At 38.8% G+C, this 144,179-nt stretch overlaps 1 protein-coding gene and 3 long non-coding RNA genes across 5 annotated transcripts; all 4 read right to left on the bottom strand.

Moving 5' to 3' along the window:
- Nucleotides 1–5,407: 5,407 nt before the first annotated feature.
- LOC120443256 lies at nt 5,408–5,884 on the bottom strand. Its single transcript, XR_005615284.1, has 3 exons — nt 5,735–5,884; nt 5,529–5,608; nt 5,408–5,424 (listed from the first exon to the last, which is right to left on the bottom strand). It is a non-coding gene; the product is annotated as an uncharacterized LOC120443256 (long non-coding RNA).
- A 1,316-nt stretch (nt 5,885–7,200) lies between these two features.
- LOC120443257 lies at nt 7,201–7,776 on the bottom strand. Its single transcript, XR_005615285.1, has 3 exons — nt 7,763–7,776; nt 7,436–7,594; nt 7,201–7,277 (listed from the first exon to the last, which is right to left on the bottom strand). It is a non-coding gene; the product is annotated as an uncharacterized LOC120443257 (long non-coding RNA).
- A 108-nt stretch (nt 7,777–7,884) lies between these two features.
- On the bottom strand, nt 7,885–9,150 carry LOC120443258. Its single transcript, XR_005615286.1, has 2 exons — nt 8,894–9,150; nt 7,885–7,960 (listed from the first exon to the last, which is right to left on the bottom strand). It is a non-coding gene; the product is annotated as an uncharacterized LOC120443258 (long non-coding RNA).
- A 14,660-nt stretch (nt 9,151–23,810) lies between these two features.
- cdh11 (cadherin 11, type 2, OB-cadherin (osteoblast)) lies at nt 23,811–112,429 on the bottom strand. Of its 2 annotated transcripts, XM_039621854.1 has the most exons (16): nt 111,953–112,429; nt 74,662–74,719; nt 56,449–56,863; nt 54,329–54,468; nt 53,385–53,679; nt 49,597–49,716; nt 47,937–48,104; nt 42,179–42,366; nt 34,643–34,756; nt 34,383–34,522; nt 33,807–33,943; nt 31,845–31,966; nt 31,583–31,700; nt 28,342–28,593; nt 26,693–26,844; nt 23,811–26,392 (listed from the first exon to the last, which is right to left on the bottom strand). In XM_039621854.1, exons 3-16 carry the CDS (start codon nt 56,597–56,599, stop codon nt 26,027–26,029), a joined length of 2,463 nt encoding a protein of 820 aa, XP_039477788.1. In that variant the 5' UTR covers nt 56,600–56,863; nt 74,662–74,719; nt 111,953–112,429; the 3' UTR covers nt 23,811–26,026. The 2 variants fall into 2 exon arrangements, with proteins under 2 accessions (XP_039477788.1, XP_031599753.1); XM_031743893.2 differs by lacking the exons at nt 74,662–74,719; nt 111,953–112,429 and adding an exon at nt 59,399–59,416.
- Nucleotides 112,430–144,179: the final 31,750 nt, after the last annotated feature.

Raw genomic sequence — 144,179 nt, forward strand, 5'->3', positions numbered from 1 at the left:
GGAGGAGGAGAGGAAGAGGAGAGAATGAGAAGAGGAGAGGGGAAATGTTGAGGACAGACGATGAAGGAGAGGGAACAGGATGAGATAGAGAGGAGAGGAAAGGAGGGTGGATGGGCTAACAGTAGAGATGAAAAAGGAGAAAGTGAGAAGAGGAGAAATTAAAATGGAAAAAGGAAAATTAGAGAAATTACAGAAAAATAAAGTAACAGGGAAAAAAGGAATAAGGACTCAAAAAAAGAAAAGAAATTAGGTGAACTGATACCTTCTCCTTCCTCAGTTTCCTCATATTTTTAAATTATTAGTCTCTGTTGGGCTGCCTTAATTTTGCAAACTAACTGGAAAAATGTGTTTACCTGTTCACTTCTGTTTGAAGCGAGTGAGTAAAGATCAGTTTGTGGTTTTTGCATGTGTAGCGGATTTCAGCAGGCGTCCCCAATTCACAAGTGAGACTAACATGTACCACAGAGATTCCAAAGACTTTGTCATCATTTGTACTGTACTGTGCAAAAGTCTTGAGCTACTACCCATTTCTGATTATTTTTGGGGGAAAATGGGTGCCTCGATTCATTGAAGCATGTGCAAATATAACTTTTCTGCATTAATTATTCCATTAATTTTGGCGTGATAAGGTCGTGTGTCAGGTCTTTGCTGGATTCCCCCCCGGTTTCTTAAAGACGTGTTTTTCAGATACAGTGCCCCTTTTTTTGTCTTATAAGGACACACCAAACATCATATTGATATTTGCCAGGTTTTCAGCTAATAGCTCATTGGGGTCACTTTGTTGAATTACTCTGTTGAATTATTGAAAGAAAATGGAGCAAATGATGTGTTTTTATGACAGGCTTCTAGTAACAAAATGCTAATTTAAAATTGGTTCTTTGCTAAGTTGTCTGCTTTGCTCAGATACAAGACCTGAACGACAGGCAGAGTCTGAAAGACAGTTAGACATCCTGGAATTTTCTTTTGCTCAAGATATCATTAAACATTACAAGAAATTGTGGTTCCCAGGAAACAAAATTCAGGGAAATGAGGGTGGCTCAAGACGAACTGGAAAATACAGTTTTGCACAGTGCAATTTGACATTTATGCCAGATGTTACAGTGGAAATGAATCAGAGCTCTCAAAGGGCATTGGAAAATCTATTATCAAACAGCATAAGCTAAACAGTGCCTAATCATGTTCCCAGAGGCAGTGCTAAATAGTTTTTCTGTGTCTTAAGGTCCTTGACTGAAATGATAGATAACTGTTAAACAGCAGTAGGTAATTTCCATACATGTCCTGCTTTCAAAGTCACTGCGAAAGCTAAAAAAGCAAAGTCAGACAGTCGGTGCACTTGAAAATCTGAATGGTAGTCCTTGACCTTTATGTATATGTTTTGAAAATTTACTCACCCATTTGAAAAACCCAACTTCAATCATGTCTACAATACCAAAATAAATATCCTTAGTATTTAAAAGTATCTAACTTTGCTGTGCCTCTGTCTCTTTTCATTTTACCTGAAGGAAAAAGTGAATATCTGGGTTCTGACAGGGAATTTGGCTGAAGCTAGAGACTTGTGAAAAAGTGACTGTAAAAAAAATCCAAACTGACTTATTAATGCAGTGTCACACATAAAGCAGTCCTCTGTCATTTACCCCATTCTGACCAGTTTTTATTCATTCTGCAGTTTTTATGACAAATCAATTAGGAATGTCTTAACTGCAGGTACTCTGTGCCTGAAGGTTCAATTATGGATGTCAGTATAGCCTGTCACACCACAACCTCTAGAGACATTGTGTGTTCTCAATTAATCTCTCCGACTGAATGCATTTCCCTTACTTTTACTGGATATAATGTGCAGAACTAAGGTGATTTATAGGTTATGTTTTTGCGTGTTGTCGTCGTCTTCTTCAGCTGGTCCTTTTAGGGGTCGCCACATCCCCAACATTCTCCTCGGTCACATCAGCCCTCCGCATGTCCTCTTTTACTACAGCCATTAATCTTCACTTTGGTCTTGCTCTGCCTGGCAGCTCCACATTTATGTGTCAGTGTAAGAGATTAATAAAGAAGCTTTGCTAAATTCTCACAGAGCCATCAAAAATTAGTTAAAAGTGACTTGTCCAGAAATTAGCAAAGAGCCATGAGTGAAGAGTATGAACTCGAGTGATCATATTACATGTAAGTATAGTGTAAGGTAGCACAGCTGTTGTCATGAACTGTCTCTACTTTGGGGGCAATTTTTGTCTTACCAACTGGTGGTTATAAAATCTGGATTTTAGTACTGCAGAGCAGCACCTTTTTTATGTCTACAAAAATGTAAATAATAAATATTTATTAGTTAAAAAATTGAAAAATTTGACTTTTTAAAAATACTAATTATATATGAGTACAAACTTTATTAAAGAAACAAATATATGTAGAGAGTTGTCAAATGAAAAGGAAATGCAAGGGAGTGATGGAATAGGTATGCTGTTCTGGCATGACAGCTTATCCACTATTTGTATGCACTATAAATATACACCACATATAAATAGTATATAACACTTCAACCACTTCATAGATTGAAGCCTGAGCCTGTTAATGTTAGAGGTTGTTCTTTCCCTGTCGAGGACGAGTTGCGTAAAGTGAGGAATGAATAGGATAATGACTACATGACTCTACACGAAAGTTTATTTTGAAAGACCTCTACCTTTTTAAACATCCAGGAGTTTTAGGTTACCAGTAATTAGTCTGTACAACCCTGGCCAAAAGGGAGAAACCTCATGAATGAAGAAGCAAAACTGGACAATTCTTTCTTTGTGAGGTGAAAAAAGTGCACTGATAAGATTTTCACTGGCTGTTAATTGTGTGTTAATAACAAGAAACAAAAATTCCATATAAATATTGGGTGGAAACCCAAACCCAGAAAGGTTAATGGTAGCAATTGGAAACAAGGAAAAGAGAACAGGACAGATAGACATATAGGAAGAATGGCAACTCAAAATCTGAACAGGATAGCCTAAGACTTGAAGTTGAGTTCATAGGTGTATAAATCCTCCCTGGTGTTGTGTTTTACTCTTTTACTGCCTTCTTTGGCTCGCATAATACAAGTTACAACATGGTACAATAAAACTGGTGGCTGATTTGAGCAGCAACAGTCATTACAGTTTTGCTTTTTAGCTGTAGTGTTGGCATTGTGGTGTGCAGCGTCCCTGGTTATCAATAAACCTTCATTAAATTATTTTACCATCTGGATGACTGATTAAAATTACCGCTGTGCACAGGCAAAACTAAATTACTAGCCTCCCTTGATAATACTAATATTAAGAGAGAGTTTCAGTCTGCATTTATGTGTAACCATTAGAACTAAAATAACTCCAAGGTCTAGAGGTGAAGTCGATGTTATGAAGGCAGATACAGTGAATATGACTTAAAAGCATCATAATAAATAAGAACAAGGAAGCACTTCGTGGTTCTGGGATCAGATGGAAGGAGCGACACAAAAGACAAACTAAAACAGCGCCAATAATGATACAATTTCTTTCTTTCCATGTGACTGCCTGGCTCACTGGTTGTCACCCTATTCTTTAATCTATTTAGTATCTAATTGTGAGTAATGACGCTATTGGCTGATATGGCTTGTAGCTCAGCCAGACCCTCTGTGCCCAGTCTGCATATCCAAGCCATCTGTGAGCCACACGCAGACATAACCGAGGCCATATTAATACACACACCAATAACCACTGGCATATACACACATCAGCGAAACAATCTTGGTTTAACGTAGGCTCACGCACACATACCATAGAAACTGTCAGCTTTAGCACATTGGCTAACCAGCGGATTCATAACACACCGAATTAGCTTTAGATTTGCATTGAAAAATCAGTTCATTAAAAATGCATTAAATATTGTGTGTGTGTGTGTGTGTGCGTGTGTGTGTATGTGTGGTCATGATGACGGTGACGGGGGGTGTTAATCTAGCTTTTTTTCCTCTTCATTTACATTCCCTCCCCTTTGCTCCTGCCTTCTCGACATTTCTGGTTCCAGCATGATGACACGTCAAATGCACACTCAGAAATTAAAGTACAGAAATGTACCTATAGGGGTACAATGGCTTGTCACTGGGGTGGTACCCTCTAAGGTACCGTTCTGTACCCTAAACTGTGGGTACTGATTTGTACCCTTGTAATTTGTACCTTTTACACGTCAAACCTGTACTTTAAAGGACAAAGTTGTACCCTTAGTATAAAGTACAAAAAAGAACCCTTAAAAGGAGTACAAAATGTCTTTCTAAAGGTTCAATATCTACACACAGATTTCCTATATTTTTCCTCTCAAGATTTGAAAAATTGAAGATACAAAGTCAAAAATACTTGTCACATTTATTACCTTCTTAAATACAGACTGTTATCAACAGAGTATGTCATAAGCTGCAACATCAATTTCCTGTCCAGGTTTTAGCAACGTCCATTCACTATCAACTCTAACACTGTATGAATGAAAATGGTTGTCATATAACAGAGGAATGAGAATTTTTCCACAAAAGACCCACATTGTGTCAATATTAAATATGTACTTAATTTGCCAGAACAGAGGAATCTTCTCTGAATGCAGTACATCAATGACAAACACATCTCTTACACAGTATTTGACACTGTTCACAATTACTTCTGACACACGCTGGAAAGCTTTCTTAGGTCTTAGCACTATCAACTTCAGAAAAGCCACAATAGACTGTCAGTGCTTGTTGCAGTTCCAGTGGTAATGACAAAATGGTGTAGTCACACTTTTTCCAAAAACATTTTCAAATTCACCAAGTAAACTTTTGTTAGAAAACTCCCAGCACTGTCTGAACTGATGTCTGTTGCTCAAAGTTGTAGCAATGTTCATAAAATTTCTACAATTGCGGGACAACGTTTTGAAATACTGGTGCTTACTTTCAAATCTCATACACCATAACAAACGTGAGGGCCGAACATTTCAATCAGTCTTGCATAGTGGATTAAATAATGACACTTGTGTAACAGAAGAACAGCAGTCACTGAGTCCACAAGTTATGTCAAAATTGACATCATGGGAATGAATAAGTCCTATGTGCTGAATAAGCTTTATCAAACTAAAGGTTCTTCTGCCACATTTGGAGCACTGATATGGCTGAGGCATGGTGGTCAATACAGAAGGTTTATTTGTCTGGTGACTGTGATTGGCAGAGGCCGGTCCTCACCCTCATCTATTTTCACAATGTACTTTTGGAGAAAAATCAGGGTGTTCTTCAGATGTTTTGGGTAAGCAAGGTTGAAGACAAAATACAAGCAGAAAGAAGAGATGATTCCTTCAAAAATACACGAGGTTCTGCACACTTCACTGCCATCCAACTTCACAATGTTTGGGCGCTTCTGGAGAACACTGGTTTCCAGTCTTCATGAAGTAGCTGAACAGTTGGATAGGGGTTTTAGGATGAACCTTTGAAGTCAAAAGAGAAGGTAGAGGAAAGCAATATCTTAGTCTCTTAACAAAAGATACATTTGTTTTCCTTTTATATAGACTAAATATTTTAATACACACACCTCTCCAAGTATGACAAAGAGATCCAGTTTCTCCTTGAAGACGTATGGCAGGAATAAAAGTGCAGCCCTTGTGTCAAGATCTGCCAAAAAAAAACAAAACAAAAAAACCCCACAATATCACCCATGCATTTTATCTGGCATTTCCAGTTACCTATAAAAATTATATAAAATGGAAGCCTTGAAGTTAAAAAAAAAAAAGCAAATACCTGGTAGGTCATCAGTGAGAGCCTCCTCTCTTGCATCAAGGTAGAGCTGGTAGAGTGGGGTTTTCCCTCGTGTAAGGTCAATCACCTTTGCTGCAACACATGAGAGCCCTTCACGAAATCGCTGGCTTACATTACCCGTTGTTGGTTGGATCCACCGAGTTCGTTGCACAGCTACAAGTAAAAATTCATTTTCAGTACAAAATAACAGTGTATGAAAATGAAATAATCTAAAGTTGATATTAATTATGTATGGTGCTGCATAATTATTTTTTTATAGAATTTAACAACAATACTGTAAGAAGTTACATGAACATACTAAAAAAAAGGAAAGAGGGACAGATGAAGAAAGCAAGGTCAAGGGCAAATAAAATTTACTACTATAAACATGTTAAATGTGACAGCTATTTCAAAGTTCAATTCAGCTTTCTGACTTACACCAGTAGGCATCCCTAAGAAGGGGTACTTCTTCAACACATCCTCCACAGGCATACCATCTGCAATTTCTTTTTGCCACCAAGCAAACGTTTGCTGCATACGGTTATGAACCACCATGGTATCTGGTTGCATCTTCTGATATTGGCACTGTAAGACCTTTAAGTGGGCGTCTATGGATAATAAATCCTCTCCTTGGACGCATGGTCCCTTGAAAGAAAGCAAGAGTGAGAAGAGAAAGTCAAAACAGATTAGAAACCCAACATAAGACTAAATATACAATTAGAGCTGACACGATCTGTGCATCACAAAAGAACTTGTATCGGTTAAAGTTAACCGATACCATGAACCAATATTTAAAATATGGAAACTCTGAAATAATTTCACATAAAATCTTAATTGTTAACTTGAAATTTTAGTTTTGAGTCATATTTAAAAAAAATTTATTTTTTTTTTTTTTTTAATCTAGTTCACCCTCTTTTAGCGCCTTCCAATTAATAATTTTTGTGAGGTAGAAGTATTAGCACTGGTACTTTGTATTAGCAAGTGCTCTAATCCAAGTATTGGTATTGTTTCAGTTTGAAAAAAGGGGTACAGTTGCATCCCTAATCCTTAGTTTTAGATGTAATAACAGATGCAAGAACATTTTATAGCTCAAGATGTCCTCACACCAACCTGACAAACATTTCTCTGACTTGTTCGTTGACATTTATTAGGCTGCCCTCTCCTCGTAGAACCAAACTTCTCCTTACAACGCCTCACTGCCTCACTGTCGACTAGTGGTGCCCGCTCTGATTTGAATTTACGTCTCAAAGACATATGCCATGTGTGCTTGTTGAACAGAAACATAAGTTACTGTAAAACAATCTACACAAAATACACCCAACAAAGAATCAGTAAACATACTTCATACAAACCTACTGAGAGGCTACAGATTGTCTTACTAACAAAACAAGATCGAAAAAGCTTCACTTTTACTTTGTAATCTTGAAGGAACCTTGTGCAAATTTTAAATTTAACTTACATAACCATTTCCTCACGATCCTTGAGGAAAGGATACTTCATTACCAGCGTCTTCACAGCTTGCACATATTCAGAATTTGTGGGATACCTGTAATATCAGAAGAAACATAAGTGTTAGAGCAACTGCTGACAAACAAACTTTATCAAGTGTCAGTTATTGTTTCTTAGTAATGTAGCGTTTATTTTCAATATGACAGATTCAGCTTTTTCTAAAGCAACAAGCTAACATTACCCTGATTAACTTACATAGTATACTGTGCCACAGCTTCATATAGAACTCTGATTATTGTGTGTCTGTCCCTCGGATTTTTATGGCACGGTTCTTTGTTGTCCAGTTTTAGTTGCAGATTTTTGGGAAATCTTGGAATTTCAAAAGAGGCTGGCAGTCTCAAAGTATTTTCATTGCTGTGAAAACAGTTAAGTGTTTGATTTATTGCATGAATTGAAGTATAAAACACTACAGTAACAATACATATGGTAGAAACAATGATCATATTAACTAAATCCTAAAAGTGCATAACGGCCAACATGTATGCTTCAGACATACTAACTTCATTATAAATAAGAACATACCTTATTGAAGTTGATTTAAGTAGATGGTTGCCAGTCTTCTGGAGAGACAGTCTGTAGAGTCAGCGTCACTGAAGATTCCTTCATCCTTGACACAAATTGGTTGAATTTAACCTGCTTTTTGAAAGGATCCTTGGAAAAGGTATGCAACCATAGTCTCAGTAAGACCGCAGTCAACTGTGTCACCATCAACCTCATTGTCTGCAAGATAAATGGTAGTACAAACTCTAAATTCCATGTAAGGATATTTATCACCACATTTTTACATGGGTAAAACCATATATCACACACATTAAAACCTTTTGTACAACTTCTTTCAGTTCAAAGAAATATTCATTAAAAAATCAGTAAATTAAATAAAATAAACCAAATTTTTAGAGTGAATCCTCTCGATATACAAAGTTTTCATTTTAAATTTAGATGTTTGTTTGGGACTACTGGACACAGGAGAGCAGAGTCTGAGCATGCTTTTGTGCCCTTTCAAGTTTGGAAGAAAAAAAAGACTAGAATGCTGTAATTTGTTAATATTCACTACTAAGGTGACTCCTTTCTCCAGATTTCCGACAGTTTCTGCCGTCTGTTCTTTCAGACCGATTACTTATAGCGATAACACCCGCAGGACTGTATTACAAGCTCAGATTACATGCTGAAAAAGTTCCCACATTGCTTAAAACGCGACTATCAAACCCCAGCTGCGACACCCTTGTTATATTTTAAACAAGTGCGGCGTCAAGATATTTCCTTTAAACGTTATATTCAGCCGCCCATGTGTGTTGATGGCCTTGGAATGGATGTAAAACGTGATTTTATTAAACCATTAATACACTAACGGTAAACTGCATTCAGCTACCAGGGAATCAAATTTCGCGCCGCTTCCGCTGCGCGGGGTTACCGAACCCATAGACTGTGGCGAACCACATATATAAGTTCAGACTTATACAAATACTATGTGTACACATTTTCATTTTTCAGAACTGTGACCTCAACTTTACACATGAAACGTTTGTAAAACGTTTGTAAAAAGACATAATTTGAGCTAAGAAAGTGCGAAACTAGCTAAATTGCTAATATCGTTAAGCTAGGCTAAACCAATAATTAGTAATTACGCTACATTTTTCTTTAAATAAAACTTACCTCTGAAACGCTGAGCTTCAGCTTCGGTGACATCTAAGCCCCACTCTTGTATTTTTGTTAAGAGTTCCTCGGTTGAAAGTGAACAGAGCACACCAGGACTTGCAAGTTCGTAATCCATCTCCGTCCGTTGATAAAACAAAAATGGCACCTGCTGCATTTACAGAAAGTTCTAGAATCCACCAGCTATTCGTTGAGTTTCTTCTTCTACTTTTTGTTTGATGTTGTGAGGATGGGCTCAACTCGCACTCAGAGTTCAATAAGGGTGCTTTTTGCAATTCATCCAAATAGTTATACTTTAAAAAATCACTCTTAAAAAAAATGTTTAAATGCATTTTACTTTTTTTCTTTCAAATAAATTCATTGTTCTTAAAGCAGCTTAAAAATAAGGGGTTCAGGGAATACAAAAACAACAACAGCAATGAAAATAATAAAAATAAAATAAAAACACTAAAATATATGCTTAAATCAATACAGTTGCAAATAAATTACTGTCAAAAAGAATTTAAAAAAAACCAACCTCTAATCAAAAAGAGCTTAATCAACCTGTACTTTATCTTTTGAAAGAATGGGTACAAATAAGTACTTTTCACAATTAAGGAACATGTATGTACCTTTCAGACGCTAAAAAAGGTACAGATAGTTACCCCGAGGTCCAATATTTGTCCTTAGACTGTCTTAATGTCATTTTTGTACCTTGGGGCACAGTAATGTACCCCTTCCGTACCCCTATTTCTGACTGTGTGGCTGCGAGTCTTCATTTATATCCAAATTAGCGTCATATGTAGCCATAACTATGCAGAGGTATCCTTTGAGCCTGTTCACTCATTGAATACAATAATTTGTCCAGTTGTTGATCAGAAGGCTTTGGGTACAAACAGCTAGTCACCCACAAGAGTTGGTCCAATCAGGATGCTTTGAATTTGGTAAATTAAACAACAAAGGTCCAATTGTTCCAGTCAGATGAAGGAGACGTCTTGTTTGTTCATTCATATTACAGAGAGCTAAAAAACAAAATAAAATACCAGCTTTTTGCATTTTAAAGGTGTATCTGACTGCAGATACACTTTTGGTATGTTGGTCTAAAGTGCAGAAATCATTGGTGTATGCCCTCATTTTGCCAAAATGGTATTGGCAGTATGTCTTCAAGTCTGTGTCCGTGCTTTTTTAAATCATTTTGGCTTGCTTTCAGACAAACGTACCAAGACTTGCTTATCACAATGCTAACAGGGTTCTTGGATATATTGTTCTGGAAATCCAATAACAGTGTGAGGTGAAAGGGGGGGAAAAAAGAAAAAAAAAGATGACCTGTCACCTCATCCATGCCGGTGTGATGGGATGATCGTCAAAGTTAAAGGAAAAATGTAACTGCAGACTAGAAAACAGACAGCTGTTTCCTTAGGAGACAGGAAGGTAATTTGTGAGCTGAATTATGTGAGAAAAAGACAAGGAATGCAAGATCTGCAAGGTCTCTGCATAACTATTGTTATCTTTGTGTCGGTGACAGTGGGAGACAAGGGTAGAACATTGCATAGAGTTGCAAATAAACTGCTGCACACTGAGCTGTTACATTGTAAGAAAAACAAATCTTCATTTGAATGGTTCATGCAGGTCCAGTGGTTCACAAATCCAAAATATATTTTGGACATGCACTTGTAGGCAAGCACCATGTCAAGACATTTCATAAAAAATTACATATCTGTATATATACACAAATGTTGTCACTGTTGTGATTTTTAAAATTGAAACCACTGAAAGTTTTAATGTATCAGAAATTGTAAGAAGAGGTCCAGAGATGAGGAAAAGGTGGTCCCACTAGATTCCACATAGACTTGTTTCTCTGTCTTGGGCTGTTGGCTTTTCGGCAAAGAAGTGTGGGGGATCAGAGAAAGAGAGATGATGATTATGGAAATGAGCAAGCTCTCTTTCTGAAAGATTAAACAGGCCACTGATTGCTTTTACATAACCTTCATTCACAGACACACAGGCTTGCTCTGTCACTCTCCCTCTCTCACACACACACACACACACACACACACACACACACACACACACACACACACACACACACACACACACACACACATTTTCTGCCTTTCTCGGTGCATTGTGTGTCGTCTCTCCTGTGTAAAAGTGCCCTCTTTCCAACCTCTCCTTTGTTGTATCGAGCTTTAGACACACAACAAAACACTGCCATATACACACAGCACGGACAGCTGCAGATTGAGTCATCAGACCCCAGAGGTCAATACTGCTCCATAAGAGAGCCTGCTGTCAATTCTCTGTGTGCATAATTTTGCACGGGTGTAATGCTGTTGTTTCTATAGCATGCCCTAGAGAGGATGTGCGTTTTTGTAGGCCAGCTCAGAAGTTATCATCACCCTGGCGCCAGTCATTGGAACTTTTCCAGACTTTTGTTTTGTTGGAAAAAAAATAGTTCTATGAGAAATCAGTTGGTGATATTTACACAATTTGTTCAGCAAGCTCATTTTCATTTGGATACAATCTCTCCAGGTGAAATGATTACTTTAGGCTATAAACCAAGTATACTTAAATTATATGACTTCAGGATCACTTCAGCTAAACTGTTGTATTTGCCTTGATGAGGTTTAATATCCTCAACAGCCTCTTTAGTCTCATTTAGTCATTGTTAGCAAACAACTTCTCTGGGACACATAATAGCTTCAAAGTTCCCGAGATGGTATGTACTTACATTTCATGTTTAATGTAAAGTGAAATAGTGGCAGGGCTAGTTCATTAGTTTGTACAGCCCACCCTGCTTTTATGCAAACCTGACAATGTCAGGACCTGATTCTAATAAATTAATGGATGATGTCCTGCAGGATCTCCGCCCAGACCTGGACCAGGGCATCACTGAACTCCTGGACAGTCTGAGGTGCAACTTGGTAAAATAATGTCCCAGATCCGTGCTATTGGATTTAGGTCAGGTGGCCGTGGGGGTAGGGTAATGGTATCAATTCCTTCATGTTACAGGAACTGCCTGCATACTTCATCCCAATGCCTAATGGCAGTCAGCCTAGCCTGCACTGGGCTGTGCTCCCGTTCATGGATATACCTCACAAGACTATCACCGACCCACCACCAAACCCGTCATGCTGAATTATGTTACATGTAGCATAATGTTCTCCTGGGCTTGTCCAGACCCTTTTAAGTGTGTCACATGAGCTCTGGGTCAACTTGCTCTCATGTGTAAAAGCACAGGGTACCAGTGGTGGACCTGCCAATTCTGGTATTATATATATCACATATGACAATTCTGGTATTATATATATTATATATGGCAAATGCCACTTGGGCCCCACAGCGCCAGGCACTCAGCACAGGGCATGTGTGCCTGAAGGTTTATCTTGGTAAAAGTGCATTAGTGCAACAAAAAGGAAGAATGAGTTACAAACTACTTTAATTAAGAGACATGTCCCTTATAATGTTGCATGCATGTTTTGATGTTATGTACTTTATGGATAACATAAACAAATAGTCCCTCTTCTGTTCTGTCTATGGTATAGGTTTGAAACTGAATCCAAAAAACATGTGTTTAAATTTGTCATTTTGTAAAAATTTAAGGGGCAGCTGGGAATGACTCATCATTGCAAATAGACTTTCTTAATAGTTTGAATGTGTCTAGGGAAAATGTCTGTCAGGTTCCTTTCCCAGTAACTTTAGTAAGTACTTTCCTGATTATTTTATGTGCTCAATCACTAGTTTGAGGTGATATTGAATAGAACATTAAGGACATTCTGGCTATTCTTACTTAATGATGATTTGTTTGTTACAAGTCTTCAGCAAATTTTGCATTGATGCTTGTTTTCTCAGTCAGATCCATCCCTTGCTTGTCACATCCAGTTTCAAAACACCAAGAAGACAACAGAGAAAATGTTTGGGTGGAGGCTTCCCACTGTGACTTCACCCACCAATAAATGTGTCTCATTAAAGAGGACAGTACTGTAAATCCATAAATAAAAAGATTGATTGTACTTAATGTCATAAGTTCCTGATATAGACTTGATAACAGATGGTCATAGAAAAGCAAAGCCAATATAGAAATGCATTAAGCAGCATTGTTTCTAATGGCCAGTAAGGGGTGCAAAACGAAGGGTAGTTGTCTTTGGGGAAATGACTGACGGCATAAAAAAAACAATTTCCTGTTTACAGTTAATATTTTCAATTAATAGTTTTATGTGTTATTGAATACTTTGCTATGTTTATTTCCCAAAATATGGCCACCAGGATGATAAAGCAGGGGTACAGTCACAAGCACTTGAGAATGCAGTGTCCATCACTTTTTCAGTCAGATTCCAGCAAGCTTGACATTTCACATTGGGATTTTACTAACCCACGGTTAGTAAATGCTTGGCATCCCTCTTTTGTATAAAGTCTGTTGCTCTTGCCTATAGAATTTATAAAGACTGCACATGTTTAACTTATTTGACAAACAAATACTTTCCTGCATGCTGCATCGTTCAATGTTACATTTCTAAAATTTTTCTGCCAATAGGCTTTGAATTCTAGCTGGACCTCAAACTGGTTGGGGACCTCTATAAATCGTTCCCGTGATACGGCTTTGAGTACAAACCCCGATTCTGACACACAATAGTCCATCTGGTGGCTTCAAACAGTGATAAGCTTTTTGCTCAACTAATTGCCAACACAACCTTCAATTTTTCTATAATTGTATGAGATCCCCCTTTTTTTTTCCTCAGGACATGAAGCAGGTGCATCACACAGATGTTACAACCGGGGCAGAATTGGCTGCTGTGTTGATCCTTGCGAATAAAAAGTTTCCCACCTGAGGCTATGCCTGACAGTCAACATCATTATCAACAAAGAGTTTTCCCTTTCAGCATCAACAAATTTATAAAACAAACAGAAGTTCTTTTTCAAGGATGGGATGTGTTGCCTGGTGATATTTTTTTTGTCTCTGTTTATCTTTGAAGAAAGATGATTAGAATCTTCTGTCACTATAAGTACTATGCATGGACCTCATCTGGTAGAACTTTTACTGCATGGGGACATCATTGCAGTCAGTAATAAAAAGTTATGTTTTGCTCACTTTTATGTTCTGACAAAACTGAATAAGAGAGACACATACAGACTGACACACGCACACAGTAGTTGTTAATAACATCTAGTTATTTGAATAGAAAAACTGTAATTCTGATGTTCATGCTTACCTGCCACTGAAGAAGCTGAAATATTCAACTGCTAGACTCACATGTTAACCTGGATAGTTTTGTCATTGCTGTTTAGTTTGTTAATCTGGCAGTGAGTATGAAAACAAAGTGTAAAAATCATTTTAAATGACCAAAGATACTCCTTTACTATTAAGTCGATTTAACAAGCAATTTTTAAGTGCGTGTTGTCTGTTTTAATAAAATGTGACTAGACATTTTTCACAGAGAATATGTGATACTTTCATTTTCACTGCACAATGAGATTGCATATAAACCATTCAGTTAATTTTTTTTATCAGTCACAAACATTATTTAAATGTTGTTTCATCCTTAAAACAGTACTATAAGGGGTTAACATCAGCAGATTAATTAGACTTAATTCATTAACAAGCTGGAGAAGATGGTGGAAAATCAGATGGCTAAAGAGGCAGAAATTTTTCTTCATCCATGGGCTAACCCAATAGGATTTCATAAATATGTGTACATAATACCCAGAAATAAAACAAATATTGATCTGACACAGGCAAACAAACTAAAACAAAAGCATTTACGTTTTTTTTCTTAACAACATAATAACAGAAAATTGTTCTGCCTCCAGTTTTCCAAAACATTATTTATAGGTTTAACAGCCTTTCTCTTCAAACAAACCAACTGCAAACTCCGCAACATTCAGGAGAGAGACAGGTGCCACCTTTGAGATCTAAATGCCTAAAAGATAGAAAAATTGTAACCATGTATCCATGGCACCAACATGTTTTCATGTAATACGTGACTGCCAACAATACTGACTGTTGTCTCCACAACAAGAAGCGGTTGCCATCTTCATCAAATGTCTGAATGTGCTGATCCAAACTCATTAAATAGAAGGAACACTTTCAGAAAAAAGCAACATAATGAGAGTTTGCACATGTACTGGCACAAGCAGTTTACTGCATTTATTTTTATTCTAATAAAATATTTTTAATAGAAATTGTGATTGGCCATGCATGCAAAGTTTGAGACAGAAAATGACTGCCTCAGACTTTCATATACCCCACAAAGACATATTTTTGCTTATTGAATGATCAATTGAATTTGATTTTTTGTTATTATAGAAGAATTATCTGTATGTTGAATTGCAAACATATACTGAAAATGTTTGTTTGTGGTAACAAATTTGCGAGTTTATTGTTGACGTAGCCTACATAAGACTGTTAATTTCTATTGTTCATGCATAACCTTGGCTAGTGGAGAGAGGCATTGTAACAACTTGGTTTACTGGTGTTGGACGCTGATAAAATATAAATAATTAGCATAACTGATTGTTAATTTCATACTGACTGTAGGGAAGAAACATTTTAATAAAGGCAATAGGACCACATCATCTGCAAAAAGCTGACCGTTAGACCTGCTAATATGACACACCCCCACCCATTGGCTGTTCCCTGAAATTCAATACATAAAAATCATGAGCAGAATCTTTCATTCTGACTGGGTCCTACACCCAGAAATGAACCTAATGCTAACAATGCAACAGTCTTATTACGACTCCAAGGGACCAAATAGCTTAGAATCTGTGTAAGTGGGATTGAGGAGATTATGGGATTGTTATTGTAGAAGAACTGTCTGTGTGTGTGTGTGTGTGTGCGCGTGTGTTGTTCTCAATCTGAATATGTATTCAGATCTCTGTGTATTCTAATCCATGTGTGTACTGGGATCTGTGTGTGTGTAGTCAGATTTTAAATGTGTGAATAAATCTGTAAAGAGCTTTGTGAACGTGTACAGGAATCTGCAAATGTGTGTTTAGAATGTGTGTTTAATCAGATTTATAAATGTGTAAATAAATCTGTAAGCGTGTATAGGTAGTAATGGCTGAAAAGTCTTAACGTTTTGCTCAAAGTCAGTCATTAACTGGCTGTCTTTCTACACATAAGTTTGCTACACTACTGCTGTAGCGGACCCACAAATATGTGCAAAATGTGTGTGAGTTGTCTATAAATCAAGAGTTCATTAACCCTGAGCTCAGTCTCTAAGGCTTTCACTCACACTCAATATGTACAACCAGGTGGTGTGTTACTTAGTATTCAAGTATGATATTAGTTGGCTGATAGTGGTGATTGTGCCGATGCTAGGCAGGCTCAGATGGACAGACCACGGTTGATTTCTATATATTGGAGCTTAAGTATCTGAATTTCAGGAGCAGGACCACACCTCCAAACATGCCCCCTCCAGTTCGTATCTATATCTGATCCCCCAGTTCTACAAGCTGTTCGTTCTTGTTTTTGTGCCCCACCCTCAATCCCCATTTTCAGTTCTTTCACTTATTCACTTCTCATTAGTACATGGGGATCTGCTAGGCCCAGGAGCCGCCACCAGTCCCCTCTGAGGCCTTTCCCCGCTCAATTCGTGTTTAAGCCATTCACCTTTATCTAATAAAAACACTATAAAACGTAAAATGAGGGCGTGGGCTCAGCTAGTGAACTTGCTTTAAGGATGTTTATTTTGTTAGTAGCTGTCATAAATAGCTAACATTGGAGGTTTTTGAAAAAATAATATAACTGCTATATTACTGTTATAACTGGGAACAACTATAATGGTCAACTTATGGTTCGCTTATTGTAAACGCTCCTATTAACTGACAGAAATGAGCTAGCTAAAGCTCTGAGCTAAAAGGCTTAGTGTATAGGAGTCACTAGAAGGTTTAATATCTCACTAGAAGCCAGAGTGATGTGGCTGAAACTCACAACCATACAACTGAGGCTATTGAATATCAGTTGAATTAGCTTTGAGCCTGCACACCTCTGGTTAAATAGATTAAATAAGGAAACATGATCATCATCATTGTTGTTGTTGTTATTATTATTATTATTATTATTATTATTATTATTATTATTATTGTTATTATTATTATTATTATATGTGCTGCCTTCTTGGAGCAATAATAATAAATGAGATTATAATAATTCTCTCTAACTGCGTAGTTACCAGACTTTAATACATATGCTGATTTGATTTAGTTACACAACATTTTAGTTAGGTTAATTTAGCTGGTGTTGTTACTACCTGTAGCACAGGCTTGTATTTTGATCTTTTAAGATCAAGACTATGCTGAGAAATTGGGATCCCAGGGTTGTGGTTAGCAACACTGAATTGATTTTCTAATATGTGTAGTTCCTGTAGATATAAGTATAAATGTAACAAAAAGCAGCACAATGCTTTAAATGTACTCAGAAATGTGCTTTAATTCTTTATTTCTGTCTGAATTTATGTCATGATGTTACAACACTGCTTGTGTAGCTGCTGTTGATTATGGCAGTTAATGTGACAGTGGGCCCCTGGAAATAACGTTCGAATGATTATTTATTACCAATTCCTTTCAGGTTTGCATAAAATCACTTCGGTAGCTGGAGCACTAAAGGCCATTTTCACAGCATAAATTTCAGCTTGGCACAGTGGGATACTTGCAAAAGAAAACAAGATTGAGAGACACGTTCTTTTAAATCACTTAGTGGATCTTGCATATGGTCTGCTGTGTTTTACATGACTATAGTCTGTTATGCTGTGCAAAAGTGCATCAGGACTTTTTTTATGCACTGTTATTTTGTTGTGAAGCACTTTGTGATCCTCGTCTTGATACAACTCATCATTAGGAGTTGATCAGTAGACAGCGCAGCACCCGAGGGTCCTGTACTAGAGTGATAGTTCTATGGGCAACCAGCTGGTTGCCCATAGAAGCCAGGATAAATTTTAAAATCTTACTCCTTACATACAAGTGTATCCATAAATCTGCTCCTTCATATTTGTGTGACCTGCTCCATATCACCACTGTTTCCCGCCCTCTCAGATCATCATCTGCTATTCATCTTACTGTTCCGTCCTCACACCATTTTACTATGGGGAACAGAGCTTTCAGTCGCTCTGCTTCCCGGCTCTGGAACTCTCTTCCCCCTGCACTAAGAAATATTGACTCCCTCTCCGTATTTAAGACACAGCTCAAAACACATCTGTTTAAACTGGCTTATTCGCTTTAATGCTGATTTTATCTGTTGTCACGCTCTGTTTTGTAATTTTAACTTATTTTATGAATTTTATGACTACTGTTCCTTTTATTAATTGTGTTTTTTTTGTAAGGTGACCTTGGGTTTCTGAAAGGCGCCCTCAAATAAAATGTATTATTATTATTATTATTATTATTATTATAGGTCTAATGATGGAATTACAAAATCAACCTATGGTCTAGGGTGTCCTGGTACCAAATGCACAATTTTATGCTTGAAAATATTATCTTTTGTGGACAATCTGTGAATGGTGCAGTCCAACAATAGAACAACATGTGGGCAATGAAATTCCCAAATTAGGACAAAAAGGCTTGGAAGTGTGAGCTGTTGTTGGCCCATAAGCTGTCCTCACTCAGGACCAGTTGGGTGTAGGTAACCCTGCAGTACCAGAGGAAAATTGCCAACATAGTTCCTAGAAAATCCCATTCACCATGGTAAAGTTTTGTTGTTTATTTTAATGAGGGGGGTAAGGTTTGGTTGTTGGACCAGTTTTTCAGCATGAATGAAAGTTTATGCTGAACGACTATTCAAACAGTTTAACTGAATATGTAGAAGCTGTCTTAATTATCAGGGAACTGGTGGCCTACCTAAATAACTAACTAAATTAGAATTTCACTTATTACCTTACTGACTGGCTGATGGGTTCATTTTACATGTGAATGGTTCCTTACTGTGTGCTTGTTTTCAGTGCATTCAAGGACATCCAGCTGATAGAAAACACTCCCCATGCACCTAACCAACTTACAGACGCCCTGGCAAACTGAATGAATAACTACATTACTGACTGGCTGCGTGACTGGTTAATTAACTTACTGTCTGTCTGTTTGTAGTGTACCCAAGGACATCCATCCAGCTTGTACACAAACTATTTCACTCACAGACATCTCTCCTCTCTGGAGTGACGGGAAGAATATTTCCCTGTTTACTCAAGTGCCACTTCATGATTAAAAACTAATCAGGCTTCAGCCAGGCTGGGATCCCCCTACACACTGACAGAATGAACTGTAATTATCTTAACTGTGGAGTAAGAAGTGAGAGGCAGGGAGACATGGATAGAAAGAGAAGGGGGATGAAAGAGAATAAAGAAGAGGATAAAAACATAACTGTTGAGGAGAAGGTGAGTAGTCTGAGCCAAAATAATAAAGAAACTGAGATAAAGCAGGGGTTGTGTCAGATGCCAGAAGTTCATAAAAGCAAGATAAAGGGAGGTAAACAGAGTAAAAGTGTGCAACGCCTAAAATTAAAAGTTAATTATTGTGATAACGCATATCTTCTCACCTTAGCTCCAGCGTTTAGCCACACTGTGTTAAGCTTGTGCAAGATTGCAACTTTATGTTTGGTTAAGCTGCAGATTGAAACTCAGCTCAAACATGTTTCCATCAGATATTTTTAAAATTACACATGTAGGTCAAAAGCTCACCTAAGAAGTTTAATGGTAAATGGGATGAAAGGGAAAAGATTATTTGAAAGCCTGTGAACTAGGACTACCACATTCAGTGATTTGCAGTTATTTTTTCACTCTTCTGTCACTGAAGCTGCTGAATCATCCTTTTTGTTGTTTCTTCCCACAGTGTTCAAATGACCAGGGTATTACAGCACAAGGCCTGCTGTGTGGAGACACACTAAACAACAAGGATAACCACTTGAAATCAAAATTAGAAATATTTTTTACACAAGTTACTCATCCCTTTGTCACTTGTTTTTATTTCTAGGGGTGTCACAATAACTGTGTATTTACCATAACGCTAATGCTAGTATTTAAAAGCGAAACGTGTCAGTCGAGTCAATAATGCACACGGTCTGAAATTCTAAATAACTGTAATTTTTAGCTCATCCACGCATTGGACCAATGAGCTAATGCCACTGAGAGCCAGCTGATGTCTGTATGTTTGCAATATACAAGAATTGCGACTCCCACTATATTATTGATCAAAATGTAATTAAACTTACACACAATAATTACCTTCACTCAGACTGTGCTGAAGGTCACATTTGTATTTCTCACTGATTTTAGTGCTCATTTGTTTGTGTAATACAGCCAAGTCATGATAAGAAAACATTGATTTCTTTTGTATTTCATACATTATATTAACCTGTGAATTGTGATAGATTGTGAGTCAGATGATTTACCAAATCAATTATGTTCAGTTTTGTTTTTGTATACAGCACCATTTTGCATTTTATCCATATGTATTTTGAGTTTAATGAATTTGCCTATTTTATAGACATTATGACATCTTTAGAATGCATTTTTTCTGTGAGAAGTAACATAATGTACAAGTCTGATACATATCACATTTAGTCCTGTGCATGTAAAGAAGTTGGAGTAACAAAATGTGGTGATTTAAAACCATGAATAGTACTGAAGTACCAGCATTTCAGAATACGTTCTCCTTTCCTGTCTTTCATGTTTCATTTACAGCCTAACCAAGTTGCATAGATAATCGCCATTAAATAAATATTTAAAAGGCAAAAAAAAGGAAAAAACACTCTGCAAGAAATGAGCTAATTCTAGAATTATAAAATATGTTGAATGGATGCAACATTTTGTCACCTTGAGCAACACTATCTTGGATTCAGATCTCTGCTCTGCTTCCCACTGCTCCACTCTATGTGCACACTGAGCGGAGCAGTGGAACATGCACACAAAGACGGCGAAACTGAGACCAAAGCAGAACAACAATAGAGACTAAGCAGAATAAAAAAGATATATATATTTTTTTCAATTCTATCTTATAAAAGTGAGATTGGCCAACATTTTTACAGGAAGAGACTCATATTCAATAATGTACACAGGTGGCTGGACAGTCTACAAAAATGCAGAGCAGAGCCTTGGAGGATATTACCAATCTTTATATCATAAAAATAACGTATAACTCTGCTTTATCTCAATCAATCACTCTGTTTTGACTGCTGCTTCTGTCTTTTGCCCAAAGTGTGTGGCTGTGCAGTTCTGCTAGCAGAGCTTCAATGTACATTGACCATTCCTTAGTACATCAGCTTGGTGGAAACAAGGGGTACTGACTAATGCCAGCATGTTTAGTTTTCACAGTATAGGACTTCACAGATGAAGGCAAATGACTGCTCTACATCCAGGTGTGTCAAAGCAATAACTCAAGAATCAGGCGACGCAGGAATTTGAAATTCATTTTAAAATTTCATATTATTATTTGTACATCCACTAAAAATTTCAGATGAGTTTGAATCTTAGTAACCTCAACCTCAAAGTCAAGGTCAGTACTCTTAATCATCATCATACTGCACACATACTACTAAATTTATTTGTGTATGAAGCTACATAGGGCAATGATCTGCTGTTCTTCTTATGGTTGTTTAAACTTCTAACATATCTGAATACATGCGTGACAAAGGGCACATTTAGCTCGTTTGCTGTTCTTTCTTGCTTTAACCAGCCAAACTTGATAGTCCTTATATTTGAGTTTGTCTCTCTTCTGGAAAAAAAATTTAAGCAGTTGCCTTCATACATGGAGCTCCCTATGCGCCCTCAGCTCAGTATCCATCAGTTATAACGAATCAATATTTTTAGTATTTTTCTACAAAATATGAGAACATCTCTTATTGGTTTTCTAAATGTAAATGCTTTCTCTTCGTCTAGTCTAAACAGCTATCGATAACAAAACTGCATCTGCAACAACTAAGGTATAACATTTCTGCACCAGACCTTTCCGTTCCACCCCTCTCATTCCCTGATCCATTTCCTTGCTTTTAATTCTCATCTTCCTTTGTGTCATCCTTGTGCCTCTCCCTGTTTTCACAGTATGCCCTCTCCATTGTTGCTCATCCAAAGTGCTGCCTGACCTTTCCCAGTGGTGCTCCCTTTGGAGCTGGTGAATGAATTCTCTCTATGTTTGTCTGTATATTTTGAGTGTATGTGTTTGCATGTGTGCTTGCCATTTGTTTTTGATTGTGAATGAATACTGTACTGTCTTTCCAAAGGTTGTGTTTGATTTAAAATAAAGTTCATCTTGTAATTTATGTTTCCTATTAGAGTAAAAAAGGTAGATAAAACGAGTTGAGGGCAAGCATCTTTTAGGGCAAGCGACTATTCACTATTGTATGAACTCTGTTCCATGCTCCGATCTGTCCTGCACCTATCACATGTAGTTTTAAAAGATGAAGGGCCAGATTTGCTGTCTGTGTGCACACTAAACTTGAACTGAAAGGTTTGGTCACAGTTAACTTTGCTGAGAAGAATGCACATGTGTTTGTTAAGAAGGTGAGTTTTTAAATGAAACATACAAATGAGATTTTTTTTAAGGTTCGTGGTAACACTTTATTACACAGTGTGTGCTAAAGCATGTTATTTTGTGCCTGTTGTAACTGTGATAATTCCTGGAGCAAGAAGTTATCAGAATGAGCCCATAACTGCAGTGGGTGGATGGCTCAGAGCTCTTAGTGTGGTGCCATAATTTTGTCTTTGTCCTGTAGCTCTTTACTGAGTCCTAAGCCTAAATGATTAGAGTTGTGCCTTGCATATTTCTAGTCCTCAGTGTCATAAGAGAACAAAAGTTTATGTGGAGTGTTGCTGGGTGAGGGAGAATAGTTCCCCATTAAAATGGCTGTGATTCAAATTCTTCTTGTTGACATAAATGAGTATCTGTGCCCGTAAACTGCTGTAGGAGAAAAACAAAAATAAAAAAGAGAGAACAATGTGCACAGTGTGCATGTGGGATGGTAGCAGTAACTTCATTACATTGAACATTGGTCATGATAAGACCTTAAATGTTTACCTTTCTTTGGAAAAATACTGAGCTGTCAGAGTTATCCAGAGAACAGCACCCCATGGTCCAAGGCCCCAGACAGTATCCCTCATTGTCCAATTGAAGACATTGGCTTTTATCAAAACATATCAGTTCCCTTCAGTGGCGTCACATTGATCTGTATTGCCATGCATACAAAATCTATACTTGTACTATGTTGTTTTGATAAGCAGATTGCTCGTTCCTTGGTCAGGTCAGTTTTGACCCGCTAATCAGGGATGCTCTTGGTTGTCTGCACTGGTCGTTTTTGAAATGAGCTGGCCGTGTCTGGGTTTATAAATTAGTGCATTGTTAGTAGGTCCCACGGCAGGACTTTACACTCCCATTAGTGTGTTTGGGACTTCATGCTAATTTGCTATGTTTAGTAATTCTGCGACAGACTGGCGACCTGTCCAGGGTGTACCCCGCCTCTCGCCCTATGACAGCTGGGATAGGCTCCAGCGCCCCCCGCGACCCTGAAAAGGATAAGCGGAAGCGAATGGATGGATGGATGGATGGATAGTAATTCTGGCCTTAATCTGGCGAAGGCTAGAATGCACTGCTTGAAGTTAGGATGGGGTTCAGTAACCAATGGGTGATACTAATCAATTCCTGATAATAATGAATGAGGTCCAAGTGTTGGGCTCCAAGCACCATAGTGCTTAAATGCATTTTTTGATATGTTATGTTTAAAATATAGTGAGTAGCTGACAACTATGACTTGATTTTTTTTCTTTTAAGCATAAAAATAATGAGTTTTGTGCATTTGATGCAAACCGGGTCCACATATGAAATGTGATTTTGTTTTTATATATACATATTTAGAAGACTACCTTACTTCCACCCTAGATAATACATGTCCCTAATGTTAAAAAAGAAAGGACTGCAGTTTCCAAAGTGAACACAAAGTTGACTCCCGAACACAGTCTAGTATCATTTTATAAAAAGAGCATTTATTTCAAAGTTTTTTTTCTTTTTTTTTCGCTTCGGAGATTGAAGCACATAGTAAAGCAACAGTACAATGTTCAGAAAATATAAGTGTGATGCTGTAACATTTTTTTTTAATCTTTATCTTCTTAACACGTTTTTGTTGTAATACTGGAATATTCTGCATGTATACTAAAATAAGAACTTTTAAAATTGTACAAATTGGTACCATAAAACTTGACAGAGAATAAAAACGAGGCGTTCTCTCACTGCAACAAACACAGATTGCTAGTTGTCCTCTTGAACAGGGAGAAAGAACAAAGAAATGCCAAACAATGAAAAGAGAAACAAAAATGAAAGAAATGAGAGGTTGTATTGACACAGGCATAAACCAAGTCTGTTTAACTTTAAGCAGTGAATTTCTTACGGCGGCCTAAAAATGAAACTAGAATACTGCGTAGTCCCTCCACGTTTAGGCAACTGTACAGATATTAAATCTGAGCTGCAAAGAGTCAAACATGAATTTCTTCCCATGTAGCTGCAGCCAGTAAAAGAACAGTTATAATAATGATAACAATAATAATAGAAAACAACAATAATAATCATAATAATATAATAACATTAAAAAAAGAGATTGAACAAGAACCTACACATTTAAAAAGGATGTTCTGGTTTCAGCCTCAGAAAATGTGGTTCTAAAAACATACTTATGTTATTTTCCAGTGTTGTTATCTCTAAATAGCAACACATGTTGATACAACAGATGTTGCTGCCAACATGCCGTGCATGGTACTGGAAAAAGACACAATGCACATTTTACCAATCTACATTTACTGTGCTGGCAGACTCAGTACATCCCATCTAAAGACTGTGCGGGGCGCAGGTTGGATCCTCAAAGTGATATATCACGTCAGCACGTTGCTCTGTACACACCTAACATGGAGAATAGTTTGCTTTCTGAATATACGTCTCAAGTTACAAAAAGAAACAAAAGGAGAAAAAAAGAGAATGCACTGCGTTGCAAGAGTGTCTATTAAGTTTAAGGCGATTTTTAGAGCTCACAGGTTTGTACTCATTGTGACTGATCATCATCAGTGGACTCCAAATGAGGAAGTGATCATTCGTTGGTAGACTCAGTATGGGAAGTGATTGTTGTCGTGAGGAATAGGGACACAGGGCGAGGGCATGGAGAAGGGCAGCTTTTTCTTTTCAGGTCTTCTCTGCAGTGAAGAATGAAAACAAAGAATCGTCCACAGTTTGAAAATTGAATCCTTGTTGAGTCTGTCTCTTTTTGAGAGTAGAAAAATTGTATCTGTGTAGCATTTTCAGTCCTTGTGTGTTCCTTTGTCTTTGTATAGCTACTGAAGATAGCATTCTCTTACTCCTTACTCTTGTTGTGTTTTTACCCCTGGAGTTGTTGTTTATTTATTATAAGGCCACCATACTGTGAAGATGCTGCGAGCATCTTCACAGTATCAACAACCCAGAGTCGGTCATGCCATCAAAACGACAGTACCTGCTGAATTCGGCACACACACGACACGTCAGCAAAATCATTCCATTTGATTTTTGACCCTACTAACACATCTGTACATTTTATTTCTATTTAATAACATCAGGCAGTTGCTGGAATCCAAACAAGCTCTTTCTTTAATTAATTTATTTCTCTCCCTTCCTCTATGTCTTTGAGAGATCAACAAAGGGGATGTACTCCACGCAGAAACCTTTCAAGGGAATAAAATTTCCCTCAATAACCATAAAAGAAGAATGTGAATCCAGTCCACAAAAGTATATAGAACCTCTAATAAACTAAACATTTTGCTAAAAGCAAGTCATTTTGACCATACAGCAATGTTTTTTCCATCAAATTACTCCCAAACAGACAAATTGCTGACATAGCAAATCTCCCAGAACTGCAATGTTCAAGTCTGTAGAAATAGAAGGAGGGAAAGAGACACAGAAAGGACAAGGAAGATTTGGGAAAACCGGGAGTGTTTCATGTCCAGGTGTTCATAATGTGTCCATTAACAAATCATCTTGGAGGACTGGAGCGTTGCCATGGAAGGGGGAGCTGTTAATGTTTGTTGACTAATTGGCATGAACTGATCAGTTGGTAGTTGGTAACAGTTGGGAACTGGGGAGTGTTAACCCTCAGTTAACAAATCCTCATGGAATCAAGAAATCAGAAATCGGGGAGGCGTCCACTCAGTGAGACCACTGTTAAGAGTCTTCACCATCATCAGCATCATTAATGGAGCAGTCTTTGGTCCCATACAAATCTGCCAGCTTCTTAAACCTCGGCCCCCAACTCTGCAGATAGTCATAATCCAAGTCGGACTCTGTTGTGACAGACTCGAGGGAACTCAATGACCCGGCCAATGATCCTCTGCCTTCATAGCCGTAGATCTGAATGGAGTCGTAAGGAGGTGCAGTCGGGTCACTGTCAGCTTCTGCAATTCGAGTCTTGATGAAGTCATCCACATCAACGCTGTTGGCTGCGGGACGGCCAATGCCGGGCCTGATGGGATACTGAAGTTCTGGTTTGATGTCCTTTCTTGGCAGGAAACCGTTGGCACCATCTGGGTTCTGAAAAGTCGGAGAAAGAGAGAAAGTACACTACCGTCAATTATAAACTTAAAGATTGCAAAGAATGAACAAGCTTAAGAATTGTATTTATCTGCTGGCAGATAAGGTGGAATATTAACCAGATTTAAGTACTTGTAGGTTTTTGGTGTAATGTTTATAAGCATAAGCAGAAACTGACAGTTACAGATTGCTTTTGACCTGCCTGAGGCTGAAGCAGCAGACCCTCAATTTCCTCTCTTCCCCATAGACTTTTATCTTTAATACCAAGATGGTTATTGCCACTCGTCCTCTCACCCTTACCTGCAGTGTGGCAATGTCGAAAGCCTCTGTGTCCTCCTCACCGCCTCCCTCGTCGTCATAAGTGATAATATTCTCCCGGATGTCTTCCTCCTCGAAAACTATCAGTGGCTCTTTCTTCTGACGCCTCAGTGCAACAAACAACACTACTATTGCTGCCAAATAGAAAACAAAAATGCAAGTTTTTTTCCATTTAATAAACACATTATAAAAACCTTCATGATTACAGGTAGTAGACAAGTTAATCGTGGATAATTAGTGTGCACTGTGGGAGGTTACACCTTGGACATTTTAATTCATATCATTATTGTATTATGTTATACACGCACACCATTTTAATTTTAAAATGTCATCAACATGTCAATCTCGCCAAAGGTTTTCAAATGTGTTGTACTCTGTGTAAAATGCAGTGTAAATTAAGGTTGAAGAATCAGCTAATGGCTTGTGAAAGGTTTTCTGTTTTGAAAGCATATTTATGATGACATATAAGGCTAAAAATAGATGTTTCTGTGTGTGTGTACTCTAAAGAACTGTCTTGTGTGCATGTGTGTTGTAATAAAAAAAATTCAACCCAAGCAGACAGTGTGTGTATGTTATATATATATATATATATATATATATATATATATATATATATATATATATGTAGATATATTTTTTTTTTTTTTTTTTTTTCCTGCGCATAAAGGATAACAATACAACAGCGACTATCACTGCTCTCTTATGATTGAGCTGCAGCTTTTCTGTCTGACACACACAGTAGGCAGCAAAGAGGCGGCAATGGAGACCAATTGAAGTGAAAGATACTATGTTTTTTTTTAGTTGACAGCTAGGCTTGTTACTTGTAAGCACAATCAAAACCTTAGCGGCTAAAAAAGCCTTCACCAAACTACCTTTTCAGCAGGCTTAAACACTGACAAAAGTGGTACTTTCAAGGTCTTCCATCCAGTTAATAGGTACACCCCGACTATGAAAACCCCCCACAAACCCACCCCTGTGGCTTTGCCTCCTAAACTCTCCAGAAACCTCTGGAAAAGGCTAAAAAACATTAAAAGTCAAATATTGATATGTTTTTTGTACTGGTTTTTTAAAATAAATAATTGGATATTAAAAATGCAGTTTGAATACATTTTGAATAAATAGTTCAAATTAATGTAATAATTTGGCTGTAAATAATTGATCTTACTTTAATGGATACATTTTTATTTTTTACTTCACCACTGAACCACCTGTGGTCCTTGGACATGAAAGTAAATGTCAAGCCCTGCTACTGCAACATTTCCAAGTACAATGTGCGAACCCGCACTAAGTGATTATGCATGGATGGGGTATGAGAGTGATTCTGTAAGTGCTTATACATAAGTGATTCCTTGACCTCTACTCTTAAGAAGATCAAACGATGCAGCACAGTTCGAATGAGGAGTCAAAAATAGGAGGCAGCCTGAGTCAATTGCTGATGTTTCACCTCAGTGTAAAGTAAATGTCAACCTTTTTGATATTACTAGGAAAGTTTGCGGTTTAATGGCTGAGTCTATAAACATACCCTATGCAATTTTAGAGGGGCCTCCCTAAAGTTTGATCCAGGAATGAATAAATGTCATATATTTTAGTAATTTCTCCCCCATCAAACTAACAAGAGTTTTGTTCCTTACCAAGCAGAATGACAATACAAGCCAGGATAGCTATCAGGGCTCCAGTGCTAAGACCAGCAGGAAGGACGTAGGGCTCCACATTACAAGACAGAATTGTCTCTTTGCTGTCACAGGAGCAGACTCTGATGGTCAGGGTGTTGGTGCTGCTCATAGCGGGAATACCGTTGTCGTTTATCTCGATGGGAAGGTAGTAAACATCCTGGGTGAGACGACTGAATCCTTTACGGAGCACATAAATGCTGGCTGTTTTTGCTGTAGATGGAGAGAAAAATAAGATGGTGAATATGATGAAATGATGGAAGGTTGTTCAACTTCCAAAGGACTATAAAAAACACATGCTGCTGAATGTTTTGGCTTTTATGTGCAAAAACTCACACAATCCACCTTTGCACACATTTTTCTTCTTTAGCATTGTCCGCACACACAACCATTGCTGCCTGAACACAGCAGCCAATGAGGTGTGACTTTGATGACATTAGATTTATATTTAATAGTGGGTCCATTCATCAGTTCAAAAGTAATCAAAGACCAGTTATTGCTGTTACGACACCAACTTGCTGGCTCTGCCTTTGTAGTACCCTCTTTTTGTCTGCCTTTTTTCCATCCCTCCCATGCCATTCTTTCGCATGTATATTTTATTACCAACAGAGGATTACACTATATGAGGCATTTCAGAGGCTATATCGCAGGAAAAACAGTGTCTAACTTATACATTAAAATACATAACAAAGCCATACAGGTTAAGCATGTACAAACTACTGTTGCACAATAATAAGTGTATAATAAAAATGCTGACAGATCTCCTCCTGGAGGATAAATTTAGTATCAATTTAACCCAAAAACCTATAAGTTTTAGGACAGACAGCAATATTTTTTTCAAGCTCTGTTCTTTTTTTTTATTTTAATCACCTCATGTCATTTTTAATAATCCACCTTCATTTTTCCATCTTGCTTTGTTTCTCCTAAAAATCTTATACTGATTGTTCCTGAATTCATCATTCTTTTTTTTCTCTTTTCATATTCCTCAGTTGTTCTTTACATGTGATCAGGTGTGACAATAATCTAATAATTATACTTCCGCGAAATCTCTTAACATTTCCGGAGAGTTTACAGAGAAGTCTAATGGTAACTCACTGTAAGCTTTACTGTAGCATTTACAATACAAAAACTTTGAGTCATGCAAAAAAATGTTACATGTCACTTCCACAAGTACATTAAAGGATAAAGAAAAGGAAGATAAAAAAAAACTCAGAAGGGTTCATAACTTCTAGCCAAAAGCTATGAAAGTTACTCCAAACTCCACTCCCTGACGGAAACATCTTTCTGTTACTGATGCTACTGTCATTTGTCGCCTCCTGCCAACACAGCTACTGTCTGAAAGTTGTATGTGTGATGCAGTGTGTGCTTCTGAGTCCTCTGAGAGGCTCTGGACTCTTCTCTGTCTGTCTGCGTGTCTGTTACCTTGTGGTACTGAAAAGGTCACCCTTTTGCAGTGTTCTTCAATGATAGAAGTCGCACACATTTCAAGCTGCTCATTTTAAAAACACACCTAGACTTCTGATAATATAACGCTTAGTTCAACACATATCACATTTCCACTTGTTATTGCTTTGTACTTCAGTATTTCACAGCTTCTTCTATAAATAATAGGGCTGGTCAATATGTAATTTCAGCAGTGAAAAGGAAGGAAAACTAAAATGCATGCTATGACTTTTGCTTTCTTTGTGCAGCTGGCGAAATGAGTGAAGAACAGGAGAAAATCATAGAAAAGGAACATTTAGTTGAAAAGAAATGTTATGGGCCTGTGAGGTGAGTCTAGATTGGACTCGGGCTCAGTTCTTGCATTCTCACAATGCACGGGGTGCATTTCGCCTGTCCTCTCTCTTCTCCACTCTTTCTGCTTTCTCACAGCCATTCAGAGTGGGTCGGTTTCTGCATCCCACCCCTACTCTATTCAGTCAGGAGGCTGATTAAAGGCTACACATTACAGGTCTGCGGTGAGCCTCCACCTTACAGTGGAATTCTACGCACTGCTAAAGCTACATAGAGCAGTGCTGAAGGAAGAAACAGCCCCTTTCCTGAGGAAATGAGACTGATACCTCAAATGAAAAATAAACTGGTGGTTTACTAGTGGTTCCTGAGATATTTAAAAGTAGAATGGGAGGCAGAGCCTTCATCTTTCAGCCCCCGCTTCTTTGGAATCAGCTCGCAGTCTGGATTCGGAAGACTCTACATAGTTAAGGTTGGATCAGGTGACCCTGAATTCTCTCTTAGCTGCAATGTTTCTTGTCCACTCACCTTTTTCACTAATTGTGTGTTCATACACCACTCTGCATTAAATTATTAGTTATTATCAATCTCTTCCACAGTGTGTTTTTCTTTTTGTCCTGTCTTCTTTCCATGACCCCCAACAGGTCGCAGCAGATGGCCACCTCTTTCTGAGCCTGTGTTCCTTCCTGTTAAAAGGGACTTTTTCCTTCCCACTGTCGTCAAGTGCTTGCTTACAGGGGGCCATTTGATGGTTGGAGTTTTCTGTATTATTCTAGGGTCTCCTACCTTACCCTATAAAGCACCTTCTGGTGGCTGCTGTTGTGATTTGGTGCTTTATGAATTGAATTGAATTGAAGAAACACTGGAATTTCTCCAGTGTTTAATATAATAAAGGTTGTTATGGGATTGAATAAAGGTCTTTACATACATACTATATAGTCTCTCCAATTATTTTGGAGTGATTTATTCTTAAAATTTAATTTTACTCATCCACTTAAAATTCCTGTATTTTCCATCTTACAGTGTATTGAAACAATCTTTTTTTCCAGTATCATGCAGCTCAAATCTATAGTAGTGTTCTCCGGATTACCTCGTTCTCTTTTCCTTTTTTCCATCTTGCTCCCAGAACTAACAAAACTTAATTCAATCAGCTGGCCCCCGAAGATGTATGTACAGACGGACAGAGACCCCACTGCAATTAATACAGCCCGCAGGACATGTGTGCATTCATGTGCGTGTGAAATTCAGAGCACCTGCTGATTTCTACAAGGTACTGTAAGCCTCCATCTGGTTATGCTTTGATCTAATCTGAGTGAAAGGGGGAGAGAGAGAGAGAAGGAGACAGCAGATGAAGAAACGGTAAGGCTGGCTAAAGAAAAGGGTGGAAAGAGAAAGGGGAAAAAATCAAAAAGCAGGGGGGAAAAAGCGAAGACGTGGAAGGGATGGAGAAAATATTTTAAAGGTCATCTACCTCTGTTGTCTTTGAGGGAGAAGTTATGGTTATGAGCAACTTCTGGAGCAAGGTTGAATGTGAAGTGTTGTCTGTAAGCCATCTCATCCTTGTCCACTGCGGTCACTGTTTCGATAACCTAATACAAACAAATTGAAAGGCAATCGGAAGGGAACAAATGCTGTAAATACTGTTTCTGCATACATTTAGCTTCACCATCATCCCACTAAAGACATGAATTAAATTTTTTTTTTTTTTTATCGTCTCACACAGACAGCCTTACCTTCCCCGGTGCGACAGTTTCACACATGAGGACCTCATTGTTGGTCGCGAACTCTGGGGGGTTGTCATTAACATCTTTCACTTTGATGTTGACCCGCACTTTGGTGTCTTGGTGATGGCCCCCTGCATGTATAGTACACACAGTACAGTGCAAAATCATCAGTATTCTGCTCCATATAAAAATTCAAAGCAGTGTTAAAGTTATTAAAGCCAGAATGTCATTTTTATGTGAATTATTTGTGATTGCCCATGTGTCTGTATTGTAATCCACATTTGGCATCGAGTGAATGGAAAGACTGTGAATATTTTTCATCAAAATTGCCTGTCAATCAGTCAGCCACTCAGCCAGCTATTTATTATTTTGATTTGCAAAAATTATAGACAAGTTTCTGAGACATCAAGAAAAAAAATACAGTCAAACAGAATGCCACTCATTTAGTTGCAGCTCCCACAAATGTCAAGTTATGCCTGCTGAAGATTAAATGAAGAAAAAAAAAGTGATGCAGACAGAATGATGTCTAAACAGTCAAAATAGACACAAAAAATACGACATTCAAATTATTAACTCAGAAAGATGGAGTGCACTTTTCTTGCTTTTCATCTTTAAAAAAGAAAACCCATCCATTTCAGTGCTGTACTGCCTTGCATATTTGCAATTCTAGTCAGTGTGATTTTCCACTACCCTGTCATTACTAGGCATTTATTTAGCTTCCCAGGGTCTGTATGTGGTTAGCATAGCCTGCAATGGTCCTAGCATTGTGGGCGGCAAGTCCGTTTCCATCTGTCCGTCTGGCGTCTAGCACACCACAGGGAAACCACGCAGCACTCTGCTAGTTTGAGCCCCAACCACAGAATACCAGGGTGGGGCCTCTGTGGCTTGAGGGAGGGTTGTTGGGGCTAAAGCCAGGGAGGGAAAGCTCCGGAGGGCCTGTGGGTTGACTGGCATCTCCCCTGTTTCTTCCCCACGTATGCACTACAGTAGACTGTTGGGGTGGAGCTCATAATTAAAAGTTATAGTGGTGCTTTAACTGTATTTACTTCTCTTTTCATTGCTGTGGAGTTTTCACCAAAAATCTAACTTTCATATAAAGTCAACTAAAAAATAAGCTCATTTAAAAAAAACTATTAAAATTAAGGAAAACAGTTCAGGTATAATAATAGTTAAAGTCTTGTTGTTGCCTTTTTTCTCTACTTGTTCTTTGCCCCCTTATACAATTAACATTTATCAAAAGCCAGCTCAGTGCAGCACATCTTAGAGTATGCAACTAGCCAGAAATGAAAACTAAGATTAGACACCTTCCACTGAGTTACAGATGGGTACACTTATCAGAATGACACCACTAAGTCTCAGCTGTAAAGCATGAAGTCAGTTCACCCCCTCTGATTACAGACATGTAATTAGTTCATCAAGATTTAGGCTTTTTGCTGCTGACAAACATAGCAAAAGGGTTAACTTTAGTCCCACCAAGAGGAGAAAAAAATTACAGCCCGCAGCTTGAATCCACTTAAAGTCTGTACATAAGATGTCATGGAGTGTATCCAGCACCACAGGACGACAGCCCGGGCTTCGGATGCCAGCAAATGTACAGCCTGGTGGCTATCTGGGAAATTTCCATCTGTTTGTTCTTGTTTGACTTTTTCTTCTCATACTACATCAGCGTGTGTGGTTTCAGTAACAGAAATGACACAAAGGCTAAGATCAAACACAGGGAGAAGCTCATTAACTCCCAGACTGGCTGAAAATAAAATCAAATTTGCACTTAGATGTTGTTTCACTTCACATTTAAATGTATCATAAGAGTGTCTGAGTCCAAACTGTATATACATTAACTTTTGCTATGCATACAATGATAATTGTTGTATAAGTGTGTGTGTGTGTAGGCAATATTTAACAGATCTATAGGGACTCATTTACACATCAGAATCAGTCCCAGTTGTCTTGTATTTCAGAGTGCGTACATACCAATCTCTGTAGCTGACACAGATATATTATGCCAGGGCTGTGTTTCTCTGTCCAGTGGTTTGGTTGTGGTAATCATGCCATCTTCTGCATTTATACTGAAGAACTGCTCTACATCTGTATACCGAGGGATCATGTACCTACACAGAAAGTTAGCACTCGTGCGTTATTGGCATTACACATAAGAACTAATAGATTAAAAAAAAACAATACATATATACTACAATATGCAATACATATAGCATGCAGTGTTTTCATTTTGTACTATTTTGAGAGACCGCTTGTAAAAAAAATGGTAAAAGTTTAAGTCCATTTTTACAAAATGAGTCTTGTTATGCCTTTGTTACCTTATTTTGCATCCTTGCTCTGTTGAAAATGTCTTTAATACATAATATTGAATAAAATATTCTACAGCCTAACATCTCTGAGTCATATTGTTTGCTCAGTGTAGCTCAATGAAGGCTAAAAGTTTTTGTTTTTGTGATGTTCCACAGTATGAAAAGACAGTTTCTTTCACTGCTACAAGCCTGTCTTAATTAACGTATTTGTGTGAGTTTATAGCATGAACATCTCTGTTACCTGACAGGATTGTTGGCAACATCAGTGTCCTTAGCATGAACTCGCCCCACCTGAGTGCCTGGAGGGGCATTCTCCTCTACCTCAAAAGTGTAACTTGGAGCTATAAAGACAGGAGGCTCATCTGCATCCTCCACTGATATCTACGAGCATAAATACACAGAAGGAAAAAGCTATAAGGAAGTTTCTCTGGTATTTGTCTTATTTAAAAAAAAAAAAAAAGTCTCAAACTTGTGTCATATATTTGTTGTCTTTATCTGTACCTTTATTGTGGCTTCATCTTTGTAAGGGCCCCAGGCAAGGAACTGGGGATCAATGTGAGGGTTGGATCCTTCCACCTTCAGAGTGTATGACCTTTTCGTCTCAAAGTCCACCATCTGAGAAAAGGGAAAGAAATAGAAGCTGTTAAAACAGTCCCTTCCTGTTTTTAACTGTAAACACTTGAAACCTTCCTTTCTTTTTTTGTCTTTTAATTAGTTTTATCAGCAGGAAAACAAACATTACATCATTTGCTTTGTGAAGCGTATGCATGCCCAGTACTGTGCACTTATAAGGCCTTGTGATAGGGGGAGCTGTTGCTACACGAATAACAGCAGACACACTGTTAGTTCCAGTGCTACAACGATCACAGACCAACAAAAGTAAAAGTAATCCAAATACCAACTTTAATTTCCAGATGGTTTGTACTCCATGATATAGCATGATATGATATGATTATTTTGGGACCAGAATGAATCATTGGGTTGTTTCTTTTCTGGCTTTTTTTTTTTATCGCCAGATGAAAACATTACCTGTCTGCCTTTAATGAGCTGGGATTAGGTTTGGGAGTTTGGGACACCACATGATAAAAGGGAATGGAAAGCAGGAGATGAAGCTTCAATCTAAGACGAAAAGAACAGCAGGCTGGTGACAGTTAGATTATTTTATCTATAATAATATCATCTAAATATCTGTCCTTCAGATAGAGAGCGGTAAATTAAGCCTTACCTTACCATTTAAAGTCACTGTCATAGATTTACTATACCAGCGGCAAGTCGATGTAAAACCCTTAGATTTAATACGCTCTTACTGAACTCAGCTTCAGCTCACTTACTGAGTATTGGTAGAAAACCCACTCACTTTTAATAGCCTCAATTTTGAATTGATTTGAGTGTGTGCTTTGAGGTATTATGCTCAATGTCAAAAGCGTACATTTTCCTCTCATCACATTTCCATTCAGTCATTAAAAAATTAGCACATCAATTATAAAGCCATGACCCTCATCCAAACAGTCTGCCTCATGGTATGCATCTAATGAATTTTCGTCTCCATCCTACTGACTCCTTTTCTGATGTACAGGCTATATGCTACTGCAGGGGAAACTTTGGAGTCAACAAATGTGTTGGCAAGCACTGTATAAAAGCTGTAATACCCAAGAGGTTTTCGCTGCTATGATTACAAGGACTCGTGTGTTGCCAACAGCACTTGGCTGTGACTTCATCTGCAGCCCCGTCGTAGCCATAATCATAGTAGTAACACTCTTCTGGGTATCATTGCTGTATTATAAACCCAGATAATAACCACTTTCCCTCGCTACTATTTTTCCAGCTGGTATGGGGATGTTAAACTGGCAAAGTCCCAGGAGCAAGTTTGATCTTTTCATTTTCAGGCTACCAACACTTAATGAAATCCCAGTGGGAGAGAGGGCTCATAAGCACAGTGTGAACCGTTAAAAGCAGAGAGAAGCTACTAGAGATTTATGAGGTTGACAAACTGGATGCTAAACAAGTCTACCGAAAGTAAATATTACGGATTTAAGCTGCTGATCGAAATGATTATCCTTTGCCTGCCTTCAACACACAGCAGTCCAACTTATCACTGGTACATTGCCGAATCTAATATCGCACTGAAGGGATAAAATCCAAAGTGCGGTCTGTGATCCAACATGGAGGCAGGTAGATAATACCTTCTCTCAGTGGATTCTTCCACACTCATTCAGTTGCAGCACTATTCCACTGCTGTTGTCAGTGAAGGTGTTTAGTGTGATGATAGGTACAATAGTAGTAGAATAGATGTGACCCAGTTCTTTCATTTTCCCTTTTGCGTCACACTCTCTGTCTCATCTGTGCACTCTCTTTTTCCTATACCCCAGATCCAGCATTTTCATTCTCTTCCTACTTTTGTTATCAGTGTGAGATGATAATAAAAATAATTTTCACAATAATGTCCCCCCTTCCCATTGCCTTCTTGAAAACACAAGCAAACACACAGCTTCTTAATATTCTGTGGACTGGTTTCGTCAGGACACAGTTGAAAGAGAATAGCTGATTAAAGCTCATCCGTGTGTGTGTGTGTGTGTGTGTGTGTCTGTGAAGAAAGTGAGAGAATAGAGATTAGCGAAGGCTACTCTTGACATGTGAGTCTGCACGCGTGCTCTTGTGTGTGCAAATGAGTGCCTTTAATTTTGCGTGGCACTGCCTTTGGGGGGCAAAAGGCATTGATTTCCCCCGAGAGGCATCAAGACCCAATAATCTCAAACGTGCACGTGCACGTACACAAAATTACTACACAAACCCTGAGCTGAGATGCCATCATCAGATTGAGAGGAGTGTAAGTGAGGCTAGCAAGGTGAGAGCACCTCTCATTTGTCCTAATGCTCAGTTTAAATCACCATCAGGCTATTAAGCTGTTATTCCAAGAGACACAGGGATCTGTGACAAAGGATGCTCATGTCAGTCAGTGGCCTTGCACACAAACAGCATTTAAATGGGCATGGAACTGTGATCAGCTCAAGGCCATAAACTGCATATAAGAGATTGGCATAGCTACAGTGACTCCACATTTTGAAGTCTCAACATTAGCAGTCTGGCTGCCACTGCATTGGCTGTTGGAACCAGAAGTGACCAAATTTTGATCACAGGGTCGGGTGCTAAGTTAGCAGCTTGCTGCTCCATAAACTGTGTGGGTCGAACTCACAGACACATGCAACCACTAATTAGTGCTAAGTAACAAAATAAAGTACAAGAATTTCACTCACCAAAACATAAACATAAACTGGTTACATGGTCTGCACCATGTTATTTGTGGGATAATTCCACAAATTATACAAATACGGCAGTTACTGGCATTAGCATTGACAAGACCTTGACAGCCATCGATGATAGCTACCTATGTCTTCACACCTGTCAGTCAAAGTGGACACACTTCTAAGTTTCATAGTTAAAACAATATGTATGTGTGCAGTTGTTATAAAGGGGAAAAATATCCATGGAGGCCAAAAATCATTTTAGCAGCAGGCTTCGAAATATGCTTTTACTTTAGTTGGACATTTTAACCACAGACTGTAGATAAAAGACGGTCACCATGACATCACCCACTGGTTTGGGAAGTCCCATTGTGAACTCTCAAGCTGAGCATTTTTGTTGTTTGCTATCCTGGTGTTTCGACATGATGAGCAAAGGGAGGATCTGTCTGTCAAACTCAATGACAGAGCAGCTTGTGTATTTTTGGAGCCAGCTTCAAGCAGCCACTCTGCATCCAGGAACTGAAGTATTTGACACTTCTGTTTTGGTTTATAAAAAAATAAAGTAAAAGAATATCTGGTTTGGGAATCTTTTCAGGATTTTGGAAGTTCTATGGACGTGCCTAACTCGGATGGGACCGATGAACTCACTGTAGAGATTATATATCTTATCTCACTGGAGTAGCTGAAAAGTGTTGCTGAGTGGAAAGACATTGTAGGCCTATTTTGGATAAGTGATGGATGGAAATATGAGCAAACCCTTCAAATGTTTCAACTTATTTAAATTCAGTCATTGTTTAAACAAATTCATGTATTTAAATGATTCTAATTTTGTGTCACAAAGATTAAATTCTGAATGTCTGTGTCTTTTTCCGTTCTTGCACACATGCATGCACATGTGCATATGTGTCTAACACTGCTGTTACAATGAGGTCACTTGTCTGTACTTTCAGCTGTGTTGAGTAAGATGTTTACCATCGCTTTTAGCATTTCACAAGCAGAGAGGGCTTTTTTGCACTTGTTGTTGGATAAAGCCAAACATATGTGCACACAAAAGTGCACCCACACAAACATAGTGCACCACTTTAGTGTAATCATTTGATCTCATTTCTTTGATTGGAATCCCTTGCTTTTTTCCTAATCTGTCCACTCAGCCAGTGGTTTCTAACAACTTTTTCAGGGGAATCAAGGACAAAAGTGTCAGTATTTTGACTGTTCCAGTCTGTATTTCAGTTTCTCTTCAAATCTAATAATTCTCTCCTGAGAGCTTTCAGGCATAACCATACTTGTATACTATTAGGTTATGCCTAAATTGTGAGTTAACTGCCTTGCTTCAGGGAACGCAAATGGTAGCTATCAAGAGAGGAGAGCAGAATTATCACTCACTCATTTCTATGCTTAGTCTTAGTGACACCAGTGGGAAGAGTACTCCTAACCCTGGCAGTCTTAATGCCATCCTAGAGTTCTGACTTGGAAAGGATTCACTCATGCAGACGATTGTGAGGGAGGAAAAAAAAAACATGAAACTGACTTGTATCGATTTATTCACACAGAGATTTTCCCACAGCATCAGTAAAAGCGAACTGTGGGTTAAGGGTGGCTGTTCTTTTAAGTAACGTCATTGCTGTCTGGATAGGGAATGCAACTTACCACAAATGACATCGTAAATCATCCAAGCATATAATTACATATTTCAATATCAAGTCTTTTACTAAATTGGACTTGGTTTGGAATTTAGGAAGAAAAAAAGTCTTTCTGTCCCATTCTGAACAAAGAGAGATTTGAGTGTACATTTCATTCCTATTTTTCCTGACACATTAACAATATGACCATAAAGGCTTTTTTTTTAACTGAGAGATTTAGGGGTCGGATGTCCTGGGAGGGAGAAGCAGACTAGTGCAGCTCAGTGGAAGATTCAACTCATAATCCTGACCTGAAGCTACATATACAACAATGCTTCTGTGTGTGTGTATTTGTGTGTGTGTGTTTGTTCGTCAAAGAGAGAGAAAAAAAGAAGAAATGAGTGAAATTCTGCGTGTCTGACAGAGCATTGTATGCATTTCTGATGGCGGGATCGACGGGGTACAGTTGAGAGAATAAGGGACTGGTTGTGTGCAGGCATTAGAAAGACAGAGAGACTGAGAAAAAGTAATTGTGTGTGCTGAGCTGGATCACTGAAAGCCACAGTTGTACTGTGTGTATGTGCGTGCATGTGTGGGTTACAGTAACAGTGCAGAAGATGAGCTCTGTGGCCTAGGGAAGCATGAAAGTTAATGCACTCTCACTCTCACAGACACAACCATGGACTTTGGTGGTCATATCAAACAATATGAAACTGTGAAGGTTCAGGGAAGGGAATAGAACAACATTTTTGAGCTGCTTCAACCCTTGCTTGATATTTTTATTTCTTTTTTTCCCTTTATTTGGCTTCACTTATTTCCTAATGCAGTACTTCAACACACAAATATGGACAGTGGTTTAAGTCTGGCTTGGCTGAGGCTAACATTAAATTGCTTTTTCTATAGAAAAAGTGCTGCCTCAACTGCATTTCTCTGCTGGCAAATTGAAAAGTGTGCAATGACGCACGCATAGTTTCCATAAGAGCTAGCTGTTGAAACAGCCACTGTCAAATAACAGACCTTTGACAAAATGTTCATTACCAGAAAGTCATATAACTATAACCTGCAGTTTAAAATGCAAGCAAAACAGAATTAAATAACTTTGTAATCCTTTAGACATTTATATTTAATTGGAAATAGAACAAATAAAATGTTGAAAAGGAGAAATGGCATTCTCCTTTTCCAAAATGTTCATTGCTTAAAAATGCTTAAAATCTATGTAAAAGACTACATGGGTAAATAGTTCCAGATGAACATGTAATAATCTAACAATGGCAGTAAGTTTAGGGATTTCATCATCTAAACTATATAATTTGATTAAAGGATTCAAAGAATCAAGACAAATCTCTGTAGGGAAAGATAACGTCAAAAACCAATAATGAATGGCCATAATCTACAGGCCCTTGGGTGGCACTGCATTAAAAACAGGCACTGCTCAGTAATGGAAATCACTGCATGGGCTCAGGAACTCTTCAGAATCTCACTGTCAGCAAACAGTTTAATGTTACATCCACAAATGTAAGTTAAAACTCAACCATCCAAAGAAACCATTTATAAATAATGTCCAGAAAAGCTGCTCCTATATCTTGAAGCACATTGAAGATGAACTCGGGTGAAGTGAGAAACTATCCAACTGTAAAAATAAAAGCTGAAATTGTTTTTAGAGATCATGGAGGAGACTTACTCTGGACTACAGAGCAGAAGGACAGGGATATTTGGGCTTGTTATCCGCACCCATTTCTAAAGCCAGCACCGGTGATAGTTCTGGATTAGTGCATTAGTACACATGGTAACTCTGTATTGAATGAAGGACATACCAAAACCTAACCTACTACCAACTACCCAAACAGAAAGTGCTTAGCCTAACTTTCGCATGTACATTTACTTGTGTAAATTCTGCAGTAGTTTGCATAACATAGTTCAACAGCCGGTAAGATGGAAGTAAAAATGTCAAAACTATGCTGACTCCAGTTCTCCCACTCCTCCCCTAGAACAGCTGGTAGAATGTGAATGAGTTCAGTCAATTTATATTTTCTTTGGTTAACCACAGCCCTCCTGTGAAGGCACCATTATTACTGTCTAATTAAATCAGGCTTTAGAGAACCAAAAGATGATGTATTTCATAGGAAATTTCCTTTTTTTCAGCACGACAGTATCAAACTGATACTGATAAGATGCATTGCAATTCACTGCTTACATCAAATAAGCATTTATCAGCCATTTTTTATTTGGTATACCTTTTCAGCTGCGTGTAAAAGCAAACTGGCTAGTTACATGAGAGCAACTCTGTGCATTTGGGCACTACAGCATGTTGTCAAGACTACCAGCTAAAGTTCAAACTAAAATTCACAATAGAGGGAAGAAAGTTGATTTAAGTGACTTTGAATGTGGCATGGCTGATGGTGTCAGACAGGCTGGTCTGAGTACTTGAGAAACTGCTGATCTACTGGGATTTTCCCACACAACCATCTCTGGGGTTTATAGACAATAGTCGAAAAAGAAGAAAATATCCAGTGTGCGTCAGTTTCTGGGTTAAGATGCTTGTTGATGTCAGAAGTCACAGGCAAATGGCCAGACTGCCAGACTGGGTAAAGCAGTCCAAAAAAGATTTATCATTACCAAGGTAGTGGCAGAATTTGGCATAAGCAACATGAAAGCATCCAACCTTGTATCAACTGGCTCAGACTGGTGATGGTGATGTAAAACGGTGATGTGGAGGAATTATTTCCTCGCACATTTGCCTCTTAGTACCAACTGATTATAACTTGAATGACACACCCTACTCGAGAATTGTTGCCAATCATGTCTATTGCTTTGCCCCAACTTTGTGGTTTATCAAGTGATAAAATGAAACAATCTAATAAAGTAAAAGAGGTTTACTCATAAACCCATGTGAATCAATTAAGAACAAAGGGAGCTTCAAAATGAGTTTCACCCTATTGTTTGGTTGTCCAGACCAATGCGTTACTCCTTTGAAAAAGTACTAAAAACCCACTCTAAACTGTCATAATCAGCAAATACTGTTAGCATAGCTAAAGGGCTAAATATTTTAAGAATTAGTTGGGGTCCAAAGAGATGGCTACATAGTTAAGATAAGAGAGTGACTTCCATCTGGTGAACCAAACCCAAGGGAGGAGGTGCAGTTTTAACTTGCTAAGTTTTTTTCTTTCTTTTCTTACCTTCTTCAGTTTAATGACAGCTTCTCTGGTTTCGGAGTCAGTGGTCAGTTCAAACATGTTGATTCCGTCTCCATCTATTAAGCGGTAATTCACCAGTCCGTTGTCTCCAAGGTCGGGGTCTTTAGCTTTAAGACGGCCCACCTCCTCTCCTGCGACTTTATCCTCTGACACAGACATCGAGTACACACCTGGAATATAAAAATATGTGTGTCGGCTTCTTGGTGATGATAGTGATGACTTTTGGTCACAGCTTGCTTTTGTATTCAACACTGTTCAATCCTTGGCTGGTTGCCACTGTGTTTACTATCTGAGGCAGGGTCAGTTTTGGAGGGCAGTGAGGGATTAACATGAACTATACCATCTGTCTCATATGGCCCAAAGGATATTAATATCCCCTGTAGTGTCAGGTGTGTGTGTGTGTGTTTGTGTGTGTGGGTATGTGAAGAAGCAGACACCTGGTTTTCAGAATGAGAACAGTATGACCATATGTCTACTCGCTCCCCTGTTTTTTTTTCCTTTCCCTTTTTTGTGCTCTTATTATCTCTCCCCTCAGTTCTACCTGAACCACTCCTCCCCATTTCATCTAATTTTTCTCTGCTTATTTTTTCATAAAAAAACCCCCCGCTCTCCTCTCAGCGCTATCATTTTATTTATTTTCTTTTCCCAAGTCTTTCTTCCTCTATCTTTTCCACATTTTCCTATTCTTGTTTGTCTTTCCTCAATTCCTCCTCGCCTCTTCTTTGCCTCTTCCTACACCAAGATTTGGGCATGGAACACAAAGTAAACTCTACATTTATGGGCTGTACACCGTTAGCGTGTTTATCCTGCTTGTCCAGGTGTGGCAACCCTGTGAATCATGAAATTCAGTCTGTCATGTGGCTTCTGAGCGATTCACAGGACTTGATCCATTCAGCCTAAATCCCTCCTGCCACCCTCAGGCCTGTTACTTTTTCCTCACATCTCCATCGATCTTCACCAAATCCCTCTTCTCCATCTTTCGTCTTCATCTCTGTCCCTGCCTTTTAAACTCCTCTGTGCTGTTTGACTCTATTTGCTAAGATCTTTGCCCTCTTTATCTCTCCTGTGCTTCTCCCTTTTCCATCCTCCCAAATCTCGTCATTCATCCTCACCTCTCCTCCCTCATCGTTCTATTTCTTGCATCCCTGTCTCTCCTCTTCTCCTCCTCTTTTTATGTACCATTTTGGTTAAAAGCTCATTTCATCCCTATCCCCCCACTTTGCCCCTTTTCCTCTCTCTTCTCCTGTCATTCTATTCTTGCTTTTGCTAAGTAGCTTAACATCAATGGCTTCTGGCGGCTGAGTTAAACATTGTATGACAGAACACACAGGCAGCTTGGCATACCTGGCTGCAGGCTAAAATGAAGCGCGTCACATACAGGAAATGTACATTTACATTTAAAGATGACAGTGGAAGCAAATATGAATTCACTGAGTTCGTTACTGCAAAAAGTCAGGCACAGGTTAGTCTCCCATACCAGGGAGAGCGAGAGAGATTTCGGCTACTGTCATTACTCCCACAGACTATAAGCTCATAAATCGGCCATGTTCAGATATAAACACTAATGAAACGTCTAATAAGTGTAATTTGTGTAATGACCACAATCTCTTGGGTCGGGAGTTTTATCTGATGACTGACTTTAGAACAATGATGCCTTTTATTACTCAGTAATTTCCTAGTCAGACTTGTGATTTTGATGTGTTGTGATATATGGAATTTAAACTCAGAAGCGAAGTTTGATGTCTGAAGAACTAATATGCCTGTGGTGTGGTTAATTATATTGTGGTGGGCGTGGACTGAGTTTGCAATTAAATACTCTTTGCCTAAAGAGCACATAAAGCCTCGGTTTAAAGATTAACCAAATTGCATAACAGCATATTTGTTTAAACTATCAACAGTAATTCCACCTATGCACACGTTTGAAGAGATTTCTACTCAAAAATATTGTCACTCCTGATATTTTTATCAGTGTTTGGACCCTTTATTTCATTTAAACAACTTGCATTTGAAATTACTGATTTATTAGAGCAGCAGAATACAGTTGGCGTTTGGAATCTACATATAATTGGGGAATGGTAACACAATATTATCCCCTGGAGCCTACAGGTGGCTGCTGGGGCTGTGGAGGGGTTTAATAGTGGGCAGCAATGGTGCTGACATGGCAGAGGGAGAGAAGGGAAACTCTGCAGCTTAAACAGGCCACCACATTTGGATAGGACATGATGAGAGTGGGGAACATCACTATAGCTGTGTGATGCAATGCAGCTGTTTCCTGACTAAACTCGCTCAAAGTCTTCATAGCATTCGTGTTTAAAATGTTCTGCACACTTTGACTCGTCTTAGCTGACATAGGCTTCAGCCCCCTGCAACCCAACATTGGAAAAGCGGTTAAAAGAAGTTATGCATTCCATTCTACCTAAATCAGACAGAAGAGCTAAAACTAAAGTTCCAAGATGAGTTTAATTTTTCCAAGATTTATGAGAATAGACAGTTCTGTAATAGAAGTCACTGAAGGTAAATGATGTGCAAATAGATATCGCCCAAAAGATCTTTCACCACTTCAAACGCCTTTTTATTATCTGCTTTGTTCTCCATTGTTCCTGTTCAAACAAGAATGAGAGAGAAGCGCTGCGGCTGACATATATTAACAGTATTTAACAAAACCATCTCTGTCATGTCAGCCTAATAAAGACTGAAGTCAGAGAGAGTTAAAGAACAATCAATTGCTATTTGCCTTTGTTTTTCTGCTCCTACTCCTGTCTGTGCTGTGATGGATTTTTCGAGGCTGCAAACGAATGACGCTTGATAATGAGGTGAAAAGAGAGAGAATTGCAGGGACAGAAAGTCTCTGAGAGAAAGAGACATCAAGCCTTGGAGTGAAAGGAAAAAAATACAGCAGCTTGAATGGAAGCTGAAAAGCTGCTAGAACACAAGAGGGAGTCTAGCTGTGCCATATATATGCATTATTTTTCGGTGTGTTTTTATCTTTTTTATTTTTATTCCATCTTTGTATCTGTTTTATTTTTGCTGTCTCTCAGACTCCGTTTTTCTTTGGTGACTCTTATCTCATTTTCCAATTTTTTTTTCTTCCTCTCCTCTCTCTCACTCTGCCCAACTACTAAATAAGTAATCACTGTCCTCATTCACACCATCTGGGAGAATATTCTTGCAGGTGGTTGTCCTGCTTTTACTTTTTATTTATTTATTTTTTGACAAGGGTACCGAGTTCCACAACATATTGTTATTTGGTACGTTGTCTTACATTACAGATGTAAAACTGCCAGTGATGCAGTAAGTAATGTGGTTATTTAGACATAATGTGGCTATGTGTGTGACTTGATCCTGTCTCTTGAATATTTTTCACCTGGCTCATGAAGAAAAGTGGATTGCAAAGCGTTCCATGGTTGGTAAAGCACATATGCTGGCTTAAAGGAGATTATGAAGTGGGCTACTTTTTTTTTTTTAGGTCAGTTACTAGTCTTTTGTTTAAAGTTTTCCACAAAATTTGCGTTAGTAAATCAGCCACTTAAGGTTTTAGGCTCTCCCTTCCTTTTTTACACCATCTGTCACTGTGTAAGAACATGTGGCATTATTAAAGAAACATGCATATGCCAGTATGGAAACTTGTATATATGCTTCTCGTGCTCACTGAAGAAGACGTGCTGGAGAAGAAGTCTTGCCTTTTGAGGAGTTTTTCACTGCTCATAAAACTCTCCATCTAAACTCCCTCAAATGTCCTTTTGTTGTGGCCTACAGCATCACATTTCAGCTTTGCATTGCAACACAGCTGTCAGCTTGTTATAATATACAGGAACCGGAGTGGTGGTTTTGACTTTCTCTCTCCCTGTCTTTTACATTATCTCCCTCACTGCTTCTGCTCATGTCTCTCCCTTTTCTTGCCTATTCAGCTTCTCCACAGGCTAAATCCTGATCCCTCATCTCTTGTTTTCTCCCCATTTCTTCTCTCCATCCATTCCTGAAGCTATTCTGCAGAATCTCTGCCAGGAGCCCTTCTGCTCAGCGCTATAGGAGGGGAGGACAGAATGATGAAGGAAAAAAGAGCCATAACACAAAATGGCAAAGAAGTGGGGTATAAGATGAATGAAAGGTGGACATGAAGGTCCACTGGGAAGTGGTTGCAAAGAAAAAATGCATTGGTGTGAATCCTTGCTGAGGTTTAGGATGTTTCTCTTTGAGGAGAACCAGAGAGGTTAAATCGTTCTCTGAATATTTGCTATTTGGCCGTGCACGAGATGTGATCAGAAAGTTCAAAAACCTTACCTGGCATAAATTTGACCAATCTCTCTTTCAACAACTTCGCAGGCATCAAAGAAAACTTCCAGCATGGCTGCCATTTTTAAATATATATTGCACTCTCTAGGTCCCGTTTTGACAACTAGCACTGTGCACTCTGCTGTTGCACTGTGGACCCCAAACTTACACAGATAGCAAACATTATCTTTTGTTTCCAAACTGATCTGAATTTTTATGGAAGATCATTGCTGCTGATGAGAGCTGGGTCTCCAAAGGGTTTCAGTGAAAAAGTCTAGAGTTCCCAAGCCTGAAGGAAGCACGTTGGGTGTGGAACAAGACCCAGAGAATGCTTATCATTTTTTCAGCATTCACAGAGTTGTGCACCAATAATTGGTTCCTCGGGGTGAGACTGTCAACACAGAGTTTTACTGTATTGTCCTGAGGCATCTGGGGGAAACATTCAGAGGAAATGATCTGAACTGTCGTGCATGTCAGTGTGCCATTATGTGCCAGCACAGAGCACATTGAAAATGCAGGAGTTCTTTGGACTTACCACACAATATTTGCTCACCGCTTGCCCCTGCTCTCCATATTTACCTTGCCATGATTTCATCCACTTCTGGAGATTTAAATCACATTGGAGGATCCAGCAGGCCACTCAGAGGCACAAGCAAAAGGTAACCTGACAGGACATGGCAACCGTGCTGGAAATGGTACAGACTTTCGCAAAACTTGAATGGGAGATCATCATTATCCAAATGAGGTAAGGTTGCTGAGTTTTAGAAGCCCATTTCCAAAACTTCCAAATCATATAGAATGGATTTACAGCAGATGGGCATTTTTTGACTTTGTACAGTATTAAATGGAACTAGAGAAATCACTATCATTGTACTGGTTGTTTATTTTGTCACCGAGGAGCCAAAAAAGAAAAGAAAAGAAAAGAAAAGAATTTCTATTAATAGATTATTAATAGAATCATTGGCAGTTCTGTATCATCTGTCATACAGAGAAATAGATTTAGATAAAAATATAAACTTCTCATGAAAAATGTAAAAAAAGTAGAATTAAAAAATATTCAAATTTTGTGCCTCTGTCTCCTTCTACCGTTCTTCACAAATCCAGAGATCCGCTTTTTTCATTGTGCTGCTAATATGTAATTCAACCAGTGCCCTAGGGAATTTCTAGCTAGTATCCAAAGACAGTCATACATGCCGGGGGATACTCCAGGATATGACACTATGCACAACAACCAGTGTATTGAAAGCCCTTGCACTGACCTTTGGTGATTATTGCATGGTGCAGAAAAGGCTAGGAAGATCCAGACTGGAAGTTCAGATACAGTGTAATAGCTCTGGTGCCATTTGGTAAAAGGTCTGACACTTTCACACCTCTAATGGAAATGCCTAACCCGAGGAAAATGACGTACAGCTACACAATACAGTACATATTATAGATGGATAACTAGAAAACGTAGGCGTTTACTCACTCTGTGGAAATTTTGGAGGGTTGTCGTTGACATCTGTGAGGGTGATTTTAACTTCTGTGGTCCCTGACAGCCCTCCCATGTGACCACCCATGTCTTTGGCCTGGATGACGACATCGTACTCCTGGCGGGCCTCACGGTCCATGTTTGGCAAGGCAGTACGAATTATACCTGAGCAGACAGAGCGGTAACATGAAATTAATGCTAAAATAATGCCTTCTTTTAGCCTTTCTGGAAAACAAAACCACTGGAAGCTTGTGGGTGAGGTTTTATGGATTTTTGAATGATGAAAAAAACAGCAGATGTCTGCATATCTACTCTTGTGTTGTATATGCTACTGTACTCGTGTTTTGTCACACCATGTACATCATGTGCATTTTACATGATGTCATTACAAATTATTAAGAATTACAATAAGGAATTGTATACCCGTTGAAATTAATAAATGAAAATGTTAAACAAATCCCACTTTGAAAACACTATCGGTTGCTAAATAAAAACTACCAATTTACAATGCATTTATTTCAAGATACTTCATTTTGTAAGAGAACGCATCATCACTCATCATTTAAATAAATAAGAACTCTAGTAGAACATTTGTGAAGTCTTATTTTTATCTATTTCAAGCCCCAGTGATTTTTCTCTGTTTAATTCATCACCCACTACTCTCTTTCCATCTCTCTCTTTCTTTCTGCACATGTCTAGCTGCAGTGTCAGAGAGGCTTTCTGCTGTCATATTATGCCAAAAGTGTGTGCGTATGTCTGTGACAGCATGGAAAGCTGATAATCTCCAAACCAATTAGAAATGTGAGCTATGGATTTGAGCCAGTCAAATACCCAACACTGGTTTGATTAGCCAGATTTACTCTGCCCAAATCTCTCTGCCTCTCTGTGCCCTAACCACTCTCTTTCCATGAACTATCTCTCTGTAAACCAATTTCTCTCTCCTTCTCTACCCTAACCTCTCACTTTCAGTTCTTCTTCACTCTCTCTGACCTAGCACAGCTCAGTGTTTGCCCTAACCTCTTTCCTTACATCCAATTTCTTCTTTTAATGCAAACCCAAATATTAGGCCTCAGCTCTGCAGGGACCAAAGCTGAATGTCCGCTGGGGACCTCTTTCTACAGCTTGCCTTCTTTTCCTCACCAATTTCATTGGAAAGGATGTGTTGTTACACGATCCCTCTAGCACAGAGTTCTTGGCTTTTTTACATTAAGAGCAGTAGAAGATGGCAATGTGGAAGAATTAAAAAGAGGTTTTGAGTTTGCTCTTTGCAGCAACCAGTTTTTATGAGATGCCTGGCAGAAGGCACTACAATAGTAGAGTTTAAAGTCAATTGCATTGATTATTTTTCCTAATTAATTATATTCACTTTAAAATTTTGTGACGGTTAAAATTTGTTCACTGTTTGTAGCGGTCTTAATTCCTTTTGATTTGGCAGTTGTGCCTTCCCCACGTCCTAACTCCAGGTGATACAAAGACACCGTGCAGAGAAATAAACGGGAAACGCATTGTTGTATCGTTCATGACAAGCCTTTTTTGTAGTCGATCTTAGACCTGCATGTATACTACATCACTGTAACATCAAGGCCTTTGAGCCATTGTGTTTTGTTGTGTTGCAGACGATTATAAGCCTAGTTCAGGGTTTTGTTTGCAGCCTTACCTGTCTGAGGCTCCACAGAAAAATAGGGTTGTCCTTCCAGTATGCTGTACACCAGTCTGGCACTGTTGCCGTAGGTGGGGTCATCAGCATCTGTAGCTGTCACCTGCAACACTGACGTACCTACAGGACAGAAACACAGACATGACAAAAAAGTCAGGAAGAGATAGCTCTACCTTAGTGATTCGGTTCAGGAATGGTTTGACAAACAAGCTTGTCACAAAAATGTGCGCCGATTCACCTGCCTGCACCAGCCGGATGGGAAAGGGAATGAAAAACACTCTCCTGTCTCTCAGACACTGCGGCTGAACGGGCTCCTGTGGGGCTGGTCTCCACTATTATTTCTCTACATTTCATCATTGTCTGGTGGAAACATCCAGTCTCCAATTTTGGTGATTTTCATGTTTTAAATAAAACAGCATTTCCTCCGTGCTCTGACAGAGTTCAACAACCCCATGGATTTATGCAAACCTTTCAAAACTCTTTGGATAATCTGAAAAATTCATGGTTGTTGAGCCCGAAACATGACAGTTTATCTTAGTTCCCCCCCAAAAATGGACATTTCACAGATATGTTTTCACCCAAAGCATCTGCATCCAGTAAATCCCTGTTAACTCAGCAGACACAGTTATGCTGAGCAAATAGGCCAAGTAAATTAAATTTGCAGAAGTGTGAAATACATTCTATTAACTTTGCATTATTATTGAAGTTTTGCTTTTCCGATGTAACTCAGAAAGGTGTTTCTTTTCGCTAGACCTGTGCTGCTCGCTAAAGAAACATAGTATTAAAAGTGGTTTAGACGTGTATCATTACCGGCTCTGTTAATATAAATAAAAAAATAAATAAAATAAAAACAGGCAAATAAAGTGGGGTTTTTTTGTCACCACCCAAGTCAAAATTAGCTTAGCTTGTGACTATAAAGTTATAATATTTTTAACTTTTTTTACACTAATAAATCAGGAAAAGACTAACTTCTTACTTTTACTTTTGTAGGTTTTATCTTTATTTAATTTTTATATCTTTTTCTCTTTCTGTCCTTCTTCAATGGAGTGTAGCCTGTGAGATTAGTCAAGCAACTGGAGCTGTACTGCACGTACACCCAGATACACCACACTTGTCACAAACCAAGCACAACTTCCCAATTTGGTGCTGTATTCAAACTCCAATATGTTTCATCTTTCCCTCTGGCATTTCAGTGCCAATACTTCCCTTCATTACCCCCTGCTGTTTCAACCCCTCCACCACCCCAGCATCCACCTGTAGGCCCCGGGGGGGATGTTCAATCATCCCTCTCCAATTTCTATGTTCTATTTGTGGGTAGTGATAAACTCGGAGCCTAGGCATCAAACTCCAACCGTAATCTGCTCCTGTGATAAATCAGTAACTTCTTTCATGAGCTTCAATATCCATGATGAATCTGATTACAACCTCCTTTATTTTGCATGAAGTAACCATGAGGGCCCACACAAGGACTCAAATATGTTTAAGAGCTTTGTATTATTTCTAGTCTTCAAGGGGAAAAAAAACTCAAAACCAACTAAAGCTCAAACTCACACAGTTCATCTTGAGCCCGGAGGACAGAAGTAAAAGCTTTTGGTTAGCAAGATCAATCTAGAAAAAGTGAAAGTTGCAAACGGTTACATAGGTGAAATGGGTTTTTTTTCATTTGTTTTTCCCCATAACCAACCAACCCTAGTAAATGTAGAAACTGTTTCTTTCAGGGACTAAAAGCTCAACATGGCTGTTACTAAGTTCTTGCAACAGCATGAATTTGGCTGGGTTTTGAGTGCTTCACATCAATCATGTGTTATTGAATTGTTCATTTGGCTTCTTTACAGCCTTTTTTCCACTACATCTTCTATTTTAATATTTACCTTTCCAGCTGCAGCCATGTGAGCACCACAATCATGCTCCACGCAAAATTAACCAGGTTCTGCATAACAGAAACCTGCAAGGAAATTTTATTCAGCCTGGCTCTGAATGTGGTTATAAGTACACCGTGATAAATTACCAAGAATGATAATTTGAAAGAAATTGGCTTTTCTATCCATTCTAAGTCTGATATCCATCAGGCTACATAGACCTAATTAGTCAAATTACAGCTTTTATTTCTGTTCCACTTCTGTGGTTGTGGCTCATGGCAACTGGTGATCTCTGTTTGCCAGACTTCTGCATTCAGGTTTCAGATTATGTAGCGGATGGGTGAAAAATAGCCTAAACAGAACTCTTTCAGACTTCTTTCTTTGGAAGTCCAGTCCATTCAGGGAAGGGATTTCTTATGCTTCCACTGTTTCAGGCTTTACCGCTGCCAGTGTGGTTCATTTCAGGTCAGTATCTAGGGGCTGAACACTCCAATACCACATAATTTTTGGAAAGAAAATCTTCCAAGATCAGAAGCTCTAAATAGGGAGACTCTTAAGGGGGTGGTAGAAACTCTTGCCTGTGCCAATATGGTGCTAAATAATTCCACAATTCTGCTTGTGGTTTAGCCCTTCATATAAGAAAAAAAGAGGATTTCTCATGAGTTGAACTTTTCAGCTAACAGTGCTGTCTGATATGCACTTCTCTGTCACATTTCCTGCATTCGCATTCAGTGATTAATATGGCAATGGTGTTGTTTAGCAGAAAAATAATATGCAGACAAATTTTCAGTTCAACTACCAAAACTACTACTAAATTAAAACTAAACTTTTTAGTTAGTTTAGCAAAAGGATATCTGCATTTTCCAAGAAAATACCTGTTAAAAATGCAAGGTTGACATTTCTGATATATGATTTGAAACCATTGCTCTGGTAATCAATGTCAAAACCAGGATTAAAATTTTTAATATTTATGCATTAAGGTGGTTATTATTTAATTAATTAGCTATTCTCAGACAAGAACATATTTCTGTAGCCCAGTTCTCATTCAACATTAATAAATGAAAACAATGACAGTGAAATTCTATATTATATTTATTTATCACTTTGTATTTAATTTATGTCAAAATTCATTTGTGGTTGTTTTTGTGGGGTTTTTTATTGTGAAGACTATGATATGTTTGCCCCAACTGAACAGTAGTTTGGGTCATCTCTGGTTTTGTTTAAATGTGCTATATTAGCTATATTATAAGCTGTAAATTTCCAGATTGTTTTATTTTATTTTATTTCTATTTATATAATGTACATAACTCACCCACTTGCTGTACATAATGTCCTCTTTGTGTATACTCATTTGCTGTATATAAAGTTCTGTCTGTCTCTCTCTTCTTTTCTTTGCACAGTCGTGGAGCATATCAGGTCACATTTCACTGCGTGTTATACCTGTATAACCATGCACGTGACAAATAAAAAATCTTGAATCTTGAATCTTAACAAAAGTAAGAAGACGTGACTTGAAATAGGGACAATGCCATTTGATAGGCTTACAGATAAACCAACAAAATGTTGAAAAAGTCTTATTTTTAGAGAAAGTCTCCAGTCTGGGAAAACTTAAAATTGGGACTAATTGTGTTTCTTTATGTTTATCCATTATCTTTGTTTGTCACCATCCCTCACTCCTTGATGATACTACAAATATTTTCCCAATATTGCGTGAATACAATTTAAAGTCCCCCAAATTGTATGTTTGCCAGTCGTACCGAACTTTTCTGAAGCATTTCTGTGTCTAATATAACTTTCTTCTTACCAGCTGTAGATTTCTTAGACTTTTAAGCATTCTTTACTGTATCCCTTCCCTGTTTTCTTTGACTCTGTCTCAATACAAAATCTTGCTTTCCCCACATTTCTCTTAATGTTTCTTTTGCTACTTACCAACATTGGACATCTCAGGCACCCTGGCATAGTACGGCCCATGTGGAAACTCAGGAGGGTTATCGTTGATGTCCTGAACTTTCACTATGAACTCTGATGGAGGCTCCAGAGGCTTATTAGTGTCTCTCGCCACAGCCTGGGCTGTTAACGTGTATTGGGCCTGCTCCTCACGGTCCAGAGTTTTTGTAGCGTGGATGTTGCCTGTCTTGTCATCAATGACAAAGATTGTTCCTGCACCTTCACCGGACAGGATGTACTTGATATTTCCATCGCCTGAGTCTACATCTGAGTGGAGCTGATAAATTGGAGACAAAACTGAGTTTAGCTTGAATTACATGCACATATTTCAATATACGTGAAACTTAGACAGTTCCACATAAAGGCAGAAAGTCTGGTCAAAAGGCAAATTTGGAAGACACAGACTAGCTTGGCTGCCTGGCAGATGCCAGATGAGGTTGCAATTTCCCAAGTCTACAAACTAAAGGGAGCGGGTGACTGGGATAGACAGGCTAGAAATGTTCTATGTTAGATGGGCACACACTAATAAATTACTGACTTAAAATATTATTATAAAAATGAAGAATGTTCAACATTCAATTAAACTCTTGTTCTTCCTTTATAGCTCCTAGACTTTGAAATATGGGGCTCTGTAAACATCATTTGTTGTTTGTTATGAGAGCCGCTGCTCAGTTTGAGCGATGGTGTTGTTCTGGAGGAGTACCACCAATCATCTTCACCCTTGAGTGAGAACATGACCTCTTTCGTTTTTCTATCTTTCTCCCACTCTCTCTTTGATAAATGCTAAAACCACATTTAAATCCTGCTGTCAGCTTGCACACCGTGACTGCCACTGGAGGGCAATGTGGCTATTAATTAAACAGTTATTCAGAGGCTAATTTTGTTTGAAGAAGGATTCTCTTTTTAACTTGCACTGTTATACTCACCCTGCCCACCAGCACTGGGTCAGGTCCAGTGTACTCCTCGATGACAAAGAACTGATTCCAGACCCATCCTCGTTTGGACCTGTGAAGTACTTGGCCCTCCTTCCCAACCTTTTGTCTGTGTCTATGTAGCGACAAGTGACCTACAAATACAAAAACACCAGTGTATATATATATATATATATATATATATATATATATATATATATATATATATATATATATATATATATATATATATATATATATATATATATATATATATATATGAACCACATCTATATTTATCCAGTTATAACCAAAACCTTTTACTTAATTTAATTATAGTCCACAACATGTTTATTATGAACTGTCATTTCATGGTTAAACGTTAAATAGAAGGCCACATTCTGTATGTTATGTTGAATGAATTATCACCACAACAGCTGTTATGTTATATTTTGGATATTTTTGTTTGTTTGTTTTGTTTTTGTTGTTTTTCCAGTATTTTTTAGTAAGCTTAAAAATGTGTGAGAGGGAGTAAACAGAGTGGCCTGTTTTAGAAGTGTGGATCATTGGTTCAAATCCCAGCTGAAAAATGTGGGTGGATTGTATGAAGAACACACGCTTTAATGGGTCGATTTTTATGTGGAATCTTCGCAAGTCACTTAACCTCTTTTTGTTGTAGTGAAACTCCACAGTGGCTAGAAGGAGCAGTCTGTGGTTGCACTGAGCATTAGCAATGTTTGAACATGTGGAAGAATTACCATTAATATTTAAATCTTAAAGGGAAAATAATGAAAAAAAATGTGTTTTTGAACATAATTGCATGTTGGCAGTGTGTCTAGAGAGGGAAAAATAAAGAATGTGTCCAAAAGAACTTCATTTTTTCAGGCTCTTGTGAGTTTCCTTGCAGTCTTCATCTGTTGTCTGCAATGCTCAGCATATATCTGCACACACTTCCAGCACCTGAGATGGTGATATATAACCAAAACAATAGGATAATACGCTTAAGGATGTTTTGGTTAGTGTCGATAATCTGACCGTTAGGTTTATGTTTGCGCTCAAGGCCAGGGCCTTCTGATTATTGTAAAGTTGAGTCAGAATTGCAAGTTTTTAGATAATGAAACTCAGCTGACTTTATAGGCCTTACATTTTTATTCTCTTCTTACTTTCTCTGCTTACCTTTACTCATATTTAATACAGCTGAATTCAAATAAACCCGATCCTATTTGCATATTTTTCAGATTCTGTTGACAGATAACAGAGCAAGTATGAAATAGCGACTGAAATGCACCCCATTATAACTAAGCTATTTCCAAGCTGCTGTTCTGCACTGCTAGAATGCTGATTTTATAACAACCTTATCATTTGACAGATTCACCAGGCACATCAGTTTAAGACAATAACTACTGTGTGCTGTGATTTAGGAGGAACTTACATGTAACATAAGTTACTCAGATTGAATGTTAGAAGCATCAAAATGTCTTTCTTTTTTCTTTTTTTTCTCCTCCTCAGACACGCTTTCATGTCTACATCAGCTGCCATGTGGTCCTGCCTTGTTGTGGAAGGGACAGCAGTACTAAATTTGCATTTAAAGCTACAGACTCTGAAACTGTTAATTTGGAATAAGGCTGAAATCAGGTATGTACTCACTTGACAGAGTACCTAATTGGTTTATATTCTGAGCTGAAACACAAAATGTTTTGGGGGGTAATGTGTCATATATTAGGTTGATGAAATGGGTTTAATATGATATTTAATGATACATTAACAACAAGGCATAACTTGATAGATCACATATTTTGGGATGAATCTACTGAGGATCATCTCGCTGAATGACTTCGGAAGAAGCTCAGTGCAAACTTTAAATGTAGTGAGTTCTCAAATCCCTCATGTGATTTTAAGAGTTACATTTATAAAAAGGAATTATTTCTGTAACAATTGCTGTACCAAGACTGCCAAGACTTTGCAATGCCGCATGAAGAAATCCACAAAATGTAAAAATCTGACAGATCTAATTGATCATTTTAAAATATGAAACTAACACAACCTCTGAAAAGATAAGCAAAATGTTGTTTTTCGGATGTTCACAGTTATGAATTTATGCTGCAAGATTACTTTGAAGCATTGCTTTGTCATACCTGGATGTCTGTGTCTGTGTCCCCTTTGATCCAAGGAAGCATTTCCTTTCCGAGTTCCTAATGCAACGCTACAAAGTGCAGAAACTCCCAGCAACACCAGGAAGGCCCTCAGTAGCCCGAGGCCCTGCCGCTTCATCATCAGCATCGCCATCTTGCCGAACCTTTGAAACTATACACTTTGCTCCGCCCCCTACTTTCTGATTCCTCTCAGTGGAGCTGTGCTCCCACTGAGGTGGTATCTTGCTTTTTTTAACCAAAATGTTGTTGATGAGGTTCCTAGTTCATTAGCCGAAATGGGACCTGTTGTAGATACTCATCACCAGCTTGCCACCTCACTGCCTTTCTTCGTTTAGCTTTTCTGCCTTCTTTTTCTCCTTTCACAATTTGTGTTTTCTTATTCTTCTTGTCAAGCAGCCTGAAAGAGAGCGAATCAAAAAAAGCAGGTTTGGTCAGTGACACAAAAACAAAAAAACCAAACAAAAATATGTGCAGGCAAATATGGTTTGATGGTTTATTAAAAATCATGATTCCCAAACAGATACATTTACGGGGTGGCTGCAGCTCAGGTGGCAGAGCAGGTCAGCCACTAACCAGAAGGTCGGTGGTTCGATCCCAGGCTGCTCCAGTCTGCATGCCAAACATCCTTGGGCAAGATACTAACCCCATGTTGCTCTCCGATGCATCCATCGGAGTGTGAATGTGTAAGACAGAGCACTTAGAGCTTAGAAGAAGTGCTTGTGTGAATGGGTGTGATTGGGTGAATGAATTAGTTGTGTAAAGCGCTTTGAGTGCTCAGACAGAGTAGAAAAGCGCTATATAAGAACCAGTCCATTTACCATACATTTCAATCAGACTAAACGCTGAGGTAAAAACTGGTCACTATTTACAGCTCTTTTGGATACACTGAAAGTATCATGCCATTTAATAGATCAGATCTATTAAACAGCACAGAGGTGATGACTCAACTATGTCAGTAGGAGTGATACAGTTTTTCATTTGTCCATCTGTAGTGGTGAGCTGTGAAGCAAACTGCTTGGTCATTACAAGAAAAGGCTCGATGAATGTCAGTAGAAAGCACTGACTGTAGTTTTAAAAGAAATCTGTGGATATGAGCATGTTGCAAAGTAGATTTAATAAGAGCAATGAAAAAATGTATTTCAACTCCAATTCAACTCAATTCCATTCAATTTTATATAAATAGCCCTACAATAGATAGGTAGATTTTATCTGCAAAGATAAGTGAATGTGTTTGTTAAAAAAAGAAATGAACCACTCTACTTTTACTTGTGCTGCTATGCCATTACAAGAAAAGCTGGAGCCACTAGAATGCAAGAGGCAAATGTCATTTTAAGCAACCAATTAGAACAGATGATAAATACAGCAGCTTTTTATCTATTGTCTTCAGTTTGGTTTATGATGTTCTGTTCATGACAGAAGAGAGAAGGTAGTCTCTGAAGGTAAAACACTGAGGAAAAAAAAAGGTCAAACAAAAGAAAACAAAGTTTACCGCATTACTCAAGTGCAAATGTGCAAACAAGTGTGTCTAATTATTCTTCACTTAAGAAAATAATATCACTGAACTGAACCACAGTAACACTGCTATTTTCCCGGCCAGTGGTTATATATTGATGCGCCATTTGCACCAACATGAGTGAGCCACCTGGCACACTTGAGAGGTGATTTGTGATGCAATTGCACATCGTCCGTGCAGCGATGCACGTAGGCCTACTACTGCCTACTACTGTAACAGTGCAGTACCAGTACCAGTTTGACTCTAAAGTAACTGAACTAGAGGTGCTAGTAATCTTTTAATTCTAATTGTAAATTCCGTCCTGTGCTTCTTATTTTTCTTGGCATGGACCAATTGAGCAAAATTTGTATATGCATATGTGAATGTGTTTGTGTGTGGGTGTTTAATATTCAATAGATCAGTAGATGAGAAAATTCCCCCAGGGCTCATTGGCTCATGTTGATCACATGACCAGCCAACCAGGAAGTGTTGACAGTTAATCCCATACCGGCTCATCATCTGGCTAATTATCCTTGAGTCCTCTGATTGATGCACATATCTGTGTGTGGGTGTGTATGTATGTGTGTTTGTGCCTGTCTTTCATTTATTTGTAAAAGCCTCAGAGCTGTTTTTCTTTCACAGCTGCAAAAAATGGTGCCTTGATAAAAACATATCTGTGACTAAACCTGTGAAAATAAGGAATAATTTTTCGGAAAATTCTTTAAGCTTAAAGGTTGCCTGATAATTGCCTGAAAAAAATTCTTAATTGTACAGTTATAGTAATAAATAGCTGTAAAATCGAAATAAATAATGGTTGTTGACATCTTCTATTTAAAAGAGAATAAGTTAAAACTTTAAAGTGATTTTAAAAACAGCAAAACAACAACAACAACAACAAAACCCCCGTAAATTATGAACTCTCGTTTGCACTTGTTGTGCAACGAGCTGACACCTGCTATGCAGAATCTATTAACAGGACCTCAAACTGTCATTGATGTGTCAAATTAAGTGTCAGCTTTATTTAACAAGTAAAAATAAATCAAGTCCAAAATAAATTGCTTTCCCCAGTATCCCGGTTCCCTGCTACAAGTCCTCTGTTATTTTTCTGAATAACTGTCAGATGCGTGTCAGGTCAAACACAAGAAAAAAATAACAGACTAGATTGATAGCAGCAGACAGAGTGACAGCTCAGAAATGATCAGTGTGTATGCAAGCATGATATTGTGTGGTTTGCTTGGTGACAAATAAGTGACCCCACTGTCAAATTCAAACAAAGCACCTTTAAAAATACATATTTTTTTTGCAACTTTTCTCTCTGTTTATTTAGTTTTTATTTATATAGTGAATTCAGATGAGTTTGTTGGAGCACCCCTTCAAATTAAGTGAAAAATCATATTGATATCTTGCAAAGCTGTGGAGCTTCATAAAGTAGGTTCTTACCTTACTAAAACGTTCTCTCCATCTATTCAGATACGTTGAGATTGGATTGTTACTCTCCTTCTTAGCCATTAGCTAGTGGTAGAAAGAAACAATATCTTTGACAAATTTCAGTCTGCACTGAAACAGCATTATTAAATTATGAATGGCACTGGTCTCATATTGCTGTCATCATACTTATCTTACAGACACTTAGAAATTCATATAAACCCATGTATGTCCTCCTTTGCACCCCTTGCATGTGGAGTCCCCCAGGGATCTATCTTTGGACCAGTTCTGTTCTCACTATATACGTTATCCCTGAGCCACCTGCTTGATAGTTTCAAAGGCATACTATTGCTATGCTAATGATACATGGCTGTAATTTTCAGTTGAGCCTAATAACCTCAACAGCCTTCCCTACCTTAATGAATGTGCTTTCTGCCATTACTAACTGGACATCTTTAATTGCCCTTCATTGTAATTCTGTGAAAACTGAACCTCTTTCTTTGACCCAGACAGTTTCTAAGGAGGTCAGTCCTACTGTTACGTACTGTTACGCCCTCACGTCCATTGTCAAGTCATCAGCTAAGACTTTATGTTATTTTTGAGCAGTATTTGAAATTTGAACCTGAAATTTGAAAACTCATCAAGTATTGTTTCTTTCTTTTAAGAAACTTTGCAAAAATCAAACCTTTACTTTGATTCATTAGTATTCAATTAAGTATCTCTCCCGCTTGGTTATTTTAATGTATCTTTCAGTCATCCATTGACCATTTTCAGTTAGTCCAGAATGGACAGACTGCTAACAAAAATTAGCCAGTGTGCACATATTACACCTCTTCCTGGTGTGCTTTAATGGCTTTCTGTAAAATTCACAATCCTTTTTAAAATTGTATTAATAACATATAAAGCTCTATGTGGATGGGCCTGGGATACGAATACGGGCTACTGAACCCTTATAACAGCAGTTGGCCTCTCAGAAGAGCTCATCAAGGTCTCTTAATTGTTCCATGATCTTATTTTAAAACCAGAAGTTCTCCCGCTTTTGAGGTTGTAGAACCTAAACTTTGGAACAACCACTTAGACTAGTAGGTCGGCTAAATGAGTGGTTTACTTTAAATGACAGCTGAAAACGTTTTATTTTAAATGTGTGCTTTTGTTGAAATGTGAAGCACTTTGTTCTTGGAAAGAAGTGCTTTATAAATGAAGTTATAATTAGTAGTAGTTGTAGTGTTTAACCAATGAAGCCCAGCTACAGTATCAGGGACAGACAGCATAGGGAAAATCAGCTCAGTGTTAGAGAAACTGAAGCAGTTGGAAGGATGAGCTGGTACTGAAAATATGTTGCATGGTTATAAGGCCACACATTGGTAGAAACAGTACAAAACAGAAGAGAAATGCATGAGAAAAGAACACGCTCCTTGCTTACTTGTTCAGGATTTTAAATCCACATTGTTTGCAGGAAAGTCTGGACACAGAAATCCTCTGAACAGTGTTTACAAAAGCTGCTCCATATGCAAACCACCTTCATCAGGAAGTTAACAGATGTGAAACAATCCTGTAGAGGTGCACTCAAAAGTGTACCAAACTGTTACTCTCACTCATTTTCCTGAAAACAAAATTCTCTCACTATTGATTTTTAGTAATTTTTTATTGGGAATAATTTTTTTCTGTTTAAAATAATACTATTTCTTAAAATAAAACCCAAACCTTTATTTAAAAATTAGATCAACTTCACAATTTATTGGATTTATATAATACTGCATGGCTGTACCTTCTATGACTCATATTCTTTTGCTGTTTTCTTAAGTTTTCTGATATCTCAAATGGCTGATGGAGCGAGACACAGAGAGAAAGCGAGAGAAGCAGAAAACGCAGCGCTGAAACAGACAGTGATAATGACTCCCCAGGGCAAGCATGCCTTTTGGCCAGACCGTTTCCTATGTCTAGAATACATGACTCAAGAATCACATTAGAATAGTGAACAGCATACTTGAGTTTGTGTGTGTTTGTATATGTGTGTGTGTGAATGCATATGCGCCGTTCCCTCGGGGTTTGTAGAGATGCTGTTAATCCATGAGTCAAGTATTTGAGTAGGCTACTGTGATTCATTGGCTAACATGAGAGCGTAGCTCCACACACTGTGTGTGTATGTGTGTGTGTTTGTGTGAGTGTGTTGAATGTGTCACACAGAGGTCAGAGCATAGGGTTAAAATAAATCAATGTGACATGCCCCGGGTAGACATGTCCTCACTCAACAAGGAGGAAATTTTTTTTTTGCCTGTTTAACGGTCTGAATATGTCTTTAAGAATGTTTGTATTTATATCTAATGGTGTGCTGTGAATGTGCATCTGTGTATGTGACTATCTGTGATTATACAATCTTATTCATGTGGGCCGTTATGACTGAAAACCCCAAAGTGTGTTTACCATTTCTTTTCTTATAGTGACTAAAGTGAGCGCCGAGACAAACAGAATAAGTTCAGCAGTCTGCTTAGATTTTACTCTTCTGATATTGACTTTTTGAAATTTGACTTGGTTCATTAATATTTATATTTCTTTACTTTTAACCAGAATTCATTATAATATGGAGCACACTGTATGACGATTAGGAGTCAAATTCTTTAAGACTGAGAATTTGGGTCTTTTGTAGAAGTAGATGTTGAATAAAAAGTGTTTTTTCCCTCTCGCTCTCTATTGCCGTGCTCACTGGTTGTTTCTCATGCTGTGTCTCTTTAGTCAGAGTAGCTGTAATGGCTGCCCTACTGGAATCACAGCTAGTACCTCCAGAACTGAAGCGAGGCACAAAAGAGATTTCCACCAAGTAAACAGCTGAAGGGAGACAATTACTCCACAGTAATAAACGTAAAGCAGTACTTTAACATTCTGCAGTTAATGCTGAAATCTTTAGTAACTAAGTAAATAAATAAATGAAAGCTCATTACTTTATCGAGTCATTGGAAAGCTTTACTCCTCTGTTGGACATTGATAAGTAAAAATGGAAACATAAACCAGGACAAATACACATTTTCATTAAACATTTCCCCAAAACAAACCTTTCAGCCGCTGTAATTAATCATTGTATTGCTGTGTTAGACACCGGAGACTTGCCTTTGTAATGCCAGCATTAAATAAAAACAGAATATGCACCTCTCTTTCTCTCTGTCACTGCCTCTTCCTTTCTCCTCACACTCCCTGTGTCATTGTTTCTCTCCGTTGTGCTTCTAATGCTTTCTCTCTTTTGTAAGCCAAACCTCGACAGCAGCCATTAAAAGAACATTAGAAAAAGTCTGTGAAGTATAGTGAGGGGAAAAAAATAGTCTTGACCCCACTTTTTTTCTCCTCTGTCTTCTCAAACTTTTCCTCACTCCCTTTCTCTTTAAGGGTCAGTAATAATAAAGGTGATTCATTCGTGTATAAACGTGTATATACACCTCTCTCTAGCGTAGTGCATGGTTTGTGATTGTGCATGTAGCTGATAGTGTGGGTCTTTTCTCTCCACATATTGCCTGTGCTGGGAAGGTATAGGCAAACAATGGTCTCACTGTGCCTCGTGTGAAAAACGTGAACAAAAAGAGTAAGACATACATGAGGAATAAAGGAGAAGGAATGAGATAGGTTTATATGTGCTGTATTTTTTCCCCTTTGTGCCAGCTTCCCTTTTCACATTGGACGAAGTCTTTCAGCATGGTTTTGAAAATCAAAAGCCGTCTGAATCATCGAAGAAAGAAAAAAGAAAAGACGCACAGTCAGACATTTTTTAATTATTATCTTTGCATGTAAAGACAATGGATGTTGACTGTGACAAACTCTGTTGGCATGATGTTTAAAGTTTTAGCACATTTTAGCTGCAATGACTTGTGCAACTTCTATGTAATCCAGATGCAGACACGCATTCGTAAAGTTGTGGTTACTGTTTTGGACTGACCTCGGTCAACAGCGGCCATCCCCGAGCTATGACACTAAAGGATTATGTCTGAATTAGCTAAGTAGCCGGCATGAAACAGAAGTGGATGCAGAATGTGCTGCTTGCTCCCACATCACAGCCCGAAGGCGACATTTGTCCCTTTTGTGTTCTCACAGATACTGTGTCATTGTTAGTTCTTGCCTTGTTGGTGTCATTCGCCATGGTGTTTAGCCTCCTGACAGAAAACAAGGTGGCGTCACAGCAGAAAACTGTGTCACCTCATTGCTTTAAACTAGAATATTTTTTTATAATGTCAAACCGACGTGTCTGAATTGTTTTACATTTGAATCATTTTAGGTTCACACAGTTTTTGCCTCGTCTGATTGGATAGTTAACTGTGACATCTGTGCTATAGATATGACTAGCAATGCAACTTTACCCCGATGTGTCATCATTGCACCATGTATATTAACATTTAAGGTTTTGCCTGAGGAGGTCCACTCAAGGACACCACAAAAATACAACAGTTGACTGTTGCCAAAACCAAACTATAACCGCTGGACCCCTCTGTAACCCTGCAAGCTATTCGAACCAGATGTGATACATTTTTTTCCACATATATGCTGGGATGTGAAAGGGGGTCAAGGGAGGTTTAAAAAGAGATTTTCTCTTACTGTAAAAATCCACTCCTACTCTCCCATACAAATCAATCCCTTCACTGTGCTGTGGCAGACATAAAGCTTTGGACTGTTTTTTTTTTTCCTTTTTCTTTCTTTTTTTGTTGTAAACTCTGGCTCCTTGAAGTGACATATTCAACAAGGAAAGATTTGATAAGACGAGGTATAGATGAGATGAAACAGGACAGAGCAGGAGGGAGGAGGGAGACGGAGAGAGAAAAACAGCTAACAGAAATAAACAGGGTTTGTGTTTGGGTTTGAATTTTACACAAACTTTTGAGATGCTGCAAATATTTAACCCTGTTATTATTATTTTCCCTGAAAATGTGCAATACATTACTTAGACTACAAAGTGTGATTATATGGAAACTGCGGATTACTGAGTGAGAGCCAAAGAGGTGAGCGCACAGAAAGCTAAAAGGTACAAAGACAGAGAGTCAGTGTATTAAAGTTCACTTTGGGGATCTTATTTCGGTTACCGGGTCTTTGTGGTCTGTTAAAAGCTTAAAAACAGAGCGGTGCTGAAAACAGACACCCAGCGTTTAGCTCACACCACGAAACCTGAGGCTTAATTGCCTTTCAATTAGAGGAACTAATAGGTGTGCATGTGTGTGTATGTGTGTGGTGAGGCAATTACAAAGAAAGAGCTCCAAAGCTTTCTCAGCATTCACGAAAATAGGTATTAATGAGAGGCTAACAACTCTCTCTCTCACTTCGCTTTGAGTGTGTGTCTGCTTGTGCATGTGTATGTGTAGAAGCTGCTGATTTCTATTGAGCCATTAGTGAGATTCAAGTGCTAATTACCACTCACAAGAGCCCACGTTTGCCATTTTCACACGTGTGCACACGCACACACTTGCTTTATGTACAGATCTTTAAAATCTTTAATCAACCACATTTCAACATCATTAATATCAAATTACTTGGAAAAGAATGAAGTAATGACTGTCCCGGCCCTATTTAAGATCCACAACGTGGATTTCTAAATTATATGCATTAGCTAATTGAATCATTATGTAATGGTGTTATAGTGCCGTTTATGTGATGCTTTCTTAACGCTTCTGCTTCATGAGACATTTGGCTTTAACAGAAAAGACTGGGAAGAGAATGAAAGACATCAATCAAAGAGCGACAATTTGGATTTGATCTTGTGTGGCTTTTAACGAGCGAGCGGCACACAACACAAAGACAGAGCGTAAGACGCATGGAATGCTGCACAGACCACAATCCCTGACGCTGATAATTCCACAGTTAGAGGTGCGTGATACAGCGGAAAAACAAGCATCAATGCACCGCTAGTAGATTTGGTAAGGATAAACATTAGTCTCAACCAAATCCTGTCACCTGGTATCCATCTCTCTGAAGCTAATGTGCTTCATGTCATGGAGCTTTGATAGGTTTTTGATGGAGAGAACAGTCTGCAGAGGTTCAATTTCCACAGTGAAGCAGATCTGTTTCGTCTTGGAAGACAAAAACATCTTCCGCAAGGACACCGATGCCATCGTTGGGAAAGAGCTGAGTCACTGTGAATGAATATGGGCTCATTTTGCTTTGAAGGAATTAAACAGTGTGGCACTTAGGGAGCAGCTTGTAAGAAAAGGTCAATGATCTGAGGAAAAGATTAGTAATATGGGTTTTCCTTGTTCTTGTTTGCTCTGGTATTGGTCCAGGAAGCAAGAAGTTATAATATGCAATCACTTCTTTGTACCAGAGTGATTAAAAAGCCTTGTAAACTTTCCACTTCTGCCATTTCTTGTTCTTGTCAGCCGTGCTTTGGCTTCATCTTTATTTTTTGTGAACTCTTCCCACGATCCTTGTGTCTGCGTAGCCAGAAAGCCATGCAAACGACACCAGAGCAGGACCATAAATCCAACCACAGGCAGAGAGAAACCTGTTACCAATCTTCATCATCATTTGAAGATACAGCAGCCAAAGTGTCCCATCATTGCTTTATGGCTCCCAATAACACTTCTGCACCGGATGTCAGTAACAGGTTTATAGGGGTACAGCTGAGTCATATCTTAGTTTAGACCAATTATAGAGAAACATTTTCGATGTGCAGACTTCTGAACGGTAGGTTGTTGTTGTTTCATCTTGTCTGTGTCTGTTTAGCTTTGAAGCTGTAGAGAGCTCATAATATAGAAAGACATGGATCCACTTACTTTGTAGGCATACTCTGTGTTTTGACAGTTAGCAGTAGCACTGTTATGTTTATTTAATTAATACAATTAACTGAACTTAGAGGAATACTTTGGAAGCTATACAACTGGCACAACAGCTAAGTCATGGTGTTAATTTCAAGAATGAAATGAACAAAGCTGAAAATGAAGAAGAAAAACAATGTGCTGACAGCTCTGACATTTATAATTTTTTTAAAAATTTTGCATTCAGCTAGCTAGCATCTAATTAAGTCTGATTCACATCCACAGCTAATTTATTCGGTCAAAAGTATTTTATTTCATAAAGATAACACTCAGTTTACATGAAGACATTTTTGTTTTGATTAGCATCCTCGTTTACTCCTTATCATGTTGATTTGTGCTGAAAATGATTATAAATCATGTGCAATCACAACATGTTTTTTGTGATGAGCGAAAGGTTGCGTTTTACATCTTAGACGTCATGTTCTGTGCATTTAAACATACTCTGTTCTCTGCTGCTTTAAATCACTTAATTCATCCCTATCACCACAGCTGCCTTGTAATTTCATAACCTGTATTCATCAAGAGATAAACTGATTGCAACATAAAACCTGAATTTCTCTCCTAAAGAGCTGATTGTGATACCAATACAATTCTATTTTTTATTTAGTTAGAAACATTCTTGTACTTTAAATACTGAATTCATAGTTTTTGGGCACAGTGTAACAGCAGCTGCTGCTGCTGCTGCTGACATCTTGCTTTTATAAAACAAGACAACAAATTTATAGAAGAAGAAATCATAACGGCAACATAAACAAAGGCGATAATGGGGTGAATGTTTCAGCAGGGTGCGTCACTCTGTTGTTCCTGATTTGGCCTTTAATTTCATAAGGAAATCCTTCAGGGTGAAAAGAAGTTAATGACTCAACCAATCAACTCTCTCTGCTCTTCCAAATGAGCAACCAGAATAGACAGTAAAACAACGGGCGAGCTGATGAGATGCAGTTAAGCTCGAGGCAACACAATGCAGTTCCAATTAGCCTGCTGACCACTGTTTATTGGCTATTGGTTTGCATGGGAATGCCCTCTTCAGGCTTTAACTTTGTGTCCGCGTCCCTTTATTTCTGACAGTGGGACTGTCTGTAAATACCTTGCAGTGACAACTGTGTTCCAATTGTCTTGTTAATCACTTAAACATAAATCCTTATGAATGTGGTTGAGAAATTCATCTTTAATTAAACAACAATCAAATTCTTCCTCTCTATCTCGCCCTGTCCTTCTTTCGCTCTGCTATTGTTTCTTATTGTTTTTCTTTCTATATTCTCCTCTGCTTCGGCTCGCTACATCTGTCCCTTTTATTCCTTTCCCGTTTCAATTTTCTGTCACAGTCCAGTAGGATCCATTGTAGCAAAATATAGCTTTGCAATACAGCTCCAGAATGACACTGTAATTACTGCAGTAGACTTAAAAATGTACTCAACCACAAAACATGAGCAGAGCCTCACAGGTTTGCTTCATTTTCATTCTTGTTTATCCAGTTTTTTCTTTTATCTCTCGCTCGGGAAAATGGCTCCTCAGATGCAGCCAGATATTTCTCTCACACTGCTATCAAACAGCCCCATTATTGTTTGCTATGTACACGCTCACATATGGTTTAAAAGATTGAAGTACTTCAAAAACAAGTCATTGAGGACATCTGTAGAGGTTTAGAGTTCACAGTCAGACACAATCTACATCACAAGAGATTCATGACACTGTCACTGTATCCTTTAATCAGAGAGCTGGGCAAAGATAAGACAGATGAGTATAATGGCGGGGTGGGGGTGGGGTGGGGTCATGTCAAGACTAACACAGAAAGAAAAAGGGACTAGTCAAGAAAAGATTCTACTCATTGTCAGAATAGAAATACAGAATTACACAGCTGCTGGAATAGAAATGGAAAAGGGAGTAAACTTTGAGGAATGCGTAAAAAAAAAACAAGCAAAACTGAAACTTTGTGCCTCTCGCTCTATCTGACTCAGTTTCTTTGTGTGTGTGTGGTTTCTTTTCTCCCCCCCACTAAATGAGGAGGAGAAAGAGAGACAGGGCAGGAAACGGTGGCGTCTGGAATCGATTTGAGGCTAAAGGAAAAATAAAATACTTTGGATTCTTAAAGGCTTGAGGAGCAGGGACAGATGACCGCAAAGAAATGAAGAAAGGTAGGAGAGAGAGAAGAGGCCACATAACCACAAGTTTAAAAAAAAAACCCAACATAAAATAAGGGGATACAAAGCTAGCATAAAGGATCTAGACCACTGCACAAGATCTGTGAGCTCACCACCATGAGTATACTGGAGGAAAAACTTGTATTGTGTCTTTAAAGCACAACAACACAAAGAGTTATACAAGACATTTGGAGAACTGTGATTTACACTCATGCCTCCCAAAAAGTTGATTCTGTTCAGTGAAAGAACTCTTCCAAGTGACTTCTTCAACAAATCTCCAACTTTGACAAGTTGGTGGTAGTGATAGAGTGCGAGCGAGTCGAAAAGAATGGGTATGTCCTAGGGTCTGTCACAGACTCCCGCAGCTGAGAAAGAAATATTAAAGGGTAAAATTGCTTCCGATATTAAGGAAACAGAAGAGGAAATATTTTATATGCACACACATGTTTAGGACACGGTATACAACTTGTGTGAAGGGAGTGAGGGTGAAGGTTGAATGGGAGAGACTGCGAGTAACCTGAGACATTGCTGCAGTGCCATGAGATTCACTTTAAAACCCATTTCACACTACAGCTGTAAAACTGTTTATTTTCTATCCAATTTCAGCAGCAGTGTGTAAGCATCCAGCTCTTTACTGTGACAGCTTCTGTGATCCACACACATGCTGAGGTTTGTTTTGTGACAGGAGGATACAAACCGAGCTGAACAGGTGACAATGCAAAATGGAAAATAATAAACAATAATGATGAGATTTAAGGTAATCTTAAAGATAACATGTCTTTGCAATAACTACTCTGCAATATTACTTTGAGTAGCTATAATGCACAATTTCATAGTTTCTGGTCCTATATTTCTTTTGAATTTTTCAGTTAGTAATCGGCAGTAAAGCTTGATCAATTTATCATCTGAATTTAGCTATTTGGTGACCTCTTTACATTGGTATTTATAACGGGTAATAAATCAAATTAAAAAATAAATAAAGAGGAGACAAGAGAAACACCCTTCAATCATGCAGTGAGTTTATTTCATCCACTAGAGGGCACTCTGCCCTATTGATACATGTTTTGAATGACACAAACACAGCCATCAGCTGATCCGAGCAGAGCTGGCCAGATCATAACTGAGTAAATAAATTAATGCACATAATCATTTTAGGGAAATATGTTTATGTTTTGTATGTTGAAAGAAACAAATACCGGTATCTGGCTTAAAAATACCTTACTAGTAAGTAAGGACAATCTGCTTTTTAGTAGTTTGGATAATCATTAATCATGAATAACACAATCATTGAGTTCGACTGGTAAATCTTTATAATTTTTTGAATGTGTGTTTTTAGTGATACTGCATTATAAATCAACCTTAATTTTATATGTATACAGTTGAAGCTGTAAATCGGTACACTGCAGAGGACTACTGAAGCCGCCATTAACGGATCAGCAGGAAGCTAATTTATCTTATTAACAATGCTCGTTAAAGCGACCACAGCAATGAGTGCTGTTGTGTGTTATTGGCCCCGTGCAACAGTTACACAGCTGCCAAACAGTCGCAGATGGAGAACAAAGAGGCAGGTGAAAACAACTAATACCGGCTTCAAGTCCACAAGAATCAAGTAGCATTATGAGGAAACAAATAATGCATAATGGTAAGAGAGAGAAATGAAGAGATCAACGGAAATTGCCAAGCAGTAGGGAGGAAAAAAAAGAGGAAGAAAGAGAGCAACTGAGAGGGATTTGTGTCCAGCTAGGTTAGCCATGTGTGCTCGTGCTTTGGCAAGCTCAACGAGTGTTCCAGCATGATGAATAGAGACTAAAGATATTAGAATATGAGACAGAAAGAGAGAGATATCAAAGGGAGCCTGAGAGGATAGAAGGTGGAAATCCTCTTTTTTTCCATTCTTCCCCAAAGAGAAATGAGAGAGTTAATCCTCGGGGGCTTACATTTGTTTTTTTTTTCCTCTCTATCTCTCTGTATTTCTGTATCTCTGCCTCCTGACATTTTCTTTGCTCCCTCCTGATTTTCACTTTGCCTCAATCTCATTCTCTGCTTGTAGTTCTCAACTCTGTCTCTGTTAACAATCATCCATATTTGCATCTCTTCTTCCAATCTTCCATATTCTTCTGTTGTTGAATTCCCCATTTCCCTGGATCCCTGTCTTTTTCTCTCTCTCATCCTTCTCTCTTCCCTTCCATCTCTCTGATTCCGTGCGGGGTTTATGGGTTTATGATGCACGGTAATCTTACCGCAAACACATTTATCTGCTCATTCTTTCTGTTTCTTCTCACTCTTTTTTTCTTTCTTTTTGCTCAGTGGTGTTTTGAGATGTGTGATGATGCTTATAGGATATTTACATTCGATCTCTGCATGGTGTGCAGTGAAATGTAGTGACAGAACAAGAGAAAGAAACCGAGCAATGAAATGCAGAGCTGAACAGCTCAATGAAGAGCTGTGCAAGTTGAAACAGTTGAAACAGAGCAGTGAATACAAATTCAGGGCACAATAACACAGATAAATGCCAAAGTGGAGTAGAGCGGAATTAAAATGAAAAGCCATCTAAGGTCTGTATGTAAGGGATCGGGAAAAATCTATTTATCTGTCATTTAAAATCTAAATCATAAAACTATGCCTCTGTCCGTCTGCCCATCCCATTTGAGCCACACGTAATGGGCGATCTATGTTTTAAAAGCAATAAAAAAAAAAACCCAAAACACGACATTTGGGTCATAAGGTATTGTTTTTTTTTCTAGTTCTTGCGGAAATCCAGTGCAGGTGGCTTTGTGATGGAAGGCTTGGTTGATCAAGCCGAGCCTGTAATCTCATATTGAAGGATAACTCCATTTCTTGCATCCTTTGAGCACCTAAAAGCAATTTCCCTCTCTTCTGAAATGCCATTTTCTCCTGATATTAGATCCGTTAAGCTTCAAAATTAAACATTGTTACCTGATGCAGTGTTCCCAAAGCTTTGATGATTGCATCATCACCTGTGTCACTATTTTACAAGCAATCATCAGTTGTCTGATTTTTCTCACAAAATCACGCTGCAACAAAGAGGAACACCTCCCAGATCCTCAGTAGGAATTAGTAGGCACGCATTATTTGACCAACAAAACTCTTTCTGTCTTTGTGTCTCAGAAAGCTCTCACACAGCCATTATTATTTCACAAGATTATAGACAAGCAAGATTCATATTTTAAGGAACATTTAAGCTTATTTTTCTTTATCGCTGAAAATGCTTAGTGGCTGAAACTGCAGAAATCACATAACAAGTCAGCTGTGTCACTGGGAAAAAGTGTAAGTGGGCAGAAATTTCACAAAATGAAATGAGCAATTATGCCATTTGCTGAATAAATCAATTCACACACTCGTTTCATCATTTGTCACTTGTTGTGTCATCTGAAGGGGATAAAAAGCCCTCTCACTCTGTTCTAAAGCTGAGAAAGTCTGTCTCCAGGACTTCTGATACATCTTCATCAAGCTCGTTTTCAGCCATTAAGCTGATAGTGTTATTCAGAACACTCACCAACAGTTTCCACAGAACTCAAACCAAACAAATCCACTGCAGTACTGTGCAATATGGAGCAGCTCGGATATGGATATTTGATTTGTCTGCTTTTGAACTTTTAGTTCTTAGTACCAGTCAAAAGTAGATTTCAGGTGTTTACTCACTACTTACTCACATCTCAAACTGTCACTGTTGCAGCTCAGTAGATCTCGGGAATAATTTATTTCCATGCTAGCTGTTTGTGTTTTTCTGCGGGCTGGAATAAGGGAGTGCCTTTAAACTCTTCAGGTTTAGTATTTTATTGATGTGTGCTTTTCTATATCTGGTTCTCAATCAGTCAGACAGCTGGATAATCAATACTGGTAGAGGACATTAAAACTCTGCGTGTGTGTGTTTGTGTAAATCCCTGGAAAGAAATCTTCTCGTCCCTAATTCCTGGTCCTTATCTGTCCTCCCAGACCCCCATCAGTGTCACATTTTAAAGATATATGAGCCTGATAGTTAATGAGTTTTAACAGCATTTTGCAGCTCTACTTTACACTCCCGGGAATGGCTTATCAGTACTGGGTTACACCTACCGCTGACTCTATGTGTTAATTCTCTATGGGAAACTGCAGCATTTTGTACTTTTTCTGCTCACTGTGTTAACATTTATATTTTTCTCTGTTAAGAGCATAATTTGTCTAACTTGTATGTCTTCTTTTAAAAGCAATATGTTAAGACTTCCCTTCAATCACACATTTGAGCTCTTTTGAGGAAAAAGGGAAATAATATATAATAATAATTGAATTAATCAGATGTCCAATGTACAGCTTCAGGTTGTTTTTTGGGTGGTAGATCCTTGTATTTGTTGGGTGACATAAATCTCTTTGAATGATCATGAGCTCATGGCTTTTAAGATCCTCCAGATAAAATGTCTGTTATACACAAATGCACAACTCGTATAGCAAAAATGCTGAGAGGAGCAATCATGAGCCCACTGGTGCACTTTGTGTATTGTACACAGCAAATCAGATCATTACTTGATCAGAAAACTTTGTACATACAGAGCGGTGTAGAAGTTTGGCAAAATTACACTATTGTTTTGAAGGAATTCCCACTTCAATATTTCATTTTGGTATTGTTACACTGTCACTGGACCTCATCTGCAATGATGCTGTTGTAAGCATTATAGTTTGTTAGTTTCTGCTTGAAAAATATGCATTTGAGTCAAAGAATGTGCTGCGCGTAAACAAAGCCAAAGCATACGTCAACAGCAGAGACTCTCATGAGAAATCGCAACTAATACTTGAAACTACAACGTGTCTCATTGAACCTAAAACAGTTGTGCTGACGATTGTGCAGCAGAAGTTTGCAGCTCTGCTGCCTGACAAGATTAATTCTCTCAAGCCTCAAGCCTTTGGATGAGGCAAAGCTCTGTGGCTGCACTGGCGGTAAGCTGAAATAGAGTGTAATTTAGAAACTATCTCCCCGTATCATAAAAAAGCAAAACGAGTGAAGAGGGAAAATGAATGCTAGTCCTAATGTCCTCCTGCTTTCTCTCTGTGTGAAACTGGTATGAGAAAAAAAAAAGCAACTGAAAAAAATAGCCCAGGGCAGCCACATGCGTGGACATATAGCCATATAAAAACAGAATAAATTTGCTTTTTTCTTTTAGTAGGAATAGGCCGAGAGAGAGAGAGAGAGGGAGAGAGTGAGTAAAAGAGACCTGAGTGTGACCTGAGAATCTTTCAGATACATCTTTTAGTGCAATTTCAGTTTATTTTTATAATGCTGAGACACACATTGTGAGAACCCTGTCACTAAATTGTCATAGTGACAGAAGAGGTCATCTGGATATATGCCTTCTATTATAGGAAGTGTGCTCAGATGCCGATTTAGAGGTCAAAAGGTTAAACATCCAATCAGCGCACTAAAACCTTTTGAAACCAAGGCTTATAATGAGTTACGAGCATAATCAATAGTTGTGGCTGGAGACACAGTTCATAGGAAGCCACAAAGCAGATTGAGATGAAGGAAAAACTTTATGTCCAGTTTTAAAACCCATACAGACCCTGTGGTCCAGTAATAACAGAACAATTGGTTTGTCAAATTCAACTTTTGAAATGTATAGTTTTCCTTCAAAACACTCCAAATAGGCCTTTTTCACCCTGAATATGTAAACGTTTTTAAGCCATCAGGCTTCTCAAATTGCTTGCCCTTCATCATCCATGGCATCTCAGTTCTTTTAGGCTTCATCAAATAATTCAAGCATTTGTTTTTTATTGTATTTGGGTCTTTCTGCATATTTCTCTTTTTCCCGTCTGGAGCCTGCAATTGAATGATTAGACTGTGCCATTCTGGAATCGGCTTGTCAGCCTGCTAGCCACAGATAAGCACACTCACGATCGATTAGATCTGCCTTTAATCTATTCAACTTTTTCCAGGCAAATAGAAAAATGCTTAGTATGGAAGATGTGAGGTGTGCGATACAGTGACTTTCAGAACATGTGCCCAAAGGGCAAATGCATTGTAAGCTACATTTTCAGGCATGAGATCACATTAAATATGAATTTTTACAAGTCCTCTTTAACAAGCTGCTGAAGGCAAATACAAGCTAAACATTTTTGAATAATTTTCTACTAATCTTGAAGGATGGGGCTCATTACTGAAAGAGATGGAGGCAAAACTGCAAAATGTCTAAATGAAAGAAAGAAAAGAAGATGGGAAGGGTGGAAAATTAATGGAAGAGCGCCAGTTAAATGTAATGCTAAACAGGCTAGTGGGGCTGATGTCTTAATGGCACTCTACAGGCCCTTTGTTTTAACACACAAACACACAGACATACACAATAGAGAAATAAATGTCAGGACGCACCTTTAGCTCATCACTGTGTTGAATACAAAGGCTTTGTTTCCCGTTAAGTGACAGAGATCTGCCAAAGAAGAGAGAGAGAAAATTTACATTATTAAGATGTAAGACCCGCCATTTACCGGAGAGAAAGGAGCTCAAAGACATTACTTATTATATTGCCATGATGTAATTAGATATGTTTTCATTAGCTCTGCTGCATATTTCATCACATTGTGCATCAACGTATAGCTCAGGAAAAAGAAAAAGAGGACGCATGTCAGAATACTGATGAGAAAAAAGGCGGAGAAGAAAAACAGAAGTAAGATGTTGAACTGAAGTTAAAATGTGCCTTTTGATGACGCATAACCCGAAATAGTCGTTATTAATTTAAGCGCTAGCGAATCCACAAACAAACTGCTCATAATCCTTACATGCAGGGAGTTTATTGCTGTTGCCCTTGATATATTCTGAAATATACTGCAACTTGTGGCTACACATGGATGGAGCGAGTAAGCGTAAATTAAACATTTAATTCAGTTGCTGACTTAGCCACTTCTGTTCTAAACCATTTCCTGTATGTACAGTGCACCAGCCTGCAGCTGGTCTATGCGTTAGGGTTAGTATTCCTAACACTTTGACCATAAAGTGTGATGTATGAGCACAGAGCAGACAGACTGCACATCCTTAACATTACACACGAGTAACCAAGATCACTCAGTTCAGGTTTTACAGTTGTGTTCATGAATTATTGCAGTTTATATGCCAAGGGGGAAAAGGGGGGGGAACCCCCGAAACATGGGTGGACAGCCCAATCTCATTTTAAAGTCATCAAATACTCTAAAAAAACCTCCCAAAACAGAAAACTCCACCCCCCAAAAACCCTCCAAAACAAAACATGGAAGCTTGCGAGGTGTCCTTTGCTGTTGTGCCATTAAACATCCCCTGCGGCAAATGGTGAGCCTGGTCCCATTCCCAATTTGTTACATATGGGTTTTTGTTCAAGACCTGTGACATTTAAATGCACGGCTTTCAGGTAATTTTTCCAACTACATGGATCATTTTGTAAAGACGGTTCATTTAAACCAGACCACAGCAAGTGAAAACAAAGAGAAACAGAATGCAAAGCACTAAGCTTCTAAATGTGACAAACTAGTGATTTATGCCACTGCCAACTGCCCTGCCCTTTTATGCAGAATTTGTTGCACTTTCAAACAACACTGTTAGCTCCCTGCATTCAGTATTGCTGAATCCAAAGCACCGACACCGAATCTTTGTGACCCTCGCAGCTTCTTACACGGCAGCAATATTTGACACCCTGCGATGAAAACACATTGAGATAGGGGGGTGTCTTCGTTACTATATAACCAGACTAGAGGTCTCCAAGCCCGTGGGCTGGACAAATTTAGTTCTGCTTTCATTTGTGTTTATGGTAAAGGTTCACTTTGATTTGCTTTTTAAAATATACCAAAAAGATTACTATGATGCACTAACTGAAAAAAAAACAAAACTAGTAATGACTTTATTATAACTGTACTTTTAAGTCTTTTTTTGTAGCCATAAGCTCGTTTAGCCTGGTTGTTGCTCAGTGTTGTTGCTACAGGCAACTAAGACCCTTTATTATGGGCGTGTTTCTCTAACAGTTTTCTTCCTCAGAACATTAACCGATAACTGTTTGACATATTGATTGCTATAATGCTGGTATGATGATGTGTAAACATCATTGTAGCTTCCATCCATTTGTGCATCAGTCCTCCTCCACTTATCCAATTCATGTTCATAGTTGGGCTGGAGCCTATCCCAGCTGTCACTGGACAAGAGATGGGGCACACCCTGGATAGCTTGGCAATCTATCTATATAGCTAACACAGAGAGACAGACAACAATTCACGCTCACATTCACACACATGGCTAATTCAAAACCACCTTAATCTAACATGCATGTCTTGATTACTTGGAAAAATCGCCACACAGGCTGGGGGAGAACCCACACGATCACAGTGAGAACATTTAAACTCCACACAGTAGAGCCTCAGCCGGTCAGTGGATTCAAACCCAGGACCTTCATGCTGTAAAGCAACAGTTCTAACCACCCGCTACTGTTCCGCCCCCTCTTTTTTCTATCCCTTATCTCTTTTATGTCATGTTTTAATGCAGACACACTCCAATGGAAGCATCAGGGGCAACTCCTGCCTACTTTGACATGCAGACAAGAGGAGCTCAGGATCGAACAAACCTTTCAATCAATAGATGACCTGCTCCACCTACTGAGCCACAGGTGCTCTAATATTTGTATGACAAACAAAAAGTCATGAAGTGAGTGTAGAGCAGCAAGTCACAATATGCGATGTCTCTTTGAGTTTTGGGCCAAAAGGTAGCAAGGTTGAAATCCAGAACTGGTAATGAATGGTTTTAAGGAAATGCCTTTATGCATCCATTGCATTCCCACATCACCTGAAATGTTAGCTGAGCAGGGAATTGAATGGGAGGTGCTCTTGCCTCTGTCAGTAACCAGCACTGAGAAGCCCTTGAGCAAACTACTTAACCCTGGTCGGTCCCAGTGGAGCTGCTCGGGGCCTGTGCTGGTGCTGAGTGGCTGTACAGTGCAATTCCCCAGCATGAGTGTGAAGCAGAGTGTTGCTGAAAATGAAAATTAGTGATTTGTGCAAGCCTTCATGGGTGAATAAGGGTGAAAGCCAGTAGAAAGCAGTCCAGCAACATTAAATTTCTTCCTTTCCATCTAGTAATTATGTGGGTGTGATGGCACATGGGTTAAGAGATGAAGAAAAATACTGCGAGGGAGATATTTTATAACGTAATAGCTAAATATCAAAAGGCCAAAACTGCCTTTATCTTCAGTGCCACATTTCTTTTATCCACATCTTAATAAATGTGCAGTGAGAGATCACACAGCTCTAAGGACCGAGACACTGCAATAATTAACTGCTCCTTCATATTTTTTTCACAGGAACAAAAGATCAGTACATGTAGCTTAGGAAGAAAATGTGTACAAGAAATGTAGTGCACCTGTTTAATGATGTTTTCAGCTTAACATTTTTTTGTAAAGTAGACACACAGACAAAATGTTGGTGCCTTGAAAGGTACCGGTGGTTTGAGCTTACACAATGACCCGTGTAACCATAAAGGATATCACTTTATACTTTGGGGACCAGTAATGCACAATGGCGTGCTCAATGTGGTTTGATCACAATAATTACATAATGGAAAATTCTGTTTTTGGGGCAAATTTTATTCTTTTTTCTTCAAGACTGTTGAATAAGTCGCTCAAACACTTCAAAATGCAAAAATACTTTAATAACATAACACCGCTGCTCATATGTCAATCATTTGTCGCTAAACATCGGATTTTCTTGTTTGCATTACGTGAAAGTGACAGCAGTGGCGCTATCAAAAGTTACAGCACCATCAACACCCTCAGCATCACAGCATAACTGACATGCCACAAACACCATCATCAGCAGAACATAACAAATCATCATTATTCAGTGTTGGTAATATTCCTCCTGCATAAATCATTATTGTGATATCATTAGAATCATGTAGCTGATCGACCTGCTTCGTATGCACAGAACCAGCTCCTTTCACCTTGTTAAAGAAAAACGGATTTTTGTCAGAGTATTATGAGCAACACGTGCTGACACTGCACATGTACTTATAAGCAACAATGGACTACATTGTTAACAACACCAGGGGTACCTTTAAAATGAGGCATGGTTTCTGAAGCTTTGCACTAATCACTATTGTGTGATGTCACGGTGGAAATTTATACCAATGGCAATTGTGCTATTGTTATCATTCTCCAGCTAAATCTGCCTGCTTTATATGCAGAGACGATTGAGTTCAGTCCAACCGTAAAATGACAGCTCGTTATGTGAGGGAACATGGATTTTACCATGTTGTGGTATTGCTAGGGACCCCGAGACAATACTATCAATACTGTCACATTTTGAATTGGTTCTTGTGTGAAATGTGAAATGCTTGAATAACGGCCTATTGATTGGTAGGCCACTGCCAGCAACTCTGTTGTGTACATGTTTCAGTGCATGCACACAACCTCTAGAATGTGATAATAGTTTGTATTGATTTATTTTGATGAATTGCATTCATTTCTGAAAAGTGATTTTTCTGAAGATAAACACAAGGGGGATCTAAGAATGCAACGTTTTAGTTCGGCAATAAATAATACCCAAGAAAAAAAATTTTTTTGAAAGATGATATGATGACGACTACACTCCAACATCTTCTTTGATGTACAGATTGTGTATTTTGATCTTAATTAATGCAAACTACATGGTCTGCATGCTTCCTATTAGGACCGCTCAGTGCCTCTATGACGATCTAAGCTACTTGTTTACTCCGAGCACATTTTTAGGAATGTGGTTGTGATGTTGCCGCATGATTCCTGTTCTCTTTAGTTAAAACAGAAAAAAAAAACAGCGTGGACTGCAGCTGTCAGCAGGAGAGACATTATTTAAGGATAAAGACATTTCTCAGTTCCCCATTACTGCAGAAAATAACCACAAGTGTATTTTAATGTGTGTGTGTGTGTGTGTTTTTAAACTGGTCTGCAAATACTGTAGCCCTGTCAAACTGCTCAAATAGACACAAACAATATGTGCACACACACGTGTCATGTACAAATGCAGACAGCTTAAAATCGAGTCATCAGTGTTGTGTCTGTCATTAGCTAAAAGGCCTCAAGCTGGAGTGAAACCAGAATAATTATTCTGATTATAGTCCTCTAGCTGAGCTCTATCCAAACACATTATACTCCCCCAGATTAAAATCTGGTGTTTCATGTGGTTTCTAAATCAAGATGTTAGGATTTATTCCATGATAGCAGCCAGCTGGAATCTTAGCATTACAAAAGTGGAGGAAAGACCAATTTTATGTAGTCGTATAAAAGCAACCAACAATTTTTGATATTTTGTCTGGCCAGGAGATACACTTTGAAGGTAGTATTTTTTACTGTCTGACTCTTCACATAGCTATTGCTCTCCGGCTTTATAGGGCAGTGTAACAGATGACCTTTACATGGGGAAACTCTGCTACAGCTGAGGAGCCTGAAGATATTCCTGACTCAAAGTTTAAGAAGCATTTTGACAGTAATGGATTTATTGGGAAGGGGTTGTCATTTCAAACTGCCCTGAAATACAAACCTTTTTCCTCCCTCTAGCACTCATTAAAACAGCTTAAAACACCAATGAAATGTAATAATCATATCTCATGTCAGCAAATGGGTTTGTGTGAGACAGTGATATGCATGAATGTGAGTGAACATGGCCTTGTAACTGCATGTGTTCACAAGTTTGATGCTGTCAGGATGACTGCAGTGAAATGATGCAAGCAGAATGTGATAGCGGCTTTGAGGATCAGCACAGTGGACGCAGCTGGTCGCCGTGCACACACACACACACACACACACACACACACACACACACATATATACCCACACACATTGGCAAGGACTGGTGGATCCCAGCTGTGTCAGTATTATACATGCACCAGTGTGCATTCACAGGTGCATGAGGACACAGGCAGGCCCACATAAACTCATGACATTGTATGAGTGCATAAAAGTTGATGATGCATTATCATATAGTGGTCAGCGCACACCTAAACATACACGCATGTCCGTTTGCTGAAGCAAAGGGTCAGACGGGCTAGATGCCTGTCCATATCTGGCATCCTGTTGTAAAATAAATACACGCTTTTGTTTAAACTGTGATGCCCTTCTTTATATACACTCTTTCAACTTATTTTTGGTGCACAGTTCCTTTTAATAAATTTTATCTTCAGGCAGGTATCCTCCTCCAGCTCGCCTCTACCTCCTCCACTTCCTCACACCTCCACTCTGACTCATTACTGAGTCTAAAATAAAACGCTGCACAGGAGATGCAGGTGCAAGTGGCGGCAGTCATTTTGCAGGGGATTGGTTGGTAACTATAGGTCTATTTTTTATCTTTGAGCTCAGACGGCCTGCTCCTACTTTAGTGCTACTCCTACAACACTTGCTCTAGACAGTTGTGCATTTTCCACTTCTCTGAAAACACTTGTTTCTTTGCTACTCTGAATTATCTCTGTGGTTAGATAAGCCAGAAAGACTTTAGTCAATATATTTTCTCCATGTCCAACAGCAAGAACGTGTCCTATGTTCAGAATTTAGATTTTCACTGGCTTAAAGTTATACTGAGCTAATTCACAGCAAATCAATCTTTTGACTCTTTAGTTGTTAGCACTCATTTATATGCCATGCTGCAGAATATCAGAGCTTTAAATTTCATTTAGCACACAATACAAGTACATGTTAGAGTGCATACAATTAAATGCATATTTAAAATTCAGCTGCTGAACAAATCTAAAATCACTGGAAAGCTTAACTCAGTGCTAACACTAAATCTGCAGAAGGTGTGAACAGCAGGCGCAGGTGTAAGGTCACTGTCAGACATGTTGATACCGTCTGCTTTTAAAAGGAGAGTTTGATCTTAACAGTCATGACAAGATGGAGAACTGTGTAGTTTCAAGAGTACTGATTTTTTTTCCCTTCAGAGCCTCTAATTGATTTATTTTTACATTCTTAAGGTATGTAGCAAATCTTTTCTTCAGTAATACTCTGAAAAACCATTAGGACCAAGTACAACACCTGTAACGACTTTTTTCTCAAACACTGTACATTGCATGCACAATTACAAGTTCACAAAATGCATTAGTTTTCCACCAAAGTGGGCAAACTGCTCATCCCTGTCCGTAAAAATGTGCTGCTCTACCAAACTGCACAAGCAAATTGTCACTGTGTCTTAATGACACTGCAGGTTTGTTACGTGACATGGAAAGTCTACAAGGACACTTGTCCTGTGAGCTGATTTTATTGCCTAGACTTTGTAATTACATTTCAAGTCCATGGAGCACTCGCAATTTGATGGCAACATACTGTTGATGGGCGATTATACTGAAACCTGAGCTCTCAGTATTGTCTTCGGAGATGCTACATTGATTCTGCCCTCCTATTTGATTTTGTACCTTTGAGAAAGTACAAAAACCCGTTTTAAAGTCATTGTGTTCCTCACACTCAGCATTTCAATGCTTCTTCATTTTCATTAATGTACAGAGCCTTAATGAGCAACTGCACATTCGTATTTGGACAAAATTGTTGTTTCTGCAGGTTTCCTTGGATTAGTATTTCTTCCTTTCCATTTATATCACAGATTAATTACAATAAGGAATCTCTCATTTTACTATTCAAAGATAATTATGTGTAAATGTGGAGTGGAGGATATATGAAAGTGGGACACCAAGCAGTTCGAAGAAAGTTTCATTTGGTAATGCTGTTTATGATAGACCTCTAGTTTTTTCTGTATTCTAATTTTGTATTGTGCTACTAGAATATATTATTACTATAGCCTGACCAGTATGTCAGTGTGACTGGTTTATTGGCTAGCTATTTGCTGATATGTTGGTTTTGGCATTTATAACAGCCAACAAATGAAAATCAGAAAAGGTGAAGTAGAGACAAGGGAAACATCCTTGATATTATGAGTGCTGATAATAATAGTTTTATCAACGCAAGAGGGCAACATGTTTGGAACACAACAAAAACTAAAAGCAACTGATCTAAGCAGAGTCAGGTAGAGTGTAGATAAGTAATGCAAGACTTGTAGCATTAAAAGAAGAATATCTTTAACCTTTCTTGCCATATTGCTTTAGGAAAAACTTAAAAAATATCAGCACATAACTAATATCAAGGAAATCTGTTTGTTTCATGTGTCGGAGAGAAAAAAATGGCCGATATATTGGATTTTTAGGTCACCAAATATCTGAAATCATGTGATTTTTTTTAAATAATATTGGCACATTGCTTATTGTTTCCTAAGCAACAATATAACACTAAGACAATACAAGGCTTTCATTACATGTTCTAGGTGCATAAATACAGAAAACATGTCATCGTGGTCTGTTGCTAGGTGGTTGCCTTGATGGCTAGAGTTTTGCATAGTTGAAGTTTTGTGGATATAAATGAGAAGTTATTATCTATGATAGAAATATGTTATTTTTATAAGGTGTTATAGTGTTGCTGCTTTTATAGAAAGGTTAAGGTTATTTTAGTCCATTACTAACAGTTTGCTTGGCAACATGCTGTCATCATCTTTTAGATATCTGATATAGATGAGAGCTCTGAGGGGCCTAAGATGTGCATGTGTGCCAAGTTTGGTTTCTCAACTCTTGATCGTGTAGGAGAAGTTGGCAGACAAAGAAGCTCAAACACAGACAAAGATTTTTTTATATTATAGTAAGATGTCTGTAAAAAACTGAACAGGATTAAAGTTAAAATTAGTAAAATTAAGCAGTGAGTAATTAATTCACATATATTTTGGTTTATTTTGTGCTGTCGTTTTTGGCAGTGTATTAAAAATAATAATACATGCATAATAAAGTATCCTTGTGAGGCTTTCAGTTCATTCTTAAACAACTACTCAGTAGTCACAGAGCTGACAACGCCCACCATCAAGTTGGCCTTTTTTAAAATTTCAACCACAGACACAAGTTTCTCAGATTCATCTTGTGTGTTAGTGAACCCTCTCTAGTAACAGATACAGACTCAGTAGGTGGAACAAATGACCAACCATGTGGTCACATCATTATTGATTCCATTATCGGTACCAGTGACGTTCAAAAGTTACACTCTAACTTTACTCTGCATTTATGTACAAAGACCGCAATGTACATGCAGCAAGTACTAACACAAGCAATTAATGAAGATGTGTAATAGTGACAATATGAGTGAAGGGAGAGATACATGGCAGGTGACTTGCTGACTTAGAGAGACAGAGAGAAATGAGCAACAGTCATTTAACTGACATGCTGAGAAGGAGGGATGAAGAGCGAAGAAAGAGAGAGGTGATGGATAAAGAGAACTCAAGAGAGAAGAGGAGAAGAACCCAGGAGGGAAAAAAATGCTTTTACATATTCGGTTCTGCATGGCTGGACCACTTATGTATGTATGTGCACACCCAGTTATGACTTGCCTCACTTGTCAATGATTTTCATTTAGATAGTTTGTTATTGTATGACACGCTCTCTTACTCATATAGCAGTTCAGGCACAAGTTCACACACATGCACACACAAATATGTACTCGCATGAATATATGATAATCTCTCATAAAACCAGCTCGGCAGTGTGCAGTTACTCGTTAAAGTCTGTTTGTGGCATATAAAACGATCAGCCAACCTCAAATCTGACTTAAAAATGAAAGTCCACAATCATATAGCTTCGGCTGACACAGCATCACACGTGTGAACATATGGCAACATGACATCCACAGATATCTGCCAACAGTGGGAAGGAAAAACTCCCTTTTAACAGGAAGAAACCTCTAACAGAACCAGGCTCAAGGAGGGGCGACCATGTGCCTCACCCCACCCCATGGGTTAAATGGAGGAAGACAGGACAAAGATACGGTGTGCCTTGAAAATGGCAAGCATCAAAAATCCTCCAGTAGCCACTCCTAAGTGCATCCAAGAAAGGCTGCATAGTTTAGTAGTCAGTCTACTTTGGTGGTTATAGGTGTAATATTCAGTATATTTTGACTTAATCAACTAGTAAATAACATAAATAAGAATATGTGATACTTTGTGGGTCATGCGCCAAATATTCAGGTGGCTCTGTTCAGTGCCCTGAAGAATAAGAACACTGCTCCCAGAACAGCAACAAAAGCCTGTCAGCTTTTCCATCAGTTTCAAACCCATAAGTATTTATGCCTCACTAACTTTTAAAGTAAGCAAAAGTAGCAAACACTTGAACGTAACATGTTATTCAATCACTGTGTTTTTTGTTCCCTGAAATGTTTCTCACAGAAATTGTGTAGTGTGCAAATACATAATTAACTTGTGATCATGTAGGTATTTGTTTTCTTTATGATGATTGCTGGTCTGATGTACCCAGCCCTAACCCAGCTTTTTATTTACCGCCCCATCACATGGGTTCATGTAAACACAGGCTATCATTGTCCTGCCCACTAATTAATGAGTCCAGTCAGAGTGCTGGATGCCTGCACGCGTATTCTGCCTCCTCAGAGAAAACCGCAGACAGCCCTGTGAATCACTGCATTCAAATAGTCTCATGGTAAAAGAGCAAAAATGATTGAATACCAAAAGGAGAAATTCATGAGCCTGGATGAGCGATGATAAATGTATTAGCACCAGATGACATTTCCATCACCACCTCATCGATCACCTAGGGGACGTTTTAAATTGTGGCCCGTGTGTGCGTCTTTGTGTGTGTGTGTGATATGCAGAATCAGACCGTTTAAGAAGTGTGCCCCTACTAAACACACGCATGCATTGTGACAGATATGGGTGCAAAGAAGATACGGAAATTTGAGATTGCTACCGTGACCCTGATGTGTATGTGCCACAGATTTGTCTTAATTTTTTATACCTATTCGCACCTACTCCTCTTAGGATACGGAGAAATTTCCACACATCGCAAAGTGGCTCAAACTTTGTACATGCAGCTGAATACACAATCACTCTGATCATATATTCTGCTGTTGTTTGCAAAATTTTTCCATGCATGCAAATGAAAGATAAAGGTGCATCTAACTCATGGCAAGGAATGTGATCTGCAGATGATAGTCAAGCAGCACTTTGAGAGCGATGGGAGAGCGCATCCTCCTCTGATGCCAATCCCCTGTTTGCAATTTTTGAAGCTTTAGATTTTGATCTGATTATGTAGGTTCTTCCTTTGCCCGTGCTTCATCTTTTACCCAAATTTTATGAAATTCAGCTTGGTAGTTTTTGTACAGGCTTGCCAACAGACACACAAACAACAATGACATTTCCCCACTAAGGCAAGATGCAGAAGCCTGAAGCTTTCTAGCCGCAGGATGAGTTCGAAACAAGGTGCAAATGGCTCAGTAAATCTGGCTCTCACTGCCGGCTCCACTCTGGCCTCTCTCTTGTTCTTTTGGTCTGTCTCTTGGTATGCAGCGACCACTCTCTTGCAGCTCAGACTCTCTTATCTAAATCTCCATTCAGACTGAGAAAGAGACAGAGCTGGGGAGAGAGAGTCAGAGATAGATAATACAGGTCACTCTCCAATGACAACTCTAAAAGGCATCTAGGGAGAGGAGAGAAAAGGAGAGCAAGGGAGTGAAAGGGGAAAAAAGAGCTGCTGCAAAACGTTTTATGGATTTCTGTTCTAAGCTGAGACCATGGAAAACATGCAGACTTAATAAGTAGCTTGATATGAAAGTTAGTGTACATCTGGTGATTTTCCAGGCTCACAGCGTCTTAGCCATTTATTTTAAGATCTGCTGAAAGCCTGTGGCATTGATAAATCAGCAAAAATATCCACCCCGTGCCCGAGTAATGGAAAGCTAAGCTGAACAACCATGAGCAGCATTAATGCTTATCAATGCAAGAAGGAATTTGTGCCTTTTGTATCTTTTGTCATTTTGATGCCATAAATAAGTCCTCACTCATTTTGCAGCAGTGTTGTTTTCGGTTGTGTATTCCTTTCTTAAGGTCAATTTAGTCATGTTTAATTTACCACCAAAGATAAGCATAAGTATTTTTATGACATCTTTTTTTTCTCTCTCTTACTCGTCGCACCCTGTGTTAATATTTGTGACTGTTGAAAGGGAAAACTTTGTCAGTCATTTCTCAAAATAGCTGCTGATCATAATGTCAAGCAGAACCAGATGGCCTGCTTGCATAATCCTGTTTTCATTGGTAATTTTCATTTTGCAGGCATCTGTAAAAAGTGTAATAGTCTAGCATGTAAAGAAACAGAGGTTGCAGATGTAGGTGTGTAACTGGGTGTGTGCCAATTTTAAATGTGCAACAAAACGTATAATTGAACTATCCCGACCATAATATTCTGAGAAAGGTGAAACTGGAAAGTCATGAGCTACACTGTGACAAATTGTGTTCTCTTGAATGTTTATGGAGTTTTATGGTGGCATCAGAGCTTTTATTGTTTCCTGTCAGTTTCTATCATATAAACAAAAACTTTATTCTTCCCATATGGAAAAGATATATATAAATCTTATGAAGTTTGTATCTGTCTTGTGTGAAACTTGTATGAAAAGCATACAAGAGTGAAAACAGATATAAGATCCCTTGAAAAAATATATAAATGACACTTGTATGTTTTGGATACTTACTAAAACAATATATGAATGTAATGAGAAAGTGGCCACTTTCATGAGTAAATCATATAAGCCTTATATGATTCATTATATGAAGAAGGACACATCTTATGCAAGTCTTTTATAAGTTTTTACTATTTCTTTTCCATATGGGTTATGTCATCAATCATGCTGAACGTTGAGCTCAATGTCCTAAACATACATATTTACACTTCATATTATACTATGCTTCAACACAGTGTGCACACACACACAGTTTATACTATTCACCGCCATCCACCCCTACCCTCCATTTTTAATCTCCTCTTCTAAGTCATACACATGAAAACGAGCTGATGTAGAGTGGAACTGATATCTAACGCTACACGTAGACACTAATATACATTCAAAGAGACACATACACACACCCGCACTATTTTTGAGTTATGTTTGGTCCTAATCTGGAGAAGTAGTAGAAATGAGAAAGGACCATTAGATGCATAGATGTTTGTTCTATAATTCAGCTGCTCACTGCAGCACAGCTGAGTAGGACGGCGTTTATAGATGTTCATTTATCTCTCCTGATTACTTTCAATCTTCTCTTTACTTTACCTGCTTTTCTCTGCATCTCTGGCAATACTTCTCCTCTGTCTCCCTCTCTTTCTTCTAACCTGAGGCAGGCAGTAAACTCCTAACTAAATTGAATTTGGCATGTTCTCAAACTGCTGTCGAATATAGTGCTGGAAGCAAATGCCAGTATTTTCATTGCTCCTCCAGATCTTTTCCTATAATGATGTCTGTGGCACTGAAGCAACTTGGAAGTTGCAGTGAGAGCTATAACACGACTAGCCAGTTCCTCAAAGACAGAAATCAGCATATTAGAATCAGACAAATTCAAAAACACAATGATGAACACAGAAATCATGTTCATCCACTGTAGGCGAGGATGCACTGAGAGATACTAAAGAGGCTGTGAGAAAAACTGGCTAGTCTGCCCACACTGCAGGCATCAAAGCCTAAAACAGGACAGTTTACTGTGTTCCAGTGCAGTAAATGTGGAAACAAATCTACTTCGTCAGGCTGTTTGCTGTTACTTTTATTGGCTTTTTGAGTATGCACTGAATAGATCTACACCCCAACACAACATTGCTTCTCAGGTATCTCTCTTTTTTTAGCATGTTGGTACATTTTTAGTCATTTTTCCCATCCCCATTCTCTATAAGCTCCTGTCAGAAGGCTGAACCATAAAGTCAGTTGTGATCCATCTCTCTTGCCTCTCTCATTCTGTATGTGCTATCAGATCTAGTTGGTATACCTATAGTAAGCCCTCCTGTCCAGGCTGAATGATTGTTAAAAGCCTATTGAGTTTCTTTGCGCTGGCTGCAATAGTTCTGTCCTTATACAGGTAATACGATGTGGTGTGTGCACTTAGTTTTCAACTTGCGTATGTGTGTTGGGGATCTGCATGTAATATGATGCAGTCTTTTAATTTAGGAAAGGAGATGCAGTCAGCAGGTAGAGGTTATAACCTCTGTTAGAGGACACACACACACACTGTAACCGAACATGAAATTGATTTCAAGGTAAAGTATCAGAACATGAGAACATAATGCTAATGCCGGGGGAATATGTGACTGCGATCTCACACCTTTGTATTCTATTCTCCAATTATTATATAAACTGCACATATAATCTGCCCTAGAAAATCATTAATGCAATTCATGTTATCTACACATTTCTCCCTGCAAACTAATTGATAAACTTTGGCTACTTGATGTATCACAAAAGAGGAAAACGTTTTCATCCTCAATGAATTCATTTGCACATTATAGGCATTATTAAAAGAAATAGCTTTAGTTAATTGAATGTGTTTAATTTGATGAACCACCAACAGGTCATCGGGTTTTGATCGACCTGTTTTACTCCACCTAAGAATTGCTGAGGACTTGACTGTGGTTTTGCATTAAAGTCGGTTTTGGAGCCACACTGAAGCTGTCGTCTTCTTGGCAGTAATGACTCGGAGAATCACTCGGAGAGAGCTGAGCAGCAGCAGTAACTGGATCAATGAAGAGACTGCAGTTAGAAAATAGGGGTCGTCGTAATCAATTAGAACCTTAACTGCTGCTGGAATGATAAAACATCAGCCACTGGAGCATCTCCGGCCACATATGAAATTTTTTTCATTTTGAAAACGCTGCTTAAATATAAAGAGATCGCCAGAAAAAAAAAATTACATTTAAACCACTGCGATATCACTGACTTATGCCCAAACTTATTCACATACAATGAATAGTTTATTGTATCGAGTGAGAACTTGGGATATCTCAGTTCATCATCTGAAACAAGCCATTTCAGCTCTTCACGCTTTAGGGCCATCTTTCCTTTAAGCCAAATTTCTTCTGATATGACTGCCCCTCTTCGGAAATAAAAACATTTACACAGCAGATGGGTCGTGGTTACAACTTTGGCAGTGTTTAATATGGACACTGAGTATTGTAGCTATATATAGAAAAGCTATAAAAGACCCTCTTTAATTTTTAAATTTTAGGCCCCAACTTTCATTGCTCCCAAATATCCAGCTGACATGTTTTCTGTTGGAATAAAACAGATAACAGCAGGGCAATTTGAAGTCAAAGACTCATTTTGCTGCACCATGCAGCCCAAATCAAGACTTTGTGTATGAGGTAGATTTGTTTTCAGTTTGCGTGTGTCCTTCAGCTTTATCCTGCACTGCTTTTAATTCTTTTTCTTTCTTATTTGCCTGATCAAAAGGCTACAGGCCAGGTCCAAACACCCTGCAAGTGTCAAATATTTTTCCACTTAATTGGCTGCTATTATGCTGCCTCACGTCAACACTTTGTCATGTTTCTCGTCTGTCTGGAAGTTTAACTGCCAGTTATCCATCTGTAGTGTTAATGGGAACCTGAAGCTATCTACACATGGTGACACAGCAGGTGTGAGCCTACCTTTGCTTAAACAAGTAAATATGTTTCATTGTCTCTTTTAAATGCACCGTGGCAAGTAGGAAGTTTTTTGCAAATGCATAGTTTACACATGGGGAACGTCATTTTTTTTTCTCACTTCAAAGCAAAATACAGGAAATTGTTTTGTGTCCTAAAGCCCTCTGCCCAACTCTAATCATAGTTTCTCTCCTCTCTTCTCCCATTAAAAAAAAATCTCATCATTCCATGTGCCCCGTGCCAAACTAACCTGAACACAGGATTTAATGTCAATAGCAATCACACACGCACTGCCTGCACTCAAACACTAGGGCAGCACTATAAATGGTTTATGTCACAATCTTTGTCAAGCGCCGCACACACACCCAGCACCCATCACAGTATCATACAATCTCACACACATACAAACATGCACACACTCCCCCAAGCACCAGCCATGGAATTGAAAAGCACTTCAGAAAAATAATGGAGCTGTGGCAGCCCTGAAGCATGTAAGTGTACATTGCTATGTGTGGGAGGGTTTTTTTTAAACTTATGAATGTGCGTAACTGAGTGTGTGTGTGTGTGTGTGTGTGTGTGTGCGCGTGCATTTGTGTGAGAAAATGTGCAATTTTGTAGTTTTATAGCCGTGATGCAATAAATGGTTGTGGTCAACGAAAGCAGTTGACCTATTTGCAAGGACAGTTGTGCTTATGTGTGTTTGAGATGGACAGCGCGAGAGGGTGTGTGAGCTGTGATTTGGATGTACACACATACAAAATATGCTTCACAATTATTTCTTAAATTGTCCCATATGGATATGCATATAATAAACCTAATTTACAGTTTACAACCACGTGACTGTGGAATTGACTAAGCTTATAATTGATTTTAAACAGCACACAAAAAAAGTCATGTTAAGAACTGCAGTGGACTGAGAATACTCCTGCGACCGCAGAAGGTCGTGTAAGACGAACAAAGAATATAAAGAGCTTAGGAGTAAAGTAAAGAGGATTTTCTTTTATCTGTCATTATTCAGACACATCAGTTAGATAGATAAATAGATGGAGAGAGAGAGAGGGATGGTTGCTTTGCTTGCAGAGACTTGGCTGGTGATGAATAACCCCATCTGCTTGTCATTACTACTAGAGCTACTAGTGCTACACGCACACACACAGCAGAATCTGTCACAGATCCCTTCTAAACAGCCTCAGGGGATCCAGGAAGAGAGTGAAAGATAAAGAGGGGGAAGAGAGAGCAGAGATCCTGGGTGTGTCCTGGGCTGTAGATAAGCACAGAGAGGTTGTGCTATGGAAATGAAAATCAGGACAAAACACACTAGGAGGGTAAACACCTGTTCCTCCCACTCCTACGTTTTCAAGCAAAACTATCTATTTTTAGTGGGCCATTAGACCAGATCTTAGGGGTAATTGTGACATTATCTGGCAGCCTGGTATCATAAAAAAGTGCATGATTAACATGCCAGTTTCCTTTCTACAAAATAATTGTGCATGTTTGGATCTATACCTTTGCTAAGAGACATTGGTGAGATTATTAGCGATTTAGCGGTGGCCTCTAGGATTTCTTATAGTTTGTGCTGATCTACAGCCTTTTGAAATGAAGCCCTTCCAGGAACTGATTGAGGGTGAAGTATTAGAGGTTGATTATGGAGGGACAGGACCAGAGATCAAACCAATCTAACGGAGGTTCGCACTCCTACATGTCCAAGCATTTTCAAGGAAGATACTGATATTAAGGCTGTTATTTATCTGTGTCAGTTAGGAAGTGACACTGAATTCAGATGAGGAGTCACGGAGACACACAAAGAAACTAATTTTCTCCGTGCTCTACCTCAGTGGTTTTACATAGACCTATATAGCTCATTAGAATGTAATCTCTAATAGTAAGGTAGCCAAATATTTTATTTGATATGGCTGCTTTAGGCAAGTGAAATGTAGTTAGAATAATGTTCGCTTAGGAAAGAAATTGCCTCACAATAGACGACTGAAAAATTCTCACCTAGACAGATGAAAAATGCTGTAAAACATTTAATAAATGAAATTAATTTGGAGAAAAGTTTTCTTTTACAATGTGTTAGAGCATGAAGAGTTTTCCGCCTGTAGTTGTAGAGAATTAAAGGAAATTCACTCCATATTTTCCCAATCCCACGTAATTTTCTGGGGACCTGCCAATTGTTTTTGAGCTATTACAGAGCTTGAGGTATTTTAAATCCCTCAAGCTGTTCTTGCTCCACTGTAGTCTTAAAACAAGAGCCTAGGGCAGTCGTCTTCCACTCTAATCAATCCAGCCAGTGGACAGCTTGTAGCCATGATAATAGCCAACACCTGGAGGACATGCCAAGAGCTGAGACAGTGTTAGTTGTGTGTTATGTTTAAAAACAGAGACTGAAACATGGACAAAGTGAAATCAAAAAATCTGCCTAGTAGCATTGTATCCATACTGATGTGCTCAAACACCCAGGTTATGCACTCTTTTTGGATTAAAGTTGCTGGACTGCAGATCAGAATGATGTAACCACCCAAGGAAGAGTCAATCAAAGTGGTTGCAGAACATCACAGCAATAACTGGCAGTTATTTTTAGTTGCCATTTTTCTGGCCTTGTGATGATGAATAACATGGCCTCACAGTTAACTTGCTGTTTGTGTGTGTGTGTGAAGTAGATGTGACGCAAGTATAGGAAAAGTGAAACAATTAAAGGAAAAAGCAGCATAGAGCCATCCAATAGCTCCTCCAAGGACACCATAATAATTACAAACGCTGGCTTTTTTAATATGACTCAAATCTTCAGCTCTCTGTCTGTGCTACTCATACACCTCCACACTCCCACACACACACACACACACACACACACACACACACACACACACACACACACACACACACACACACACACTCACACCTTACTGTTTTCTCTGGTCCCTTTGTGGTGAGTGTACAAACGGTTTTGAAATGTTTTATATGTGTAGAACAGGGCTACTTTGTCTTCCTGTGTCGTACTTTTCTGACACACACAAAGACAAAGATAAGGGGAGAAGCATCATTACCTGTGAGCGCAAGTAGGTATGATGACATCCATATGTAATACCTATCTATTCACATCTCTGCCTTATCTCCTATATCTACACCAAATACTGATGTACAATATGCTGCAAACGCTACCTTAAAATGAGCCAGTAGCTGATTGTTTGCATTGAAAAGATGAGTTTATAATTCTATAAACTGATTTGCTGTTTCATTAAAAAGCCCAAACTTCAGCGTAATTCTACAAGAGCAGCTGCAGTTCTCAAATAATTCGCCAACACAGCAATGAAAGCATCAGTTTTCTAGACTTGTCACATCTATGGCTAATCTTTTATTCAGACTTTGGTTGTACAGGTGCAGGACAGTAGGGCTTTCTCCAAACAGTCAACCTCTGTTCAAATCCGCATCCCATTGTATTGCGATACAACAAGAAGTTCCCTTTCCTGATGTGTTGCAATACACTAGGTGACCAAACAAAGAATTCAAATAGAAAAGACTGTTCATATTTAGACACACATTCACATGCTTTGTAATGCAGACAGTCTGGCTTCTTCTCTGTCACTGTGGAGGTAAAAGTTTAGGGTGAAAAGGTTGAATGACAGGGGGAACAGGGTGAGCTGCTGCTGACTGTTCAACAGGAACAAACAGACATTAAAAAAGGCCATGAAAAGGACAACCATTTACATCACAGTCAACTCATTTGTTACCCATTTACTATTTGTGTGTGTGTTGTATTCTCTAACCTCCTACTGTGTCTCCCTGCGGGTCTGGCACACACCCACCCCCACACACAGACATACTATTAAAATAAGTGTCCCTTTGACTGCAGTAGTGTTATGTAAATGAGTGACATCTCTCACACACCAAGCTCTTTCCTACTTTACAGCTTTGTCTTTAATAGCAATCCTTCACTAATATGAATTGGTAGGAAGTCTTAACCAACCACTGTTTCCATAACGATAGCCCGCCTCCTGCAAGACCACCCACACTCTCCTGTTACTACTGACATAATACATTTCAGTGTCCAGTAAGTTCCAGCTCTTTGGCCAGGTGAACTCAAAGGTTTTTGTTTTTCTAAAGTTTAGTTACATTCTAATTTCTCTGCGTTTTGTTGTACTGCTATTGTGAAATCTGGAGGAGCATCGATTATATTGTTCTTATTGTATAGCAGCCAAGGTTACCAATAGGTCAGTCATGCACAAACCTTCATTGTTTCTTTAAGGCGTGTTGAAAAGGCAAATGATCTGCTGAGAGCAAAAATCTAATTTGGTGACATTAGAGTTGGCATTTTAAAACTTCTCATAAAGGCTTTCCCTGACTCTATTCGTCAGTTTGAAGTTTGCCTCTGTATTGCTGAAATCTTGAGGATTCTGGACTTGTTCACATCCGAGTGGTGGTGCACATGATGCACTTTGCACACCAGTGACTGAATGAAGATGAGGACAGTGCTCCGTTATCTTTAAGGTATTAGTTAAGGTCTAAAAGTATTATTTTTTTCTTACTATATTGTATGTGCTTCAAATCGGTTCCATCTATCATTTATTAAAAGCAAATGCCACTTCTTTCACCGCACTGTGTATGGTTATATTTTGAGTCTAAAAGTAGGTAAGTGGAGAGGTAAGATTTCAAGAAATCAAGAGACTGTATGAAATATGAGAAACAGTGGTGGTGAATAAACCCAGACTTTGCTTAGCATGTCCAACCAATCAGGAATGCCAAAAATAGCTTGACCGTTATCCAAAACCACACACACGCTCATGCAAGTTGAAGAACTGGAGGCCCCAGCCATGGAAAACTCATCAAATTAGAGTATGAGAGGGCCAAAAAACACGTCTGCAGGAAAGAAAAAAGAAAAGGAAAGAAAAAAAAGTCAAAATGGCATCCCCTCAAAGCTCAAAGCAGGTAGTAGGAGTGTGTGATTGCTGTCAGGCTTGGTTTGCCTCAACAGAGCTGTTGGTAACTTGGAAACTTGGAACACACACACCACACTCAGATGCCCAGTGATCAAGCAATGCCTGCACTTTGTTCCCTTTTTGCATCATTCTATTCTTTGTCTCTTCTCTTTTCCATTTCTGTAGTCCACCATTTCCTTCCTCATTTTATGTATTTTTGTTTCTCTCTCCTCCTCTTCCCCTTACGTATATTTCTTCCATTCCTGTTCCAAAATTATATGGAAAATTCTGATTAGTAGCTATTAAAAAAGCCATATATAATTTTGAGTAGATGCGGTTTAAGTCCAATCTTTCTTTAGCTTCACGGATGTGGAAATAACCTTTCCAGTCACATCTCCAGTCATTCATTTCATTCGTCACTCATTCTTGTTGGTTGAAAACCCGCCTCATCAAGAACTAATAAAGCGTTTCAGGCCCGTCTTTTCCCACCTGTATTTGCCCTAATATGCTCTTATCTTGCAGCTAAAAGCTTTTCTACTTCACTGAGTTGCTCTCATTTCCCTCCTGTGGCTCTGACTCACTACACTTCTCAGTACTCAATGCTGCTGATGTTTGTAATCTATGAATTTTACAATATTTTGTTATTGCTGTGAGTGTCAGTTCTGTGTAAAACACACACTCTGGACAAGATTTTTTGTTTTTTTCCCAGAGCATTCTCAAAGATTGTGTAGTTCCTCCGATGAATAGAAAAGCTTTGATATTAGATCTTTCACACAATGTAACACTTTCATTTAAAGACAGCTGAGTTTAAGGTGAGATAATGGAGCAGAGTTAAAATACATAATTAAAATTATGTATTGACATATTGCGATTAAAATTATGTGTGTTTAGGCCATGCCAGTGACCTGAATTACACACCTCAGTATATCTAAGTCATGCTTCTGTCTGTCTGCCTCTCCTCCTGCTGTGTGTATGTGTCTTTCCTTTCTCTATTAGTGTCTGTGCCTTCAGGCTTCCATCTTTTATTGTTCTGGACAAATAAAGAGATTAGGTCACACAGAAAAGAGGCCTACAAAAATCACTCCCTCACACATGGACACACGCACGAGCACGTACACACACAATCAGATGGTTCTTCGGATGAAAGGGACATTGTGGTAGCATAGCTACAAATCCCAGCAGCCCTCAGCACTCAACAGCTAACACACACTTACACACAAACACACACCCCCACACACAATTCTTATCGGACAAAACGTTCCTTGTCTTAAAGCCTGACCCGTCTAAACACACAACACTCACACATACACATACACATGCACACAGCTTCATAGAGGTGGATTACCCTCATTTACAAATGTATGGCTTTGTGACTGACCCGTTAGCAAAACTAGAGGGAGCAGTACCCAATGAATTATTCAGCGCATCCTTAAGGGTTAAAACAGGCGGAAAATATGCTTGTTAAGATGTCAAGGACCAGGGAGAATACACTTTTGAAGAAGGGTAAAAAAAAGGGTAGAAATTTTCAAAAACTAAGAAATGTTTTGGTTTTTATCAAAGATAGTTTTTTGGTTTTAAGATTTACAACAGATGGACAAGGTTTCAAAGTGAAAGCAACAAACGATGAGTATTTTGTCCTTCAAAAGTTAGAACAATATGCTAAATGAATTATTCAGTGCTTCCGTAAGAGTGAAAACAGGTGGAAAAATATCACTTGTCAAGTTTTTGAATTCAAGATAATTAAATATATAATTTACTAAAGGACAAAATGAATGACGAAAAGAACACATAATGCCAACTCTCAAGGGTTATTAAAAATCTAAACAACAACAACAACCAAAAACAGGAAAATTAAGACCAGAGAGCATTAAATTGTTTAAAATGTTTCAACGTTATTATAAAAAGAGGGTATTTCTATGAGATTGTGATGAGTACTATTTTTTAAATGTCAGGGAAGGAAAATACAGCCTGTGCGTCACCTCCAAGCAGACACATGAATGAAATGATGAAATGACACATCTCTTCCATAAAGACAAACGATCAAAAATTCTTCCGATGATTACATGACTCGGTGGCCTTGGAGACTAAGGTAAATCAATCAAAAAAAATAAATAAATTCTCTACCAAAACCCCTTCCCTCCCCATCTCTCCCCCACTCCTCCCCTCCATCTGTCCTTCTCCCTATTTCTGTCCCTTCTTTCCATCCATCTCTCGTCCCATCTAGCATCTCTTTTGTCTCCTAGCCAGCCCTCTCCTTTCTTAAAGCTTTGATCTCTCTTTCTGTATCCATCCAGGCGTATATGAGTGAGTATGGCAGGCTTGCTCGGTGTGCCTCTATGTGCATGGCTGCTTTAGACTAACAACCCCCCCACCTAATATACTTCTGTCTCTCTCTCACACACACACACACACACACAAACATTCAAAAGGCCGTAGAACTTTTTGAGAGTCACACCAGATGTTCCGAGCTCCATATTCATGCAACAACATCCTCTTCTTCTTGTTTTCCTTCCATGTTTCCTTTATCTCGTTTTCTCGTTTCCCCTTCCCCCTTTCTCACTCATCTGGCCTTTTATTCATTTGTTTTCTTTTATAGAACCTCCTCTAACCCCTCTCCTAGTCTTGCAGTTTTCCTTTCCCATCCTTGTATTCATGGTTATTGCTTTTAAAAGCCTCCTCTTCACTCCATTTTCTTCATGTTTGTTCCATTTGTGTTTTTGTTATCATTGTATCTCTGGCATACTCCACTCTTACCCCTCTTTTGCTCCCCCGTCTTCAATTTGTTTGGTTGTTTGTAAACCATCTTCTCATCCTTCCCTTTATTCTGTCTCTCTTCCCCTTCCCTATCCATCTCCTCTTCAGTTTCTCTCCTCTTCCGCCCCATCCCTTTTCTATCAATGCAGCCCTATAGTCTAACTCTACAGTCCATTCACTTTTCGCTCAATCAGCTGAAATTTTAAAAAGGAACAGCAGCGTTTTACTAGTGAAAGCATACCCATTCACAATTATTTCATTATATTCTGGATCTGACAGATGTGCAAAAAGAAAAAAAAAGTTTTTATTAACATCGTCATCCTTCCTTTTCCACTCCTCTTCATGTCTCGTCCTTTATGCTAGTCTATCATTATTTTCTTGATTCTTTGGTCTCTCTTGACTTAATTGACTGAACAGGCTTTAGACTGCATAGATGCATCCTTCACATCATTCCCAAACCTTGCTTGAATATCATGGCATGTTTTTTTTATTAACCATCTGCATCTCCATTTCCTCCCTTTTCTCATTTCCTCTCATTTTTTGCATCATTTCTTGCCCCCCCACCCCTTCCCCCATATTCCCGTCACATCCTCCACCTCCTCTCTCTCTGCCTGTCATTCTTTCTCTGAGGTCTATTGATTCTCTGCTGGGGCCTTTTCCCCTGTCTTTCAGCTGTCAGAAGGAGATGGGATCTTCTGATGTCCCCAGCCATGATAAACAAATTCTGTGTCTCCTGCAAACCTCTTTGGAATACAGAGCACACACCCACAAATAGGTGAAATCAAAACAGATGGGACACAGAGAGTGATGATCAGAAAAGATGGAAAACGGGAGGCGGTACTGATTTGCACACCTATTCTTTTCTCTTTTTTTGCATCTCTTGGGGTTTTGAGTGGAGACTAAGCTTTATTGTGGCGCATGTCTTTGTTTATCTCTCTGGATATTCTCTGCATTAGCCCCTTTCATTTCCACAACAATCGTTTTTGCAGTTTTCTTTCGTGGATCCATCTTTTTGTTTCATATATACATTTATCTGTACTACAGCAATCATTTCCAGTGTTTTATCCCAGTGATTTCATGAGTAACAATATCTTACGCTGTCTCCGAGTTTCTTTAATTTTCTGCATTGTAAATCAGTTCAAAAAATGAACACTAGTGTTCCAGAGTTATGTTTCCTTCCCAACACTATATCCATCCTTTTTCAGTCCACCAATGCTTCCAATCTTTATTATCCCTCTCACTTTTCTTTCTCCACCTTTTTATACCTCCATCCTACCACATTTGCTGCTTAGTTTATCCACGCACCCAGCATCTCTCACCGTCAGCCTCCATGCATGTGTCTGTCCCACCTTCTCCCACACCCTCCTTCTCCCCATTCATCCAAGTATTGATTTAGCTGTCCATGATACGCCATAGTGATTGACAGCTACTAATTGGCTTAATCCCACCCCCAGGGGTTTGTGGCTCTTTAGCTGATCTGGATACAGCTGTCCTATTGTCCAACATCTGACACCGTGACCCCGATGAACCAGTGAGGGGGGATAAGAAGGAATATTTTCATTGGAATAACATATTCTTGGATCATTCTCAAATCAAATGAAAGAGTATTGTTGTAGTGCCTTGGTACTTTCTGACTCAGTAATTTAAAAAGATTCAGTGTGTAGTAATTGGGTGACATTACCTGTATTCCACAGTGTGCACAGAGAGGTAGACATGACAGAATAAACAGACCTCTGTGCACTAACAGCAGGCTTTTGCCAAGTGGTTTGACAGATGAATTCCTGGCTCAAAGGTGAACACTTCTTTCACTGCAATACATGTGCATCAGCAAGCATGTGCCCAGTCGGGAGTGTCCTTGAGCGAGACGCTGAGTCTCTTAGGTTGAAGTGGAAAAGCGAAGGAGAGGGAGGGAGATGGTCACCCCAACAGACGAAAAAAGCAGCCCTAAGCAGCCCCAGATTAGCTTTGCACTATTGAGGAGGCAAGGGGCAGAACATAAGGTCTTAGTGGATATCACTAAGCCTTTAAAGACCACCCTTCAGCCTTGGATGTACTCCTCCCATCGTATTTATCCAGTAACTGACACACACTGTTTACATTCAAATTAGCCCATGGAGACCTTACAGGCTGAAAACTTTGCCTCAAAGGCAGGTCATGATCTGTTCACCTAGAAGTCATTAGTGAGTTTAGATCTTTGAAGCCGTTTTTATTCATAATGATAATGTGGGAAGATGGATTTATTTTCAAAGATGCATGTGCATCATTAAACTCGTAAAGGCCTCGAGATAGCCACAATCTTCATTAATATTTAATAGCCAGTTATTCTCTCATGTCAGCTGCTCAGTGTCAGGTGTGCTTAACATTGAATAAAATTGGAAATTAGAAAAATTTCTAATTTCTAGAACAAGTTCTAGAACAATAAGCCTGAGTATATTTTGCAGTATAGTTCGCTTCCTGATCGACTTGGCCTTAAGGCTTCATTTGAACATGACATCAATCAGTCATACCATATTAGTAGAGTCTAGTTGCTTGGCTTGAACATATATACCATTTACACCCGTATTTTTCAAATGATGACTTAATTTGGAATCGACTCTATAAAGATGAACAAGTAGACAGAAACTGAGGGTGGAGGTAAGCCGTAGAAATTGATCAGCAGTGTTGCAGACCATTACATCTACCATGCATGTGTAATGACCCTTATTACCCCTCTGATTCATATATCCCACCCATTACCCACAAACCACTTGACTCTGTGACAGACTGGAAGACACAAGGGTCATTGTGCCAAAACATCCTCCCCTGCTAAAAGATCCCCTCTTTTCTCTGCCTCTATTCTCATCTCCCTCCCCGGTTTCTGTTTTCCAGACCAACACATGGACAAGCTGAATACTTGATAGTAACCCCCAGCCCTTTTTTGTTTTTCGTTCCCACATGGTTGGTGAAGCCAAGTCCCCTCCCTTATTTCTTCAGGTTAACACAGAGAGCCCTTTGTTGTTCTGAACTGAACAACAGCTCAGAACAACATACCTCCATAAGCCTACACTGTTGGTTCTCAAAGTTCCCTCAAGGCAAAGACACCCATACGTATCACAGCAATCTGGACGACTCCTCAAGAGTTGTCCCTTTTCCAAAATTTCCCCCAAACTGATGTTTATTGGTTTATTTGATCTTTTTGAAATTTATACTGATGGCCAAACATTTGTAGAGATGCAAAGAGATAAAGTAAGACATGCATTTGCATAGAACATAACAAATTCAAGGCTAAAAGAAGATTAAATCAATGAGAGGTAAAATTTGAGGGGGTAGGGACTAATACGTGTATACTTCTGCCTACTCCTTTTCAAACAAAAGAATGGAATTATATTTTGTAATGATTGTGAATGCAGATGTTTGAAATAAAAATGAACTGAACTGAAATAACTGTATAAATTCTGTGGACACAACTTAAGCAATTCATTCTTATTCATTCTACATTATATTTGAAATTCCATTGTATCCTTGAGGATTGTAAAACCCCTTTATGAAGCTCAAAAAGTGTCTTAAGTACCTGAACTTGCTAAAGTAAATTGTTTTGAATGAAGGTGTTAAAGTTACTCCACCTGAAATATGAAAAAAAGCGAGTGAAAATGGAAATCCTAATAAATAAGAAGGTTATTTTTCACTTCAAAATGTCACAGCAATTGATATACTTCTTTTCATCTTGAGAATGAAACCAGATGACATTCAGCTCTTATTGCGCTAAAAAGTGCTTAAAGATTGGTGCATCGTCTGGTTGAGTAAAATATAAACATGCTCAGTGAATAAAACATCAGTAGTATTTCCTTATATACAAAGGTCAAAACATCTGTCTATACATTGAGTGATCTATACCGCTGTATGCCTGCCCACAAGCACAAGCACACACACACACGCGCACTCCATTTGTTATTACAGAATATTTGCAGGGACTTTTATGCAGACTACATCCACTTTGACTCCTAATCCACACAGTATCCTTCACCACTCAACCTAATGCTACATTACTTCAACAATCTCAGAAGACTTTGTTCAAAGCTTCAACCTTGTCTGGATTTTTTAAATCTTTCTGTGCTTTTGGAGTCATCTGGTTCCTGTAAAGATAAGAGTAAAGCGAGATGCTTGCTTAGACTTACACCCACACTGAGCCTCGCATACAGGTTTGAGCACTGAGCGACCTTGCACCTTCAGATGACATGGGCTCATGCAGACAGACTGCCTGAAATGACTTTTATTTGTTGCTGATGGTGATGCTCAGGTGCAAGGGCATGGGCACACGAACGTGCAGAGGGTGTGTGACCTTGTGTGGTCAGCTTTAGCAATAATATCTGAAAAAATACTCACATGCATGGACACATTGGACTAACGCATGCACACGCACACACATGCATGGTGACCTTGTTTGTTCAACCTTGCCACTAGAATCTAAACAATGTTGATGACATTTGCTTTCATGATATCACAATACAAATAAACATGGCTGTGACAAATGTGATGTCATTCCACATAAACACTGAAAACGCAATAGTTGATAATGGCCCCAAGGAACTGCTACTTCACTGGATTTAAAAATAACCTCAACTGGGTGTAGTGGTAATGACGACCACTGCCATTTTGAAAGTCCATTTAAAAATACAAGGAATATTAAACATCTAATAACAAATGTTAAATATTTAGAAGTGTAAATATTGGGTTAAGTGTAAAAATCTGCAACCTGCCCAAACAATCTGTCATAGTGTATTATTCTAGAGTGACACATTAATCCTACTTTATTGTCAGCACCGCTTTGCCTAATGTTAAAGTTAAGAGAAATTAAACATTCACTTATATTCTCTTCATGTTTTAAAGAACCCATAGAACCTTGTTTTCATTATCCTCCTATGCAATACTTTTCAAACATGGATTAGTGGAAGTGTGAAGAAAAAGTGTCAGTGACTGAATAGAAGAGGATCTGCCTCATATCAGTCCTTGTACCTTTCCCTATATATAGCTATGGCCTTCTATAGCGCAATAACAATTAGTCAGTCCTAGAAGAGGCAATACATTTTCCTCACCGCTTCTCTTTTCACTGAAAAGGTCAATGCAGTCACAGCACAACTAAACAGAAAGTATAAGAGAGACTTAACGAAAGTGAGAGGATGAGGAATGTAAACTATTTAGATGAGGGGAGACAGGTAAAAGAAGAGAGGAATAAAAATAAAAACTTACAAGGAGACATGACAGGAAAAAAAAAAATGATGTTGCTCTATAAAACTGACCCATGGTCAGGGATTAAGGCACGGAGCGGGGAGGGAATATACTGAAGTCAAACCAGTCGAATGGAAAAAAGTGAAATTAATAGTGTCCAATGAAGAAGCTGCAGTCATATTCAATCATATTACACTATTATACGTGTCACGGTCAATGAAGCATGGCTAGGGAAAGGGAGACGAAAAAGGAGAGAAAGTATAGCAAAGGGGTGGAAGACATTAAGAAAGAAGGAGAGGGACAGAAAAAAATGAGTAAAAATGCAAAGAAGGAATGCAGGGTTTTAGCCAAAAGTAATGACACAGAGAAAGAAAGGCAAATAAAACAAAATAATGAAATAGAAGCAAAACAGAAAGTGACAGAGGGAGGAAAATGAAGAGAGGTTATTATGCTAAAGAGGTCAAGCTTGCAGTAATGCTCTGTCTTGTAGAAAAGAAAACAGGGTTTTTCTCTGTGGGCTTAGTACAACAATATGTGTCAGCATCACATGTACACTGTTATCTCTTTTTTCCCCCCATGTCTCTCTATGTGCGTGTCAGTGAGCCATCATCTGGCGTGACACCATCAAACCAAAGCTGGTAAAATGTAGATTTTACTTAGTTAATCTAATCTCATGGATTCTTCTGTGGCACCGGTGTGAGTGGATGTGCACAGAAAACAGACACACCTTCGCCTCTCAGATCGCAGTATCTCTGCAAGGATTCCAAAGAAATTCAGGGTTTTGCGAGATTGGCTCATTTAGTGAACTCACAAATTATGCAGCTAGGAAAAAAGCATCATTCATGCATTCTAATATGGTGCATAATTTAGCAATCATGTTAAATTACACAGAAAGCTGCTATATGTTGTATATAAGTGAGAAAAAACTCTATGTAATACATTTCTCCATGCCGGGTTTATTTTTGGAAATTTTTCAGAGTAACTTGTGTTCATTTGAAGCACAGTGGGAATAAATACAGGTGGGGGTGAGGGGGCTGAGGTATACTGAAGGGGAGAGGAGCAGAATGAAACGTGGAGGACAGGAGAAGAGAGATAAGTAAAGAGGGAAAGGAAGGGGAGAAAGACGAGGACTGAGGAAAGAAGGAATGAGAGGACAAGAGAGGATGAGACAGAACTGGATGAGAAGCTGTAGATAAGTCTCAGTGTGATCAAAGCATTACTTTGACATCAAATGCAGGCCTTGCCAGCATGCTGACTGGTTAATGCAAGAAACACTTTGAAATATTAGAATATGTGTGGCTAAGAAGCTTCTCCTCATATTTGTCCACTTCATAGGGATTTACACATTGAGATTAATGCGTTATAAAGTGATAAACATTTTAACTACCTATGGTCAGATCTAATTGTCTTGTAGCTGTCCAACCGTTAACAGTTACATGCATTCTGATTGTCTTCATCTAATGACTTTAATGTGCCTTAAAGACAGGTAAATCGTGGTTTAAAATCCCATTACCGAACACCCACATCATTCACATCACAATACAAGCAAAACAATTCCGCCATAAATAGCCCCATATGCCAGCAGACAGGACAAAGAGCCAATTTGTTGCATGAAAAACTGGTTTCCATTACCGTGTTTGTTTAAACTGTTTTAAAATAATTCAACCTTGAAAGCAATTTTACTGATAAATAAGCCAAATATGAAGGCATACAATGTGACATAAATAAAAAGATAAGAAATAAGTGAATGTATGCAACAGGATTATTACGCTACTTATGTTCACAGAGCTTGTTTAGGCAAATAGGTGCCAGAGCCCTTCCTCTCACGATGACATAAGACTGCAAACTTAACTACTTTTTTGTGTATACCGCCTTCGAGCTACATCTTCGGAAAGCTCATTATCCCGCATGTGAATTGTGTCATCCAGTTTCATTTCTCACGTTCATATTTTCTTAAACAGTAGAAAAACAACAGAAATATATGCAGGGAGGGACAAATGATGAATGTTCTTGGCCAGATGGAGGTCACAGTAACATGGTTTTTAGACTGCGGAGCTACTGAAATGCCACTTTTTAGTTAAACTATTTATCAGTCTGATCTGCATGTCTCTTCAACCCCCCCTCTAATGCAGAGTCCTCTATCTAACCCTGCTTATAATCAGATAAGCTATATGCAACATTTGCTTTTCTGGCCAGCCACTGACACTTTGTGTGTTTGTGTGTACGTTCAGCTTCTGGTTTCAACATCACTTGCTGTGTCTTTGTTAGCACGTGCCCTGCAAAATAAATAATTTGCCACAATTTAAACCTTATTTGAACTGATTTGTCAGCCACTAATGTGCACAAAAGAATGCACATATTCTCACATATATAAAGTATGATGCAAACAAGCTGCAAACAGAAACGCTTGGACACACACACTGTACCTTGAAACCATAGCTAACTGTCCATAAAGTTCACCTTTATAAATGTGTTCCATCAGCAAAATTAACTTGCTACAATTAACATAACCATGTTAATTATGGTAATCAACAGCACACCCACTGCAGGCACATGCTCAAACCTGTCTGCGCGTGTGTGTGTTTGACAAGTTTAGTGGAGATAAATGATAGAGGGAGTGAGAAAATGATGGCAGTGACAAAGAAAGAAAGATGGGGAATGAGATTGATAGCTTGAGTTTGACAGGTGATTTAAAATAAAATAAAGTTTAAAAGTCAATTAACTGTTTAAGTTATTTGTTAAACAAAAATACCTAAAAGTAATTTTAGACACTGCTTTAGGCTATGGAAGTTTTTTCTATGACTTGTTGCATGTAGTATCACAACATATTAATTGATGACAAGTGTAGTAACTTACAAAACATAATCAGTTTGGGGGAAAAAGGTGGACAAGCCCACTATGAATGACTTTATGACAATACTTAACGGCTATCTTACTGAGGATATTCTTAGACATAGATTTAATGCGTTCTCTTATACTAACATAAACATAAACCCTAAAGTCTTAAGTATCAAACATGCTTTTCAACAACTATCACAATGTGGTAACAACCCAAAAGGTCCTCTGCTTTCCAAAATGTCCTCATGCCAATGCTCCAAAACTCAAGCTGGTGCTCACTATGATAGCTGGACAAGTACACACACACACACACACACACACACACACACACACACACACACAGAGAGAGTTAATTATTATCCTGAATAATGAGAAGCAAATGACTCATTAAATCTCTCCTTGACCCGCACGCAGAAACTAGCCACTGTTCCTCTCATTCTTTCTTTCTCACTGACTCTACTGTACCTCATACAAAACTTGTCAAACCAGGCGCCTTTTCAGCTGTGAATTATTAATTGGCATTAAAGAAAGAGCCCAAATTTCTCTTTGACCCCAATCCCGAGTACTTTTGTACCAGAGCGACTGCAAAATGTAAAGAAAATCTCCTGAAATTCATAATTGAGATGAACTTTGTTCTCGACCTTCATCCCATATTTCCTTTCTTTCTCGCTCCCTCACTCTTTTTCAGTGTCTGTGCCTGTGACATGCTGTCTACCAAAGCAGAAATATAGTTACATTTGGCTGTTTAAAAAAATAACAAACGTGGTTTTCTTTCTCTCATGTGATTGGTGTCCACGAGACAGCAGAGCACCTGACTGGACCCAAGGACTGTCACAGAAAACAAATTACACTTATTTTTCAGCCCCACTCTGTCACACTTGTGCATACACCTACATCTATACAATCTATCTAAAGCATACATACACACAAAACCATTTAAAAAAATCACATTTGCAATCAATTAGATTTCACAAATGCATATTCTGGATGAAAAGTTCAGGTGCTTATACATATGCCCATACAAGGTGCTCGGATCAATATAACTCGCAGTTTCGAATAATCAATTTCCATTGCAATACAATCAATATCAGTGTCAACCCTGTATTCTGATCATCAATAGCAAAATCCATGAAATCACTCATTAATCCTGAATTAACATTGATCCAGACTCCACTGTTTTTGAAATTACACTGCAGCCTCATCGCCTAGCAGTAAATCCACGCAGCATTTTCTGCCAATGCTCAGCTCTTTTATGCAGGAGTGAGAAGGTCGACCATGCCGAGGATCACTATTCAGCTAACAAAGCTTTAATACTGGAAACCAACACAGCTGCAGCATGTGGTTTTAGGTGCACAGGATGCGAGGGCAATCAAAAGTGAACACCTAATTGATGCTGTAGTCCCTCTGTGCTGCCACATGTTTTTGTTTATTTGCTCTAACTGGTGTCCTTGTTGTTTTGTGGTATTACTTGTGGTGCAGTTTCCCATCTCTGAGTACTTGCATGCATCCCATCCAGCTTTATTCTGCGCTGCCTAAATTACTTCAATGTGACTTTGCTTATCAAATAATGAGAGCATGGGACACACTCATGAATCAGGCTGCTTGTTAGTTTGTTTCTGGTCAACAAAATTGAAAACATTTTCCAATTTAGTGATTTTTCACTTGATATTTAAGTTATTCGCTTTCTTTTCCTTTTTAGGGATACAGAGAACGGAATCAAAACACAGTATGCGCTATGTTGAAGGAAGGGAAACGGGCCAAAAGGTAGAGAGTAGTCAGACTAAAGTGCATGAACTGGAACGGGTGCACTGTAATTTAAAGTCGCTGGCATGTAGACCAATTGAGGAGTAATTGAAACCACATGAGCTCAAGAAAGAAAAAAAACATACAAACGCCATGCTTAAGGCCAAAGAAACTAAACCCAGTATGTTATGCTGCAAGGGAACTATGTCAACACCACTAAGCCACCTGTGTTGTCTCACTCTTCCCCACGTGCACCAATACCCAGGAAATCATCAAATGCAGACAAATTAACTTGCTTCTCCCCCCCCCCCAGAGAACAGGTATGGGGATTAGAGGTCAAAGACACTAATTACTGACTCTGCCATTTAGTCCGGTTGAGATGAAAGATTAGAGTTATAATCCCATTCCACTGCCATAGGAAATTATATATCAGCCTAACATCTATCTGGCCTCACATTCTGCTGTTTTAAATAGATGAAGATCGATCTAAGGGAAAGAGAGAAAAAAGGCTGACGTTTAACCAGTTGCGTGTGCTGACTCTCCTTTCTATCGAGCCCATGGAGCAAGAGGCTGGAAGAAAACAAAATAAAAAAAAGTCCAGAAGCAAAAGGTAGAACTCAATTCTCCACCTATGTTCCCCCGCCCCGTTCTCACTGGGAGGTAACGTGAATGTGAAGGTAAGAGAAACCAGTCACAGTGGACAGGCTTATCCAGCGCGTGTCCACGTGCATGTGGGTCTGTCTGTTAGGGGCGTTCATATTGAATCCTGTATCCCTGGGGAGCCTAACTACCTCTCCATCTCTCTGACTGGCCCCCTGAGAGAGACAGACAGAGCAGGAGAAAGGAGAGAGATTGGAAAAAGAATTAGAAATAAAGAGCAGAAAGAAGGAAAAGGAGCAGTGGAGCCAATACTGCAGCAAAGCCCAATAGCTCCCTCTGTCGTCACCTAGAAATGGTCCAGTAGCTCTTCCATTTATTTTCCCCTTTGCTGTCTTCTTTTTGAGTCCCTTTCTTTATCTGCAGGATCACAACTTTATTCTATCTTTTAAGCCTCTCTTTCACTATTTAAAAAAACTACTTTACGATCACATAACTTACGAGGATCAGCAGTTGGTGCCTAATTAAAAATAAATATAATGATTACAGTGTAATAAATTAATCCCTCTATTTTGTTTCCTCCCTAGGGTGCTACATCAGCACTGCTTGGAGGCAGATGCCTTTAAACTCAATCCAGAAAGCAAGGTTGTTTTCTTTTCTTTCTCTTTTTAAGATTGAGTCTTACTCATTTCATGAATGTGGAAAGATCAACATAATTAGTCCCATCAAATCTTTAAAAATCACTCAAAGCTGATCAAAATTAATACTTATAAGTAAAAAGCACCAGTTAAGCAAATTTTAGATTGTCTGATTTTTCTGCATTTTCCATTAATTTAAAGAACATTTTCAAATGCTGTTTCTTTTTCCTTCTATTGTGAAACCCTGAAGAACGTCAAATAACATCAACAGGAATTATTGCTAAACACTTGGACTGAGTCTATAGATACATAATAGGTAAACATGGTGTCTAATGTGCATAGTGTCTAAGGGAAGTCATGAGAAAGTTCCCACAGATTGAATTCCGAGTTAGAGAGTTTGAACTTAACCTAAATATTTTCTGGCCTTCTCATGTCCTATCACACATTGCAGAAGGAATGCTAAAGCTCGTTAAGCTTAATTCTATCTTTACTAACTATAACTAGCACAGCTATGATGCACAGTATTTCTAGTGCCAGGTTCTGAAACCACTTCAGTAAAAACCAACAAATCTGACGACATTTCTGTGTCAGTTTCTGTGCAATTTCTTGGCTGAACATCAGGGAAAAATCTGATACCTCTCCCACCCCGCTTTCATCTGTCATCCAAGCCAGGTTTCTGTATGCTGCTCACCCTAAATAGCACAAAGATGTACTGGTACAAGGGAATTATGTGTGTCTGCCCTGCTTTTAAGGTATACAATCACTTCTGCAGACATAAAACCACATTTTTGCGGGAACTGTTCATTCCTGCAATGGCTAAGTGAAGACAGGCAGTTTCTACTTGCAGGTCTCATTTCAGCTCATACGGCAGTAACTCTCAAAAAGGAATGAGACTGACTACTCTACTGATAGAAGTCACGCTGCCCTCCTCTCTTCTCCACCACCTCCTCCTTGTCTTCACATCCTGATAGGAGTCATGCTCTTTTCTGCTCAGCTGCTGCTCCTCCGACTGTCTGCCCCGTTGTTTCTCTCTGCCCTGCACCTCATCTCCTCTGCAGACCACATCCCCTCATTTCCTTTCCTGCACCTCTTTTTTTGCCTCTTGATCCTTTCCTCTCTTTTACTCTGCCCACACTGTATTATTTTTTGAGTGAAATATTGGGAGCTTGAAGAATTAATTGGTGAATTAAGAAAACATGCAAAAGCACAAGTTGAGTGATACTGTTGTGCTACTTACAAAAACCCTTTGTGGAGCCAGAGAGCGACAGCTGTGATGTTGAGCTGTGTCATTAAGTGAACATAAGAAGCAGCAATTCAAAACCACAAAATTAGGGACCTTTTTTGTGTGTAATGTGTCTTTTAAGTAGCCAGTGAGCCACAGTGTCTCAGAACTAAATATAAAAAAGGGGGAATTCTGCTGTTCTTCACTGCAGTGACTGGTCTGTAGGCTAATTGGCAAACAATAAATAAACAGGGAAACGCTCTCTGAAAAGTAACCACATAATAAGGAAGTGTGGGGGGAACCACAACAGCACAGTTACAACACTTGTAAGAAGGGAATTAAAAAAATGAAGAAAAAAAATTGCCTGTGGAAAATATAACACAATAAGTCCCAAACCCTTTCCCCCCTTATTTACTAAACTGCAGTTAGAGCATCTATTGGATCCATTTCTCTGCATCTTTCCTGCTCCATTGTAGACTGCAGACTTTTTTTAAGGCAACACAAGAAAACATCTCTGCAAACCAGCCAAGCCTGGCTGCTAGGAGAACCCCCTGTCGAATAAATACAACAGCAGCAAATGATTTTCTCAATGGCTCCCACAAGACTGAAGCGCACAGAGAGAGTCGGGGAGATTGCAGTGCAGAGAAATGAAGAGAGAGGAAGGGGGAGCGAGAGAAGGGTGAGTTGGAGATAGGTGAGTGGGTGGGGGTTGAAATGCAAAGGGGAGAGCAAAGGTACGGGAGAGAGGGGAGACATTTTATACAGCAACAGTGTGGGAGACAGAAGGGGGAGAGGGAGAGAGAGATTATTGCCTGCTTGAGAGCAGCAATCTTGAGTTGTGCCATGAATACCAAAGATACAGCCCTGGAGTTAACGCCCCCCCTCTCTCTCTCGCTCTCTTTGCTCCCCCATTGAAAACGCAGCGGAATTGCAGATGCCCAAAACTACACACCGATATCTCTTTTACTCTCTGCTGAAAGCGGCTGAGCAGCAGCCCAGTTCCAAATCCATCTGTAATTATTCATATCAGACCAGCATGCGCACAGACCCAACCAGTACGGACAAATCTACTCTACTGAGCAGATTTCACTGGATGTCTATGCAACAATTTACAAAATGATCTAATGTGGCCCAACAGGGATGCTAAGCCAAACGCACGGACCTAATTGAGTGCAGAATGAGCCTGAATGAGCCTACGGGCAAGTGATCTGTATGCATTTTTTATGCAGTTTCACCGGCGCTGGCGCACACCAAAAGGGCAAGAACGCCGCTCCGCTTCAAGTATTCAAACGGACTGAATACTAAGCTGCGTGGAGTCTTCAGGGATTCACATTTCAAAATCTCAATTAGCTCCCAAATCAGTAATGACCCCCCCAAAAACCAGGAAGCGAGAAAGAATGAACGAAGGGAAAGAGGCAAAAAAGGGGAAAATATTGGGGATTGAGAATTTAAAATATGTCGTTTTGATTTTACAGGAGGAGGATAAGTTGGGGAAAACGCTTTCTGGAAGAAACAGGAAGAAATATGTTAAATAAATGCAGATTAACTGTAACACTAACAAATATTTCTTTCCTGGAGTGACGGGACGCAGTGAATTCATCTGTTTACCGAATTATGTGACCGTAACCCCCCTCCCCCTCACACATCCAGACTCTGTTGATGGTGATCCAAAGAAAAGTTCTGCGTCGCCGTTACGCGGAGCCGCCGGGAGACACGGAGACAGCGAAAGGGAGCTTACTCCTAGATTAGCTACTATAGGCTACGTGGGCAGACTCACAAATACGCAAACGCAGTTGGATGCACTCGCACACCAGATAAGTGAAAATATGCAGAAACACTGCAAGAGAAACTTTAGTGAATCCACGCTCTGTTATTCGAAAACCACACAGATCCAACCGTCATCCAGTGGCCCGGAGGACCGAATAAAGTCTGCACTGTTACTGGCAGCAGCACAACAAATAAAACCAAGTGCTGTCTTTAATGCGCAAAGGATCTTTGGGTTTTGTGAGATTTTCCATAGTTAATCAAATACAATCAAGTCCGATATCATCTCCGAGTAATCTTTCTATAATGTATAAGAAGTGTTTGTGCGACAGCTTGGTTTAGTCCAGAGTCTAACCAGAATCTCCCCAGCATCCCGGGAACCTAAACATTTAACTTCGCTGGCTCTCCTGTGTTTTGCGCTCAGGAAAGCCTCTGCAGAAGAGATGCGCGGATAGTGAGAAGAGAGACATACGATGGAACTGTGTTGATGTAACTACGGCAAAATCCCAGTCCTTAAACTCCAGTGGTCTTACCTTGGAAGTGAGACTCCGTGCGCAGCTCGTTCACCCAAGTGTCCTCAATACATACAAGCCAGTAGAGATCAGCCACTTGACTTAAGTAGTATTGCTTCTTTTACCAAATGTCCAACACATCCTCTGATTAAAAGCCCAGTTTTTCTATGTTTACGTGCGCTTGGAGATGAGAGGGTAGAAATCAAAGCCGAGCCAAGTGGGTTTCCCGCTGGAGCTCAGTGGCAAAAAATAAAAAAATAAAAAAACAACCAGCCAAGCGAATTTAAAGATAAACTGAAAAGACAGGACAAAAATGAAAGAGCAGTCATGCGTCTTGATGAGGTTCCGAGACTGAAGTGATGGAGAGCAGTGGAGGGGATGGTGAGGAGGTGGGTGTTGGAAGAGAAAAAGAGAGGAAATCACCGTAGCATCCCTCCCTCCTTCGGGTAACAAATCCGGTACCGTCAGCGCCGTTTATCCGTCCTCCCTCCTGGAGCATCGGAAGCGATGTGAGGGAAACTGAACGGCGCGCAGCAGCAGCAGCGAGAGAAGAGAGAGAGGGAGGGAGAGAGAGAGAGAGAGGTGTCGCTACCGTTGGAGGGCGTAGGAAACTGGTAATCCTCTCTCTCCTCATACTTTCTCCTGTATCGGTAGTAATTTTGTTATTCGTCGGAATGAAATAAGTGGCACCTCAAATGACAAACTCAAGTGGGGCAAACCTCTCAAAACACATTAACTTTTTCAGATTTTATTACAGTAGAAATATAATTTGTTTAGTTATTTTTGACCGTGGTTGCAAAAAGGATTTGCGCCGAGTAGGATACGTTGTTTAATGAGGTTTAGGCCACATTATAGCTTTATCTGTATTGCAACACTGTACACCCTTCCTACATCAAAATCCACCCTGAGAGGTTACAGCAGAAGAAGCCCTGCAGGAGGGTAACTGAATGCAACAGTTGCTATTTCCTCATTGGCTAAGAGGAGCTTCCAACCGCTACCAGCAGAGATTTAGAATTGCACAGAGAGCCAATGAAAGGAGAGGAGGGCAGGCCTGCTATACACAGAGAGTGTCGCCTACAAAAGTCCAGTGTAAACGATATAATTGGCCATGAAAAAAAGCTGAAAAAACCCACACCTGGAAAAATAAATTATGAATGGTTTGAAGGAGTATTTGGTAAAGCAACGCTTGACTTGTAAACATCTGCTATTATGGATCACGTAGTCTCAGCTAAAAATAGATAGTGTGTGCATCTATTACTCTAACCCAATGATTGTTACTTTTGATGTTAATGTTTTGATATTTTGAAACATTCAAAGTCTGCTTAAATGAAGCGATTTCACACAAGATAGACACACACAAGAACCCATAAAACAATAATTTAAAGCCTTTAAACCAATACATTTCCAATAGTTTTATCTTTCTCAGAAGATTCATTTTACTTGAATCCCATCATGACTTTTCAGCCTACTCAAGTTGTTTATTTGGCCAGTCCCAACAAAATCTTAACCACAGCTTTCACAAGTGATGACACATAAGTGCCACATTGAGCCATTCATAAATGCCTGTATCAGCTGCCAGTTGCTCACCCCCATTTGTAAATTTCTGTATGTATTTTGGATGCTATGGCAGGGGTAAAAAAGGCTTACAAGCATGGCTCATTTGCAGGGGTTCTCATTCAGTGGGGAGCAGTAGATGATAATGCATATTTTCATTATAGCATTCAGCAGGCCTTTATTACTTTGGATGCAAAATGACATAATTAGATTAAGATAAAGGGCAGGTTGTCAAATGTAATTACAGGGTATTTTTGGCCATAATGTGTGAAAATGTAAACAACTGCAGCCTTTTGCACACAATTTTTCATTTCATAGAGTCTGGTGCTCTGACATATTACAGTTCGTTTCAATAAAAAAAGTCAGCCTTTGAATGTATTTGAAATTCTTAATGCACACTGACTTCTGGTTCAAAACCCAGTCTTTGCCATGCCAACAGCCTGCAAGGGACAGCGAGGTGATGCTACAAAAGAAATGGACTTTTCTCTCTTCTTCAAAGACAGAGAAGTTTCATGTTTTTTGGGGAGTTATATGCACACTCACCTTTCTCACTGCTGCTGAGTGAGGATAAAATGGTTTTGGAATTTTTCAGCACTGCAAACATTGAGGCCAGAATGCATTGGTGTTAAATTTTTAAATTTTGATATATATTTTTTGAAGGTAATGCTTGTAGCTGGATTTTTCTTCATATAAGATACTGTATCAAATAACATTAAAAAAATATATACAAACCCTTTGTTTGTTTAAAATTAAAAATAAAACATGGAATCAAACCATGCTTACAGTTCATCTTAATCCTTCCATATATTTTTCTTTCTATTCTTAACTTAGCAGCTCGATGTAGAGAAGGATTTGTAAACCAACCGTAACTCAAGGGTTATCTGCTTTTCCTGTATGGTTTTCCATTACAACCCAGTAGTATCTTATTTGCGTGCTTGTCGTCTACGCGTTCCGTGATATAATTAATATGGGAGACAAATGCTACAACAAAGGTGGATGTCGAAGCAAATGTATACCTGCTGCTTGGTCTGTGGTTGTTTGTCAGACTCAGGGGAGCACAGCGTTGTTTTTTGTAGCCATTTCACTCATTGCTGAGTTTCAAAAATACCAGTTTTGATTTTGGAGACGCTCTCATGACTCATCGAGCGACGCTACTGATCAGCCAATCGGTCTCATGCAGTCTGCCAACGTCACATTTTAGTACCTGCTCGGATCGCTTGGAAACCAAAGTACCAGGTACCAGGTACTATGACCTAATGGAAAACCCTGAAAACCATGCCAAATCAATCCAAGTAGGTACTAATGAAAAGGGGATCAAGTGATCCAAGTAGGTCCTAAAATGTGACATCGTCAGACTGCATGCCACTGATTGGCTGGTCAGTGGCGTCATGAGAGCATCTCATTCAAGAAAATCAAAACCACCATTTTTGAATTCTGGCAACGAGGGAAATGGCTACAAAAGATAACATTGTGTTCCCTGAGTCAGACAAAAAGCCACAGACCGAGCAGCAGGTGTATCATCACCTCAACATCCACCTTTGTTGTAGGGTTCGTGTCGCATACTAATTATGTTATGGCACGCTTTGTCATTTTGCTATAATGATCGACCACATACATTAGGTGGTGCTCAACTGTAATGGAAAACCAGTTGATCCAAGTCGAGTTGTGGTGAGCCCTGGGCAGTCGATCTGAGAAGGTACCAATGGAAAACGGGCTTAACCTAGAAGACTGGTTGGTGACGCACTGGCAACCATCAGCTGCTACAATTGCTGCTACAGAATCAGCCGGTGATCAAAATGGATGGCTAAAGCCTCACTCGGGCAGGCTCAAAGACCAACGATGGTAAGTAAAAAGACAGTGAAAATAAGACTAAACACACAGTGGAATAAAGAGAAACCAAGTGCAACATACATAGGCCCAAGCTGGGCGCAAGCCATTATCCTGGCTGAAAAACCCGGGACCTTTGCCACCTGTGAGTTATGCCAGCACCACTCCTCCAGTCTAGTTATGTGAACTTTGTAGGTTTCTAAAGCAGGGCAATTATCTCTCAGCAGCCAATATGTCTGTGGCTGGTGTGTCCAGGCACAGATGCCAATGGACAACTTGCTCATAGCAGAGAGATGCAGGTGACATCTGCTGAGACTTCATCATCCTATGCCCCGCGATAAGATCATATTAGAAATTTACAGTGAGGTGCTTTTTGCTGAAGAAAATGATAGAAGATGTAAGGTAAGTGACCTCCAGTGACCACATGAAAAAGTGACTGTAGAATGTGTGATGAGGAGGAACTTGTCACTCTGGAAACAGAAAGCAAACTTTGTAACATGCGCTTAACTCTGTAAAATGGTATATTTTAACTAACACATTCTCATCCTGGTGTGTCAAATGCTGCCATTCTGTCAGAAGCCGTTACTGTTACAATAATGAAAACCCAATTTCCTTTGAAATCTGAGCTTTAATGCCCTGACTGCAGCAATATTGGATGCTCTGTTTTTTAAAGTGTGCAATATGGATGTAGTGGGGTTAGAAGAAGTCAGAATTTTGTCTTGACAAAGTGGGTGACAGTTGGGAAAGTCTCCAGCCCCTGCTGCAAACCTGAACTGGAGAAGTGGGGAAAAAATGATGGATAGAACATGTTTTCCTTATAGTTTTGTGGGTTGCTGTTGATCAAGCTTTAAAGTAATGTGTTGTTTTACGTTTTCAACTTTCAACTTGTTTTCAACTATTATTACTTTATTTATATTTCTGGTTTTATCATGAAGCTCTTTGTGATTTTTATCTTTGAAAAGTGCTATATAAATACATTTTAATTAACCGACATGAAAGAAAAGAAAAGGGAACACAAAAGAGCAAATATGGTACGAAATGAGACATAAATTCCTATCAGTGAGATGTCAGTATGTATGTATGCATTTTTGTACCATTGCCATCCCTCCCGTATCCTATTGTAGACTATGGATATATGTTTTCTATAATATTTCAGAAAAGTTCTTTCAGAAGGTAGGCCTGTATTTCCTTTTCTGAACCATATCCATCAAAATTACTGATTCTAATAAAAAATAATCTCATCATCAATTTGTCACCCCTCACTCACACCCCATCATGGCACGTGCATGTAAAACTGTGTTTTTCATTCAGGTTTTATGCCACATTCAGTGTGACATTGACATGTACTTGTTTTCTTGTTGGTGTCTATCAACATGCACCCCAGAGTAAAATAATGCCATATATAGTGAGGGTTGCTGTGTCAGGGGTAAACCGAAATTAAATAGAAACCTGACTTATTAGAGTGTCATTGTGTGGAACAAATTGCTATGAATGGCTTTGAGCTTGATTTTCTAGAGCCTCTGCTTACCTGATTTTCATAATGGAGTGATGGACAATGGCAAGCATTTTTGTAAAATAACAGAACTGCTGATAGAACTGATTTTCTAATCAGCATCTTTTCAATAAAAAAGGAAAAAAAAAACAGACTGATGGCTAAAAAGATGAAATAGTATTTCAATGCTCCCTGAAAATTCAATACCACCTATTGACTCCAAGCTTTTTTGTTAGTTCTTTACGTGATCACTGACTCTAAGGAGACATGGTGCTTATGCTAAATGTATGTAATGAAGAGGGACTTAATTAAAACCTGTGAGCATATTGCTCATAAGAACAGTAATGCTATATGCAGTGGCCACAATGAGAGCCTGCAGTCTTGTGTTGTAAGCATTCAGCTGAGGCAGCACTTCTGAGAGGTCTGGAGACAAAAGATGTGTGTTGTTGTACATGCTGACCCACAAACCCCAAACAGTAAGGGATTATTCACCGTGAGCTGGGCCACCCACAGGATGCACACACACACACACACACACGCGCATACAAAGATGCATATAAATAAACAGACACTAGGACTTACTGAAAATAACAGAAACACAAGATAAAAATCAATATAGACATAAGGAAATAGTGCAAGAACAGGCAAAATAAATACAGAGGATGTGAAAGGGTGACACGCTAAGCTACAGCCCAGTAAGTTAAATGGAAAAACATGAGTGTTTGACCCTACAGTAAGGCAATACTTTGGGCTTTTGGGGTCTTTTGCTGGCATGGTTTGGGTTCAGTAGTTTCTTTACGAAGGGGTCACTGCAAATCAATACAAAGTTGTTTTGAGTTATCACCTTTATCCTATTATGGACCATTTCTATCATGATGGCAGTGGCCCTTTCAAGGATGAAAGTTCCCCAATTCAAAGGGCATGAGAGGTTTAATGAGTATGAAAATGAAGTAAAACATATCATATGGCCTTTGCAGTCACAAGAGCCCTGTAGCCAGGCTTAGGATTTAGCAAGGTGACTAACTTCATGCTTAACCTTAGGTTTTCAGTGTTATGATGGTGGGTTACTTCTTACTGGGGTTCATCATCATGGTAACTGATGCCACAGACCTAACCTGCTCCAGAACATAACCTGCTCCAAAGCAGGTGGTGTTTGAAATAAAAGATCAGCAGGTAAAATTTTTCTCTGGAAAAACAGCATCACTGTTCCTGGAAGATGAGATATGGACAGTGATAGTAATAGAGTCTGAAGTTGCTTTTTTCATCTCTCTTGATGACATCAGTAAAAGAAAAAAAGATCTTCCTTTCAGGGGAATTCCCTCGTAGCTGGATTATGAAACCCTGATTGACTTGACAAGGTGATAGCATTCATTATGTGACAGCTTCACCTGTTTGGTGATGTTTGGGTAAGTGAAGCCTAGTAAGGAAATGTGTTCTGCATGCCCTGGTTATGCTGAACTTGATACAGGTCCCTGATATCAACCAGCTGAACACTTATAGTACATTTTGGACTGCTGTGAACTGCTGTGGTCCCTCATTTGAAATGCAAAATGAGGGAATATCAAAAAGAAAACTAAGGCGTCATTCTTCTAGTAGACTTTCACAGACGAGTAAAAGATGCACTGAAGCAGTCTTGCAGCACATGTTGGCCCAACACTTTATGCTGAATTTTATTTAAATTTGTTACCCATGGATGAATCAATAGAGCCAGTAAATGTTTGTATGCTTGGGTGTTTGGCTGCAGCTATGTAGATTTTATTTTATTTTATCCATGATATATTTAAAAAAGGGGGTATTAAGTAATAAACAGTGATATGTTTGTATGTTTATGTGAAACTAATCCTGTCATGTCTGTATATTTAAGCTTCAGATTCAGTAATACCATCTTGCTAGTCTTTTGGACAAAGTTTAAAAAAAATGTGCCGTTTACTTATGGATCATTGTACGGTGCAAGCAGAAGTGAGTTTTAATTGATCTGCTGCAGAGAATGACTACTGAAATCCCTTTACAGCTGGAATGAAAACAATCAGAGGTGGGAAGCAACAATGTACAAATACTTTGTTACTGTACTTAAGAAGAGGTATCTGTACTTTACTTGAATAGTTTTTTTTCCTCTCTACTTTTTACTTTTACTCCCTACATTTTTAAACAAAGATCTGTACTTTCTACTCCTTAGATTTTCAGAACAGGCTCATTACTTTTGCTTTAACACATTTGAGGGTAGCTATTTTGTCACGTTGAGCCGCCTTCAAACATCAAACCGATTTGATCCTAAATGGTAACACATGAATGGCAGTCCTGTTCGTGTATTAATCACCGGAGGATCCTGCATAAAAAGAGATGACGTGTGCCAAAGTCAGGGGTTAAAGTGGGCCGGTGTTTGTTGCTCAAAGAGCTACTTTTCACTTTTACTTGAGTAAAGAAGTTGAATCAGTACTTCAACTTTTACTGGAGTATTTTTAAACAGTAGTAATTATACTTTTGCATAAGTACAGAATGTCTGTACGTTTGCCAACTCTGAAAACAATCATATATAGTACTGTGTAAAAGTCTCAAGTCACTTTTTATTTCTTTTATTTTACTAGGAAAATGGGAAATGGGTGCATTTGAACCTGAAAGTCAGTATTTGGTATGACCGCCTTAATTCTTCAACACATCCTGAACTCAGTTAGACTCACTTAGACATCCCTTATTGTAATTTCTTTAAGTAATCTTCAGGAAGAGTTCTCCGGATTTTTTTTTTTCCCATTCAAAAGGTCTTCTTTGAATGTGGGCTTCCTTTTGTTCTGATTCCACACTGCTTCAGTAATGATGTTCCAATCTGAATATGATCCATAAAAAACGTGGGTAATATAAAGTTTTTACTGATCGCTGTCTTTGTTCTTGACCCGATTTCCTCCAAAATGAAACCAGCTTGAACTGTTTTTGGTATGTGCCATCGTAAAACATTTGAAAATGACATGTTGAAAACTCTGGATGATAGACTGCCAACAAGCATGCAAACAAACAAACTGAATTGATCACATGCTCCCTAGGATGGAAGTATGAGGGAATGAGGGATGGCTCAGTACTTTTAAACAATATGAGTTGTGCTGGGAAGGGCATCCGGCATAAAACTCAAACTCAAACACATGGAGTGACCCACTGTGCAGATCCCCTGTGACAAGGGAGCAGCCAAATGTAGCTGGTCTAAAAAAAGACATATTACGCAATAAAATTTGCTCCAAATCTCAAAATTGACAAATGGATAAAAAAAACAGATAAAGGAAATTTTTGTTGAAGTCTAAAGTTGCACTTTAAAATGTTCACCTTTTTGTGCCTGAACACCTTAACCTGTGGAACAGAATAGTTGATCAAAAGACCGTAGATACTAGCTCGCGTTCCCCATTGTTTTGTTTTTGTCTTGGGCTGAAATGACATTCGAACCTATTTATGTGGCTTTAGTTTATTTGAATAAAAGCTCAGTCGATATAGTGCTGAGTGGTTTCCTAAAAGGTCTATTTTTTATGCAAGCTGAGTTTACTATAGTTGATATGTTTGTTAGACACAAAGTGCTTAAAATGGGACATAAATATTACAAAAGAATAATATTTGTTGCAAAAGGCATTACCGGACCTTTCAAACCTAAAAGCTTTTCTTTTGACAGATTCTTAAAAAGACAACAGTCTGATGAATGAAACCATAGTTATATAAAAATCATTTAAAAACCCACATGCACTAGTGTACCAATCTGTTGCTAAGTTAACATCTTTGCATTATGTTGCCATTGTGGTCTTTAACCCTTTTCACCACCTCTTTGCTTATATTTCCATATAAGATAAAAAATTGTTCTCCTATTATTCTGCAGATACCTAAACAGATGTCATTTAGACATATGTTTCTATAAAAAGACTGAACTTTCTCTTAATACAGGTGACTGCATTGTGGGGGGAAGTAATGGTGTGCTCCCAGTTGGTCTATAAGATGGAAGCTTTCAGATTTTTTCCCTACAACTTGTAGTTTTAATAGCCTTTTCCTCCTTTTTTCCCCTTTTTTGATATTTTGCAAATGCTGCATGCAAAAACAAACTATAGCTTTCAAATTAACCAGTGTTCAGGATAATATAATGTTTCAGCTTTTCTGTCTTTAATGTGGAATCCAGCCAGTTCATTCTAAACAAAAACACATATGTATTTCTCTGTTTTTAGTCTTATGTTTTGGTTACATGTGGTGAGGCCGCATGAATGATTACACAAGGATTATGAACTGGGCTTTTAAGGGCAAGGTTGTTTGTTTAAGCTTGAGCCTGAAGGATACCAGGAGATTTAGGGGATAAAAACAAAAGAGTGGAACATAAATCTTGTTTTATTCCTTTAACCTATGCCTTAACTTACCCCTTCCCCTTTTCTGTCCTTTCTTACTTCCCTCTTTGTCAAATTTCACATTTTACTTACAATTTCTTTGACTTAACCCTCTATCCCCCTCTGTCCTCCCTTCTGTGTTAACTTAATGGAGGCCTGCAGTGACCAATCAGTAGCCTGGGATTATCACACAGTTTGCAGTAATTGAATTTGGGCTGCCGGCACGGTAACTGAGCTTAGGAAATTGAGGGAGCTGGGACTGTCAGTGGACAGAGCAATGGAGAGAGATGGAGTTTCATTCGGAGCTAGACAAAGAAGGAAGACACATAAGAATTGATCATGAAGCCAGGAAATAGTAATAGAGAGGGCAAGGGGGAAAAAAGATTCATATGTTCATATTATGTGTATTTAAAAAAAAAAAAATGTAATCAAGTTTATAAAGACTACAACCCCCCAACCCACCCAAAAAGACAACAACAGAAAAAGCAAACAGGGATGGAGAGATGGAAATGAAGCTTTCTTTTTAGGGATAGCAAATGAGAGTGACAAAGAGAATCAGTCAGGCAGAGGGACAAACATAGAGAATTAAAGACAGAGATGAAGAGATGGAGAGATGTGGAGAGAGAGAACAGAGAGAAGCCTTGTGTATGAGTTAGCAGTGAGGAGCAGAGCTGCATAGCAATCACTTGTTCGCTATGCTTTAATCAGACAGACAACGCTAAACATTAGCTCTCCTCCTACACTCTCAGCTCATTTAATAAGAACTTTAACTATGTGTAAGTCTTCTCTTTTTCCTCATGGAAAGTGTAGGGGAGAAGTGGTCTTTAAAGAGATGTATTTTTAAAAAAGAGAGTGAAAGGAACAGACAGAGAGAAAAAAGGCTTTTGACTTGTTGCTCTTCTTTACTAAACATGCCTACCAGTTGAATAAGGAGTTAACCTGATGTGAAGTACGAGTAAATAAATGGTTACAATAATGGGTAGACTTAAACACAAATTCTAAATAAGGTTTATGGTGTGAAACAAATAAATTTAATACATAATACAGATTAAAACTGTTAAATGATGCATTTAAAGGATAGCATTCAGTATAACACATAGAAGAAGGAGCAGCTTTTGGAAATGAAGGTAGATCTTCACCTTGGAGAAAAAAGGACACTTAAAATAGACAAAGTTGAGTGAGTGAGATTTTAGAGTGAATGATTTTAAAATGCAATCCATTTTTGGCCACCTCAGTGTTCACTATTTTTAGCTCTGTTTTTGGTCTCCACCAGCTTTTAACAGAAATATCTGTCTCTTCAACTGTTAAGCGCTATACAGTAAGTCTAGCTAATCTTTAAAGCTGTTTTAACACACATTGCGCGGCTTAAGTCACCCACTCTAAATCTATATACAACAGTATAATATTTAAGCCCTTATAGAGGTATGGAGACCCCTCTCTTGAACACCTTGGACAATTTTCTTCAAAAAAGGCAGAGATGTTCACTTGGACTCAAGCATGAATTGTCAGGATATTGGAGGTCAAAGGTCAAGGTCGCTCTGACCTTATTGCTGAGAATGTGATTCAGCCAGATCCATTTATTTACAGTCCAACTGCTAAGAAACTCGAACAGTTTCCATGCATTTCAGCTTTTATTCAACCCTCTGGAGTGCATTCTTTAACTCATGCACCTCAGCAAGTTTTATAGTTTGTTTTAAGCAGTGCAATTAAGCTGTCAGCTTTTTCCAACAATGCATTTCAGGTGCTTTCACATATGCTTTATTTCAGCTTTAGTTTTTGTGCCTAACTTTTAGACTAAATTATTCTTTCTTCTAGTAAAACTTGCTTGGTTCTGCACAACAATCTGTGCTCTGGACGGTCAGTGGGTGCACTCGTTTCTTCGTCTGTCTGTTTCTCTCTGTTCTTGTCTTCTTATTGTAATGGCTGGTTAGACAGTGTGAGAATTAAGCTAGCGCTTCCTAAAGCAGAAAGCAGCAAACAACACTATGGTGTACTTATATATTCTAACACATTTGCACAAATACATGTGGTGTTGAGTGTTCACCTCACACTTTTAATGTGAGTCGTTAAAAAAACAACACAGTATAATATTTATAAAAATAACACTTCTTACAAGGTTTCACCCATCCAAGGGGTTAGAACAAGAACTGGCTTTCTTACAAGATAAAACTAAAATCCTAGAGGGAGAGAAGAAGCAGGGGCATAATAAACAAACTCCTTTAACACACATTCAAACACACACAACCAAACGAAACACACCACACCGTACAAAAAAGAGATTCTCATATGTTCACCAGACATGGGAGATTAGGCTTCTGACAAAATATTGACAATTGGATTTCACAGTTTAAGTATTATTCTCTGCATAGCAACTCTCTTTCCCTTCTCCTTAATCCAGCCTCCCCCCCTTCTCTCCTTGTCTTGCTCTGTCATTCTCTCTGTCTATTTCCCTTTGACTTTTTCTCCCCCTTCGCTCCTCTCACATTTAGAGACACAGCATGACCTTTACCATTTTCTACCTCAATTCATCCCAATTAGAAAATATTGACTGGGCCTTGCTGCTGATACTCACTGGAGTTATGCAACGGGTTGGGGGTATGTTTAGAAGTCCACGTGAAAAGATTCCTACCATGATGATCCCCCCCCCTCACTAAAACCACACTTTTCTTCCAGACATGCAAAATATTTTCACGCTGTTGTGCTTGAGAAGTTGGCAGCAGTGGTCAATTTGCATTTGGTAGTCACTGTCAATAGGGAACCAAAGTGTTTCGCTCTCAAAGCCACATGCAAGCTGTTTCATTTACACTCTTTGGTTTCTCTTCAGTTGTTCCATTTCTTCACCAAAGGTTAACTTATTTAAAGGATACCAGCTTTCAGCAGGTGGCTGGCATTTTTCTAGTGGAAGTCAATGGGGATCCAAAAACAAACTAGATGTAAATGTTTTCCAAAATTGATCGAGCCACAGTTGCCAACTCCTAATTCCTGTGGAAGTGCTCATTCCTGCTGATACTCTGCATAACCTTGAAAAACAAACTTTTGCCAGTGGCTTAATGTCAACATGAATACTAACTTATTTCTCACTTTAGCATAAATAATGAGGGGTTTGTGTGTGTGCTGCATATGTGACATACAACAGACATTGCTCTTGTCTAAGCCTGTTGTGATGAGGTCTTTGAGAAAATTGGAGGTGATAAAAACACCACAGGGTATTTGGTTCACAGTTAGATAAAATAATTAAAACATTTTATGTGGTTAGAAATAATAATAAAGTGCTGTTAAGAGCTACATTAACTTTTGTTGGATCTGTTGCAATCTACCACTTTTAGGGCAGAAGTGCAGTTTACTGCTCAAGTCAAGGCTTTGCTTACAAAGACTGCGTTGCACTTAAGCTGATGGTAAGCAAATTTGCTTTTCAGGCATTCAGCTGACACTGTAAATCACTACACATAAGTGCAAGTCAGTATTTATGAATCCCACCATCACAAATAGCCTGGAGACAAAGAGGTTCATGCTAAGACCTGGACACTCTTCCCTTTAGGGGAGATTTTCTTTGCCTTCATCAATAAATAACAAGCAGCTAAAATCAAACTCTTCAGTGTTTGCCAACACTGGTGAGCTAGCTTTGAAAAACAGAAGGCCCACCTTTAAGCTGTCACAATACTCACAGGTCCTTTTATCACATGATCAGTCACTCAGTTTGATGATGTGAAAGGTGTGTTTTGATTTTCACCAGGTTGTGAGTTTAGATTATTTTAAAAGCAGGAAAGTGAATTTGAGAACCAACTTTGATTAAACTTGGAGGTTAATCGGAAATATAACCCTCAAACTAGCAAAAAAAACCAAACTTCCTTTAAATCTGATTTTCCACTAGGCTAGTTAACGTGTGAAAGCGCCCTGTGCTTCCTTGTGTGTGTGTGTGTTGTATGTTACTAGCTAATGTGTGAAAAACACTTCTGTTTTCTTTAGATGTAGCCCCCTGCTGAGCACAGGCCAAACAGGACACACACTCACACAGACACTCCTGTGTTTTTCTTGCATCTCCTCTCACAGCAGGACTCCTCTCTTCGTCCATCTCCTGTCATTATCTTATCCCTCACTGATGGCTGAGTGGAGCATGCCTGCATATGTGCGAGAGAAGCTGATAAAAAAAGAAATGAATGAGTAAACACAGGCACCTTGATCCCTCTTCCTAATATCCATCAGAGCTGCTACACTTCCTCCTTTAAACTGTCTGCTTCTCTGTTTGTCTGGCTAGCTCGCTTCATGAACACTTAGTTTATAGCACATTTATGCCCTTTCTTCTCTACATCACAGTTTATTTTCCTGGCAAAGAGTAAAGTTGCAAATCACTGCCCCTTGGACTGCTCAGTGTAACTACCGCCCACTCCTACTGGCCTCTGAGCAACTGCACTGGTGTGTTGCCTTGCTCAGATGCACTTAGATGTTAATTGTTCACTTTCCCCACCCACATTTTTCCCAGACAGAAACTTCTAATACCTGTGGTCAAGCAGAATTCTTTAAACAGCTCCTACCGCTAAAAGACAAATAAAGAAACTCCTAAAAAGAGTTCAGGTCTGTGTTGTTGGCCACTGACCACTGCTCCAACTAAAACATCTGACTGTTATTTCAACTCTGTAGATAAATATCACTTTGAAGCTACAGATGCTGACCCATTGAATCACACAATTTATGCATGAGCTCAGATAAGATAAAGTCATATCTTAAACATGCCTCAGTGGAAAATAATACAGTTAGGTTTGTTGATTTATTGGCTAAAGAAACGGTGTTGCAGTTTTGCTTGTGTACACGACCACAGTGGATTTTAAATCAAACAGTCAAGATGTGATTAAACTGCAGATTTTAATGCAGGGGTTTTTAAAAAAAATTGCATGTTTAAGATTTACAGTAATTTTTAAACCTCTGTTTTCAGAAGCTCAGAATGAACAATTTGAACTTTTAACTAATTTGCCAAATAACTCACTGACTGGAAAACAGTTTCATGGCCAAGTAAGATGATAATTTAAGCAGGCACAATATTTGAAGTTAGATTGTTGAGCAGTTGCCATTAGGCTGAAAAAATAAACTTGAGGCGTGTCCAAATCAATAAACTTCTGCTTAGCTACACCAAAAGTACGTGATGACAGAATTCTTTCCATGGTTAAGGAAAAACAGCGTACTCCAAGAGTAACCCGTGAATTTCTTCGGGCAAAAAAATGACTACTCTTCAGTGACCAATAAAGTCATTTGATTTCAGCCCAGTAGGGCATGCTTTCCAGTACAAGATCCACAAACAAGCAGCAGCTGGAGGTGGCTGCAGAACAAAATCTCAAGGGAAGAAACGTAGCATTTGGTGATGTCCGTGGGATTTGAATTCAGGCAGTCACTGACAACGAAGGATTGCCATCCAAGTATATTAAAATCAGTTCTTATATTTAAAATTATGTTAACTTATTCAATTAACTTTGAGGCTCTGAAAATGAGAGGCTATATAGAAAAATGTCTGTAATTCCTAAATAGTTAATGCTAATTTTTTTTGCAGAAGTCCTTGAATTAAAACTGGAAATCTGCACTTTGATTTAATTCATTGATTTGTTTGTTTGATTTAAAATATTCTGTCTTTACCAATCAAGTTATGGACCTAACCGTATAAGCTAAAATGCAGATTTGATGATTCTGGCACCACCTGTGGAAACAGAGCCTTGGTAGTCAGGGTTATCTGGGACCATGTGACAAAGTTTTTTAGGTCTTGTGTCTGAATAATAAAGTGGCATTGATTTTATACTAAGAAAATGTTCTCCCTACATAAAGTGATTGAGTGATGACTCATTCTGATATCCGCTGAAAGCTTTGTCTGCAACCTCGGCATATAAACATACAGAAATCTTCTGAATCTAATCCTGTGGTTTTCTTTCATTCTTTAATTTGAGAATTACACTTTTATCACGGCAGACATCTGTGGGAGATGCTGTAGCAAAGAATAATTAATGAAGTGTTGTATAACATGAACCTTCTGAGGCTCACATCTAGAGCAACTAACAGCAAGACACCACCAAACTGTACAAACACACTCACACACGCATAAACAATCACACTTATTAAGAACTGCAAGATGTAGACATCTCTGGGTTAAAACTAACATTTACACAAAGAAGAAGAAGAAGAGAGGACCATGTCAGTGTGAGAAAGACTGACCTTAAAACAGTGAGGAATGAAGAAGTAACAGAAAAACCTTTTTTGTATTAAGTTATCTTATGTTATACTCTGTAAGCATGTTTCCATCTGTGTTTTAATGCATTGTGCTGTGTGGGATTTGTTGTCCAGAAAAGAAGCGACATGTAATAGCTACTTACTGATGCACCCCAGGGAAAGATTAGACAATTAAAATGTAATAAGTGAATATACAAATCTGCAAGGGAACAAAGAATAAGTCTGAAAGGTCACATTTAAAAGATTAGTTGCACTTTTACGCACGATAACCCATCTTGATCTTGAAGAATTAGAACTGGTTGGTATTCCTCAGAAACATGCCATTTATATTGAATACCCCCCAAATGATGCTGCAGGTAGATTTATACAGGAATCCAGCATATTAGGGGTTATGTTAAAGATAAGATGCTTTTGTTTGAACAAAGTATTGAAGTCAACCGTTCCTACTTCCAATGAGGCATCTCCCAATGGGCAGCACTTAATTGCCACTTTAGATGACTAGAATGAGAGTGCAAATTAGATGAAACTGTTCAGCTGAACTCAACTTCAATTAATTTTTGAGGGTCAGTACAATCAAACCAGCTGCATTACATTAAGAGCTTTAAAAAAATCTATTAGATCCCTTGTGTATTAATGGTTCAAATTTGTTTTCAGGTTATAAGTAATCTATTATAGATTTGCCTTTAATAACAGTGTTTTAACCATGTGCTTATTGTTTCAACTCACTTCAGCGGATTTGTGCATTCCCTTTGGGTGACAATTAGCTCACAACAAGCGCTTGTATTCCAGGCTCGAGGGACAATTAGCGAGCAGTGCGTTAGCGATTTGTCATGTTTGTAACACAATAGCATAACACAGCCACCCACTGGAATTGGTTGAGTTATGAAGCTGCCGTGTAGAACCTCATAAGAAGTCACACCCTCTCTCTCTCTCTCTCTGTCTGACACACACATATCCACAAATAAGTATATAAATAAAAGTGGCATGTTGGGTACATGAGCCTGCCACAGGCCACTGATCAGATGACAGGACAATGTGAAATCATTAGAGCACGCCTCTGTGCAAAAGCTCAGACCCTCAAGAAAGCTTTAAGTATAAAAAAAGAAAAAGAACGTGGGCTGTAGGAGCAAATCAGCCATTTTTATTCATTTTCATCCATTAAAATTCATCTTTGTGTCGACATTTTGTGTAAGACGCAGACTATCCCAGTGCAGTGTTGAAATGATTAGCATTCATCCCTCTCGCTGCACCCAGTGACTGTGAGAAAATGTCAGACAGCCACTGCTAAAGGAAAAATGCCAGAATTGCATGGGTGTCAATTGGAAAATCGAATCAGAAGTTGATATTGTTTTCAAGTGCCACGAGGTGTGATAGAAGCAGCAATGTGCATGTCTCCCATTTACCTGAAGTGTTTCTGTCAGACAGCTTTGTGTGTCTTTTCAGCAAGCACTTTTAAACATGTTTCTTTAACCATAGCTGTCTGCTTCTCAAGAACAGTATCGCCAGCAACAGATGAGTGAAGAAAATGCCCCAGAAAAGTTGCATCACTTACTCTGCCAAAGCCCCAGTCATTTAAAATATAACATCAGGAGTAAAGGGACTTGGAGGCTATTCTTTATTCATTAAAATCTATAATTAAACAAAAATTTCAGAACATACTGTTAACATGTAATATCTTGGGCACAGAAAGGGGTTTTTCACTACTAACCATTGTAGGGCTGATTGTTTTGCAGACCATCGAAATACCAGACCATTAAAATAAAGCTGTGCACTGTGGTATCTCCAGTTCACCGCTGATAGCAACGAGGAGATAAATGCCCCTATTCTGGATAAGCTTTCTAATCAAACATGTTAGGACGATACAAAACAAGAAAAACTTCTTGTGGCAAATATATTCTATTAACAGATATTTTAGTTATTTTATTAAGTGTTCAAGATAAAAAAAACACAAAAAACAAACAAACAAAAAAACCCCATTGTATAATATACAATGAAAAAAGATTGAGCCATTTGATTTCTGTCTGTAAGACAATTTTATGACTTTTGAGAAATACATTTTTTTGTAAATTTGAATTTTTTGTATCAGCTCTGCCTCCTGATCATCAAAGGTGACAACTGTAATTCTCGTCTGTTTCACTGATTTCACCCTTTTTTCTTTTCTGCAGGAAAGATGACAGAAGACGGCACAAAGTAATTTGCATTCATCATGAACTGATTTCCAGGAAAAACAAAAAAAACAAAAAAAACGTTTTAGACCTTCAGAAACTCCTGGAGGTTCAACTAGGCTAATGAAATGTTTCTATGGCTGACTAACTATGAAAGGCTCACTGTAAATGGACTTGAAAGCACTCGTTTGCCTAGCAACAAAAAGGCTACAATACATAATTCAGCACTCTCTGTAGGTTGTAAGAATGTAATTGTCTATTTCTCATATAAAGATTCCCCCCTTAAAAGTAGAATAGATAGATGTGATAACAAGTCAAATTTAGTGAGGGAGATCAGTGTTGATTGTGGTCAAAGATGTATGTAGTGAAACAAGATATACAGTATAAAAGTAAAGGCACTTTCCCAGACTATCCTTGGCTTATCAGGTGAGGAATATTTTTGGTTGGACTGAGGTGGGGATATTCTGGGTACAATGACTGCTTAAAAGAATGTCAGCAGTCACACTGAATCTGATGTTTGTCTTTTTGGATCAACTTTTCAAATCCTGAAATGATTGACATCATCACCACTCTCATATTTACACATTGAAAGATTTTTCTCTCTTTTCCTTAGAATTTAATTTCTCGTGTAACTAATAACACTGTTAGTGCTCAGAACTAATCAATACAAACAAATATAAAGAAAGGAAACTGTAATACAGTCACATACCATAGATGGTTATTCCTTTCTTTCTTTCTTTCCCTACAACAGTGGATTTTGTTTTTGCAGTCCCCAGCTGGAACATAACACACAAATGAGAGACATTTTACAGCTTGGCCTCGAAAGAATTCTTGGCATTTGACTTCTTAATTATAAAACAAACATTTTTGATGCTCAGTTGCATGGCCCCAAACTGAAGAAGGGTTGTGTAAACAAACAGTTTTCTCTTGGTATGTGTCTCGCTATCTCCTCTTTTATTGTCTTCTTTGCTAAACTGTTGAGTAAGTTCACTCTCACTCGGTGGGTTTGTGTTTCTGTCTCATATTCTGGCTCACTCCTCTGCCTCCTTTACTGTCTCCTTCTGTCCAAGCATTTAGTAGCCCTTGACTCTCTTTATGTCTCTTTCTATGTTTGGCTAGATCTCTATCTTTATCTGTCTAGTGATGGATGGCTCAGGGTGAGGGCCAGTGACTTCAGCTGGATGGAAAACAACTGGCTTGTCTCTCTCTCACTCACACCGACACCGACACACACACATTAAAAGATTGGCCCTGGGTGGTCCTGTGTTTGTCTGTGTGCTTGTGGTCAGGCCAGTTATCTAAGTGAATGACAGCTGGCATCCAACTGCCTTAGATAAAAACCACTGCAAGAGACAGAAAGATGCACTGAGTGCAAATCAGCAATGTTAGTGCTCATTGTAGCAGTAATGGTGTTAAATCTGGAGGGTGAGGACCGTGTGTACCATCACCTACTGGTGCAACCAATAATGTATGTGTTATTGCTATCAGTACTTGCAAGTTGGGAAAATATAATACTCTGTTTTCAGAAAAATTAAGGGAAGTTTGGCAGAAATTATTTTTCAGTCCTTTTATTTACTGTCTATTCTGACAGAAAAAAAAAAAAAATAGAATCAGTGGCTGCAGCCAGGCATGTAGAGTGTTTGATGTACACCACACTATTGAACAGTGCAGCTCTCTTGCACTTACACTGTTGCTGTTCACCTAGAGTGAAACACATCAGGTATTTCAGGGTCATCATGCTGAAACATTCTAGTTTATAACATATATATTTAACCATACATTCTTGCAGTTCTTTACTGTATAAACTTTACCTATGTTACCTATTGTGAAGATGGGAAAAGGTCATTTAAGAAATTACTTTGAGTGTGGCAATATTGTTGGTCCCAGACAGGCTGGTGTGAGTATTTAGGGTTTACAGAATAAAAAGAAAATATCCAGTACAACGTCTGTTCTCTGGGTGAACATGCCCTGTTCATGTCAAAGGTAATGTCCAGACTGCTTTGATCTGACAGGAAGGCAACAGTAACTCAAGCAACCCCTCGTTACAAACGTGGTAGGCAGAAGAGCATCTCTGATCTTCTGCATACTGGTGCATCTACTGCAGCATCAAATGACCATACTGAATGTCACTTCTGTTAACTAAGAAATGGAATATGGGCTCCGCAAAATTCAACAAAAGAACTTCAGGAAGATGATGCCTGGCCTGATGAGGCTTGATATCTGATGCCAAATTCAGATGGTAGGGTCAGAAATAACATGAAAACTGGGCTCCACCCTGCTTTTATTGAAAGTTCAGAGTAGTTTTGGCTGTATAAATGTTGTTTAAATGCCAAAGCCTATCTCTGTATTGCTGGACAGCATGTTCATAACTTTATGAACACATCTTCTGAAGGTCGCTTTCAGCAGGCTAATGAGCAATATCACATAGCTCAAATCAACTCAAACTAGTTTCTTGATCGTGAATACCTTCCGGATGACTGAATGAATGCGAGATTCAAATCATGGATGTACAGCTAAAAAATCTAGAGCAACTGTGTGATGCTACCGTGTCAATATGGAGCACAATCTCAGAGAAATGTTTTTAGCACCTTGTTGAATCTATGCCACAGAGAAGTAAAGCAGCTGTGAAGGCAAAAGGGGCTTTAAGGCAGTACTAGCAATATGTACCTAACAGAATATACAGTGAAGGGATATAAGCTAACTTTACTGGCTTGACTTATGTTTAGAAAGAAAAAAAAGAAAACATAGGCCAGTTTGGGGAGATTCAATTTACAGCAGAACACCGAGTTTGTGATTCAATCTGTAACATTTTTCAGAAACGGTAGTGCCAATATCACTAATGTTACTGTTATTTTTATTCTCACCTATTTTTGTTTGTGATACAGTGTGAAATTATATACTTGATTCCTGAATAACATCTGGAATTTTTCAGTGATCTAACTGGAATTGTGCCTGACAGCTGTGTATGCAAGCATGCATGTGTGTATGTGTTGTCACATGATTGCAGTCACTTTGTAGTGAACATTCATGCATCAGTCTCCACTAGCTCAGTTACATATGATTATGTAATCAGGTCATTGTACGCTGAAGATGAAACACACATGCACACACACACCTGCACACACACACCTACACACACACAAACGCACACACACACACACACACACACACACACACACACACACACACACACACACACACACACACGCACACACACAAACACGCACACACACACACACACAGATAAAACCTATGGGACCATTTCAATCTGAATGCCACTTCTTATATCACACCACAGCACTGAGCTGATTGAATCTATAGCAGGACTCTGATCACTACTTCTTTAAATTCTACTCACACAAACCATTCATGCTTTTCCTGCGCAGATGACTTATGGCATAAAGAAAATGTATTACATGTCAGCAGGGTTGTGCACAAAGTTCACGTTCTCAATTCGGGATAGGAATATTGGGTTTGTATTGGCACAGAAATCCAACATTGTTACGTCTCAAGGCCAAACTAAGTCAGTAAATGTTATTAAATTAATTATTGTTGTTATATTGTTATAAAATCCTAAACAATCAATTTATTTTGTTTAAGTTGCACATCAATAACCTCCTGCAGACCCTTTATCAATTTTATTTGTTTGTCTGTTTTACATTTAAACACTTCCCAAACTTGTATGCACCGTGCAAAACATTTTAACAATTCTTCTGTTGTTCAGAGTCTGTAATTTAGCTGTGCCAACAGACTAACAGCAATTGGTTTTGTAAATTAATTCAGGAGTAATGAGCAATACTCTGACAGCTTTTAATTTCAAATTAGACAGCCGGCATTTTAAAAAAGTGAAATGTCAGTGACACCAAACAGTAATGAAGTGAAACTTTAAAAGGGTGACTGTAATTTGTCCTTGACTGCAGGGATCAGACCGTGTCTGTTACAGAATCTCTGTCATAGTTAAAAGGAAATGTGCATGAAGAGGGAGTATCATCTTTGATGATAGACTACATCCATATTTAAAGTGCTGAGGTTCACTTTTTTCTATTATATTCCTCTCTGTGTGCATCCACCCTCTGTTCTATATAATGTCTGGATTTAGTTGATCAATGCAAAGTAATACCAGAATTCATTGGTCACATATTGTTAATGATATGAAATGATAGAAAGATATTTTCAATAGAGATGGTGCTGAGTAAAAAGACAAATGGTATTTCTGTGCTTTAGGTCTCTGTGAACCAGTACTGGGCATTTGGAAGAGTATACTGGCTCCCTGAGCCTGGTTCTGCTGGAGGTTTCTTCCTGTTAAAAGGGAGGTTTTCCTTCCCACTGTCGCCAAAGTGCTTGCTCATAGGGGGTCATATGATTGTTGGGTTTTTCTCTGTACCTATGAAGCGCCTTGAGGCGACTTTTGTTGTGATTTGGCGCTATATAAATAAAATTGAATTGAATTGAATGTGACTGTATTGGGGATCTTCTTCATCATACTTTTCAGTTGGCCAAATCCTCCTGCCTATCGCTAAGCTTTTCACAATCTGTGTGTGACTCTAGATATCTTTTTGTTTACCATGTGTGTAAATGCTTTCAGCATAAATTTGTTTTTGTTTTTTTACTTGTTTTTGGTTATAGACAATATATAGGATTGTGATGTAGCCTTCACATGTGAAAAGTAAAGCCACAGTAAAAGTTTTTTATTCCTGCAATAATTCAAATCGAACATTATAAACCTGTAAGTTTATAGTCTTGAAACGTAATACTTTTGTTTTAATAAAAAGTGAGCTTTATTGTGTCTTTATTGTGTTTTGGTCCCATGTATGTGTCAAATAGACACATACATGCTTAGAAAGAATACATTTGGGTTGACATTGTGAAGATAGACGAATTTAAACACTTGGGGTCAAGTATCCAAAGAAAGTAACAGGGTAAAGGAGTCCAGCCAGGGTGGAGTGGGTGGAGATGAATGTCAGGGGTGATTTGTAAACAGAAGGATAGCAGCAGTGAAAGGGAAAGTTAACAAGATGGTAGTGGGACAGTTTGTAGACAATTTGACAAAAAGACAGGAGGTGGAGATGGCAGAGTTGAAGATGCTAAGATTTTTCCTGCCAGGTGGGACATGAAGTGAGTGGTCAGAAGGCCAGCTCAGGTTGAGTGGAAAGGAGACAAAGTTAGAGAAGTGCAAAGAAAGATGACAGAGAACGTTCATGGATGTAGTAAAGGAGGACATGCAGAGGGTTGGTGTGAGGATGTGAGGGATAGTGTGAGATGATCTACTGTGGTGACCCCTGAAGGGAGCAGCCTTCAGCCAGTGTCTAATACTTGCCAAATCCTAATTAAGATCACAATTAATAAAGCATCTTGCTCACTGTGACAGTGCTAGCTCATAAGCTCCACCTTCTAAAGCAAACACACCCAAGAGCCAAAATCCTGTACTGCAGGCTTCAGATTGGTAGTAAACAAATCAACAATCAATGTTATAGTGTCTACATCCATTTTTTATATAGAATTTCTGATTGTAACTGTTGCTATTCTACTATGTAGACAGTTAACATACTGTGGTTTGCTGACTTCTGATATGTATTCTGTTGGCACCAGACAACAGAATACATAAAGCACAATTAAAACTAGTTGTCAGTAACTGATTTTTCCTATTAGATTGTAAACATCATCCATTACTGTACATCCCAATAAACTTTAATGTTGATGACCTTCCTGGAATCTAAGTGTACAGTACAAAAAATAAATGGGGAAAAAAAAAACCATGTTGTGTGTTAGCTTAACTGAGTAAAGGAGCCGGCACGTTTGGATGTCTTAAATGTTGTTTTAGAAAAGGCTTTAGATTTTAGAAAAATATACAAATCTATGCACAAAAAATGAACAAAGTCGTTCACTGGTTTGGTTTATTGGTTGATGAAAACTCTGATCTTTAGCATGAACGCTAAGGGTGACAGGTTCCCAACAACTATCCCATCCTCTACATCCTTATTTTCAGTCTTGCTATGTAAATGGCACACTACATCATGCAGAATTTGCAGTACGAATGCATCCTAGGGACACTGGGCTGGAGGCAACGCTGCTCATGTCCATAAATGACCTGTACGCCATTGCCCATAATTTGTCCTATTACAATATCATAGTCTCTATGTAAAGCCAGAGTCATTTGTTCAAGGTGAATTTTACCACTGAGAAATAGTTGTCCTACCAGGTTTCAAAAGGGATTTAGAGCCAAGGAGAGGTTTAGTCTATTCAGTGGTAGTGCTGGATTTACACACATCAGTGCACTGGGAGTATGGGGGGTGTGGGGACATAAGGGGCGATGAAGAGGAGAAGAGGGAGGAGAGAGGGGTGGAGGTTTTCAAATGTCAAGTCTAGGGAGATTAACAAGCTAGCAAGGGAGGACTGAGCTCGGTTTGAGCCTGCTCTCTACCTCTCCCCCTCAACTCGAACATCCTGTCTCCAACAGGCCGTCTCAAGCACGTTCCATCTCCCTTTCCTCTTTCTTTTCACTCTTCAACATCCCTGTCTCTTGCACACAGTCATAAGCATCCACACATTCTTGTGTCATTCCTCTTTCCCTCATTCACCGTCTGTCTCTTGCTTTCTTTCCTTCTTGTGACGAATATTTTAATACCCATACAGTGTGGGGATTTGGTGAATGAGAAGCAAAGAAAATGGGGAAGAAAGTCTGCATACATTTTAGAAAGGGGTTAGTGGTGGGAACAGAAACGTGGTCCTCTCATTGTTATGCATGAAAAGTCTGGCAGACAGAGAAGGGAATGTGGAAAGAACAGAGGGGTGTAGAGGAGAGAACCAGTAGCAGTGCTTTCTATGCTATTAGTTCATAGAAATAATCAATTGGATAGAAAGGAACACTGTATTCAAGGACGCCCCCCTTCCCCTCCAAAAAACCTAGTTTCTATTAATGACTGCTAAAAAGCCCCGCTCAAGTGTTTGTAAAGATGACATTAGGCAGTTTATGACACAGCAGGAAGAAATGTGATAAAATGAGTTTCTAAATGGATAGAAATAAATAGTGCAAGTGAAGGCGAGAAAGCTCTGTGTTTTCAGTTACATGAAAGTCACTCTTTAAACTCAATATTTACATTTATTCTCATTGTTTTCTAACTTATGCCATCGGATTGCTTGATATTTCAATGCACTTGGTTCTTCTTTTCCTTGAATGAACTACAGTATGAACCATTTGTGTAGTGAGTTCAAAAGAAAAGCAAGCCAAGCAGAGAAAACAGTTGAATCTACATTAATCTGGAAATGTGTCATATGTTTGTCATGTAACTGTTGTGTGGGGATTTTCGTGTGAGTCGCCCTAAATTGGGGACTGTGTATAAAAATGGCTGGAATTCCCAAAACACAAATACAACACGTGTTAAACCACTTGAATTACAGCTAGAAGATTTCACTTGAGTCATGTGTTGATTGTTTGATTTAAAAAACCCACTTTGGTCTTGTAAGCAGACAAAATGTAAAAATTTAAAACCGTTCTACTGTCCAAACAGTTATTGACCTAGCTTTAAATCGCAGCATAATTTGTTGTTTAGTCGCTAGTGCTTCCTCTGTTTCCACACATGTAGAGAAAGCCACGTTTATTGTAACTGATTTCAGAGCCGTGTAAGCTAAGGAGTGGCTTGTCTACTATGTTGGTCTCTGTAGTGAAAGACCAGTGATTTACAAAAACAAAAAAGTGGCTTTTCCAGTGACAGTATTAGTTGAAGGGACAAAGACAAGCTTGTGAAAAAAGCTAAAACTATACTAGTATTTTCCAATAGCTTGTAGCCAAGCTAGCTATCAGAAGATGGTAGTAACTGCAACTCTCCAACTGCAGGGAAAAGATGGTAGTAATTTAATTTATGGATGTTGTTTGAGCTCTAAGGAGAGAGACTGCTTCTCTTTTGGTATGTTTAAATGATGCATATCTATAGATTTCATTTGGTGTCCTGTGAATATTATTGGTTGGCTGCAGATGAACATGTGTGCAAAGTTTCCATCAGGCTAATCTCAGTTCTCCTCAGATGCAGGCCAAAAACCTGATTAGGGTTGGATAGACCTAAATGTTGTACTTTTATATACTGTTGAAATTTAATGTGGGGCAGCATGGTGGCAAAGTGGTTAGCACAGTTGCCTCACAGCAGTAAAGTCCTGCTGGTCCCCACTTATAGATGGGGAGTTTGAATTTTCTCACAGTGTCTGTGTGGGTTTTCTCCAGGTACTGCAGCATCCTCCCACAGTTAGTTGGGTTTGACTAAATGGTGGTTCCAAATTGGCTGTAGGAGTAAAGCTGAGTGCACATGGTTGTCTGTCTCTCTGTGTTAGCCCTGTGACTGGTGACCTGTCCAGGGTTTACCCTACCTCTTGCTCTATGGCAGAGAGACAGGCCTTAGCCCGCTGCAACCAATAACTGGATAAGCAGAATAGAATGAATGGATGGAATTAATATAAAGTAATCCAGAAGCCGGTTGAATCGTTTAGTTGTGTTGATGGGAAGAAACCACACGAGATAAATGGACAGAAATGATGACATGGGAGATGTGGAGGCAGACTTTGTACTAACACATTTACAGGCCTAGACATTAAAAAGGGAGATTGGAAAGTATAGAGCAGGAAAAGTAAGATTCATGCAGGATACAATTCTGTAATGGCACATCATTGATCACTTATGACCAACCAAGTGTCAATTAGTGTCCCAGCAGAGACTTGATTTCTCTCATATCCAGTTTAGCCATGCCATTGATTAAGGAGGACTGCAGGAAGAATGGAAGGATGAACTATGTTTGTTGTTTAGAGTCACTGCCTGGCATTTTGGTTTTTGTTTTGTTTATATTGTTTAAACATGTCTAATTTTATTAATGTTTAAAAGCCAGCAAATGTGTAAACAGAGTGGTTCAATTAAACTCAATTTCTTTATATTTATATAATGCCAAATCAGAGTTCCTTTGTATTGTGAAGTAAAGACATTACAATAGTACAGAGAAAATCCCAACACTCAATACCCACCTATGAGCACTTGGCGATGGCAAGAAGAAAAAACAGAATCAACCCACTAAAAAAAAACCACACTCAGGTTGTGCATCCATCTGCCACGACCGGGTGAGGGTGAGGGGAGGGAGACAGAATAAAAAAACACCATGTGGAAGGAAGCCAGAGATTAATAATAACTAAATAATCACTAAATATAAAGTGGCGTAGATGCACATTATGAGTAAAGAAAAGGTGAGTTAAGAGGAAAGCCACTAGCAGCCAAGGCCTATTGCAACATAAGTTTGTTTGTACTCAGGGTCACCTGATCCAACCCTCACTATTTGCTTTATCAAAAAGGAAAGTTTTAAGCATGATATTAAAAGTGGTTTATGGCTCAGCTGCAGGGGAGGGGTGGAGCAGAGGGTTCAGGGTGTGGTGCCGGGGGAAGGTTGGCTGTCGCAGCTGACAGGAGTCATTTAATCACACTTCTCCTTATTTCAGTAGGACACCAGGACCTGGAGGAGAGAGAGGAGTCTGGAGCAGTGCCGTAGTGACTGGCACAGAGACAAAAAGGAGTGACTGGAAAGCTGCTCTGTAAAGAAACTGCACTGTAAATAAAACAAACACAACTAGCAGACATCATAGTGTGTGTCCGCGGTCCCGGGTTTGAGGACTGGGGACGTTACAAATAACCCTAAGTTGCTCTGCAATGCATCCATCAGAGTGTGAATGTTCTTGAAGCGCTTAAGCATAGAAAAAATGCCTGTATGAATAAGTGTGAATGGGTGTATAAGGCATGTTGTATAAAGCGCTTTGAGTGCTTGGGGGAGTAGAAAAGCGCTACATAGGAATTATCCCATTGACCAGATCAGTCCAAGGGGGAGCCTGAAACCTGAATGCTCTGCCTCCCATTCTACTTTTTAATACCCCATAACTACTGGGAACTACAGGGAATTACAGGGAACCAGCAGTCTTAGACCAAAGTGCTCTATTGGGGTGATGAGGTCTTAAAGATAAGATGGGGTCTGATTATTCAACACCTTGTATGTGAGGAGAAGGAGGTTAAGTTCAATTTGGGATTTAACCTTTGCCAATGAAGAGAAGCTGATATGCAAGAAATATGCTCTCTCTTTTCAGTCCCTTTCAGTACTAAAAAAAACAAAAAAAACCCCAATTTTAATGGATATTTAAGTTCATTGCCTGTTTCATCATGATGTTCACTCAAATCCTTTCATCCTTTAGTGACTTCTAAGTCTATTATGCCTACACGAGCAATGTATCTTATTATAGCATTCAGAGGTGTGGACTCGAGTCACATGACTTGGACTCGAGTCAGACTCGAGTCATTAATTTTATGACTTTAGACTTGACTTGAAAAAAGGTTGTAAGACTTGTGACTTGACTTGGACTTTTACACCAGTGACTTGGGACTTGAATTGGACTTGAACCTGTTTACTTGAAAAGACTTGATATTTTACCCAAATCTAAAATTTAACATACATATTATATAAAAAGTGCGGACCATTAATTCACTTTATTCATTCATTCATTCTTACCACACTCCCGTATGTATGTGAGCGTGGGCTGTAGCACAGCCAATCAAATTAACCAGATTTGAAAAAACAAGAACAAAAACGCTCGAGCCAAAAATGCTTCCAAGAGTAATTTCTTTCGGTACATAAACTACGAAGTAGTCAACAAAAACGAAATGCAATATGCAAAACATGCAAGAAGAGAATCACAGACGGAGATGGAACAACTTCCAACTTTGTCCGACATTTGAAGTTGCATAAAGAACGGTAGGTGGTGCTTTTTTTTTTTTTTTTTTTTTTTTACGATGAGATAGCTGACTTAGCTAACTTCATCTTATTAGCAAATGTTCTTCGGGCTACGTTGATGATACTGTTTGGCTTTAACAGGTATGATATGTTTGTCATGCTATTTTAAATCCGGTCCTGCAAGCGCATCCAAGAATAACATGCAACTTGTTAGCTCAGAATTGTCGGTGAATGGTGAGCAGGGTCCGTTTCAGAAAGTGGGTTCTGTAGCTGTACTCAGTCTCTCTCCGTCTCCTCCCATCATTAACCCCGTAGATTTAACCCAGTTTAGACTGACAAATATTTATTTTACCATCACATCACAATTCAAAATCACTGTGTTTAATTTGCAATTAGTGTATGGTCGTGTTTAACTTTTGCATGTCTGAGCCAGGAAAAAAAATTTTTTGGTTAGAAAATCTGGCCCACCTTAGTGTGTAATTGAGTAGTCCTGCTATACATGGCCTTTTTCTTCTGTCATTTATGTCAATACATCAAATAAAATACTTTGATCTTATATTATTAGCTGTTGTTTATTTGCAAAGGTTATTCTCAACAGGGATGCTAGACAAAAACGTTGTTTTCTACAGACAGCCTAGCATACGCTCTCCACTTGCGAGTGAAAAAGAAAAAGAAAAACACCCCTTCCCTATTGGTGTTAGAGTTTACCATGTCAGCCAATCAAAAAATGATAAGGCAACATGTGACATTTGGTTGTTTAGGGAGAAGGGGAAGTTTTAGGAGTGACACCCGCGACGGAAAGCGGGCGAGCGAAAGAAAGAGCGAGAGAGAGTTTTCATATGTGAGACATTAGTGACGTTTAGCGTGTTTGGAGGCTAGAGTTAGTTTGTTGTGTAGTTATTGTTTTGTATTGTGTGTCGGTTAGACTGCTGAATTTCATATTTGATCTAAAAAGCTGTCAAAGGCAGATTCCAGTGTAAACGCTGTCTCCACATAGAAAACTGGACTGTTGCACCTCCAGTTGTCAGACCTGCAGGGTTTAGGCCTGTGGTGTTCTCCTCTGTCTTATACTGAACACAAACTACATTTTTTGGACTGGCACAAATAATTTGTGTGCCTTCTTATTTGATGCAGCACACCTGATTGTTCTGTAAATAGATTTAAATGGTTATACAAAAACACCTGAGGCCTTGGCTGCATTTTTAGGTAAATAGTACCATATAACTTTGTTGTTTGCAAAACTTGTGCATAATTTTTAGAAATGTACAATTTCTATTTGCATTTCAAGTTATGAAAATGATTCGTTAAACATGTAAAAAATATAACTTTTTTCTACTCGGATTCTGAATTTTTGTCTGAATTTAGATCAACTGTGCTAATATAGTATACCAAAATGAAAAAAATAACTCAAATTTCAGATATTTGAGGTTGTGCTGTAAATAATGATACCAAACAAGGCAAGAAAAACATATTTTAAAAGTGAAATATAGAAGTAAAATCAAAAGTAGTCAAGAACGGCCAATTATACCCGGGACCCCAGAGGGTTAAAAAAAAGACTTGAAAGGACTTGAAATTCAAAGTTTCGGACTTGGGACTTGACTGTTGTCTGTCTTGACTTGCGACTTGACTCTGACTTGCTTGACTTTACTTGAGACTTGACTTGTGACTTGAGGATAAAGACTTGGGACTTACTTGAGACTTGCAAAACAATGACTTGGTCCCACCTCTGATAGCATTGCTCTGCTTATCTTCCTGTCTCCATCCAGCAAGTAGAGTAGACCAGGAAAGTCTCAAATATAATACTTGTCCTCATGCTCTTCACCGGTGTACTCCAGCAGGATGCAGATTGGCTGGGCAACCCTGCAAATATCCCAGTGATCCAGTGTCATTGGCATTTTGAATCGCTTTCTGAGTTCAAATAGAGCCTAAAGAGAGCAGGGCTTCTGCAGCAGAGCTAAGGTGCTTATGAACGGACCATATTCTTGGTTGTTAATATAGTTTATTTCATCAAGTTATGATTAAAATGAAGAATAATTCTTACTTAGTTCATTCAACATTAATATGTAACTTGGTAAAACTAAAAGTTTTAAATTCACATATAGATGAAGAAATTATGTCTGATATTTTATTAAGTCTAATAAAATCTGTGGTTTGTCCCTGTATTCTGTACTGACATAATTTTAGAGCCCAAAACATTAAGTATCAAATTGGCTTCGTAGATTCACATGATGCCCAAAGGGATTATTTTAGAGTAGACATGTGATATGAAGCTCATTAGTAGCGCTCTAAGACCTGACCTGGCATTTGATTAAGTATTTTGGCAGTTTACTTTCTAAACTATCTCTGGTACCGGAAGATGCAACAGATGAAGCTTTAACAAAAATGGGCGCTCAGATACAGAAATGGAAGCCAATAATAATCAGTCATTTTGGAGAGGCGAGGGAACATGGTTCCCACACTCACATGTCTTGTTTTGTTAACTGTAAAGAGCACCTTGCAGTTTTATTAATGAAAGCAGCAAAAGAAACTATGTTCACTACCAATATGACTATTTTGACCCCTCCAAATCGACGTGATATTGTGTAAGACTGCATGAACAGATCTGCAGTGCAACTGTTTAATGTTATCATGTCAATAGTGATAAAAATCTCTGAGGAATGTTTCCAGCATCTTCTTGAATCTAAGCCATGAAGAATTAAAGCAGTTCTGAAGACTGAAGGCAATACAACCTTGTAAAATATATCAGTCAACCAAACCAGTCTTTTCAGACATGCTTAGTACAGTAAGCAAAGAGCAAATTAAACATTCCACAACTAACCAACATTAAAAGCCAGTTCACTGACTTAAATGAGCTCAGGTAAAGCCTAACAGACAGCGAGAGCCACTATTATGGGGATTCACTGGTTGGTCAAAGTATACAAACACCTATGGAGCACCTTGGCACCGATCAGAATATGTATAGATATATATCTGGACTGACATTTCCTGAATTTGATCTGAAAATACCACCAGAAGAAGACAAGAAAATCCTTTTGGCTATTAAAGAAAAAGCAGCATCTGTAACCTTTAATTCTTCCTGGTTCACAAACGTCTGAAGGTTGATAAATTACAAATAAACATAAATAATTTTAAAATCTTATTATGTTAAATTATTAAATTCCAGTGAATGTTAAATGTTATTCCAGTTTCTAGGTAGTTGGCCCAATATCTAGTATTCCAATCATTAAATTATTTTATAACAGTATTGCTAGTTTCTGCAACTGCACTGTACTTCTTTTTACAGGTTAAGCTGGCCAATCGTCAGTCAGTTGAAACAAAAACTTCAGCCTACACATTCTAGCTCCACTTGACGTGTCCTCACCCCTTGTCTTATGAAACACATTTACATGCCTGTAAAATCCTCAGTGATTGAGTCTCGGGCTGCAGGAATGAGGACAAGTGGCATAATTAGCTGAATGAGAAGTATCAACTGTGGAAGAGGTTGTTTTGAATGATCTGCAATATCCAATACAAGTTTTGCTTCACCCAGTAAGATTTTTATGCCATCTTATGCAATGCAACTTGTCTATTGAGTTAAGCAGTCATGGATGCAGCTTATACAATTTATGTTACACTGAAGCCCCCAAGATGACAGTCTCCTGTCCCAGAGCCACTGTTCCAGTGATGCACACCACTAAGGTAGAAGTGGAACATGACTGTAAAACCAGTCTGTTTTGACTGTATTTTGGTAGTAAATAAAACTCTAGTTTTAAGTACACTGTGTTACATATACACAGCTGAAATAACTGCTATAACCATTTCACTAGAGAACCGTGTAATCGTATTTAGTAACATGTAGTTATGTCTTGTAATCAGGAGCATTTAACAAAAAGAAAGCCCCCCCCCCCCCCAAGTCTCACAAAGCCATTTAAATAGTCC

The sequence above is a fragment of the Oreochromis aureus genome, linkage group 13 (assembly GCF_013358895.1).
Source record: "Oreochromis aureus strain Israel breed Guangdong linkage group 13, ZZ_aureus, whole genome shotgun sequence".
In the NCBI taxonomy this organism is placed as follows: Eukaryota; Metazoa; Chordata; class Actinopteri; order Cichliformes; family Cichlidae; genus Oreochromis; species Oreochromis aureus.

Coding starts and splice junctions, on each gene's coding strand:
- cdh11 (XM_039621854.1), bottom strand. CDS start 56,599: ATGGCGATGCTGATGATGAAGCGGCAGGGCCTCGGGCTACTGAGGGCC. Junction 49,717..53,384: donor GCCTGAGATGTCCAATGTTG/GTAAGTAGCAAA, acceptor TCTGTCCTGTAG/GTACGTCAGTGTTGCAGGTG. Junction 26,393..26,692: donor TCGACATTGCCACACTGCAG/GTAAGGGTGAGA, acceptor CCGACTTTTCAG/AACCCAGATGGTGCCAACGG.